We start from the raw sequence: 120679 nt of genomic DNA, 5'->3' as shown, positions 1-120679 counted from the left end.
TAGGGACCTCGCCGCGGTCGCTGCTCGGGCCCCAATAATAATTTCTACACAAAGTCCATTGTGGTGACCCGCCCCCTTTTAAGTAAATTCAAAATGGCCGACTTCCTGTAAAACCTAGCTCATTGCTCCAAGAGACTTTTTTGTAGGTCTTGGTCTTATACATACAGTGAACCCTCGCTACTTGGCGGTTCACCTTTCGCGGGTTCAGTGTTTCGCGGGTCTAAAAAATATTCGGGGGCATTGTAGTTTCGCCGAGCGGCACGACGGGGTGCTGGAGCGGTTAGACGGCCGGCGTGCGCCGAAGAAGAGCGTGGGCGAAGAGGCGAGTGGACGAAGAAGAGCACGTTCCCCCGGACACGATCGGTGGAGACGTTTCGCGCGGTTCGGACAGTACCAGAGCTCCGGCCGGCGTGCGTGGCAGTTAAGCCGTAGAGGAGCACCTTCCCCGGGCACGGGCGGTGCCAAGCGGCCCCTAAGTTTAACCGAATGGAAGCTCCGGAGGAGGAGGGCATGCTCGCGTCACAGTAAGCCGAAGAGGAGCACCTTCCCCGGGCACGGGCGGTTCCAAGCGGCCCCTAAGTTTAACCGAATGGAAGCTCCGGAGGAGGAGGGCATGCTCGCGTCACAGTAAGCCGAAGAGGAGCACCTTCCCCGGGCACGGGCGGTTCCAAGCGGCCCCTAAGTTTAACCGAATGGAAGCTCCGGAGGAGGAGGGCATGCTCGCGTCACAGTAAGCCGAAGAGGAGCACCTTCCCCGGGCACGGGCGGTGCCAAGCGGCCCCTAAGTTTAACCGAATGGAAGCTCCGGGGGAGGAGGGCGGGTGTGTGTCACAGTTAAGCCGAATTGGAGCACCTCTTCCGCCCGGGCACGAGCGGAGCGCGAAGCTGTCAGTTATGAATGTATAAAAGAATAAATAAATGAATAAATAAATAAAGAATGCCACCTTTCATTTCACAGGGCACACCGGACGGCGTACCAGCAGGTAAAAGTCGGAGTAATTAAATAAATACAAAAAGAATGGCTGGGGAATAAAAAAATAATACGTTTGAATAATAATTTGTTTTTTTTGTTATAACATGAATTTCACTCTCTCTCTCCCCGTATATATATATATATATATATATATATATTTATATATTTATTATATATATTGTATTTTTTTGTAAGCATTTTTGAAGGTGCGCCGCTACTTCGCGGATTTTCAGTTTTCGCGGGTGGTCTCGGTCCCCATTAACCGCGATAACCGAGGGTTCACTGTACTCCATAAAATTTAAAAAAAGCGAGGTGAAACACTCAACCAGGGCTGCTTTTTTGAACATTTCTCGAGGGCCATGGCGAGCCATTTCAAAAAAGCTGCACAACTAACGTATAAAATATTGATAAATTTGCTCTGCCTGATGTGTGTGTAAAGTTTCACGAGTTGTCGTTCATATTTAGAACCTCATAATCAGCGTTGTTTTATTGCCGAACAGTGCAATGCCACTCCCACAACTTTTCACGAAAAAGGATGAATTTCGTATTGTGACATCCTCATGGCCGAAACAGTCATCCGAGCATATATGAGGGCGACCTTGTTGAGTTGCACGGAGAAAAACATCCAAGAAAATAACTTGTATTAGCTTTTACCAGTTGGTGGCGCTACTACTACGATGAAAAATAAGTTGGTAGATGTCTTCAGGGCTGAAGTATCCTCAAATGTGTACAACTTCGAGAAGATAGGATCATCTGAGTCATGTTGCCGGAGCTTTTGTTGCCACAAAGTACAATCGGACTTTTCAGCACCGTAATAGCCACGCCTTTTGCCAAAACGTCACAAAATTCGGCAGAGAGTAAGATCATTGTCTTGAGTCTTTTCTGACTAATTTTCAGTCGGATTCGTCAAAAGGGCACCATGCAGTACGTGAAAATTAAAATAAAAACACATTTTTGATTCCACTTGGCGGCGCTGTGTGTATAACAAAATAATAACATTAAGATGTCTTCAGGTCGGGACGTTTTATTTACAGGTGAAGGTTTGGATTTTTAGGAGCATGTGCAGGGGCGTTATTAAGCATTCATTTATTTGTATTAGGTTCATTTTGTCTTCTTATTATTGATATTTGACTGATTCATTAAAAGCAGACAATTATGTTTTAGGTAAATTTTTTACCTGACATGTTTCGGCGAGTCTTTCGCCTTCTTCAGAGTGTCGCATGATGGTGTCTTGAGACCCGTCTTTATCAGCTGATGTTCCATGTGGGTGTGACTTACCTGTCAAAAAAATGAAAAATCAGAGCAGTAAAAGAACAAGCACAACATGAACATTACAAATCAGCAATCACTGACCACTGCAAAAGGGAAAACCACATCATGGACCGGGAGAAGGGCAGGGTCATCCGCACCGAAGAGAACAAACAACAGCGCTGGATCAGAGAGGCCATTGAGATCTGCAAGCGAGGCATAAAAACCATGAACAGAGACAAGGGAGCCTTCATCCTCTCTACCACCTGGAGCAGCATCTTGGCGGAGTGAACGGACAGCGGGGGGCGTGACTTGCCTTCATTCTTGTGAATGGTAAGTCACGCCCTCATGGAACATCAGCTGATAAAGACGGGCCACAAGACACCATCATGTGACACTCTGAAGAAGGCGAAAGACTTTGGTATTGTGACATCCTCAAGGCTTAAACACTCATCCGAGCAAATATAAGGTAGATTTTGTTAACCTGCCCGGAGAAAAACATCAACGAAAATAATTTGTATTTGTTTTAACCAGTTGGTGGCGCTACCACTGCGATCAAAAATAAGTTGGCAGCCGTCTTCAGGGCCTGAATATCCTCAAATGTGAAAAATTTCAAGAAGATGGATCATCTGAATCATTTTGCAGGAACTTTTGTTGCCACGGAGAATAATCAGACTCTGCGGCACCGTAATAGCCACGCCCTTCGAAGGAAAGTCACAAAAATAGGGATAGAGTAAGATCAATGTCTTGAGTCTTTTCTAGCCAATTTTCAATCGGATTCGTTAAAAGGGCACCGTGCAGTACGTCAAAATGTAAAAAATGATATTGATTGGCGCAAGGTGTATAACTGAATATAAACATATAGATGTTTTCAGGTACCGACTCTTTATGTACATGTGAAGTTTTGGATTTTTAGCAGCATGTGCAAGAGAGTTATTAAGCATTTTATCCATTGCGGCGAAGGAAATCTTAAGTGAAAACTTCGAAGCCCCGCCCCCGTCATATAGTATTTCGGAAACAAAAAATTTTAGCCCCAGTGTTTGTCCCAGGTCTTAAGATGTTACAGACAGAATTTTAAGGCAATCAGATGAAGCCTTTAGGATCAGGGTGCAAAAGAATGACCCCTGTAAACATGCAAAAAAGGGCAAAAGTCGGACTTTCAAAAATTCATAACTCACTTCCTATTCATATTAGACATTAAAATATAACATTTTTCGCCATGCCCGATGAGACTGCCAAGTTTGGTGAATTTTTGTGCATGTTTCGGGGGTCAAAAATGCAATCGAACAATCGGAAAAATAATAATAATAATAATTTCTACAAAAACAATAGGGACTTCGCAGCGGTCGCTGCTCAGGCCCTAATAATAATAATAATAATAAGAGAAGATAAGATAAGATGTCCTTTATTAGTCCCACAATGGGGAAATTTGAAAGTAATAATATTTTCTACAAAAACAATAGGGACCTCGCAGCCGTCGCAGCTCGGGCCCTAATAACAATAGGGACCTCGCAGCGGTCACTGCTCGGGCCCTAATAATATTAATAATAATAATTTCCACAAAAACAATGGGGACCTCGTAGCGGTCGCTGCTCGGGCCCTAATAATAATTTCTACATAAACAATAGGGACCTCGCCGCGGTCGCTGCTCGGGCCCCAATAATAATTTCTACACAAAGTCCATTGTGGTGACCCGCCCCCTTTTAAGTAAATTCAAAATGGCCGACTTCCTGTAAAACCTAGCTCATTGCTCCAAGAGACTTTTTTGTAGGTCTTGGTCTTATACATACAGTGAACCCTCGCTACTTCGCGGTTCACCTTTCGCGGGTTCAGTGCTTCGCGGGTATAAAAAATATTCGGGGGCATTGTAGTTTCGCCGAGCGGCACGACGGGGCGCTGGAGCGGTTAGACGGCCGGCGTGCGCCGAAGAAGAGCGTGGGCGAAGAGGAGAGTGGACGAAGAAGAGCACGTTCCCCCGGACACGATCGGTGGCGACGTTTCGCGCGGTTCGGACCGTACCAGAGCTCCGGCCGGCGTGCGTGGCAGTTAAGCCGAAGAGGAGCACCTTCCCCGGGCACGGGCGGTGCCAAGCGGCCCCTAAGTTTAACCGAATGGAAGCTCCGGGGGAGGAGGGTGGGCGTGTGTCACAGTTAAGCCGAATTGGAAAGAACAAGCACTGTCAGGACTCGCCGGTCGGCGAGGAGGAGGTGGACCCAAAAGGCGAGGAGGCAGAGAGGTCAGTAACGTGAAGGGAATTTATTAACTGAAACAACCAGGGCAAACAATGTGGCAGGGTGAAAAATAACAAAAGACAAACTTAACGTGACCAGACTGGGAGGCAGGGCGAGGAACAACACTGAAAGACGGGAACGAAGAGGGGAACCAGAGCATGAACATGAACAAGGAGCAGAACGTGAACAAAGGTGGTCGTGGCTGTCCGTGATTTTCGGCAATGACCCGACACTGGGTTGAGAGCATGGAAGGCTTAAGTAGTCCGGTCATCAGGGGAGCAGATGGGGAGCAGGTGTGTGATCGTTGATGAGGAGCAGGTGCGTGGCTGGTGAGGGCGAGGTGCTGAGGGGAAACGCCCCTGCTCAGCTGATCAAAACAGACAGGAAAAGGCACATGGCAGGAAGGAGGGGAGAAAATAACAACAAAAACAATAACAAAAACCGCATGCATATGAAAACAATAACAAAAGGCTGTCATGCCCGACGCGGATCATGACAGTACCCCCCCCTCAAGGGACGGATTCCAGACGTCCCAAAAAAAAGGAAAAGAAAAGAAAAGGAAAACCATGTCTAAGAACGAGGGTGGGCGGAAGGGGTCGGGAGGTGGGTCAACGACCCGTGATCGAGACCGGTCTGGCGGATTCCCGGGAGGCCAGACCAGCGAGTCTTTTCGTGACCCTTCAGGGGGCCGTGAGGGTGGCCAGGCCAGTGCGTCCCATTGGGGCCATTCAGGCGGACGTCCGGAACGACCCGAACGCCACATGAAGTCCGCTGATGGAGCTGGGGCGAGGAGCGGCGGCAGGCCATGGAACGTCGCCGAGTCAGGAACGTGGCGCGGCGGCTGGTCGTTGAACCCTGCCGAGACAGGAACGTGGAGCGGCGGCAGATTGTCGAGCCCTGCCGAGACAGTAACGTGGGGCGGCGGCCCATCGTTGAACCCCGCCGACACAGGAACGCGGAGCGACGGCTGGTCGTCGATCCCTGCCGAGACAAGAACATGGAGCGGCGGTGGGTCGTCGTCCACCGCCGAGGCAGGAACCAAGAGCGGCCGCGGGCCGTCGAGCGCCGCCGGGGCCAAGGCGAGCAGTGGCGACGGGTCGTCGGATGCTGCCGCGGCCAGAGCGGGGCGCGGTGGTGGGTCCTCGTGCGTCGCCGAGACTGAGGCGTGACGCGGCGGCGGACCGTCGTCCATCGCGGGCACCGGAACCGGGAGCGGCGGCTGGTCGTCGACCCCTGCCGAGACAAGAATGTGGAGCGGCGGTGGGTCGCCGTCCAGCGCCGAGGCAGAAACCAGGAGCGGCCGTGGGTCGTCGAGCGCTGCCGGAGCCAAGGCGAGCAGTGGCGACGGGTCGTCGGATGCTGCCGAGGCCAGAGCGGGGTGCGATGGTGGGTCGTCGTGCGTCGCCGAGGCTGAGGCGTGACTCGGCGGCGGACCGTCGTCCATCGCAGGCACCGGGACCGGGAGCGGCGGCGCTTCATCAGGCGCCGCTGGGACCGATACGGCAGGCGACTGCTCGTCGTCCACCACGGGTGCAGGGACCGGGAGTGACGGCTGCGGGCCGTGTTCTGCCAAAACGTGAGCTTGGAGCGGAGACAAGGCGTGCCCCACCGGAACATGGGCTTGGGACGGACGCACAACGTGCTCCGCCGGAACGTGAGCTTGGGACGGACGCGCAGCGTGCTCCTCCTGAACGTGAACCTGGGTCGGAAGCAGGGTGTGCTTCCCCTGAACGTGGACTTGGGACGGACGCACAACGTGCTCCGCCTGAACGTGAGCTTGGGACGGACGCACAGCGTGCTCTGCCTGAACGTGAGCTTGGGACGGACGCACAGCGTGCTCCGCCTGAACGTGAACTAGGGACGGACGCCGGACGGGCTCCGCGTGAACGTGAACTTGGGTCGGGGGCAGGATGTGCTCCGCCTGAACGTGAACTTGGTTCGGGCGCACAGCGTGCTCCGCTGGATCGGGAGGTGGGATCGCCATTGGGGCCCCGGGACGGGGCTCGGCCGCTGACGGGGAGCCGGGACACGGCTCAGCAGCTGGCGGGGAGCCGGGACTGGGCTCAGCAGCTGGCGGGGAGCCGGGACTGGGCTCAGCAGCTGGCGGGGAGCCGGGACTGGGCTCAGCAGCGGGCGGGGAGCCGGGACTGGGCTCAGCAGCTGGCGGGGAGCCGGGACTGGGCTCAGCAGCTGGCGGGGAGCCGGGACTGGCCTCAGCAGCTGGCGGGGAGCCGGGACTGGGCTCAGCAGCTGGCGGGGAGCCGGGACAGGGCTCAGCAGCTGGCGGGGAGCCGGGACAGGGCTCAGCAGCTGGCGGGGAGCCGGGACTGGGCTCAGCAGCTGGCGGGGAGCCGGGACAGGGCTCAGCAGCTGGCGGGGAGCCGGAACGGGGCTCGGCCGCCTTCGAGGAGTCGGCACGGGACTCTGGAGGCTGCGGCTCGCATGGAGGCGGCGGGGTCCGTGCAGCGGGAGCTGCATTGGTCACTGCTGCAGGCGTGGAGGCGACAGCGGGCCGGGCGCAGCAGTCGATCCGGGCACAGCCGAACCGGGGGCCCTGATCCCTGTCAGCCTGCCGCCATAGGGAATCAGGAAAACGGGAGACCTGAGGGACCGTGACTGCGGGGGCTGGTGAACGCGAGCTAGGAGACGCCAGGGGAGCGTGATCCGGTGCTGAAACTGATGGTGAACGATGTGCGCGACGTGACCGTGACTTCCGGGATTTGGGACGTGAAGCGCGCGAGGGGGAGTGGGAGGTGGTCGCGAAAAACTCAAATGGCTCGGGGGGAGGAAGGTGACGGCTCAAAAATAACTCCGCGTTGCGCTGAGCGACTAAGAGAGTGGCAATATATTCAAAATCATAGTCGTGATCTGGATCGGAAAAAATGTGAGGGGCAAGGTGCTCAAAATCAAACTCGTGACCGGACTTACTCGAACCGTGAGGGGGTGAAAGGGCTTGGTGCTCAAAATCGTCCTCGTAATCCGAATCTATGATCAGGTGAGGGGGTATGACAAGCTGGTAATCGGTGCTGTAATCGGGGGGCAAAAGGGGAGAAACAGACGTCGAGCGGAAAATGGAACCTACTTGAAGGACACGGGGTTGGTCGGCAGGCTGAGGGGGGTTGTCCGTCCGGCGGCGTCATGGACAACAACATGAACATTACAAATCAGCAATCACTGACCACTGCAAAAGGGAAAACCACATCATGGACCGGGAGAAGGGCAGGGTCATCCGCACCGAAGAGAACAAACAACAGCGCTGGATCAGAGAGGCCATTGAGATCTGCAAGCGAGGCATAAAAACCATGAACAGAGACAAGGGAGCCTTCATCCTCTCTACCACCTGGAGCAGCATCTTGGCGGAGTGAACGGACAGCGGGGGGCGTGACTTGCCTTCATTCTTGTGACAGGTAAGTCACGCCCTCATGGAACATCAGCTGATAAAGACGGGTCACAAGACACCATCATGTGACACTCTGAAGAAGGCGAAAGACTTTCGTATTGTGACATTCCTCAAGGCCTAAACACTCATCCGAGCAAATATAAGGTAGATTTTGTGAACCTGCCCGGAGAAAAACATCAACGAAAATAATTTGTATTTGTTTTAACCAGTTGGTGGCGCTACCACTGCGATCAAAAATAAGTTGGCAGCCGTCTTCAGGGCCTGAATATCCATGACGCCGCCGTGAGCCTCTCGCTGGGTCCTTCTTTGTTCGGGTCATTCTGTCAGGACTCGCCGGTCGGCGAGGAGGAGGTGGACCCAAAAGGCGAGGAGGCAGAGAGGTCAGTAACGTGAAGGGAATTTATTAACTGAAACAACCAGGGCAAACAATGTGGCAGCGGTCGCTGCTCAGGCCCTAATAATAATAATAATAATAATAATAATAAAAGTAATAATATTTTCTACAAAAACAATAGGGACCTCGCAGCCGTCGCAGCTCGGGCCCTAATAACAATTTCTAGAAAAACAATAGGGACCTCGCAGCGGTCACTGCTCGGGCCCTAATAATAATAATAATAATAATTTCCACAAAAACAATGGGGACCTCGTAGCGGTCGCTGCTCGGGCCCTAATAATAATTTCTACATAAACAATAGGGACCTCGCCGCGGTCGCTGCTCGGGCCCCAATAATAATTTCTACACAAAGTCCATTGTGGTGACCCGCCCCCTTTTAATAAATTCAAAATGGCCGACTTCCTGTAAAACCTAGCTCATTGCTCCAAGAGACTTTTTTGTAGGTCTTGGTCTTATACATACAGTGAACCCTCGCTACTTCGCGGTTCACCTTTCGCGGGTTCAGTGCTTCGCGGGTATAAAAAATATTCGGGGGCATTGTAGTTTCGCCGAGCGGCACGACGGGGCGCTGGAGCGGTTAGACGGCCGGCGTGCGCCGAAGAAGAGCGTGGGCGAAGAGAAGAGTGGACGAAGAAGAGCACGTTCCCCCGGACACGATCGGTGGCGACGTTTCGCGCGGTTCGGACCGTACCAGAGCTCCGGCCGGCGTGCGTGGCAGTTAAGCCGTAGAGGAGCACCTTCCCCAGGCACGGGCGGTGCCAAGCGGCCCCTAAGTTTAACCGAATGGAAGCTCCGGAGGAGGAGGGCATGCTCGCGTCACAGTAAGCCGAAGAGGAGCACCTTCCCCGGGCACGGGCGGTTCCAAGCGGCCCCTAAGTTTAACCGAATGGAAGCTCCGGGGGAGGAGGGTGGGCGTGTGTCACAGTTAAGCCGAATTGGAGCACCTCTTCCGCCCGGGCACGAGCGGAGCGCGAAGCTGTCAGTTATGAATGAATAAATGAATAAATAAATAAATAAATAAAGAATGGCACCTTTCATTTCACAGGGCACACCAGACGGCGTACCAGCAGGTAAAAGTCTGAGTAATTAAATAAATACAAAAAGAATGGCTGGGGAATAAAAAAATAATACGTTTTAATAATAATTTGTTTTTTTTGTTATAACATGAATTTCACTCTCTCTCTCCCCGTATATATATATATATATATATATATATATATATATATATATTTATATATTATATTTATATATATATATATTTATATATTTATAAATATATATTATATATATTGTATTTTTTTTTTAAGCATTTTTGAAGGTGCGCCGCTACTTCGCGGATTTTCAGTTTTCGCGGGTGGTCTCGGTCCCCATTAACCGCGATAACCGAGGGTTCACTGTACTCCATAAAATTTACAAAAAGCGAGGTGAACCACTCAACCAGGGCTGCTCTGCATGTTGTGCTGGGCCACCTGGAACAACAGCGGAGCTATGCAAGGATGCTCTTTGTGGACTACAGCTCGGCATTCAACACGATCATCCCAGACATCCTCGTCGCCAAACTGGACACTCTCGGCCTCCCTGCCCTCACACGCATCTGGATTAAGGACTTTCTGACCAACAGACCCCAGACTGTGTTGCTCGGCCCCTACACGTCCTCCACCCTCATGCTGAGCACCGGTTCCCCCCAAGGATGCGTGCTGAGCCCTCTCCTGTACGCCCTCTACACCTACGACTGCAGCCCGGCCCACGGCAACAACACCATCGTCAAGTTTGCTGACGACACGACAGTGGTCGGTCTGATCTCGGAAGGTGACGAGACAGCCTACAGAGAGGAGGTAGGGAGACTGACAACTTGGTGCAAGGACAACAGACTGCACCTTAACTCTGCTAAAACAAAGGAGATTGTCGTCGACTTCAGGAGGAACAAGACGCTGCCGCCCCCCCTCTGCATCGAAGGCGTGTGTGTGGAGAGGGTCCACACGTTCAAGTTCCTGGGAGTACAGATCTCCGATGACCTTTCTTGGAGTCACAACACCACAGCAGTGGTAAAGAAGGTCCGCCAACGTCTGCACTTCCTGAGAGTCCTCAGGAAATTCAACCTGGACAGGAAGCTGCTGCTGGCCTTCTACCACTCGTCCATCGAGAGCCTGCTGACGTACTGTGTCTCCACCTGGTACAGCGGCTGCACTGAGGCGGACAGAGTGAGGCTCCAGAGGACAGTCAAAACAGCGCAAAGGATTATTGGCTGCCCTCTCCCCTCGCTGTCGGACATCTACACCGCCCGGTGCCTCAGAAGGGCTCTCAACATCGTCAAAGACAATACCCACCCAAACTCACACCTGTTCGACCTGTTGCCCTCTGGCAGGCGCTACAGATGCATCAAATCAAGGACCAATAGACTGAGAAACAGTTTCTTTCCGAGAGCCATCTCCATACTGAACTCTCACACACACACGAGACCACCCTAACCTTGCAAAACAGCATTGTGATGTGTTTCTATATGCCCTATTCAGTACTGAATTCCATTGCACTGTCTTATTTATTTATCTAATTTATATATTGTCTGTATTATTGTTGTATTGCACTGGAGAGTGGAGTCCTCTAATCTCGTTGCACACTTGAGTACAATGACAATAAAGGGATTTCTATTTCTATTCTATTCTTTTTTTAACTTTTCTCGAGGGCCATGGCGAGCCATTTCAAAAAAGCTGCACAACTAACGTATAAAATATTGATAAATTTGCTCTGCCTGATGTGTGTGTAAAGTTTCACGAGTTGTCGTTCATATTTAGAACCTCATAATCAGCGTTGTTTTATTGCCGAACAGTGCAATGCCACTCCCACAACTTTTCACGAAAAAGGATGAATTTCGTATTGTGACATCCTCATGGCCGAAACAGTCATCCGAGCATATATGAGGGCGACCTTGTTGAGTTGCACGGAGAAAAACATCCAAGAAAATAACTTGTATTAGCTTTTACCAGTTGGTGGCGCTACTACTACGATGAAAAATAAGTTGGTAGATGTCTTCAGGGCTGAAGTATCCTCAAATGTGTACAACTTCGAGAAGATAGGATCATCTGAGTCATGTTGCCGGAGCTTTTGTTGCCACAAAGTACAATCGGATTTTTCAGCACCGTAATAGCCACGCCTTTTGCCAAAACGAGTCTTTTCTGACTAATTTTCAGTCGGATTCGTCAAAAGGGCACCGTGCAGTACGTGAAAATTAAAATAAAAACAAATTTTTGATTCCACTTGGCGGCGCTGTGTGTATAACAAAATAATAACATTAAGATGTCTTCAGGTCGGGACGTTTTATTTACAGGTGAAGGTTTGGATTTTTAGGAGCATGTGCAGGGGCGTTATTAAGCATTCATTTATTTGTATTAGGTTCATTTTGTCTTCTTATTATTGATATTTGACTGATTCATTAAAAGCAGACAATTATGTTTTAGGTTAATTTTTTACCTGACATGTTTCGGCGAGTCTTTCGCCTTCTTCAGAGTGTCGCATGATGGTGTCTTGAGACCCGTCTTTATCAGCTGATGTTCCGTGAGGGTGTGACTTACATGTCAAAAAAATGAAAAATCAGAGCAGTAAAAGAACAAGCACAACATGAACATTACAAATCAGCAATCACTGACCACTGCAAAAGGGAAAACCACATCATGGACCGGGAGAAGGGCAGGGTCATCCGCACCGAAGAGAACAAACAACAGCGCTGGATCAGAGAGGCCATTGAGATCTGCAAGCGAGGCATAAAAACCATGAACAGAGACAAGGGAGCCTTCATCCTCTCTACCACCTGGAGCAGCATCTTGGCGGAGTGAACGGACAGCGGGGGGCGTGACTTGCCTTCATTCTTGTGACAGGTAAGTCACGCCCTCATGGAACATCAGCTGATAAAGACGGGCCACAAGACACCATCATGTGACACTCTGAAGAAGGCGAAAGACTTTCGTATTGTGACATCCTCAAGGCCTAAACACTCATCCGATCAAAAATAAGTTGGCAGCCGTCTTCAGGGCCTGAATATCCTCAAATGTGAAAAATTTCGAGAAGATGGATCATCTGAATCATTTTGCAGGAACTTTTGTTGCCACGGAGAATAATCAGACTCTGCGGCACCGTAATAGCCACGCCCTTCGAAGGAAAGTCACAAAAATAGGGATAGAGTAAGATCAATGTCTTGAGTCTTTTCTAGCCAATTTTCAATCGGATTCGTTAAAAGGGCACCGTGCAGGACGTCAAAATGTAAAAAATGATATTGATTGGCGCAAGGTGTATAACAGAATATAAACATATAGATGTCTTCAGGTACCGACTCTTGATGTACATGTGAAGTTTTGGATTTTTAGCAGCATGTGCAAGAGAGTTATTAAGCATTTTGTCCATTGCGGCGAAGGAAATCTTAAGTGAAAACTTCGAAGCCCCGCCCCCGTCATATAGTATTTCGGAAACAAAAAATTTTAGCCCCAGTGTTTGTCCCAGGTCTTAAGATGCTACAGACAGAATTTTAAGGCAATCAGATGAAGCCTTTAGGATCAGGGTGCAAAAGAATGACCCCTGTAAACATGCAAAAAAGGTCAAAAGTCGGACTTTCAAAAATTCATAACTCACTTCCTGTTCATATTAGACGTTAAAATATCAAATTTTTCGCCATGCCCGATGAGACTGCCAAGTTTGGTGAATTTTTGTGCATGTTTCGGGGGTCAAAAATGCAATCGAACAATCGGAAAAATAATAATAATAATAATTTCTACAAAAACAACAGGGACTTCGCAGCGGTCGCTGTTCAGGCCCTAATAATAATAATAATAATAAAAGTATTAATATTTTCTACAAAAACAATAGGGACCTCGCAGCCGTCGCAGCTCGGGCCCTAATAACAATTTCTAGAAAAACAATAGGGACCTCGCAGCGGTCACTGCTCGGGCCCTAATAATAATAATAATAATAATTTCCACAAAAACAATGGGGACCTCGTAGCGGTCGCTGCTCGGGCCCTAATAATAATTTCTACATAAACAATAGGGACCTCGCCGCGGTCGCTGCTCGGGCCCCAATAATAATTTCTACACAAAGTCCATTGCGGTGACCCGCCCCTTTTAAGTAAATTCAAAATGGCCGACTTCCTGTAAAACCTAGCTCATTGCTCCAAGAGACTTTTTTGTAGGTCTTGGTCTTATACATACAGTGAACCCTCGCTACTTCGCGGTTCACCTTTCGCGGGTTCAGTGCTTCGCGGGTATAAAAAATATTCGGGGGCATTGTAGTTTCGCCGAGCGGCACGACGGGCGCTGGAGCGGTTAGACGGCCGGCGTGCGCCGAAGAAGAGCGTGGGCGAAGAGGAGAGTGGACGAAGAAGAGCACGTTCCCCCGGACACGATCGGTGGCGACGTTTCGCGCGGTTCGGACCGTACCAGAGCTCCGGCCGGCGTGCGTGGCAGTTAAGCCGTAGAGGAGCACCTTCCCCGGGCACGGGCGGTGCCAAGCGGCCCCTAAGTTTAACCGAATGGAAGCTCCGGAGGAGGAGGGCATGCTCGCGTCACAGTAAGCCGAAGAGGAGCACCTTCCCCGGGCACGGGCGGTTCCAAGCGGCCCCTAAGTTTAACCAAATGGAAGCTCCGGAGGAGGAGGGCATGCTCGCGTCACAGTAAGCCGAAGAGGAGCACCTTCGCCGGGCACGGGCGGTTCCAAGCGGCCCCTAAGTTTAACCGAATGGAAGCTCCGGAGGAGGCGGGCATGCTCGCGTCACAGTAAGCCGAAGAGGAGCACCTTCCCCGGGCACGGGCGGTGCCAAGCGGCCCCTAAGTTTAACCGAATGGAAGCTCCGGGGGAGGAGGGCGGGCGTGTGTCACAGTTAAGCCGAATTGGAACACCTCTTCCGCCCGGGCACGAACGGAGCGCGAAGCTGTCAGTTATGAATGAATAAATGAATAAATAAATAAATAAATAAAGAATGCCACCTTTCATTTCACAGGGCACACCGGACGGAGTACCAGCAGGTAATAGTCGGAGTAATTAAATAAATACAAAAAGAATGGCTGGGGAATAAAAAAATAATACGTTTTAATAATAATTTGTTTTTTTTGTTATAACATGAATTTCACTCTCTCTCTCTCTCTCTGTATATATATATATATAGATATATATATCTATATATATATATATATATATTTATTATATATATTGTATTTTTTTTTAAGCATTTTTGAAGGTGCGCCGCTACTTCGCGGATTTTCAGTTTCCGCGGGTGGTCTCGGTCCCCATTAACCGCGACAACCGAGGGTTCACTGTACTCCATAAAATTTACAAAAAGCGAGGTGAAACACTCAACCAGGGCTGCTTTTTTGAACATTTCTCGAGGGCCATGGCGAGCCATTTAAAAAAAGCTGCACAACTAACGTATAAAATATTGATAAATTTGCTCTGCCTGATGTGTGTGTCAAGTTTCACGAGTTGTCGTTCATATTTAGAACCTCATAATCAGCGTTGTTTTATTGCCGGACAGTGCAATGCCACTCCCACAACTTTTCACGAAAAAGGATGAATTTCGTATTGTGACATCCTCATGGACGAAACAGTCCTCCGAGCATATATGAGGGCGACCTTGTTGAGTTGCACGGAGAAAAACATCCAAGAAAATAACTTGTATTAGCTTTTACCAGTTGGTGGCGCTACTACTACGATGAAAAATAAGTTGGTAGATGTCTTCAGGGTTGAAGTATCCTCAAATGTGTACAACTTCGAGAAGATAGGATCATCTCAGTCATGTTGCCGGAGCTTTTGTTGCCACAAAGTACAATCGGACTTTTCAGCACCGTAATAGCCACGCCTTTTGCCAAAACGTCACAAAACTCGGCAGAGAGTAAGATCATTGTCTTGAGTCTTTTCTGACTAATTTTCAGTCGGATTCGTCAAAAGGGCACCGTGCAGTACGTGAAAATTAAAATAAAAACAAATTTTTTATTCCACTTGGCGGCGCTGTGTGTATAACAAAATAATAACATTAAGATGTCTTCAGGTCGGGACATTTTATTTACAGGTGAAGGTTTGGATTTTTAGGAGCATGTGCAGGGGAGTTATTAAGCATTCATTTATTTGTATTAGGTTCATTTTGTCTTCTTATTATTGATATTTGACAGATTCATTAAAAGCAGACAATTATGTTTTAGGTAAATTTTTTACCTGACATGTTTCGGCGAGTCTTTCGCCTTCTTCAGAGTGTCGCATGATGGTGTCTTGAGACCCGTCTTTATCAGCTGATGTTCCATGAGGGTGTGAATTACCTGTCAAAAAAATGAAAAATCATAGCAGTAAAAGAACAAGCACAACATGAACATTACAAATCAGCAATCACTGACCACTGCAAAAGGGAAAACCACATCATGGACCGGGAGAAGGGCAGGGTCATCCGCACCGAAGAGAACAAACAACAGCGCTGGATCAGAGAGGCCATTGAGATCTGCAAGCGAGGCATAAAAACCATGAACAGAGACAAGGGAGCCTTCATCCTCTCTACCACCTGGAGCAGCATCTTGGCGGAGTGAACGGACAGCGGGGGGCGTGACTTGCCTTCATTCTTGTGACAGGTAAGTCACGCCCTCATGGAACATCAGCTGATAAAGACGGTTCACAAGACACCATCATGTGACACTCTGAAGAAGGCGAAAGACTTTCGTATTGTGACATCCTCAAGGCCTAAACACTCATCCGAGCAAATATAAGGTAGATTTTGTTAACCTGCCCGGAGAAAAACATCAACGAAAATAATTTGTATTTGTTTTAACCAGTTGGTGGCGCTACCACTGCGATCAAAAATAAGTTGGCAGCCGTCTTCAGGGCCTGAATATCCTCAAATGTGAAAAATTTCGAGAAGATGGATCATCTGAATCATTTTGCAGGAACTTTTGTTGCCACGGAGAATAATCAGACTCTGCGGCACCGCAATAGCCACGCCCTTCGAAGGAAAGTCACAAAAATAGGGATAGAGTAAGATCAATGTCTTGAGTCTTTTCTAGCCAATTTTCAATCGGATTCGTTAAAAGGGCACCGTGCAGTACGTCAAAATGTAAAAAATGATATTGATTGGCGCAAGGTGTATAACAGAATATAAACATATAGATGTCTTCAGGTACAGACTCTTTATGTATATGTGAAGTTTTGGATTTTTAGCAGCATGTGCAGGAGAGTTATTAAGCATTTTGTCCATTGCGGCGAAGGAAATCTTAAGTGAAAACTTTGAAGCCCCGCCCCCGTCATATAGTATTTCGGAAACAAAAGATTTTAGCCCCATTGTTTGTCCCAGGTCTTAAGATGCTACAGACAGAATTTTAAGGCAATCAGATGAAGCCTTTAGGATCAGGGTGCAAAAGAATGACCCCTGTAAACATGCAAAAAAGGGCAAAAGTCGGACTTTCAAAAATTCATAACTCACTTCCTGTTCATATTAGACGTTAAAATATCAAATTTCTCGCCATGCCCGATGAGACTGCGAAGTTTGGTGAGTTTTTGTGCATGTTTCGGGGGTCAAAAATGGGATCGTACAATCGGAAAAATAATAATAATAATAATTTCTACAAAAACAACAGGGACTTCGCAGCGGTCGCTGCTCAGGCCCTAATAATAATAATAATAATAATAATAAAAGTAATAATATTTTCTACAAAAACAATAGGGACCTCGCAGCCGTCGCAGCTCGGGCCCTAATAACAATTTCTAGAAAAACAATAGGGACCTCGCAGCGGTCACTGCTCGGGCCCTAATAATAATAATAATAATAATTTCCACAAAAACAATGGGGACCTCGTAGCGGTCGCTGCTCGGGCCCTAATAATAATTTCTACATAAACAATAGGGACCTCGCCGCGGTCGCTGCTCGGGCCCCAATAATAATTTCTACACAAAGTCCATTGTGGTGACCCGCCCCTTTTAAGTAAATTCAAAATGGCCGACTTCCTGTAAAACCTAGCTCATTGCTCCAAGAGACTTTTTTGTAGGTCTTGGTCTTATACATACAGTGAACCCTCGCTACTTCGCGGTTCACCTTTCGCGGGTTCAGTGCTTCGCGGGTATAAAAAATATTCGGGGGCATTGTAGTTTCGCCGAGCGGCACGACGGGCGCTGGAGCGGTTAGACGGCCGGCGTGCGCCGAAGAAGAGCGTGGGCGAAGAGGAGAGTGGACGAAGAAGAGCACGTTCCCCCGGACACGATCGGTGGCGACGTTTCGCGCGGTTCGGACCGTACCAGGGCTCCGGCCGGCGTGCGTGGCAGTTAAGCCGTAGAGGAGCACCGTCCCCGGGCACGGGCGGTGCCAAGCGGCCCCTAAGTTTAACCGAATGGAAGCTCCGGAGGAGGAGGGCATGCTCGCGTCACAGTAAGCCGAAGAGGAGCACCTTCCCCAGGCACGGGCGGTTCCAAGCGGCCCCTAAGTTTAACCAAATGGAAGCTCCGGAGGAGGAGGGCATGCTCGCGTCACAGTAAGCCGAAGAGGAGCACCTTTGCCGGGCACGGGCGGTTCCAAGCGGCCCCTAAGTTTAACCGAATGGAAGCTCCGGAGGAGGCGGGCATGCTCGCGTCACAGTAAGCCGAAGAGGAGCACCTTCCCGGGGCACGGGCGGTGCCAAGCGGCCCCTAAGTTTAACCGAATGGAAGCTCCGGGGGAGGAGGGCGGGCGTGTGTCACAGTTAAGCCGAATTGGAACACCTCTTCCGCCCGGGCACGAACGGAGCGCGAAGCTGTCAGTTATGAATGAATAAATGAATAAATAAATAAATAATTAAAGAATGCCACCTTTCATTTCACAGGGAACACCGGACGGCGTACCAGCAGGTAAAAGTCGGAGTAATTAAATAAATACAAAAAGAATGGCTGGGGAATAAAAAAATAATAAGTTTTAATAATAATTTGGTTTTTTTGTTATAACATGAATTTCACTCTCTCTCTCTCTCTCTCTCTCCCCGTATATATATATATATATATATATATATATATTTATTATATATATTGTATTTTCTTTTAAGCATTTTTGAAGGTGCGCCGCTACTTCGCGGATTTTCAGTTTCCGCGGGTGGTCTCGGTCCCCATTAACCGCGATAACCGAGGGTTCACTGTACTCCATAAAATTTACAAAAAGTGAGGTGAAACACTCAACCAGGGCTGCTTTTTTGAACATTTCTCGAGGGCCATGGAGAGCCATTTCAAAAAAGCTGCACAACTAACGTATAAAATATTGATAAATTTGCTCTGCCTGATGTGTGTCAAGTTTCACGAGTTGTCGTTCATATTTAGAACCTCATAATCAGCGTTGTTTTATTGCCAAACAGTGCAATGCCACTCCCACAACTTTTCACGAAAAAGGATGAATTTCGTATTGTGACATCCTCATGGCCGAAACAGTCCTCCGAGCATATATGAGGGCGACCTTGTTGAGTTGCACGGAGAAAAACATCCAAGAAAATAACTTGTATTAGCTTTTACCAGTTGGTGGCGCTACTACTACGATGAAAAATAAGTTGGTAGATGTCTTCAGGGCTGAAGTATCCTCAAATGTGTACAACTTCGAGAAGATAGGATCATCTGAGTCATGTTGCCGGAGCTTTTGTTGCCACAGAGTACAATCTGACTTTTCAGCACCGTAATAGCCACGCCTTTTGCCAAAACGTCACAAAATTCGGCAGAGAGTAAGATCATTGTCTTGAGTCTTTTCTGACTAATTTTCAGTCGGATTTGTCAAAAGGGCACCGTGCAGGATGTGAAAATTAAAATAAAAACACATTTTTGATTCCACTTGGCGGCGCTGTGTGTATAACAAAATAATAACATTAAGATGTCTTCAGGTCGGGACGTTTTATTTACAGGTGAAGGTTTGGATTTTCAGGAGCATGTGCAGGGGAGTTATTAAGCATTCATTTATTTGTATTAGGTTCATCTTGTCTTCTTATTATTGATATTTGACAGATTCATTAAAAGCAGACAATTATGTTTTCGGTAAAATTTTTTACCTGACATGTTTCGGCGAGTCTTTCGCCTTCTTCAGAGTGTCGCATGATGGTGTCTTGAGACCCGTCTTTATCAGCTGATGTTCCATGAGGGTGTGACTTACCTGTCAAAAAAATGAAAAATCAGAGCAGTAAAAGAACAAGCACAACATGAACATTACAAATCAGCAATCACTGACAACTGCAAAAGGGAAAACCACATCATGGACCGGGAGAAGGGCAGGGTCATCCGCACCGAAGAGAACAAACAACAGCGCTGGATCAGAGAGGCCATTGAGATCTGAGAGCGAGGCATAAAAACCATGAACAGAGACAAGGGAGCCTTCATCCTCTCTACCACCTAGAGCAGCATCTTGGCGGAGTGAACGGACAGCGGGGGGTGTGACTTGCCTTCATTCTTGTGACAGGTAAGTCACGCCCTCATGGAACATCAGCTGATAAAGACGGGTCACAAGACACCATCATGTGACACTCTGAAGAAGGCGAAAGACTTTCGTATTGTGACATCCTCAAGGCCTAAACACTCATCCGAGCAAATATAAGGTAGATTTTGTGAACCTGCCCGGAGAAAAACATCAACGAAAATAATTTGTATTTGTTTTAACCAGTTGGTGGCGCTACCACTGCGATCAAAAATAAGTTGGCAGCCGTCTTCAGGGCCTGAATATCCTCAAATGTGAAAAATTTCGAGAAGATGGATCATCTGAATCATTTTGCAGGAACTTTTGTTGCCACGGAGAATAATCAGACTCTGCGGCACCGCAATAGCCACGCCCTTCGAAGGAAAGTCACAAAAATAGGGATAGAGTAAGATCAATGTCTTGAGTCTTTTCTAGCCAATTTTCAATCGGATTCGTTAAAAGGCACCGTGCAGTACGTCAAAATGTAAAAAATGATATTGATTGGCGCAAGGTGTATAACAGAATATAAACATATAGATGTCTTCAAGTACCGACTCTTTATGTACATGTGAAGTTTTGGATTTTTAGCAGCATGTGCAGGAGAGTTATTAAGCATTTTGTCCATTGCGGCGAAGGAAATCTTAAGTGAAAACTTTGAAGCCCCGCCCCGTCATATAGTATTTCGGAAACAAAAGATTTTAGCCCCAGTGTTTGTCCCAGGTCTTAAGATGCTACAGACAGAATTTTAAGGCAATCAGATGAAGCCTTTAGGATCAGGGTGCAAAAGAATGACCCCTGTAAACATGCAAAAAAGGGCAAAAGTCGGACTTTCAAAAATTCATAACTCACTTCCTGTTCATATTAGACGTTAAAATATCAAATTTCTCGCCATGCCCGATGAGACTGCCAAGTTTGGTGAGTTTTTGTGCATGTTTCGGGGTCAAAAATGCGATCGTACAATCGGAAAAATAATAATAATAATAATAATTTCTACAAAAACAACAGGGACTTCGCAGCGGTCGCTGCTCAGGCCCTAATAATAATAATAATAATAATAATAATAAAAGTAATAATATTTTCTACAAAAACAATAGGGACCTCGCAGCCGTCGCAGCTCGGGCCCTAATAACAATTTCTAGAAAAACAATAGGGACCTCGCAGCGGTCACTGCTCGGGCCCTAATAATAATAATAATAATAATTTCCACAAAAACAATGGGGACCTCGTAGCGGTCGCTGCTCTGGCCCTAATAATAATTTCTACATAAACAATAGGGACCTCGCCGCGGTCGCTGCTCGGGCCCCAATAATAATTTCTACACAAAGTCCATTGTGGTGACCCGCCCCTTTTAAGTAAATTCAAAATGGCCGACTTCCTGTAAAACCTAGCTCATTGCTCCAAGAGACTTTTTTGTAGGTCTTGGTCTTATACATACAGTGAACCCTCGCTACTTTGCGGTTCACCTTTCGCGGGTTCAGTGCTTCGCGGGTATAAAAAATATTCGGGGGCATTGTAGTTTTGCCGAGCGGCACGACGGGCGCTGGAGCGGTTAGACGGCCGGCGTGCGCCGAAGAAGAGCGTGGGCGAAGAGGAGAGTGGACGAAGAAGAGCACGTTCCCCCGGACACGATCGGTGGCGACGTTTCGCGCGGTTCGGACCGTACCAGGGCTCCGGCCGGCGTGCGTGGCAGTTAAGCCGTAGAGGAGCACCGTCCCCGGGCACGGGCGGTGCCAAGCGACCCCTAAGTTTAACCAAATGGAAGCTCCGGAGGAGGAGGGCATGCTCGCGTCACAGTAAGCCGAAGAGGAGCACCTTCCCCGGGCACGGGCGGTTCCAAGCGGCCCCTAAGTTTAACCAAATGGAAGCTCCGGAGGAGGAGGGCATGCTCGCGTCACAGTAAGCCGAAGAGGAGCACCTTTGCCGGGCACGGGCGGTTCCAAGCGGCCCCTAAGTTTAACCGAATGGAAGCTCCGGAGGAGGCGGGCATGCTCGCGTCACAGTAAGCCGAAGAGGAGCACCTTCCCCGGGCACGGGCGGTGCCAAGCGGCCCCTAAGTTTAACCGAATGGAAGCTCCGGGGGAGGAGGGCGGGCGTGTGTCACAGTTAAGCTGAATTGGAACACCTCTTCCGCCCGGACACGAACGGAGCGCGAAGCTGTCAGTTATGAATGAATAAATGAATAAATAAATAAATAATTAAAGAATGCCACCTTTCATTTCACAGGGAACACCGGACGGCGTACCAGCAGGTAAAAGTCGGAGTAATTAAATAAATACAAAAAGAATGGCTGGGGAATAAAAAAATAATACGTTTTAATAATAATTTGGTTTTTTGTTATAACATGAATTTCACTCTCTCTCTCTCTCTCTCCGTATATATATATATATATATATATATATATATATATATATATATTTATTATATATATTGTATTTTCTTTTAAGCATTTTTGAAGGTGCGCCGCTACTTCGCGGATTTTCAGTTTCCGCGGGTGGTCTCGGTCCCCATTAACCGCGATAACCGAGGGTTCACTGTACTCCATAAAATTTACAAAAAGTGAGGTGAAACACTCAACCAGGGCTGCTTTTTTGAACATTTCTCGAGGGCCATGGCGAGCCATTTCAAAAAAGCTGCACAACTAACGTATAAAATATTGATAAATTTGCTCTGCCTGATGTGTGTGTCAAGTTTCACGAGTTGTCGTTCATATTTAGAACCTCATAATCAGCGTTGTTTTATTGCCAAACAGTGCAATGCCACTCCCACAACTTTTCACGAAAAAGGATGAATTTCGTATTGTGACATCCTCATGGCCGAAACAGTCCTCCGAGCATATATGAGGGTGACCTTGTTGAGTTGCACGGAGAAAAACATCCAAGAAAATAACTTGTATTAGCTTTTACCAGTTGGTGGCGCTACTACTACGATGAAAAATAAGTTGGTAGATGTCTTCAGGGCTGAAGTATCCTCAAATGTGTACAACTTCGAGAAGATAGGATCATCTGAGTCATGTTGCCGGAGCTTTTGTTGCCACAAAGTACAATCGGACTTTTCAGCACCGTAATAGCCACGCCTTTTGCCAAAACGTCACAAAACTCTGAAAAAGCTGAGTGAGCCTCAAACCAGACATACACATTCACTGACAAATATCCTGTGACACCAGATATATTAGAAGTCTTGTCTAATCAGCACACGTCTATCTAACTGCAATTTTAACATCTCGAGACACGACAGGATGAGTACACGATACGCATACCTCCATTTCTGAGTCTGTAAAGCCTGGAGGAGGCTGCTTCGATGTTTTAGTAGCATCATAAATTTATTGAATTAATTATATTTGAGGTTGGATTAGATTTTTACACATTTTAAGCCTTAGCCACCCAAAACAAAACATAAGCTCATGAATGAAATAAAACTAATTAATTTCGCCCATGCCAATTAATCTTCTGTAGACACGTGTTGTGACCAGTGTTGTTTTTGGCAGGCATTTTAGATTTTGTCCAAGTCATTTGGACAAAGTGCTGATTTGTTTACATCACATTTAGTCATCCCAATTCGTTATAGTTTTAGTCCAGTTTTAGTCAACGAAAACTAAAAAAGGGTTTTAGTCCAGTTTTAATCGACGGAAACGCAAAAAAAGTTTTACCCTAGTTTTCGTCAATTTATTCACAAAGATTTTAGTCCAAGCGGCACGGTGGCCCAACTGGTTAGCATGATGGCCTCACAATATTGAGGTCGTAGGTACGATTCTGGCTCCGGCCTTCCTGCGTGGGTTTCCTCTGGGTAATCCGGTTTCCTCCCATATTCTTAAAACATGCATGGCAAGTTGCTTGGAGACTCTAATTGCCCCGAGGCATGAGTGTGAGCGTGGATGGTTGTTCGTCTATGCATGTCCTGCGATTGGCTGGACACCAATTCAGGGTGTACCTCGCCTACTGCCGAAGACAGCTGGAATAGGCTCCAACACCCCCCGCGACCCTAGTGAGGAGAAGCGGTACAGATAACGGATGGATGGATGGATGGATGGGTTTAAGTCCATTTGAGTTAAAACAAGGCATTCAAGGTTTCCACCCAATAACAAAGACTTTTGGATGGACTACTAAGGATTCTTCATTACAAACAGAAAAAAGTGGCAACAGTGGAATCAATACTCACTGCTCCAAAATAAGCAGAGAAGCAAAACATTTTGTTGGGCAACTGTTGTGGCTTTATTTCACTAAAAGCAACATAAAATAATTTATGAACCACATGCTAACAATTTTGTCTAGTCAACGAAAAAAATTCATGTACATCACGTCATGTTTTCGTCATAAAAGAACCTCGTATAGCTTGTCATCGTCATTAAAAAAGGGGCGTTAACGAAGTATTTTCGTCATAGTCATCAGTGACGAAAACAACACTGGTTGTGACTGATATTTCAGTCCCAGGTTGTCTCCTGAACACCACCAATTGGGCAAGGGGGCGCAGGAAAGCCTGGGGTCTTCTATTTTTACAGTATAGAAAGGCTAAATATCAAATTGAAACAGTGTTTTATATCATGAATATACAGGGTTGGTGCTGGTTCTGGTAGGGAAACCACAACATAAAGATGTCCTTAATTAGTCCCACAATGGGGATATTTGCAATATGGCATATGATGGCCTAACAGGGCCACCGCCCAGAAAAGAGTAACGCAGAACTTTGTAATACTGTCACTCCCTGACCAGTTCGTTGTTCCTGAAGAGCCAAACTTTGACTCAGACCCACAAATTTGAATTACAGATAGTGGACAATGGAGAACTCCCCCAGTCAGTCAGCATGTTCAACTTCCATAGAAACCTCAACATACATTTATTAGATTGCCAAACTAATTGGAAACTACATCACCAGAACACCACAAGTGGGCTCTGTTATTGTACTTAAAGATGCATCTTACAAACCTGTGTTCTCCAAGGCCAGCTGGTCCATAGTCTTAAGTTATTTCTTCGCCAACATCAATGTCTCGGAGCGCAAACAGACAGAGGTGTGGTCTGTCCTCTGTTGTCTTCTTCTTCATTTTACAGTTGGGGTGCATGTGGTCATCATTAACCAGTCTTCCCAGACTGCCATCTTCTTGAGCGGCATCAACACTTAAAATAGATTTAAAAAAAAAAAAACAATTATTCAATCAATGTCAGAAATTAATCTTTGAGACAATCTTGTGTACACAAAACATAAAAATAGGAAATCCACAATTTTTAAATCTAAATCAAATCATACAAGAAATTTCTATTGGAATCAGACCCTATTAACAGCTTGTCTTTGAGACTTCATGGTCTATATTTTCATTTGTACAGATTCAACGCATGAATAAAAGTAATTACCGTATTTTCGCAGTCATAAGCAAACAATGCGCCCTGTCAGTCGATGCGTCCATTAAATGGACAAAGTACCACTCACGTCCATCAGCCCTTGTCATCAACGAGCTGTTGGAAGTGCATGTTAGCACACCCTGCTGGGTAAAGAGTGAGTTGTCCATGCTTACAATCGACCGTGACAAATACACCATCTGACTATAATGTTTGGGTGATGGTGTTGGAAAAAGCTGGACAAAGGGCAGCTGTCCACAATGTTTTAGTCTGTCTTATCATTTATGTTATTGCAAGCAAGAAACGTCCCAGGTTTAGACAACAGACAAAAAGTCCAAAGCATAACAGCACATCTCTTTAAACAGCCATGCAAATCTCTCTAAACAGCTATGGGATTGTGGGTCTCTGCTCCCAGAATGCATTGCTTGAATTAGCTAAGGCTGAGTGGCTTTTGTATTATTTTCATTTTTTTTGGGTATATTGATGGCATGAGAGATACATGTTTGTGTTAATCTTATTTCTATGTTTCATTGTTTGCTTGTATGATGAGTTTTTTATTTTTTTTTGAAACCGTGACTCTAAGGAGTGTGGTGAGCAGCCAAGTCCCTCCCCTGACGTTGCTTTGTAGGCTATTGCCAATGCACCTAATATTGGCCTGAGCCATTGTCAGCTATTGTCAATAGAGACTTGGCGTCTGCTGCAACAATGGGGTGATTGCTCATGTTATTGGGGCATAGTAGGCTGCTATCAGCTGTGTCAGTGTGGGCAGCTCTGCCAAGTTCATGCTATGCTAACAGCAGCTGTGCTATCGTCTTGTCAGGCGGTGCGTCCAGTATATGTTACAAAGACAGAAATAGCGGCCTCAACAGGTGTTGCGCCCTTTGACACGGCGCATCTTTTGGGTGTGAAAATACGGTATACATTTTTGCTTAGAGAATGATTTTTCCCCTAACACTTATGGGATGAGTATGTGTTTATTTTTTTAAATAAAAACAAAAATAAGATAACATCTCAATCTTTGCCTCACCTCCAAGTTTTTTCTTGCCGGCGGAAGTCAAACAAAAAGACTCTTCCATCCATCTTCCTGCGTTGAGATTTATCAGAATCTATCAATTTTCCTCTGTACTCCATAATAAAGAATAAAGTCGTCTTTCCTGAAAGGGGCCTTGGTAAATACTCCTCGACCTAGTTAACAGGGAAATCAAGATAGCTTCGTCATATTTTTAAGCACACAAATAAGGAGTCATCATATTCATTTGGGCCACTATACTAATGTAGGGTGGTTTGAAACATTGCTTCTTGTGAGGGATAGAGCAGAGCCCTTCTTTATGATTTTAAAGGAACAGACCAGCCAAAATTCATTTTCCAGCATTGCATTAGCCAGTATGTATTAGGACTGAAAGTACAAATGTCAATGGCACCTGGTTACGTAAAAAAAAAACTTTAAGATTATTTAGTTTCATAACAATGACATACACTGTATACACAGTCATATTGGATCGCGTCACGTGATCTCTGTGACGTATAACGTGCTTTACACTAGACTATCAATATCGGACTTGTTCACCGGTCTATTGTGGTATAAAAATGCCGGAGGGCGTCATCAAGTACAGCCTTAATTTAGATAGAACTCCTACCATCAGGTTTCACGCTCACTGAAATAACTTGAAACTGACAAAAGAAAAGGTCAAGACACTCTTAATGTAAAATAACCACTTAAAAAACGATGTCAGCTTGGTTATCAGAAAACAATAATATATCTTAGCAAAAGCGTTAACATCATACCTTTAAATGAGTTTATATACTTCGCTTCTAACTCTGCAGTCTTGTCCAGACCCTTGACTGCATGTTCAATAGTATCCTGCTTTGGGGACTTCCTGCATCTCAGGGAAGGCATTGTTTATTCTATAAAGAAAAAAGACAGTTTTGTGTTGAGAATTATTAATACTATAGGCTAAATGGAGTTTTAACAATATCAGTGTAAGAAAAATAAATTATAAATTAAAAAAATATCAATCCCTCCATCCCAATTAACGATTTCAACCATAATAGTTTATATTGAAGTTTAAACAACAGACAGACAGATTTATGCAGTGTGACTACAAAAATCTTACCAAAATTGCATTCACAGTAACCTTTGCTTTAAGAATCATGTAATTAACCAGTGAACATCGTGTCTTACACAAAAATTAATGACAGAAATTATCATGGTACTTGCATTCTGTTGTTCTATAACAAAAGTGCAAGCTGTTAGCTCCGCAAAGCTAACGCAACAAGCTAGCGTCCCTCGTGCTCACATTCAATGCAAACCTGACCACCGGATGAAAATACGCGTCGGTTTAGTTCTTTAAATGAGTAAAAGCACCATGACGTTTTATAATTATTCAATGCTTAACTGGAGCTCGTCAATTATGTCGATGTAGGAGCACATGTTTGCTAGGCCAGTGTTGTAGGCCCACATCCATGGTGCTACTTTGTATAGTGTTTTCCACACAACTATCTCTAACCATGAACAAATGCACTCGAGGCATGTTTTGAATAAAAACAAACGAAAAACACTTACCTCTCCGTTTCAACAGCAGTTCGAACTTCGAAGTGGTGATATTCTCCAGCGTTAAGCACCTGCTCGAACTGCGAATAGGTCAAATTCAACAGCATCTTTTTTCTGTCTTAATAAGGACGCGATGAGAGGAGGAGCACTTGCCTTTTCGTCAGCACGCCCCGCGCGGGTGGTGCTGCTTTATCACTCTCTATCTGTGCCCGCCCGCCGGCATGTCGATAGAAAAATAATATTCCTTCAAACATTACTTTCATCTTGTTAACGTTTTGTAGTGAATTTAACAGGTTCACCACTTTTTTCAAATACACCAATGGAAAACAGGTCTTAATTGAGGAAACATACAAAGAGCGTCTCACAAACACCTTATGATGAGCAATGTAATTTGATCACGTTTTTTGTCACTGCCTGGACGTCGGTTCACTGGCCTGGTGGCAGTGGCTTGTAGACACTGTCACTGAGTGGGAACGGATCTCAAGGTGGGTCAAACTAACCCAAGCAGTGGATCGGTCCGTTTTTTAAATTTATTAATTTTTTTTATTTTATGTATTTATTTATTATTTAATACAAGGGCTTCGGCTCACTACCAGTGGGCGGGACCAAAGAATTTGGGTTTCCTTTGAGCTAGGAGGCAGTCAAAGGCAGTCCAATCCCCGGCAACATAAAGCGCCTAGCTCTGGGGACATGGAATGTCATTTCTCTGGTAGGGAATGAACCCGAGCTGGTGTGTGACTAGACCAGTGGTTCTCAATTATTTCCTGTCATGCCCCCCCTACCAAGAAGAAAACAATTCGCACCCCCCCCACCACAATTTTTTTTTACATTTCGTACTAATGTACATGTTCTTTGCATATTAATGTTAGATTGTCAATAAAATATCTTACCTTAACAAAGCTAAATTGATAAAAAAAAATATCATTTTGAGAACGACTATTGTGAGGATCTCGAAACTCAGTACTCTGTGGTGCTAATATTGATGAGATGATAAATATGTTGAAGCCACAGAACAAAAAGATTAGATATTGTTTGGAAATTAATGACGTACATAACAAAGGAATATCAGCCTTGATTGGAGTACATTACTGCATTTAAATTTTTAATAAAAATGAAACAATTATTGATGTTATGACCACTATGAAGAATTTAAAAAAACAATATATAGGGATAATTATAGTTTTCATTTTGTTATGTTTAGTCTGTTCATGTTGCATTATTTTTATGACAAAGATGATGGTTAATCGTAGGTTTGTTGCCCAAATGTACCGTTACAACCTGATTAATGTTGAGAATGACGAACTCAAACTGGACACTAAAACGTAAAAACACATGGACTTCTTGCCCCTGTCCACACACGTGCACACACACACACACCATACACGAAGATCCGGGAGGTAAGGACGGCTGTCCTCTCCTACAACGAGGCAAGGGCCTCCACCAAGTCACCCCAGGGACAAGTTTTATTCCCTGATGGTCATCAAATTATGAGGATCTCATTCTACGCCGGAAGGGAGGAGGGGAATTTTCCCTTATGTGAGGTTTTCGCTCCTCCACTGATGATCACACTGTTGTATGATTTCATTATGATGATCTGTCTTAAAGCCGTAAGGACATGATTTTTAAATCCACAACAGGGGGGAAATGTAAGATGGGCTGAGGATAGGTAATCAGTTTGTGTATTCATAATCATGTTTTTATACACTCATTAATGTTTAACACACACAGAGACACTTACTTGTTATTTTAACACACACACACACAGACACCGTATCCTGAAGATGTGTTTAGTTAAACTGACCTTGGGTTATGATTTTCTGCCTGCTGGAGTCCCTGGTGATTAGTTATTGATGCTTTAGTTAAACTGACCTTTATACCGTGAGTTATTGATGTTTTCTGTCTCTTGGTGATTAGTTGTTGATGCTTTTCTGTCTTCTGGTGATTAGTTATTGATGAGTTAGTTTCAATAAAAAGGCAGAACGGAGGGTGAGAGTCAGAGGGTGTGCGGGATTGAACTGGCAAGACAGCTGTTTCGCCTCCTGGCTCCCTCTCCCATTCTGAATGGCACAAAACGAAAACTTTAGTAAGTTATTTCAGTCTAAAAAAGGCGTCAGGGCATTTTTAAACCGGACAGTAAGTCGTCACTGTCTTGGTTCCTTTTTGTGCCTTGACCCATCCCGGAATTATTGAAAGGATGCAGTCCTATTTACAGGCCCCAGTGACACCCCAGGTTTCTGTTGTTTGTACGAGGGCGCTTAATAGGTACTGCTATTCACAATCGTCTTAGGCTGTTTCTTTGCAGAAGTTTATGGACAATGTGTAGTGCTGTAGGATGCAGTCTAGAGCATTCTTGACATTGAAGCTTTTGTTTCCAGCAACTGCTAATGCGACCGTGCATCAAACATGCAAAACACAGACCCTTGCTCCTCAAGAAGTCAATCTCATCCTTGTGATGCTTTCTCCTAAATTCCTTACAAATTGTGAGACTGTTACTCTCCATTACAATTAGCACATGGTTTGGCAATAGCATCCACTGAAACAGGTTCTGCCTTTGGCGTGGTGGTTTTGTTGTTTTCCATCTTGGCGGGCACAATGACTGTTGTGAAGACTTTCTTTGATTTTGGTGTTTCTGTGTGTTGTGATTTTGTTTTCTGTTTTATAGAATCTTTCGTGCTTGTCAACAAAGTCAACAAAATCCTTAAACTTCACTCTTCTATTTGTTCTTTCTTGGAGATTGCAGGCAAATTTTCTCCAAGATTCTATAAGTCTGTATGGAAGTTTGTTTGCCAATGCCTTTATATTAGCCATGTTGTCCAAGTCCTCCATGTAATTAACATCTGCCATTATGTTCAAACAGCCCATAAGGAATAATGTGAAAGACTGAAGTGCAACACCATCTTCAGACTTGATTGTTGGCCAATCCATGGCTTCCTTTAAATATGCTTCTGCTATCATGAAGTCATCACCATAAAACTCCTTCAAGATTTGTTTTGCTTTGGTATATCCTGTCAGAGGTTCCATATGGATGCAGCTCTTCACCAACTCATGTGGTTGTTCACTAGTATACTGCAGCTAAAATTGAAGATGATCACGGTTATCACTTGTACGGCCTTCAATCCCATGTTCAATGGCACCTATACAGGTTTTATAATGCAGAGGGTCGCCTTTCTACACCTACGACTGCAGCCCGGCCCACGGCAACAACACCATCGTCAAGTTTGCTGACGACACGACAGTGGTCGGTCTGATCTCGGAAGGTGACGAGACAGCCTACAGAGAGGAGGTAAAGAGACTGACAACTTGGTGCAAGGACAACAGACTGCACCTTAACTCTGCTAAAACAAAGGAGATTGTCGTCGACTTCAGGAGGAACAAGACGCTGCCGCCCCCCCTCTGCATCGAAGGCGTGTGTGTGGAGAGGGTCCACACGTTCAAGTTCCTGGGAGTACAGATCTCCGATGACCTTTCTTGGAGTCACAACACCACAGCAGTGGTAAAGAAGGTCCGCCAACGTCTGCACTTCCTGAGAGTCCTCAGGAAATTCAACCTGGACAGGAAGCTGCTGCTGGCCTTCTACCACTCGTCCATCGAGAGCCTGCTGACGTACTGTGTCTCCACCTGGTACAGCGGCTGCACTGAGGCGGACAGAGTGAGGCTCCAGAGGACAGTCAAAACAGCGCAAAGGATTATTGGCTGCCCTCTCCCCCCACTGTCGGACATCTACACCGCCCGGTGCCTCAGAAGGGCTCTCAACATCGTCAATGACAATACCCACCCAAACTCACACCTGTTCGACCTGTTGCCCTCTGGCAGGCGCTACAGATGCATCAAATCAAGGACCAATAGACTGAGAAACAGTTTCTTTCCGAGAGCCATCTCCATACTGAACTCTCACACACACACGAGACCACCCTAACCTCGCAAAACAGCATTGTGATGTGTTTCTATATGCCCTATTCAGTACTGAATTCCATTGCACTGTCTTCTTTATTTATCTAATTTATATATTTGTCTGTATTATTGTTGTATTGCACTGGAGAGGGGAGCCCTCTAATCTCGTTGCACACTTGAGTACAATGACAATAAAGGGATTTCTATTTCTATTTCTATTTCTATCTATTCTTTAAACGTAGGAATGGAAAGTTCGGGAAGTAGCGATGCTTTTTGACTCTTTGCTAAGTATTCTGCGACACTGGCTTGCTGTGAGATTGCTTGGCAAAGGCCATCAAGCACATGTCCCTGTTGTTCTCTACTTTCTGTCTGATGTGGAAATCTAGCCATTGGAATAGTCGAAGTGGGAGCATTTCAGGTCAACACTGCTTGTTGCTCTGATAGGCTGTGATGGTAATTGAATGTTTTTCCTTGTTTAAATTGTAACACACTCATCAGGAATGTGGATACCATCCTCCTGGGTATTTTCATATCTTCTCAAGACATCCAATTTAGCATCAGACTCAGGGAGTGCCGTTTGCATTGCATGCATTTCCTTCTTTGCCTTAATTGCAGCTTCTTCTTGCTCAAGTGCCAACCTTTGTTGTAAATCAGCAGCCTTTGCCTTTAAACATGCTCGTTCCATTTGAGCCTTTAATTTAATTGAAGACGTTGACAGAAGTGAGCTTCTGTCTGTTAGATTCTTTACTTCTACTTCTATGGGTGTAGTTAGTTGATGCAGATCTACTATCATCAGGTGATATTTGTTTATTGCATCCTTCCTCTGCACGTTTCAAAACGTCCTTCTTCCATTGCTCACATTTCCATTAATTACATTTTTTGGATCAAACCAGTTATTTTGGTCATCGGCAAAATCCTCCTCAGTCTTTAAATTTTGCACACCGGAATTGAGGTCCACAAATTCTTGCTCCATGCCGCTAAAGCAAACACAAAGCTCAGTTTTTTACAGCGTCAACATTTGCATCATCCTCCATCAATTGTTCAATTTGACGTTGCATGGAGGTCAATTGAGCAAATTTGCACCTGCGTGCCTGCATCCGTTTAGGCTTGTGATCTTCTACAGCTTTTCTCCGTCATTTTTAATGTCCGCTTTCCACTGTCTTGTTCCTCCATGTCAATCCACAATCAAGCAAACAAAAACGTCAAACTGACTGTAGCGTCTCAATTTGTAGGTCAGCTGAATGACGATCAAAGTTTTAAGCAGTTTACTCACGCACCTGTTACGTGCACGTCCTTGTTAACTCGCGATGCTTGTCAAGTATGGACGCATGCTAACAGCTAGCAGCTCATTGTCCCGACTGGAAAGTTGCTCCTTAGCTGTGATGTGCCTAGGGTTACACTATCTATCATTAACAAACACAGCCAGCCCTCCTCTTTCCTCTTACCGCTTTCCAGTGTCCTGTCCGCAAGTAGTATTTGGAAGCCGTCAAATTCCACGACGGTGTCCGGCGTTAGGTCTGTTAGCCATGAATCCGTGAACATCAGCAAGCTAGCTCATTGGAAGTTCCTCTTGTGCCGCGTTAGCGCTGTTAGCTCGTCCATTTTCTTGGGAAGGTATCTAACATTTCCCATAAAAACGGACAGGAGGACGGGGTGGTCACGCCTCCTCTTTGCCTGGCGTTTCGCCCCCGCGCGACATCCCCCGTCTCTTCCTCCTCAACTCGTGGGGGATATCGGGTCTCGCTCCGGGAGTCGGCACGGGGTTAGCACGAAGTGCTAACAGCTGATCTCTTGTGTAAACGATTGATCCGTAGCTCCCAGTGACATCTCCGGACACGATCACGCAAAAAACAGCCCCCAGCAGCAATAAAACCACCGCAATTTGGATGTCCATTGCTGCGATGAGGTAAAATAAATAAAACTGGGTAAAGGGAAAAACACGCGAAAAAGGCTCAAATAGTGAGCCGTGCTGCTTTAGCAGGTAGCCACTCGCGTGGTGACGGAACCGTAAAAACAAATGTGGTCCCATCAAAATCTGATGGGATATTTAAAAATAAAAGCGTGAAAATTTGCTTATTTGTCTGTCGTCACCAATGATTAAAAAAATTAAAATCATTACAAAATCCTCAAGCTATCGTGATACCAGACAAGTTCTGCGGGACACCAGACCACCCCAGTTGTCCACAAAAAGTGGTCACTTCAAAATTTGATGTGGCATTTAAAAATAAAAAAATCACCTGAAATATGCACTGTGATCAACACTGATTTAAAAGAAAAATCTTTAAAAAATATCCTCAAACTATCGTGATACCAAACCAGGATTGGGGATACTAGACCACACCAGCTGTCCACCAAAAGTGGTCACATCAAAATGTGATGTGGCACTTCAAAATAAAAGTAGCCTGAAATTCGCTTATTTCACGGTCATCACCACTGAGTTAAAAAAAAAATAGCTCGAGCTATCGTGATACCAGACCAGTTTTGTGGGACACGAGACTACCCCAGCTGTCCATAAAAAGTGGTCCCATCGAAATCTAATTTGTAATTTCAAACTAAAAGTTGCCTGAAATCTGCACATTTCACTGTCATCATGCCTGACTTTAAAATTTCATTAAAAAATATCCTCTAGCTATGGTAATACCAAACCAGGTTTGGAGGACACAAGACAACACAGCTTTCCACCAAAAGTAGTCCCATCAAAATGTAAGGAGGCATTTTAAAATAAAAGAGCTGGAGCTGTCGTAATACCAGACTAGTTTTGTTGGACACTAGACGACCCCAGCTGTTCATCAAAAATGGTCCCATCAAAATCTGATGTGTAATTTCACAATAAAAAAAAACCCACCTGAAATATGCACATTTCATTGTCATCAACACTGATTTTAAAATAATCATTTCAAAATACCCTCGAGCTATCGTGATATCAGACCCATTTTGGGGGACACTAGACAACCCCAGTTGTCCATCAAATGCGGTCCCACCAAAATGTGATACGGCATTTCAAAATAAAAGTAGCCTTAAATCAGCATACATCACTGTTATCAGGCCTGACTAAAATATCATGACAAAATATCCTCCAGCTATCATGATACCAGACAAGACATATTTCACTGTCATCACCATTGATTTAAAAAAATTAATTAAAAACTAGAGCTGCGAGCAGCTATAAAGGGCCCTCGCCACCCGGACAACGTTGGGGTACTGGCACGTTGGAAATGTGAAATATTTCCGAGAAATAACGTGAGGAATCTTCAAGAGGAATTTGCTTGTAGTTAAAGTTAGAGCAGCTTTTGTTTTCAAAGCCTCGTCAATGTTTGAAGTAAATTTGTTGGCAGGCACTACAGGTGCATCAAATCAAAGACTAATAGACTGAAAAACATTTTCTTTCCGAGAGCCATCACCATTCTGAACTCTCACACACATGCACACACACACGACCACCCTTACCTTGCTGAACAGCGACGTATTGTGTTGTATTTCTCCAATTTCATACTATTTTCCATCACAATATTTATTCTCTTATTTATCTAATTTATATATTTGATTAAATTATTGTTGTATTGCACTGGAGAGGGGAGCTCCCTAATCTTGTTGCACACTGTACAATGACAATAAAAGGATTTCGGATTCTGATAAATTTAGAATGGCCGACTTCCTGTTCAATTTAGCATACGGCTCCATGAGACTTTTTATTAGGTCTTGGCTTTGTACACACTTCATCAAATTTTCAGTTTGGTGAAACAGAGATATGGGGCTGTTTTTTTTTGTTGTTTTTTTTTTTCTAGGGGGCGATAGCGAGCCATTTTTAAACAACTGTACGACAAAATAATAAAATATTGTGAATATTGAATCAACTCCCGGTTGAGTGGACGCTGGCACGTTTGGCTGCCACTGCTCACCGGTAACTCTCAGAAATTTTTTGGATCCGCTTGTTGTACCTGCTTTAGCAGTTTACAATCCCTCCAGTTACAGTGATTTTATTTATTATTATCTGTATGTTGAGCGATCCCGATTCTCATGAATGCCACCCACCGATTGCATAGTCGCTGACGCGTCTACTGTGGCTAAAGTTTAGCTTACCTATCAAAGTTAGCACCTGTCTGCCATGTGGACCCGCAGGCCAGTCTGCTTCTCGCACTTCTGCCTGTTCCTGTCATGTCATCAACCTGTGTCAGGACAACTTCAATCCACTGCCGCTGAACTCCGCTGGATTTACCGACACATGCCCGAGGGAAACGCACCACCACCACTGCTCCTCCTCCCGAACATCGCTCGTCGACCCTTGAAGGATTGTATGGCAATTACCGGCATTTTAAACATTTATGGGACAGAATGTCAATTATTTAATTTAGCAGGTTTATATTTACTGAATATGCTATGATCGCAAAATTCCGGACGAACTCGCGAGGCTGCCCGGCTCACCGTGGCTTGTCATCGGGACCGGGAGGCGGCGCAGGCGACGCAGAGAGAGGAAGCAGAAGCGGGGCTGCAGGTCCGGTGTCTTGCAACGGCTGCGACGGCAGCCCCATAGGCAACCACTGCCGAGTCTGTACCTCACCAACGCCAGATCCGTGGTCCACAAAATCGACGACCTGGGATTACAAATCCTGGGAAACCGCTATGTGCGAGACAGCAGTGTGATCGTCATCACGGAATCCTGGCTGCACGCAGACGTCCCCGATGCTAGCATCCAGCTGGCCGGGCGCTCGCTACATCGCGCGGATCGGACAAGGGACACCGGTAAGAGAAGGGGCGGGGTGGCTCTGTGTTTACGTGCATGAGAACTGGTGCGGCGATAGCACGATCGTCGAGAAGCACTCTTCCCCCGACATCGAGTTCATGTCCGTTAAATGCCGGCCTTATTTTCTCCCGAGGGAGCTAACGGTCGTGATTGTCACAGCTGTTTACATCCCTCCCGACGCTAGCACTAGCACGGCGCTCTCGCTACTCGCGTGCGTCATCAATAAACATCAGCGGGCCCACCCTGATGGCGTTCACGTAGTAGCGGGAGACTTTAATAAGGCCAATTTAAAGACTGTACTCCCAGAGTTTCACCAGCATGTCAAGTGCCCAACGAGGGGAGACAACACTCTCGACCATGTGTACTCGAACATCAAGCACGCATACAGGGCCCTCCCACTCGCCCCCCTCGGCCAGTCAGACCACCTGTCCTTGCAGCTCGCACCTGCATACACCCCTCTCAGGCGCAGATTCAGGCCCACCACAAAGACTGTGAAAACCTGGCGTGACGGCGCCATGAGTGAATTACAGGACTGCTTTCAAGACACAAACTGGGGCCTCTTTGATCATCAGGACCTTGATGTCTACACACATTGTGTAGTGGACTACATCAAGTTCTGCATGGAAACTGTGTCCCTACACAGGACTATACGGACCTTCCCAAATGCGAAGCCCTGGATGTCCAGCAGGGTTCGCTCTCTCCTCAAGGCCCGTGACGCTGCCTTCAGGTCAGGCGACAAAGCCCAGTACAGGGTGGCTCGTGCTGACCTGAGCAAAGGCATCAAGCTAGCCAAGGCAACCTACAAGGGGAGGCTGGAGGCCCACCTTGCCAGTAACAGACCACGGGAGGTGTGGCAGGGTCTACGGAGCATCACCAACTTCCGTGGCAGCAGCACGACCTCTGCAGACCCGAGTGCATCGCTGGCAGAGGAGCTTAACTGCTTCTTTGCTCGCTTTGACTCGCCCCAACCGTCACACCCCCGCACTTCATGCTCCAACTCCCCCCCACTCACCGTAGAGGAACACGATGTGAGGCGCGCGCTCCTGGCTGTTAACCCCAGGAAAGCTACTGGACCCGACGGAATACCAGGCAAGGTCCTCAAAACATGTGCCCACCAACTGTCACATGTATTCTGCAGGATCTTCAACCGCTCCCTGGCTCAAGCAGTCATCCCCTCCTGCTTGAAAACTTCCACCATTATTCCTGTCCCCAAAAAGTCACCAGCCGTCCACCTGAATGACTACCGTCCTGTTGCTCTCACACCAGTCATCATGAAGTGCTTCGAGAGGCTGGTTCTCCAGCACATCAGGGACTGCCTTCCTCCCACTCTGGACCCCTACCAGTTTGCATACTGGGCTAACAGATCCACTGAGGACGCCATCAACACTGCTCTGCATGTTGTGCTGGGCCACCTGGAACAACAGCAGAGCTATGCAAGGATGCTCTTTGTGGACTACAGCTTGGCATTCAACACAATCATCCCAGACATCCTCGTCGCCAAACTTGACATTCTCGGCCTCCCTGCCCTCACACGCATCTGGATTAAGGACTTTCTGACCAACAGACCCCAGACTGTGTTGCTCGGCCCCTACACGTCCTCCACCTGCATGCTGAGCACCGGTTCCCCTCAAGGATGCGTGCTGAGCCCTCTCCTATACGCCCTCTACACCTACGACTGCAGCCCGGCCCACGGCAACAACACCATCGTCAAGTTTGCTGACGACGCGACAGTGGTCGGTCTGATCTCGGAAGGTGACGAGACAGCCTACAGAGAGGAGGTAAAGAGACTGACAGCTTGGTGCAAGGACAACAGACTGCACCTTAACACTGCAAAAACAAAGGAGATTGTCGTCGACTTCAGGAGGAACAAGACGGTGCCGCCCCCCCTCTGCATCGAAGGCGTGTGTGTGGAGAGGGTCCACACGTTCCAGTTCCTGGGAGTACAGATCTCCGACGACCTTTCTTGGACTCACAACACCACAGCAGTGGTAAAGAAGGTCCACCAGCGTCTGCACTTCCTGAGAGTCCTCAGGAAATTCAACCTGGACAGGAAGCTGCTGCTAGCCTTCTACCACTCGTCCATTGAGAGCCTGTTGACGTACTGTGTCTCCACCTGGTACAGCGGCTGCACTGAGGCGGACAGAGTGAGGCTCCAGACAGTCAAAACAGCGCAAAGGATTATTGGCTGCCCTCTCCCCTCACTGTCGGACATCTACACCGCCCGGTGCCTCAGAAGGGCTCTCAACATCGTCAAAGACAATACCCACCCAAACTCACACCTGTTCGACCTGTTGCCCTCTGGCAGGCGCTACAGATGCATCAAATCGAGGACCAATAGACTGAGAAACAGTTGCTTTCCGAGAGCCATCTCCATTCTGAACTCTCACACACACACGAGAACACCCTTACCTTGCAGAACAGCATCGTGATGTGTTTTTATATACCCTATTCTGTACTAAATTCCATTGCACTCTCTTATTTATTAATCTAATTTATATATTTGTCTGTCTTATTGTTGTATTGCACTGGAGAGGGGAGCCTTCTAATCTCGTTGCACACTTGAGTACAATGACAATAAAGGGATTTCTAATTCTAATTCTAATTCTACTACGCATAGGAATGACTGATTGTAGTCATGGTCTTTACTGATTTATGATATTATTTTCACATGCTAAAGTTATATTACTTAGTTTATAAATGTGTGAACATAGTATTTTCATGACCTACACTCACATTCACATCATACATATTCAGTCTGCACATTACAAACTGATGACAAGCCAGACAGCACTTCATGGACAAATATGACAAAGCACATTCTCCACATAGGACATAGAGATGCAAACATACCAAATTGGGCACTGGATTTAGTTTTAAAATCGCTGCATTGGCTCCCCGTGTGTTTCAGGATTGATTTTAAGGTTCTTCAATTAGTTTTTAAATGCTTTAACGGTCTTGGGCCATCCTCGCGGACCCTGAGGTCCTCTGGCACCGGCCTGTTAATTATTCCTCGGGTGAGGACTGGAACACATGGCGAGGCTGCATTCAGCCATTCTGGTCCTCGTCTATGGAATAGCCTGCCGGAGGACATCAGGTCCGCAGAGACTGTTGATATTTTTAAAAGGAGGCTCAAGACCAGACCTGGGCATTGCACGGCCCGCGGGCCACATCCGGCCCGCCGGGTGGCACTGACTGGCCCGTATGACAGACCTGGGCATTGTATGGCCCGGGCCACATACCTTTGGTTGACTCTGACCGCGAGTGTAAGGTTAATTGGAAATTTCAAAATAAACATACTTTTTAATTTCACCTCATTCATGGGCGAAAGCTGCACTGCTTTTATTCTGAAATTGTTTTTTTTTTTTATTCCCGCACAATGTGCGTCGCACATAATGACGTAATGCGTTTATCAAGACATGCGCGCGATTGAATCACAACAAGACAACGTTCGCCCTCAAAAATGTCCGCTCAGGCTACAAAAAGAAAGGTAGATGCCGAATGTAGAATTTTCAACAAAAATTGGACAGCGAAGTATTTATTTACTGAAGTTAGAGGTAAAGCTGTGTGTTTAGTTTGCGGGGAGCAGATCGCCGTGTTGAAGGACTACAATTTGAGTCGGCACTACCAGACGAAACATGCAGAGAAATATAAAAACGGCACCAGATAACAATGAACTGGGACACTTTTTCTCAAAATCACAGTTCAGTGACAGTCAATATGTTGTATCTTGCTTAATGTTTGGTGCAAAAAGACAATATTGTGATGTCTTTAAAATGCTCAGAACCTTTACACAACTATCCAACAGTATATGGAACTCAAAATGTGTTTTGAAGTGAATGTGACAGAATATGTTTACTAATATGAGTCACAAATAGTAAAAAATGTTAATATTTTGTCTACCATTGTGTTGAGAAATTTGAATGAATACATTTTTGTAAGGCAACCTCATTTTTTCAGTTTATTTGGTATTTAGTTTCATTGCTTAACTTTAATGCCAGCTTGTCAAAACAGTGCTATTTACTGCTTTTTAAAAAAGAAATACAATTAATATTATACAGAATTGAGTTCAGCCTTTTGGCCCGGCCCTCCACAATATTTTATGTTTCTTATGTGGCCCCATGGAAAAAATAATTGCCCACCCCTGCTCAAGACTCACCTTTTTTGTTTGGCTTTTAAATAATTTATCTTAGTCTTTTAATTCAGGATTGTCATTTTATATATTATCATTGTCTTTAATTTTTTTTAGCTTCTTTGTCTTTTAGTATCATCATTTTTCTTATATATTTTAGCTCCGTCGTTTTATATTATTGTCTTTTAATTTTTAGCTTCTTCTCTGTCTTTTAGTATCATAATTTTTCTTATATATTTTAGCTTCGTCTTTTTATATTATTGTCCTTTAATTTTTAGCTTCTTTTTTGTTTAGCATTATCATTTTCTTTTATATATTTTAGCTCCAGTGTTTCCTCAAGGGGGGCCTCCGCGCTGGGAGGTGTGGCTGGCCTTCTCACAGGGGGCTTCATCCCGGAGGCTCCTTAGGCCCGGCGGACCGGGGCCCTCTGCACTATGTGTAGGGTCTACCCCGGTCAGTCTGGGCTAGGGGTCTGTGTGTTGGCGCAGCTCCCTGTGGGCGTGAGCCGTCATCCCTCTCAGCGCGGATGACCTACCCTGGGTACATTTTCTCATATGGTTTCTCTGTGCCTTACCCTGTCTTTCTACTAAGATGGTTTATTAAGTTGTGTGAATGCGAGTGTTCTGTGTGTGTGCGAGTTCAGGCGTGTATGTGGATGTGTCTTGTGTTTATGTTGAGTGGGTGGAATGGGTTTTAGTTTTTCGTTGTAATTTGGATGTTTTTATTGTACAGCACTTTGAGCCGCATTTTATGTATGAAAAGTGCTCTTATAAATAAAATTTGATTGATTGATTGGAGGGTTCAAGGGGACGCCATTGCAAAAACACATTCTGAAAGACATAATTTGATTTTGGAGCACACATACATGCACACTGACAAGATTACAGGGGAATACCAGCAGGAGAGACGGAGAGACTGCCCGCCGGAGAAGGCCAGCCGTGGAATACCAGTCTTGGGGACCAGCTGGGAATCAACCATCCAGACAATGATTAATCTGGAGAGGACCTTCCCTTGGACGTAGACCCGTGCCGGGGGAAGAATGTGAGGCTGGGCTGAGATAACGCACGACTCTTTTCGACTGTGCTTGCCCGAGTACATTTTCTCATGAGATTAAGAAAAAGCCGCTCAGTACTATTTCCTGAACCTCCGCCCTATTTCCTACCTACCATTCATTTCAAAAGTCCTAGATAATGTAGTCGCCACTCAACTCCACTCTCATCTCACCTGCAATAACCCTTTCAGTCCGGTTTCCGTGCACTTCACAGCACTGAATCAACTCTACTCAAGGTCACCTCTGCTCTCCTCATTGCAGCTGACTCAGATTCATTCTCCATTGTCATCCTTCTTAACCTGACTGCGGCCTTTGACACCATCTCACACACCATCCTTCTCAAAAGACTTTCTTCCATCGGCATCACCCACACCGCCCTCAACTGGTTCCATTCATACTTCAAAGACCGCACTCAGTTCATCCAGCTTAAATATTTCTCATCAAAGTCCCTCCCAGTCACCTCAGGTTTGCCCCAAGGCTCGGTCCTGGCCCCCCTATTATTTATCATATACCTCCTTCCCCTTGGCAGAATTTTCCGAAAATTCAATATCGCTTTCCATTGCTTCGCGGATGACACCCAGCTCTAGTTCTCCTGCAAACCCAGCATATCACTCCCTCCCACCTCCGTCACCTCCTGTCTATCTGAAATCAATGACTGGTTTTCTAATAATTTCATGAGGCTTAACAGCGACAAAACAGAAGTTATTCTTTTCAGTACAAAATCAATACAATCCAAAGTTGGCAGTTTTCCCATTCCTGTTGGCCCCTCCATTGTTTTCCCATCCCCTCAGGTCAAGAGTCTGGGTGTCATCCTTGACAGCACTCTATCTTTCCATAAGCATAATAACACAACCCGGTCAGCCTACTTCCATCTGCACAATATCAGTCAACACCGCCCCTCCCTTTTTCCCTCATCCACTTCTATTCTGGTCCAAGTCGAGTCAAGTCAATTTTATGTGTATAGCCCTTAATCACAGACAGTCTCAAAGGGCTTTACATAACCACAATCAACATCCACTGATCTTAACCCCCAGGAGGGCAAGGAAAAACTCAAAACCCCATTGGGGGAAAAGTGAGAAAACTTGAGAAGGGACCACAGATGGGGGGGAAACCCCCTTCCAGGATGACCAGGCTGCTTTGGATGCCAAGTGGGCAACATTTGACACATACAATGATGCTATACAATGTTAGATGAGATAATGTGAGAGTCAATTAAATGAAGTGCTGCAGGAAGATGACTTTAGTGGAGTGGGTCCTCATCCAGGACCGTAATCGCCATGGCAGCATATCCGAGGTTGAGCCTTTGATCTTGAAATAGTCAGTTTGGGGTAAATTCAGAACAGCCACTTCCAAGTGAATCACCATCACCTAATTCCCAAGCTGTGGAATTGGGAACAGAAAAAAAAGAACAGAAATAGTAAACAGGCCAACAAGTAGTTCAACGAAGTGCTGAAATATAGGGAAATCAGAAGAGGTGCTGCATGAAGACGACTTCGGCAGAGAAGGTCCCTCCCCGGTTGGTCAGTGCCGTAATCTTCACAGCAGGTCACCATCACCTAATTCCCAAGCAGGGGAAGAGGGGGCAGAAAAGAGGAGAAGCGGCAGTAAACAGGCCAACAAATAATTAAATTAGATGCTAAAGTATATAAATAAATGTCGCGCTGCAGGAAGACGACATCACTGGAACAGGTGCATGCCCAGTTTGTCAATGCCTTAAACTTCCTAGTGGGTCACCGTCACCTAATCCCCCAGCCGGGGAAAAGGGGACAGAAAAGAGAAGATAAGAGAAAAAGCGGCAGTAAACAGGCCAACAAATAGTTCAACTAAATGCACAAGAGTATAAATGCGTCTTTAATAGTGTTTTGAACATTTCTACTGAGGTGGCGCCTCTAATACCTGAGGGTAGTACATTCCAAAGCATTGGTGCCCGAATAGAGAACGCTCTAGAACCTGTGGACTTCTTTTTGGCTCGCGGGATCACTAAAAGACCAGCATTTTGTGAGCGAAGGTTTCGGGACGGAACATATGGTACCACGAGGTCAACGAGATAGGAAGGTGCTAAGCCATGCAATATTTTATAGGCAAGTAGCAGAACTTTAAAATCACATCTCAAGTGGACCGGAAGCCAATTCAAATTGGCAAGTATCGGGGTAATATGATCAAACTTTCTCGTTCTAGTCAAGAGTCTAGCTGCTGCATTTTGAACTAACTTTTAATACTAGACATGGGGAGACCCGAGAGCAAAACGTTACAATAGTCGAGGCGAGACGTAACAAACGCATGGATTAAGATTTTTGCATCACAAGTTGATAGAATTGGGCGAATTTTAGCAATGTTACGCAGATGAACAAATGCAGTTCTAGTAATATTTTTAATGTGCATTTGAAACGACATAGTTGTGTCAAATATAAGACCGAGATTTTTTGTTGAATCCTTTTGGGCAATTTATCGATACTCATAGTGGTGTCTTTGAAAAAGGTACAGATGACGCGCTGGTCCAATGATCAGCATCTCGGTTTTATCTGAGTTAAGACGCAAAAAATTGAAAGACATTCATAGTTTAATTTCGGCAAGGCATGCCTCTAATTTATAGCAATCACACGGATTCGTTATATCCAACGGCATGTATAATTGCGTATCATCAGCATAACAATGAAAACTAATGTGATATTTCCGTATAATATCACCAAGCGGTAGCATCTAGTACCAATCCCTGCGGAACTCCGCGTGTGATCTTACAAAGATCAGAAGACGCATTGCCATGAATTACGCGGTGCGTCGTCTCCGACAGATACGAATTAATCCAAGAAAGCGCTGAACCTGAAATGCCAACACAAGTTTCAAGGCGTTTTAATAATATGTTATGATCAAGTGTCAAAAGCGGCGCCAAGATCGAGTAAGAGTAATACAGTGAACCCTCGGTTATCGCGGTTAATGGGGACCTCGTAGCGGTCGCTGCTCGGGCCCTAATAATAATTTCTACAAAAACAATAGGGACCTCGCCGCCGTCGCAGCTCGGGCCCTAATAACAATTTCTAGAAAAACAATAGGGACATCGCAGCGGCCACTGCTCGGGCCCTAATAATAATAATAAAAATAATAATGATTTCCACAAAAACAATGGGGACCTCGTAGCGGTCGCTGCTCGGGCCCTAATAATAATTTCTACAAAAACAATAGGGACCTTGCCGCGGTCGCTGCTCGGGCCCCAATAATAATTTCTACACAAAGTCCATTGTGGTGACCCGCCCCTTTTAAGTAAATTCAAAATGGCCGACTTCCTGTAAAACCTAGCTCATTGCTCCAAGAGACTTTTTTGTAGGTCTTGGTCTTATACATACAGTGAACCCTCGCTACTTCGCGGTTCACCTTTCGCGGGTTCAGTGCTTCGCGGGTATAAAAAATATTCGGGGGCATTGTAGTTTCGCCGAGCGGCACAACGGGCGCTGGAGCGGTTAGACGGCCGGCGTGCGCCGAAGAAGAGCGTGGGCGAAGAGGAGAGTGGACGAAGAAGAGCACGTTCCCCCGGACACGATCGGTGGCGACGTTTCACGCGGTTCGGACCGTACCAGGGCTCCGGCCGGCGTGCGTGGCAGTTAAGCCGTAGAGGAGCACCGTCCCCGGGCACGGGCGGTGCCAAGCGGCCCCTAAGTTTAACCGAATGGAAGCTCTGGAGGAGGAGGGCATGCTCGCGTCACAGTAAGCCGAAGAGGAGCACCTTCCCCGGGCACGGGCGGTTCCAAGCGGCCCCTAAGTTTAACCAAATGGAAGCTCCGGAGGAGGAGGGCATGCTCGCGTCACAGTAAGCCGAAGAGGAGCACCTTCGCCGGGCACGGGCGGTTCCAAGCGGCCCCTAAGTTTAACCGAATGGAAGCTCCGGAGGAGGCGGGCATGCTCGCGTCACAGTAAGCCGAAGAGGAGCACCTTCCCCGGGCACGGGCGGTGCCAAGCGGCCCCTAAGTTTAACCGAATGGAAGCTCCGGGGGAGGAGGGCGGGCGTGTGTCACAGTTAAGCCGAATTGGAACACCTCTTCCGCCCGGGCACGAACGGAGCGCGAAGCTGTCAGTTATGAATGAATAAATGAATAAATAAATAAATAAATAAAGAATGCCACCTTTCATTTCACAGGGAACACCGGACGGCGTACCAGCAGGTAAAAGTCGGAGTAATTTAATAAATACAAAAAGAATGGCTGGGGAATAAAAAAATAATACGTTTTAATAATAATTTGTTTTTTTTGTTATAACATGAATTTCACTCTCTCTCTCTCTCTCTCTCTCCCCGTATATATATATATATATATATATATATATATATATATATATATTTTCTTTTAAGCATTTTTGAAGGTGCGCCGCTAATTCGCGGATTTTCAGTTTCCGCGGGTGGTCTCGGTCCCCATTAACCGCGATAACCGAGGGTTCACTGTACTCCATAAAATTTACAAAAAGCGAGGTGAAACACTCAACCAGGGCTGCTTTTTTGAACATTTCTCGAGGGCCATGGCGAGCCATTTCAAAAAAGCTGCACAACTAACGTATAAAATATTGATAAATTTGCTCTGCCTGATGTGTGTGTCAAGTTTCACGAGTTGTCGTTCATATTTAGAACCTCATAATCAGCGTTGTTTTATTGCCAAAAAGTGCAATGCCACTCCCACAACTTTTCACGAAAAAGGATGAATTTCGTATTGTGACATCCTCATGGCCGAAACAGTCCTCCGAGCATATATGAGGGCGACCTTGTTGAGTTGCATGGAGAAAAACATCCAAGAAAATAACTTGTATTAGCTTTTACCAGTTGGTGGCGCTACTACTACGATGAAAAATAAGTTGGTAGATGTCTTCAGGGCTGAAGTATCCTCAAATGTGTACAACTTCGAGAAGATAGGATCATCTGAGTCATGTTGCCGGAGCTTTTGTTGCCACAAAGTACAATCGGACTTTTCAGCACCGTAATTGCCACGCCTTTTGCCAAAACGTCACAAAACTTGGCAGAGAGTAAGATCATTGTCTTGAGTCTTTTCTGACTAATTTTCAGTCGGATTCGTCAAAAGGGCACCGTGCAGTACGTGAAAATTAAAATAAAAACAAATTTTTGATTCCACTTGGCGGCGCTGTGTGTATAACAAAATAATAACATTAAGATGTCTTCAGGTCGGGACATTTTATTTACAGGTGAATGTTTGGATTTTTAGGAGCATGTGCAGGGGAGTTATTAAGCATTCATTTATTTGTATTAGGTTCATTTTGTCTTCTTATTATTGATATTTGACAGATTCATTAAAAGCAGACAATTATGTTTTCGGTAAAATTTTTTACCTGACATGTTTCGGCGAGTCTTTCGCCTTCTTCAGAGTGTCGCATGATGGTGTCTTGAGACCCGTCTTTATCAGCTGATGTTCCATGAGGGTGTGACTTACCTGTCAAAAAAATGAAAAATCAGAGCAGTAAAAGAACAAGCACAACATGAACATTACAAATCAGCAATCACTGACCACTGCAAAAGGGAAAACCACATCATGGACCGGGAGAAGGGCAGGGTCATCGGCACCGAAGAGAACAAACAACAGCGCTGGATCAGAGAGGCCATTGAGATCTGCAAGCGAGGCATAAAAACCATGAACAGAGACAAGGGAGCCTTCATCCTCTCTACCACCTGGACCAGCATCTTGGCGGAGTTAACGGACAGCGGGGGGCGTGACTTGCCTTCATTCTTGTGACAGGTAACTCACGCCCTCATGGAACATCAGCTGATAAAGACGGGCCACAAGACACCATCATGTGACACTCTGAAGAAGGCGAAAGACTTTCGTATTGTGACATCCTCAAGGCCTAAACACTCATCCGAGCAAATATAAGGTAGATTTTGTTAACCTGCCCGGAGAAAAACATCAACGAAAATAATTTGTATTTGTTTTAACCAGTTGGTGGCGCTACCACTGCGATCAAAAATAAGTTGGCAGCCGTCTTCAGGGCCTGAATATCCTCAAATGTGAAAAATTTCGAGAAGATGGATCATCTGAATCATTTTGCAGGAACTTTTGTTGCCACGGAGAATAATCAGACTCTGCGGCACCGTAATAGCCACGCCCTTCGAAGGAAAGTCACAAAAATAGGGATAGAGTAAGATCAATGTCTTGAGTCTTTTCTAGCCAATTTTCAATCGGATTCGTTAAAAGGGCACCGTGCAGTACGTCAAAATGTAAAAAATGATATTGATTGGCGCAAGGTGTATAACTGAATATAAACATATAGATGTCTTCAGGTACAGACTCTTTATGTACATGTGAAGTTTTGGATTTTTAGCAGCATGTGCAAGAGAGTTATTAAGCATTTTGTCCATTGCGGCGAAGGAAATCTTAAGTGAAAACTTCGAAGCCCCGCCCCCGTCATATAGTATTTCGGAAACAAAAAACTTTAGTCCCAGTGTTTGTCCCAGGTCTTAAGATGCTACAGACAGAATTTTAAGGCAATCAGATGAAGCCTTTAGGATCAGGGTGCAAAAGAATGACCCCTGTAAACATGCAAAAAAGGGCAAAAGTCGGACTTTCAAAAATTCATAACTCACTTCCTGTTCATATTAGACGTTAAAATATCAAATTTTTCGCCATGCCCGATGAGACTGCCAAGTTTGGTGAATTTTTGTGCATGTTTCGGGGGAAAAAAATGCAATCGAACAATCGGAAAAATAATAATAATAATAATTTCTACAAAAACAATAGGGACTTCGCAGCGGTCGCTGCTCAGGCCCTAATAATAATAATAATAATAATAATAATAATAAAAGTAATAATATTTTCTACAAAAACAGTAGGGACCTCGCAGCCGTCGCAGCTTGGGCCCTAATAACAATTTCTAGAAAAACAATAGGGACCTCGCAGCGGTCACTGCTCGGGCCCTAATAATAATAATAATAAAAATAATAATAATTTCCACAAAAACAATGGGGACCTCGTAGCGGTCGCTGCTCGGGCCCTAATAATAATTTCTACATAAACAATAGGGACCTCGCCGCGGTCGCTGCTCGGGCCCCAAGAATAAATTCTACACAAAGTCCATTGTGGTGACCCGCCCCTTTTAAGTAAATTCAAAATGGCCGACTTCCTGTAAAACCTAGCTCATTGCTCCAAGAGACTTTTTTGTAGGTCTTGGTCTTATACATACAGTGAACCCTCGCTACTTCGCGGTTCACCTTTCGCGGGTTCAGTGCTTCGCGGGTATAAAAAATATTCGGGGGCATTGTAGTTTCGCCGAGCGGCACGACGGGCGCTGGAGCGGTTAGACGGCCGGCGTGCGCCGAAGAAGAGCGTGGGCGAAGAGGAGAGTGGACGAAGAAGAGCACGTTCCCCCGGACACGATCGGTGGCGACGTTTCGCGCGGTTCGGACCGTACCAGAGCTCCGGCCGGCGTGCGTGGCAGTTAAGCCGTAGAGGAGCACCTTCCCCGGGCACGGGCGGTGCCAAGCGGCCCCTAAGTTTAACCGAATGGAAGCTCCGGAGGAGGAGGGCATGCTCGCGTCACAGTAAGCCAAAGAGGAGCACCTTCCCCGGGCACGGGCGGTTCCAAGCGGCCCCTAAGTTTAACCGAATGGAAGCTCCGGAGGAGGCGGGCATGCTCGCGTCACAGTAAGCCGAAGAGGAGCACCTTCCCCGGGCACGGGCGGTGCCAAGCGGCCCCTAAGTTTAACCGAATGGAAGCTCCGGGGCAGGAGGGCGGGCGTGTGTCACAGTAAAGCCGAATTGGAACACCTCTTCCGCCCGGGCACGAACGGAGCGCGAAGCTGTCAGTTATGAATGAATAAATGAATAAATAAATAAATAAATAAAGAATGCCACCTTTCATTTCACAGGGCACACCGGACGGCGTACCAGCAGGTAAAAGTCGGAGTAATTAAATAAATACAAAAAGAATGGCTGGGGAATAAAAAAATAATACGTTTTAATAATAATTTGTTTTTTTTGTTATAACATGAATTTCACTCTCTCTCTCTGTCTATATATACATATATATACATATATATATATATATATATATATATATATATATATATATATATTTATTATATATATTGTATTTTTTTTTAAGCATTTTTGAAGGTGCGCCGCTACTTCGCGGATTTTCAGTTTTCGCGGGTGGTTTCTGTCCCCATTAACCGCGATAACCGAGGGTTCACTGTACTCCATAAAATTTACAAAAAGCAAGGTGAAACACTCAACCAGGGCTGCTTTTTTTAACATTTCTCGAGGGCCATGGCGAGCCATTTCAAAAAAGCTGCACAACTAACGTATAAAATATTGATAAATTTGCTCTGCCTGATGTGTGTGTAAAGTATCACGAGTTGTCGTTCATATTTAGAACCTCATAATCAGCGTTGTTTTATTGCCGAACAGTGCAATGCCACTCCCACAACTTTTCACGAAAAAGGATGAATTTCGTATTGTGACATCCTCATGGCCGAAACAGTCCTCCGAGCATATATGAGGGCGACCTTGTTGAGTTGCACGGAGAAAAACATCCAAGAAAATAACTTGTATTAGCTTTTACCAGTTGGTGGCGCTACTACTACGATGAAAAATAAGTTGGTAGATGTCTTCAGGGCTGAAGTATCCTCAAATGTGTACAACTTCGAGAAGATAGGATCATCTGAGTCATGTTGCCGGAGCTTTTGTTGCCACAGAGTACAATCTGACTTTTCAGCACCGTAATAGCCACGCCTTTTGCCAAAACGTCACAAAATTCGGCAGAGAGTAAGATCATTGTCTTGAGTCTTTTCTGACTAATTTTCAGTCGGATTCGTCAAAAGGGCACCGTGCAGTATGTGAAAATTAAAATAAAAACACATTTTTGATTCCACTTGGCGGCGCTGTGTGTATAACAAAATAATAACATTAAGATGTCTTCAGGTCGGGACGTTTTATTTACAGGTGAAGGTTTGGATTTTTAGGAGCATGTGCAGGGGAGTTATTAAGCATTCATTTATTTGTATTAGGTTCATTTTGTCTTCTTATTATTGATATTTGACTGATTCATTAAAAGCAGACAATTATGTTTTAGGTTAATTTTTTACCTGACATGTTTCGGCGAGTCTTTCGCCTTCTTCAGAGTGTCGCATGATGGTGTCTTGAGACCCGTCTTTATCAGCTGATGTTCCATGAGGGTGTGACTTACCTGTCAAAAAAATAAAAAATCAGAGCAGTAAAAGAACAAGCACAACATGAACATTACAAATCAGCAATCACTGACCACTGCAAAAGGGAAAACCACATCATGGACCGGGAGAAGGGCAGGGTCATCCGCACCGAAGAGAACAAACAACAGCGCTGGATCAGAGAGGCCATTGAGATCTGCAAGCGAGGCATAAAAACCATGAACAGAGACAAGGGAGCCTTCATCCTCTCTACCACCTGGAGCAGCATCTTGGCAGAGTGAACGGACAGCGGGGGGCGTGACTTGCCTTCATTCTTGTGACAGGTAAGTCACGCCCTCATGGAACATCAGCTGATAAAGACGGGTCACAAGACACCATCATGTGACACTCTGAAGAAGGCGAAAGACTTTCGTATTGTGACATCCTCAAGGCCTAAACACTCATCCGAGCAAATATAAGGTAGATTTTGTTAACCTGCCCGGAGAAAAACATAAACGAAAATAATTTGTATTTGTTTTAACCAGTTGGTGGCGCTACCACTGCGATCAAAAATAAGTTGGCAGCCGTCTTCAGGGCCTGAATATCCTCAAATGTGAAAAATTTCGAGAAGATGGATCATCTGAATCATTTTGCAGGAACTTTTGTTGCCACGGAGATTAATCAGACTCTGCGGCACCGTAATAGCCACGCCCTTCGAAGGAAAGTCACAAAAATAGGGATAGAGTAAGATCAATGTCTTGAGTCTTTTCTAGCCAATTTTCAATCGGATTCGTTAAAAGGGCACCGTGCAGTACGTCAAAATGTAAAAAATGATATTGATTGGCGCAAGGTGTATAACTGAATATAAACATATAGATGTCTTCAGGTACCGACTCTTTATGTACATGTGAAGTTTTGGATTTTTAGCTGCATGTGCAGGAGAGTTATTAAGCATTTTGTCCATTGCGGCGAAGGAAATCTTAAGTGAAAACTTCGAAGCCCCGCCCCCGTTCATATAGTATTTCGGAAACAAAAAATTTTAGCCCCAGTGTTTGTCCCAGGTCTTAAGATGCTACAGACAGAATTTTAAGGCAATCAGATGAAGCCTTTAGGATCAGGGTGCAAAAGAATGACCCCTGTAAACATGCAAAAAAGGGCAAAAGTCGGACTTTCAAAAATTCATAACTCACTTCCTGTTCATATTAGACGTTAAAATATCAAATTTTTCGCCATGCCCGATGAGACTGCCAAGTTTGGTGAATTTTTGTGCATGTTTCGGGGGTCAAAAATGCGATCGAACAATCGGAAAAATAATAATAAGAATAATTTCTACAAAAACAATAGGGACTTCGCAGCGGTCGCTGCTCAGGCCCTAATAATAATAATAATAATAAAAGTAATAATATTTTCTACAAAAACTATAGGGACCTCGCAGCCGTCGCAGCTCGGGCCCTAATAACAATTTCTAGAAAAACAATAGGGACCTCGCAGCGGTCACTGCTCGGGCCCTAATAATAATAATAATAATAATTTCCACAAAAACAATGGGGACCTCGTAGCGGTCGCTGCTCGGGCCCTAATAATAATTTCTACAAAAACAATAGGGACCTCTCCGCGGTCGCTGCTCGGGCCCCAATAATAATTTCTACACAAAGTCCATTGTGGTGACCCGCCCCCTTTTAAGTAAATTCAAAATGGCCGACTTCCTGTAAAACCTAGCTCATTGCTCCAAGAGACTTTTTTGTAGGTCTTGGTCTTATACATACAGTGAACCCTCGCTACTTGGCGGTTCACCTTTCGCGGGTTCAGTGTTTCGCGGGTCTAAAAAATATTCGGGGGCATTGTAGTTTCGCCGAGCGGCACGACGGGGTGCTGGAGCGGTTAGACGGCCGGCGTGCGCCGAAGAAGAGCGTGGGCGAAGAGGAGAGTGGACGAAGAAGAGCACGTTCCCCCGGACACGATGGGTGGCGACGTTTCGCGCGGTTCGGACAGTACCAGAGCTCCGGCCGGCGTGCGTGGCAGTTAAGCCGTAGAGGAGCACCTTCCCCGGGCACGGGCGGTGCCAAGCGGCCCCTAAGTTTAACCGAATGGAAGCTCCGGAGGAGGAGGGCATGCTCGCGTCACAGTAAGCCGAAGAGGAGCACCTTCCCCGGGCACGGGCGGTTCCAAGCGGCCCCTAAGTTTAACCGAATGGAAGCTCCGGAGGAGGAGGGCATGCTCGCGTCACAGTAAGCCGAAGAGGAGCACCTTCCCCGGGCACGGGCGGTTCCAAGCGGCCCCTAAGTTTAACCGAATGGAAGCTCCGGAGGAGGAGGGCATGCTCGCGTCCCAGTAAGCCGAAGAGGAGCACCTTCCCCGGGCACGGGCGGTGCCAAGCGGCCCCTAAGTTTAACCGAATGGAAGCTCCGGGGGAGGAGGGCGGTTGTGTGTCACAGTTAAGCCGAATTGGAGCACCTCTTCCGCCCGGGCACGAGCGGAGCGCGAAGCTGTCAGTTATGAATGTATAAAAGAATAAATAAATAAATAAATAAAGAATGCCACCTTTCATTTCACAGGGCACACCGGACGGCGTACCAGCAGGTAAAAGTCGGAGTAATTAAATAAATACAAAAAGAATGGCTGGGGAATAAAAAAATAATACGTTTTAATAATAATTTGTTTTTTTTGTTATAACATGAATTTCACTCTCTCTCTCCCCGTATATATATATATATATATATATATATATATATATATTTATTATATATATTTTATATTTTTTTAAGCATTTTTGAAGGTGCGCCGCTACTTCGCGGATTTTCAGTTTTCGCGGGTGGTCTCTGTCCCCATTAACCGCGATAACCGAGGATTCACTGTACTCCATAAAATTTACAAAAAGCGAGGTGAAACACTCAACCAGGGCTGCTTTTTTTAACATTTCTCGAGGGCCATGGCGAGCCATTTCAAAAAAGCTGCACAACTAACGTATAAAATATTGATAAATTTGCTCGGCCTGATGTGTGTGTAAAGTTTCACGAGTTGTCGTTCATATTTAGAACCTCATAATCAGCGTTGTTTTATTGCCGAACAGTGCAATGCCACTCCCACAACTTTACAAGAAAAAGGACGAATTTCGTATTGTGACATCCTCATGGCCGAAACAGTCATCCGAGCATATATGAGGGCGACCTTGTTGAGTTGCACGGAGAAAAACATCCAAGAAAATAACTTGTATTAGCTTTTACCAGTTGGTGGCGCTACTACTACGATGAAAAATAAGTTGGTAGATGTCTTCAGGGCTGAAGTATCCTCAAATGTGTACAACTTCGAGAAGATAGGATCATCTGAGTCATGTTGCCGGAGCTTTTATTGCCACAGAGTACAATCTGACTTTTCAGCACCGTAATAGCCACGCCTTTTGCCAAAACGTCACAAAATTCGTCAGAGAGTAAGATCATTGTCTTGAGTCTTTTCTGACTAATTTACAGTCGGATTCGTTAAAAGGGCACCGTGCAGTACGTCAAAATGTAAAAAATGATATTGATTGGCGCAAGGTGTATAACTGAATATAAACATATAGATGTTTTCAGGTACCGACTCTTTATGTACATGTGAAGTTTTGGATTTTTAGCAGCATGTGCAAGAGAGTTATTAAGCATTTTGTCCATTGCGGCGAAGGAAATCTTAAGTGAAAACTTTGAAGCCCCGCCCCCGTCATATAGTATTTCGGAAACAAAAGATTTTAGCCCCAATTTTAGCCCCAGTGTTTGTCCCAGGTCTTAAGATGCTACAGACAGAATTTTAAGGCAATCAGATGAAGCCTTTAGGATCAGGGTGTGCAGCGGTCACTGCTCGGGCCCTAATAATAATAATAATAATTTCCACAAAAACAATGGGGACCTCGTAGCGGTCGCTGCTCGGGCCCTAATAATAATTTCTACAAAAACAATAGGGACATCGCCGCGGTCGCTGCTCGGGCCCCAATAATAATTTCTACACAAAGTCCATTGTGGTGACCCGCCCCCTTTTAAGTAAATTCAAAATGGTCGACTTCCTGTAAAACCTAGCTCATTGCTCCAAGAGACTTTTTTGTAGGTCTTGGTCTTATACATACAGTGAACCCTCGCTACTTGGCGGTTCACCTTTCGCGGGTTCAGTGCTTCGCGGGTCTAAAAAATATTCGGGGGCATTATAGTTTCGCCGAGCGACACGACGGGGCGCTGGAGCGGTTAGACGGCCGGTGTGCGCCGAAGAAGAGCGTGGGCGAAGAGGAGAGTGGACGAAGAAGAGCACGTTCCCCCGGACACGATCGGTGGCGACGTTTCGCGCGGTTCGGACAGTACCAGAGCTCCGGCCGGCGTGCGTGGCAGTTAAGCCGTAGAGGAGAACCTTCCCAGGGCACGGGCGGTGCCAAGCGGCCCCTAAGTTTAACCGAATGGAAGCTCCGGAGGAGGAGGGCATGCTCGCGTCACAGTAAGCCGAAGAGGAGCACCTTCCCCGGGCACGGGCGGTTCCAAGCGGCCCCTAAGTTTAACCGAATGGAAGCTCCGGAGGAGGAGGGCATGCTCGCGTCACAGTAAGCCGAAGAGGAGCACCTTCCCCGGGCACGGGCGGTGCCAAGCGGCCCCTAAGTTTAACCGAATGGAAGCTCCGGGGGAGGAGGGCGGGTGTGTGTCACAGTTAAGCCGAATTGGAGCACCTCTTCCGCCCGGGCACGAGCGTAGCGCGAAGCTGTCAGTTATGAATGTATAGAAGAATAAATAAATAAATAAATAAAGAATGCCACCTTTCATTTCACAGGGCACACCGGACGGCGTACCAGCAGGTAAAAGTCGGAGTAATTAAATAAATACAAAAAGAATGGCTGGGGAATAAAAAAATAATACGTTTTAATAATAATTTGGTTTTTTTGTTATAACATGAATTTCACTCTCTCTCTCCCCGTATATATGTATATATATATATATATATATATATTTCTATATTTATTATATATATTGTATATTTTTTTTAAGCATTTTTGAAGGTGCGCCGCTACTTCGCGGATTTTCAGTTTTCGCGGGTGGTCTCTGTCCCCATTAACCGAGGGTTCACTGTACTCCATAAAATTTACAAAAAGCGAGGTGAAACACTCAACCAGGGCTGCTTTTTTTAACATTTCTCGAGGGCCATGGCGAGCCATTTCAAAAAAGCTGCACAACTAACGTATAAAATATTGATAAATTTGCTCGACCTGATGTGTGTGTAAAGTTTCACGAGTTGTCGTTCATATTTAGAACCTCATAATCAGCGTTGTTTTATTGCCGAACAGTGCAATGCCACTCCCACAACTTTACACGAAAAAGGACGAATTTCGTATTGTGACATCCTCATGGCCGAAACAGTCATCCGAGCATATATGAGGGCGACCTTGTTGAGTTGCACGGAGAAAAACATCCAAGAAAATAACTTGTATTAGCTTTTACCAGTTGGTGGCGGTACTACTACGATGAAAAATAAGTTGGTAGATGTCTTCAGGGCTGAAGTATCCTCAAATGTGTACGACTTCGAGAAGATAGGATCATCTGAGTCATGTTGCCGGAGCTTTTGTTGCCACAGAGTACAATCTGACTTTTCAGCACCGTAATAGCCACGCCTTTTGCCAAAACGTCACAAAATTCGGCAGAGAGTAAGATCATTGTCTTGAGTCTTTTCTGACTAATTTTCAGTCGGATTTGTCAAAAGGGCACCGTGCAGGATGTGAAAATTAAAATAAAAACACATTTTTGATTCCACTTGGCGGCGCTGTGTGTATAACAAAATAATAACATTAAGATGTCTTCAGGTCGGGACGTTTTATTTACAGGTGAAGGTTTGGATTTTTAGGAGCATGTGCAGGGGAGTTATTAAGCATTCATTTATTTGTATTAGGTTCATTTTGTCTTCTTATTATTGATATTTGACTGATTCATTAAAAGCAGACAATTATGTTTTAGGTTAATTTTTTACCTGACATGTTTCGGCGAGTCTTTCGCCTTCTTCAGAGTGTCGCATGATGGTGTCTTGAGACCCGTCTTTATCAGCTGATGTTCCATGAGGGTGTGACTTACCTGTCAAAAAAATGAAAAATCAGAGCAGGAAAAGAACAAGCACAACATGAACATTACAAATCAGCAATCACTGACCACTGCAAAAGGGAAAACCACATCATGGACCGGGAGAAGGGCAGGGTCATCCGCACCGAAGAGAACAAACAACAGCGCTGGATCAGAGAGGCCATTGAGATCTGCAAGCGAGGCATAAAAACCATGAACAGAGACAAGGGAGCCTTCATCCTCTCTACCACCTAGAGCAGCATCTTGGCGGAGTGAACGGACAGCGGGGGGTGTGACTTGCCTTCATTCTTTTGACAGGTAAGTCACGCCCTCATGGAACATCAGCTGATAAAGACGGGTCACAAGACACCATCATGTGACACTCTGAAGAAGGCGAAAGACTTTCGTATTGTGACATCCTCAAGGCCTAAACACTCATCCGAGCAAATATAAGTTAGATTTTGTGAACCTGCCCGGAGAAAAACATCAACGAAAATAATTTGTATTTGTTTTAACCAGTTGGTGGCGCTACCACTGCGATCAAAAATAAGTTGGCAGCCGTCTTCAGGGCCTGAATATCCTCAAATGTGAAAAATTTCGAGAAGATGGATCATCTGAATCATTTTGCAGGAACTTTTGTTGCCACGGAGAATAATCAGACTCTGCGGCACCGCAATAGCCACGCCCTTCGAAGGAAAGTCACAAAAATAGGGATAGAGTAAGATCAATGTCTTGAGTCTTTTCTAGCCAATTTTCAATCGGATTCGTTAAAAGGGCACCGTGCAGTACGTCAAAATGTAAAAAATTATATTGATTGGCGCAAGATGTATAACAGAATATAAACATATAGATGTCTTCAGGTACCGACTCTTTATGTACATGTGAAGTTTTGGATTTTTAGCAGCATGTGCAGGAGAGTTATTAAGCATTTTGTCCACTGCGGCGAAGGAAATCTTAAGTGAAAACTTTGAAGCCCCGCCACCGTCATATAGTATTTCGGAAACAAAAGATTTTAGCCCCAGTGTTTGTCCCAGGTCTTAAGATGCTACAGACAGAATTTTAAGGCAATCAGATGAAGCCTTTAGGATCAGGGTGCAAAAGAATGACCCCTGTAAACATGCAAAAAAGGGCAAAAGTCGGACTTTCAAAAATTCATAACTCACTTCCTGTTCATATTAGACGTTTAAAATATCAAATTTCTCGCTATGCCCGATGAGACTGCCAAGTTTGGTGAGTTTTTGTGCATGTTTCGGGGGTCAAAAATGCGATCGTACAGTCGGAAAAATAATAATAATAATAATTTCTACAAAAACAACAGGGACTTCGCAGCGGTCGCTGCTCAGGCCCTAATAATAATAATAATAATAATAATAATAATAAAAGTAATAATATTTTCTACAAAAACAATAGGGACCTCGCAGCCGTCGCAGCTCGGGCCCTAATAACAATTTCTAGAAAAACAATAGGGACCTCGCAGCGGTCACTGCTCGGGCCCGAATAATAATAATAATAATAATTTCCACAAAAACAATGGGGACCTCGTAGCGGTCGCTGCTCGGGCCCTAATAATAATTTCTACATAAACAATAGGAACCTCGCCGCGGTCGCTGCTCGGGCCCCAATAATAATTTCTACACAAAGTCCATTGTGGTGACCCGCCCCTTTTAAGTAAATTCAAAATGGCCGACTTCCTGTAAAACCTAGCTCATTGCTCCAAGAGACTTTTTTGTAGGTCTTGGTCTTATACATACAGTGAACCCTCGCTACTTCGCGGTTCACCTTTCGCGGGTTCAGTGCTTCGCGGGTATAAAAAATATTCGGGGGCATTGTAGTTTCGCCGAGCGGCACGACGGGGCGCTGGAGCGGTTAGACGGCCGGCGTGCGCCGAAGAAGAGCGTGGGCGAAGAGGAGAGTGGACGAAGAAGAGCACGTTCCCCCGGACACGATCGGTGGCGACGTTTCGCGCGGTTCGGACCGTACCAGGGCTCCGGCCGGCGTGCGTGGCAGTTAAGCCGTAGAGGAGCACCGTCCCCGGGCACGGGCGGTGCCAAGCGGCCCCTAAGTTTAACCGAATGGAAGCTCCGGAGGAGGCGGGCATGCTCGCGTCACAGTAAGCCGAAGAGGAGCACCTTCCCCGGGCACGGGCGGTGCCAAGCGGCCCCTAAGTTTAACCGAATGGAAGCTCCGGGGGAGGAGGGCGGGCGTGTGTCACAGTTAAGCCGAATTGGAACACCTCTTCCGCCCGGGCACGAACGGAGCGCGAAGCTGTCAGTAATGAATGAATAAATGAATAAATAAATAAATAATTAAAGAATGCCACCTTTCATTTCACAGGGAACACCGGACGGCGTACCAGCAGGTAAAAGTCGGAGTAATTAAATAAATACAAAAAGAATGGCTGGGGAATAAAAAAATAATACGTTTTAATAATAATTTGTTTTTTTTGTTATAACATGAATTTCACTCTCTCTCTCTCTCTCCCCGTATATATATATATATATACATATATATATATATATATATATATTATTATATATATTGTATTTTCTTTTAAGCATTTTTGAAGGTGCGCCGCTACTTCGCGGATTTTCAGTTTCCGCGGGTGGTCTCGGTCCCCATTAACCGCGATAACCGAGGGTTCACTGTACTCCATAAAATTTACAAAAAGCGAGGTGAAACACTCAACCAGGGCTGCTTTTTTGAACATTTCTCGAGGGCCATGGCGAGCCATTTCAAAAAAGCTGCACAACTAACGTATAAAATATTGATAAATTTGCTCGGCCTGATGTGTGTGTAAAGTTTCACGAGTTGTCGTTCATATTTAGAACCTCATAATCAGCGTTGTTTTATTGCCAAACAGTGCAATGCCACTCCCACAACTTGACAAGAAAAAGGACGAATTTCGTATTGTGACATCCTCATGGCCGAAACAGTCATCCGAGCATATATGAGGGCGACCTTGTTGAGTTGCACGGAGAAAAACATCCAAGAAAATAACTTGTATTAGCTTTTACCAGTTGGTGGCGCTACTACTACGATGAAAAATAAGTTGGTAGATGTCTTCAGGGCTGAAGTATCCTCAAATGTGTACAACTTCGAGAAGATAGGATCATCTGAGTCATGTTGGCGGAGCTTTTGTTGCCACAAAGTACAATCGGACTTTTCAGCACCGTAATAGCCACGCCTTTTGCCAAAACGTCACAAAACTCGGCAGAGAGTAAGATCATTGTCTTGAGTCTTTTCTGACTAATTTTCAGTCGGATTCGTCAAAAGGGCACGGTGCAGTACGTGAAAATTAAAATAAAAACAAATTTTTGATTCCACTTGGCGGCGCTGTGTGTATAACAAAATAATAACATTAAGATGTCTTCAGGTCGGGACATTTTATTTACAGGTGAAGGTTTGGATTTTTAGGAGCATGTGCAGGGGAGTTATTAAGCATTCATTTATTTGTATTAGGTTCATTTTGTCTTCTTATGATTGATATTTGACAGATTCATTAAAAGCAGACAATTATGTTTTCGGTAAATTTTTTACCTGACATGTTTCGGCGAGTCTTTCGCCTTCTTCAGAGTGTCGCATGATGGTGTCTTGAGACCCCGTCTTTATCAGCTGATGTTCCATGAGGGTGTGACTTACCTGTCAAAAAAATGAAAAATCAGAGCAGTAAAAGAACAAGCACAACATGAACATTACAAATCAGCAATCACTGACCACTGCAAAAGGGAAAACCACATCATGGACCGGGAGAAGGGCAGGGTCATCCGCACAGAAGAGAACAAACAACAGCGCTGGATCAGAGAGGCCATTGAGATCTGCAAGCGAGGCATAAAAACCATGAACAGAGACAAGGGAGCCTTCATCCTCTCTACCACCTGGACCAGCATCTTGGCGGAGTTAACGGACAGCAGGGGGCGTGACTTGCCTTCATTCTTGTGACAGGTAAGTCACGCCCTCATGGAACATCAGCTGATAAAGACGGGCCACAAGACACCATCATGTGACACTCTGAAGAAGGCGAAAGACTTTCGTATTGTGACATCCTCAAGGCTGAAACACTCATCCGAGCAAATATAAGGTAGATTTTGTTAACCTGCCCGGAGAAAAACATCAACGAAAATAATTTGTATTTGTTTTAACCAGTTGGTGGCGCTACCACTGCGATCAAAAATAAGTTGGCAGCCGTCTTCAGGGCCTGAATATCCTCAAATGTGAAAAATTTCGAGAAGATGGATCATCTGAATCATTTTGCAGGAACTTTTGTTGCCACGGAGAATAATCAGACTCTGCGGCACCGTAATAGCCACGCCCTTCGAAGGAAAGTCACAAAAATAGGGATAGAGTAAGATCAATGTCTTGAGTCTTTTCTAGCCAATTTTCAATCGGATTCGTTAAAAGGGCACCGTGCAGTACGTCAAAATGTAAAAAATGATATTGATTGGCGCAAGGTGTATAACTGAATATAAACATATAGATGTCTTCAGGTACCGACTCTTTATGTACATGTGAAGTTTTGGATTTTTAGCAGCATGTGCAAGAGAGTTATTAAGCATTTTGTCCATTGCGGCGAAGGAAATCTTAAGTGAAAACTTCGAAGCCCCGCCCCCGTCATATAGTATTTCGGAAACAAAAAGTTTTAGCCCCAGTGTTTGTCCCAGGTCTTAAGATGCTACAGACAGAATTTTAAGGCAATCAGATGAAGCCTTTAGGATCAGGGTGCAAAAGAATGACCCCTGTAAACATGCAAAAAAGGGCAAAAGTCAGACTTTCAAAAATTCATAACTCACTTCCTGTTCATATTAGACGTTAAAATATAAAATTTTTCGCCATGCCCGATGAGACTGCCAAGTTTGGTGAATTTTTGTGCATGTTTCGGGGGTCAAAAATGCAATCGAACAATCGGAAAAATAATAATAATAATAATTTCTACAAAAACAATAGGGACTTCGCAGCGGTCGCTGCTCAGGCCCTAATAATAATAATAATAATAAGAGAAGATAAGATAAGATGTCCTTTATTAGTCCCACAATGGGGAAATTTGAAAGTAATAATATTTTCTACAAAAACAATAGGGACCTCGCAGCCGTCGCAGCTCGGGCCCTAATAACAATTTCTAGAAAAACAATAGGGACCTCGCAGCGGTCACTGCTCGGGCCCTAGTCAAGTCAAGTCAATTTTATTTGTATAGCCCTTAATCACAGACAGTCTCAAAGGGCTTTACATAGCCACAATCGACATCCCCGATCTTAACCCCCAGGAGGGCAAGGAAAAACTCACAAAACCTCATTAGGGGAAAAGTGAGAAACCTTGAGAAGGGACCACAGATGGGGGAATCCCCCTTCCAGGATGACCAGGCTGCAATGGATGCCAACTGGGCAACATTTGGCACATACAATGATGCTATGCAATAATAGATGAGATAATATAAGAGTCAATTGAATGAAGTGCTGCAGGAAGATGACTTCAGTGGAGTGGGTCCTCATCCAGGGCCGTAATATCCATGGCAGCATATCCGAAGATGAGCCTTCGATCTTGTACCGGTCAGTTGGTGTAAATTCAGTACAGCCACTTCCAAGTGAATCGCCATCACCTAATTCGGGGAATTGGGAACAGAAAAGAAAGAACAGAAATAGCAAACAGGCCAACAAGTAGTTCAATGAAGTGCTGAAATATAAGGAAATCAGAAAAGGCGCTGCATGAAGACGACTTCGGCAGAGCAGGTCCCTTCCCGGTTCGTCAGTGCCGTAATCTTCAAAGCATGTCCCCATCACCTAATTCCCAAGCAGGGGAAGGAGGGGGCAGAAAAGAGAAGAAGCGGCGGTAAACAGGCCAACAAATAATTAAATTAGATGCTAAAGTATATAAATAAATTGATCAAATGTCGCGCTGCAGGAAGACGACATCACTGGAACAGGTGCATGCCCAGTTGGTCAATGCCTTAAACTTCCTAGTGGGTCACCGTCACCTAATCCCCCAGCCGGGGGAAAAGGGGGCAGAAAAGAAAACAAAAGAAAAAAAAAAAAAAAGCGGCAGTAAACAGGCCAACAAATATTTCAGCTAAATGCACAAGAGTATAAATGCGTCTTTAATAGTGTTTTGAACATTTCTACTGAGGTGGCGCCTCTAATATCTGAGGGAAGTGCATTCCAAAGCATTGGTGCCCGAATAGAGAACGCTCTAGAACCTGCGGACTTCTTTTTGGCTCGCGGGATCACTAAAAGACCAGCATTTTGTGAGCGAAGGTTTCGGGACGGAACATATGGTACCACGAGGTCAACGAGATAAGAAGGTGCTAAGCCGTGCAATATTTTAAAAGTAAGTAGCAGAACTTTAAAATCACATCTCAAGTGGACCGGAAGCCAATGCAAATTGGCTAATATCGGGGTAATATGATCAAACTTTCTCGTCTTAGTTAAGAGTCTAGCTGCTGCATTTTGAACTAACTGCAGACTTTTAATACTCGACATGGGGAGACCCGAGAGCAAAGCGTTACAATAGTCGAGGCGAGATGTAACAAACGCATGGATTAAGATTTCCGCGTCACACGTTGATAGAATTGGGCGAATTTTAGCAATGTTACGCAGATGAAAAAACGCAGTTCGAGTAATATTTTTAATGTGCATTTGAAAAGACATAGTTGCGTCAAATATAACACCGAGATTTTTTGTTGAATCCTTTTGGATAATATTACATTTATCGATATTCAGAGTGGTGTCTTTGAAAAGGTACCGATGACGCGCTGGTCCAATGATGAGCATCTCGGTTTTATCTGAGTTAAGACGCAAAAAATTGAAAGACATCCATTGTTTAATTTCAGCAAGGCACGCCTCTAATTTATAGCAGTCGCGGGGATTCGTTATATCCAACGGCATGTATAATTGCGTATCATCAGCGTAACAGTGAAAACTAATGTTATATTTCCGTATAATATCACCAAGCGGTAGCATATAGATGCTAAACAATAGAGGTCCAAGTACCGATCCCTGCGGAACTCCACATATGATCTTACAAAGATCCGAAGTCGTATTGCCATGAATTACACGGTGCGTCCTCTCCGACAGATACGAATTAAACCAAGAAAGCGCTGAACCTGAAATGCCAACACACGTTTCAAGGCGTTTTAATAATATGTTATGATCAACGGTATCAAAAGCGGCACTAAGATCGAGTAAGAGTAATATTGATGAGGTGTCGGCGTCCATAGCTATGAGAAGATCATTAGTAACTTTAGCAAGGGCCGTCTCAGTAGAGTGGTCGGCTCTAAAACCCGATTGGAAAGGTTCAAATTGATTATTAACAGTCATATATTCATTAAGTTGTTGCGCTACGACTTTTTCAAGAATTTTTGCAATAAACGGAAGATTTGAAACCGGCCTATAGTTGATGAGACTCTCTGGGTCAAGGTTTGGTTGCTTAAGTAACGGTCGGATAACGGCGGTCCTAAAAGCTGCTGGTACTACACCCGTGGTAAGTGATAGATTAATTATATTTAAAACAGACGGTCCTAGGGTCGTAAACAGTTCTTTAATTAGTTTGCCAGGAAGCGGATCGAGCACACAAGTTGTCGGTTTTGCCGCACTAACCAATTTTGTTAGGCTCTCAAGAGATATTTTTTTAAATTGACATAAGGTTATCGGACAGTTATCAGCCCTAATGTCCCTATTAACACAATTTATCGCGGAATTCGACGGAATTTTAAGAACAGTGTCTTTAATCTCATCACGAATACATTCTATCTTCTGAGTAAAAAATTGCATAAAATCGTGAGCTGAATAGGAAGAGCTATCCGAGGTTGATCGCTGTTGCGTTAGCATTGCTACGGTATCAAATAAATATTTAGGATTGTTTTTATGTAAGACAATTAATCTAGAATAATAATTAGTTTTGGCTAAATTAAGCGCTTCTTTGTATATTAGTAAACTATCGCACCATGCCTGACAGAAGACCTCAAGTTTGGTCGCACGCCATTTGCGCTCAAGCTTCCTACAAGATCGTTTCAGTACGCGCGTTTCCTCTGTAAACCACGGAGTAAGCCTCTTTGGACGAGTTTTAGTTTTTAAAGGCGCGACGGAGTCAAGCGCATTTAACAAAGCGACATTAAAGTTGTTTGTGAGATCATCAATCGTACCAATATAATTAGGAAACGAAGCAGTTGCTAAAGGGAGTAGCTCAGAGAGCGCAACGATGGTTGAGGAGCTAATGTTACGGCTGCTATAATTTTGATTATGGTCAGAACGATGACAGTGAGCCAAGACTTCAAATTTGATAAAGTAATGGTCAGATATAGCACTGGTATATGGTAATACAATTATTTTTGAAGATGCTAAGCCTCGGGTTAATACCAAATCTAGCGTATTGCCATTTATATGCGTTGCTTCATTTATTATTTGCGTGAAACCAAACATATCAATGATTGTCCGAAACGCTACCGTAAGTGGTTCCGACGGGAGATTCATATGAATGTTGAAGTCGCCCATGATAAGTATATTATCCGCATGAGTTACTAAATCAGCTACGAATTCAGAAAATTCATCTAAAAAGCCGGAGTAAGAGCCAGGTGGACGATAAAGAACGGCAAGATAAAACGGCAGCTCGGCTGAGGATCGCATAATGAGAACTTCAAATGTTTTAAAGGAATTGCTAAAACGAGGACTAAGTTTTAGGTTAGATTCGGAAATGAGGGCTACACCCCCGCCTTTCTTTTGAGGGCGCGCAACATGCGAGCTCACGAAGTTTGGAGGCGAAGCCTCATTTAGCGGTAAAAACTGATTTGGTTTTAACCAGGTCTCGCAAAGACCAATCATGTTAAGATTATGGTCTCTAATAAGGTCATTAACTAACAAGGCTTTCGATGAAAGCGATCTAATATTTAAAAAACCGAGTTTCAGTAAAATAGGTCTATCTAAGTTATTCCGCGCAACAGGACTCCTGGTCATAATATTAAGGAGATTGCCTTGCCTAGGTCCCGGATTGTACCTCGAGCGACTATAAACGCGGCGAGAAATTCTGACGGTCGGAATCCGATAGTTATTTACCAGCTTTCGAGTGCTATTATTTTGAGAGAACGGCTCGTCGTCAATAAAACCGACCGAGGAGGAATGCTTAAACCCATCATGTATTGCCACCTCAGTAGAAATTATATCAGTATGAGATCTACCAGCGTATGGTGTGTAGCGCTCAAATCTAGAAGAAAAGCTATGTGTGTTGTCTAAGTCTAGCATAGCGCTAGTTAGCTCTAGCCTTACAGACTCCATACCCTTCCTTACAGGCTCACTATTCGCCTGCAGCCCGACCTGCTCTAATATGAATAGTCATGGAAGGCTCAAACAATAATCTATGTTTCTAGAAAGAGTGATGGCGCCTTCCCAGTTAGGGTGAAGGCCGTCCATCCTCAGCAGGTCGGGTCGGCCCCAGAAAGAAGGCCAGTTATCTATAAACTGCAGTCCGTGCTCACTACAAAAACTAGCCAGCCACTTATTTAGCGAGAATAATCTACTAAACCTCTCATCATTGCCTCTCGCAGGCAAGGGGCCAGAGACAATTACTCGATGCCGACTCATCTTTCTGGCGAGATCACAAGTCCTTGCTATGTTTTTCTTTGTGATCTCTGATTGCTTCATCCTAGTGTCATTGGAGCCAACGTGTATCACTATATCTGAATAGCTAGCGTTGTTTGCACAGCGCTGGTGTATAGGTGTCTTGCGCGCTAGCTCCATAAGATTAGCTTCTATGTCGGGTGCTCTGGCCCCAGGAATACACATTACTGTGGCTGGATTTTCAAGCTTAATGTTGCGGGTAATGGAGTCACCTATCACTAAGGTGCGGGAGCCATGAGACCGAGGTGGAATGGAACTGCTATGTGTCTTAACAGGCTCACCGCGATTAGCAAGCCGTTTACGGCCAATGCTAACCAGACTAGCAGGTTGGCTACAACCCGTGCTAACAGTCGTGTCCGCCACGTTTACGCTTACCACATTACTCTGCTCTAGCTGGCGGACACGTCCCTCTAGCAGGGAGAGTCTTTCCATGAGAAAGGTGCAAGTGTTGCATGTGGTGGTGCACGAAACCATAGTTGCGTTTACTCGCCCGGTGGATAAAAGCGGAGGAAAAGATGTCGCGCCGAAAGTGACGTCCTGTCGCGCCCTAATAATAATAATAATAATAATTTCCACAAAAACAATGGGGACCTCGTAGCGGTCGCTGCTCGGGCCCTAATAATAATTTCTACATAAACAATAGGGACCTCGCCGCGGTCGCTGCTCGGGCCCCAATAATAATTTCTACACAAAGTCCATTGTGGTGACCCGCCCCCTTTTAATAAATTCAAAATGGCCGACTTCCTGTAAAACCTAGCTCATTGCTCCAAGAGACTTTTTTGTAGGTCTTGGTCTTATACATACAGTGAACCCTCGCTACTTTGCGGTTCACCTTTCGCGGGTTCAGTGCTTCGCGGGTATAAAAAATATTCGGGGGCATTGTAGTTTCGCCGAGCGGCACGACGGGGCGCTGGAGTGGTTAGACGGCCGGCGTGCGCCGAAGAAGAGCGTGGGCGAAGAGGAGAGTGGACGAAGAAGAGCAAGTTCCCCCGGACACGATCGGTGGCGACGTTTCGCGCGGTTCGGACCGTACCAGAGCTCCGGCCGGCGTGCGTGGCAGTTAAGCCGTAGAGGAGCACCTTCCCCGGGCACGGGCGGTGCCAAGCGGCCCCTAAGTTTAACCGAATGGAAGCTCCGGAGGAGGAGGGCATGCTCGCGTCACAGTAAGCCGAAGAGGAGCACCTTCCCCGGGCACGGGCGCTTCCAAGCGGCCCCTAAGTTTAACCGAATGGAAGCTCCGGAGGAGGAGGGCATGCTCGCGACACAGTAAGCCGAAGAGGAGCACCTTCCCCGGGCACGGGCGGTGCCAAGCGGCCCCTAAGTTTAACCGAATGGAAGCTCCGGGGGAGGAGGGTGGGCGTGTGTCACAGTTAAGCCGAATTGGAGCACCTCTTCCGCCCGGGCACGAGCGGAGCGCGAAGCTGTCAGTTATGAATGAATAAATGAATAAATAAATAAATAAAGAATGGCACCTTTCATTTCACAGGGCACACCAGACGGCGTACCAGCAGGTAAAAGTCTGAGTAATTAAATAAATACAAAAAGAATGGCTGGGGAATAAAAAAATAATACGTTTAATAATAATAATTTGTTTTTTTGTTATAACATGAATTTCACTCTCTCCCCGTATATATATATATATATATATATATATATATATATATATATATATATATATATATATATATATATATATATATATATATATATATATATATATATATTGTATTTTTTTTTTAAGCATTTTTGAAGGTGCGCCGCTACTTCGCGGATTTTCAGTTTTCGCGGGTGGTCTCGGTCCCCATTAACCGCAATAACCGAGGGTTCACTGTACTCCATAAAATTTACAAAAAGCGAGGTGAAACACTCAACCAGGGCTGCTCTGCATGTTGTGCTGGGCCACCTGGAACAACAGCGGAGCTATGCAAGGATGCTCTTTATGGACTACAGCTCGGGATTCAACACGATCATCCCAGACATCCTCGTCGCCAAACTGGACACTCTCGGCCTCCCTGCCCTCACACGCATCTGGATTAAGGACTTTCTGACCAACAGACCCCAGACTGTGTTGCTCGGCCCCTACACGTCCTCCACCTTCATGCTGAGCACCGGTTCCCCCCAAGGATGCGTGCTGAGCCCTCTCCTGTACGCCCTCTACACCTACGACTGCAGCCCGGCCCACGGCAACAACACCATCGTCAAGTTTGCTGACGACACGACAGTGGTCGGTCTGATCTCGGAAGGCGACGAGACAGCCTACAGAGAGGAGGTAGGGAGACTGACAACTTGGTGCAAGGAGAACAGACTGCACCTTAACTCTGCTAAAACAAAGGAGATTGTCGTCGACTTCAGGAGGAACAAGACGCTGCCGCCCCCCCTCTGCATCGAAGGCGTGTGTGTGGAGAGGGTCCACACGTTCAAGTTCCTGGGAGTACAGATCTCCGATGACCTTTCTTGGAGTCACAACACCACAGCAGTGGTAAAGAAGGTCCGCCAACGTCTGCACTTCCTGAGAGTCCTCAGGAAATTCAACCTGGACAGGAAGCTGCTGCTGGCCTTCTACCACTCGTCCATCGAGAGCCTGCTGACGTACTGTGTCTCCACCTGGTACAGCGGCTGCACTGAGGCGGACAGAGTGAGGCTCCAGAGGACAGTCAAAACAGCGCAAAGGATTATTGGCTGCCCTCTCCCCTCGCTGTCGGACATCTACACCGCCCGGTGCCTCAGAAGGGCTCTCAACATCGTCAAAGACAATACCCACCCAAACTCACACCTGTTCGACCTGTTGCCCTCTGGCAGGCGCTACAGATGCATCAAATCAAGGACCAATAGACTGAGAAACAGTTTCTTTCCGAGAGCCATCTCCATACTGAACTCTCACACACACACGAGACCACCCTAACCTTGCAAAACAGCATTGTGATGTGTTTCTATATGCCCTATTTAGTACTGAATTCCATTGCACTGTCTTATTTATTAATCTAATTTATATATTGTCTGTATTATTGTTGTATTGCACTGGAGAGGGGAGCCCTCTAATCTCGTTGCACACTTGAGTACAATGACAATAAAGGGATTTCTATTTCTATTCTATTCTTTTTTTAACTTTTCTCGAGGGCCATGGCGAGCCATTTCAAAAAAGCTGCACAACTAACGTATAAAATATTGATAAATTTGCTCTGCCTGATGTGTGTGTCGTTTCACGAGTTGTCGTTCATATTTAGAACCTCATAATCAGCGTTGTTTTATTGCCAAACAGTGCAATGCCACTCCCACAACTTTTCACGAAAAAGGATGAATTTCGTATTGTGACATCCTCATGGCCGAAACAGTCCTCCGAGCATATATGAGGGCGACCTTGTTGAGTTGCACGGAGAAAAACATCCAAGAAAATAACTTGTATTAGCTTTTACCAGTTGGTGGCGCTACTACTACGATGAAAAATAAGTTGGTAGATGTCTTCAGGGCTGAAGTATCCTCAAATGTGTACAACTTCGAGAAGATAGGATCATCTGAGTCATGTTGCCGGAGCTTTTGTTGCCACAAAGTACAATCGGACTTTTCAGCACCGTAATAGCCACGCCTTTTGCCAAAACGTCACAAAACTCGGCAGAGAGTAAGATCATTGTGCAGGGGAGTTATTAAGCATTCATTTATTTGTATTAGGTTCATTTTGTCTTCTTATTATTGATATTTGACTGATTCATTAAAAGCAGACAATTATGTTTTAGGTTAATTTTTTACCTGACATGTTTCGGCGAGTCTTTCGCCTTCTTCAGAGTGTCGCATGATGGTGTCTTGAGACCCGTCTTTATCAGCTGATGTTCCATGAGGGTGTGACTTACCTGTCAAAAAAATGAAAAATCAGAGCAGTAAAAGAACAAGCACAACATGAACATTACAAATCAGCAATCACTGACCACTGCAAAAGGGAAAACCACATCATGGACCGGGAGAAGGGCAGGGTCATCCGCACAGAAGAGAACAAACAACAGCGCTGGATCAGAGAGGCCATTGAGATCTGCAAGCGAGGCATAAAAACCATGAACAGAGACAAGGTTGCCTTCATCCTCTCTACCACCTGGACCAGCATCTTGGCGGAGTTAACGGACAGCGGGGGGCGTGACTTGCCTTCATTCTTGTGACAGGTAAGTCACGCCCTCATGGAACATCAGCTGATAAAGACGGGCCACAAGACACCATCATGTGACACTCTGAAGAAGGCGAAAGACTTTCGTATTGTGACATCCTCAAGTCCTAAACACTCATCCGAGCAAATATAAGGTAGATTTTGTTAACCTGCCCGGAGAAAAACATCAACGAAAATAATTTGTATTTGTTTTAACCAGTTGGTGGCGCTACCACTGCGATCAAAAATAAGTTGGCAGCCGTCTTCAGGGCCTGAATATCCTCAAATGTGAAAAATTTCAACAAGATGGATCATCTGAATCATTTTGCAGGAACTTTTGTTGCCACGGAGAATAATCAGACTCTGCGGCACCGTAATAGCCACGCCCTTCGAAGGAAAGTCACAAAAATAGGGATAGAGTAAGATCAATGTCTTGAGTCTTTTCTAGCCAATTTTCAATCGGATTCGTTAAAAGGGCACCGTGCAGTACGTCAAAATGTAAAAAATGATATTGATTGGCGCAAGGTGTATAACTGAATATAAACATATAGATGTTTTCAGGTACCGACTCTTTATGTACATGTGAAGTTTTGGATTTTTAGCAGCATGTGCAGAGAGTTATTAAGCATTTTGTCCATTGCGGCGAAGGAAATCTTAAGTGAAAACTTCGAAGCCCCGCCCCCGTCATATAGTATTTCGGAAACAAAAAATTTTAGCCCCAGTGTTGGTCCCAGGTCTTAAGATGCTACAGACAGAATTTTAAGGCAATCAGATGAAGCCTTTAGGATCAGGGTGCAAAAGAATGACCCCTGTAAACATGCAAAAAAGGGCAAAAGTCGGACTTTCAAAAATTCATAACTCACTTCCTATTCATATTAGACATTAAAATATCAAATTTTTCGCCATGCCCGATGAGACTGCCAAGTTTGGTGAATTTTTGTGCATGTTTCGGGGGTCAAAAATGCAATCGAACAATCGGAAAAATAATAATAATAATAATTTCTACAAAAACAATAGGGACTTCGCAGCGGTCGCTGCTCAGGCCCTAATAATAATAATAATAATAATAATAAGAGAAGATAAGATAAGATGTCCTTTATTAGTCCCACAATGGGGAAATTTGAAAGTAATAATATTTTCTACAAAAACAATAGGGACCTCGCAGCCGTCGCAGCTCGGGCCCTAATAACAATAGGGACCTCGCAGCGGTCACTGCTCGGGCCCTAATAATAATAATAATAATAATTTCCACAAAAACAATGGGGACCTCGTAGCGGTCGCTGCTCGGGCCCTAATAATAATTTCTACATAAACAATAGGGACCTCGCCGCGGTCGCTGCTCGGGCCCCAATAATAATTTCTACACAAAGTCCATTGTGGTGACCCGCCCCTTTTAAGTAAATTCAAAATGGCCGACTTCCTGTAAAACCTAGCTCATTGCTCCAAGAGACTTTTTTGTAGGTCTTGGTCTTATACATACAGTGAACCCTCGATACTTCGCGGTTCACCTTTCGCGGGTTCAGTGCTTCGCGGGTATAAAAAATATTCGGGGGCATTGTAGTTTCGCCGAGCGGCACGACGGGCGCTGGAGCGGTTAGACGGCCGGCGTGCGCCGAAGAAGAGCGTGGGCGAAGAAGAGCGTGGGCGAAGAGGAGAGTGGACGAAGAAGAGCACGTTCCCCCGGACACGATCGGTGGCGACGTTTCGCGCGGTTCGGACCGTACCAGAGCTCCGGCCGGCGTGCGTGGCAGTTAAGCCGTAGAGGAGCACCTTCCCCGGGCACGGGCGGTGCCAAGCGGCCCCTAAGTTTAACCGAATGGAAGCTCCGGAGGAGGAGGGCATGCTCGCGTCACAGTAAGCCGAAGAGGAGCACCTTCCCCGGGCACGGGCGGTTCCAAGCGGCCCCTAAGTTTAACCAAATGGAAGCTCCGGAGGAGGAGGGCATGCTCGCGTCACAGTAAGCCGAAGAGGAGCACCTTCGCCGGGCACGGGCGGTGCCAAGCGGCCCCTAAGTTTAACCGAATGGAAGCTCCGGGGGAGGAGGGCGGGCGTGTGTCACAGTTAAGCCGAATTGGAACACCTCTTCCGCCCGGGCACGAACGGAGCGCGAAGCTGTCAGTTATGAATGAATAAATGAATAAATAAATAAATAAATAAAGAATGCCACCTTTCATTTCACAGGGCACACCGGACGGCGTACCAGCAGGTAAAAGTCGGAGTAATTAAATAAATACAAAAAGAATGGCTGGGGAATAAAAAAATAATACGTTTTAATAATAATTTGGTTTTTTTGTTATAACATGAATTTCACTCTCTCTCTCTCTCTCTCTGTATATATATATATATATATCTATATATATATATCTATATATATAGATATATATATATATATTTATTATATATATTGTATTTTTTTTTAAGCATTTTTGAAGGTGCGCCGCTACTTCGCGGATTTTCAGTTTCCGCGGGTGGTCTCGGTCCCCATTAACCGCGACAACCGAGGGTTCACTGTACTCCATAAAATTTACAAAAAGCGAGGTGAAACACTCAACCAGGGCTGCTTTTTTGAACATTTCTCGAGGGCCATGGCGAGCCATTTCAAAAAAGCTGCACAACTAACGTATAAAATATTGATAAATTTGCTCTGCCTGATGTGTGTGTAAAGTTTCACGAGTTGTCGTTCATATTTAGAACCTCATAATCAGCGTTGTTTTATTGCCGAACAGTGCAATGCCACTCCCACAACTTTTCACGAAAAAGGATGAATTTCGTATTGTGACATCCTCATGGCCGAAACAGTCATCCGAGCATATATGAGGGCGACCTTGTTGAGTTGCACGGAGAAAAACATCCAAGAAAATAACTTGTATTAGCTTTTACCAGTTGGTGGCGCTACTACTACGATGAAAAATAAGTTGGTAGATGTCTTCAGGGCTGAAGTATCCTCAAATGTGTACAACTTCGAGAAGATAGGATCATCTCAGTCATGTTGCCGGAGCTTTTGTTGCCACAAAGTACAATCGGACTTTTCAGCACCGTAATAGCCACGCCTTTTGCCAAAACGTCACAAAACTCGGCAGAGAGTAAGATCATTGTCTTGAGTCTTTTCTGACTAATTTTCAGTCGGATTCGTCAAAAGGGCACCGTGCAGTACGTGAAAATTAAAATAAAAACACATTTTTGATTCCACTTGGCGGCGCTGTGTGTATAACAAAATAATAACATTAAGATGTCTTCAGGTCGGGACGTTTTATTTACAGGTGAAGGTTTGGATTTTTAGGAGCATGTGCAGGGGCGTTATTAAGCATTCATTTATTTGTATTAGGTTCATTTTGTCTTCTTATTATTGATATTTGACTGATTCATTAAAAGCAGACAATTATGTTTTAGGTAAATTTTTTACCTGACATGTTTCGGCGAGTCTTTCGCCTTCTTCAGAGTGTCGCATGATGGTGTCTTGAGACCCGTCTTTATCAGCTGATGTTCCATGTGGGTGTGACTTACCTGTCAAAAAAATGAAAAATCAGAGCAGTAAAAGAACAAGCACTGTCAGGACTCGCCGGTCGGCGAGGAGGAGGTGGACCCAAAAGGCGAGGAGGCAGAGAGGTCAGTAACGTGAAGGGAATTTATTAACTGAAACAACCAGGGCAAACAATGTGGCAGGGTGAAAAATAACAAAAGACAAACTTAACGTGACCAGACTGGGAGGCAGGGCGAGGAACAACACTGAAAGACGGGAACGAAGAGGGGAACCAGAGCATGAACAAGGAGCAGAACGTGAACAAAGGTGGTCGTGGCTGTCCGTGATTTTCGGCAATGACCCGACACTGGGTTGAGAGCATGGAAGGCTTAAGTAGTCCGGTAATCAGGGGAGCAGATGGGGAGCAGGTGTGTGATCGTTGATGAGGAGCAGGTGCGTGGCGGGTGAGGGCGAGGTGCTGAGGGGAAACGCCCCTGCTCAGCTGATCAAAACAGACAGGAAAAGGCACATGGCAGGAAGGAGGGGAGAAAATAACAACAAAAACAATAACAAAAACCGCATGCATATGAAAACAATAACAAAAGGCTGTCATGCCCGACGCGGATCATGACAAGCACAACATGAACATTACAAATCAGCAATCACTGACCACTGCAAAAGGGAAAACCACATCATGGACCGGGAGAAGGGCAGGGTCATCCGCACCGAAGAGAACAAACAACAGCGCTGGATCAGAGAGGCCATTGAGATCTGCAAGCGAGGCATAAAAACCATGAACAGAGACAAGGGAGCCTTCATCCTCTCTACCACCTGGAGCAGCATCTTGGCGGAGTGAACGGACAGCGGGGGGCGTGACTTGCCTTCATTCTTGTGACAGGTAAGTCACGCCCTCATGGAACATCAGCTGATAAAGACGGGTCACAAGACACCATCATGTGACACTCTGAAGAAGGCGAAAGACTTTCGTATTGTGACATGCTCAAGGCCTAAACACTCATCCGAGCAAATATAAGGTAGATTTTGTTCACCTGCCCGGAGAAAAACATCAACGAAAATAATTTGTATTTGTTTTAACCAGTTGGTGGCACTACCACTGCGATCAAAAATAAGTTGGCAGCCGTCTTCAGGGCCTGAATATCCTCAAATGTGAAAAATTTCGAGAAGATGGATCATCTGAATCATTTTGCAGGAACTTTTGTTGCCACGGAGAATAATCAGACTCTGCGGCACCGTAATAGCCACGCCCTTCGAAGGAAAGTCACAAAAATAGGGATAGAGTAAGATCAATGTCTTGAGTCTTTTCTAGCCAATTTTCAATCGGATTCGTTAAAAGGGCACCGTGCAGGACGTCAAAATGTAAAAAATGATATTGATTGGCGCAAGGTGTATAACAGAATATAAACATATAGATGTCTTCAGGTACCGACTCTTGATGTACATGTGAAGTTTTGGATTTTTAGCAGCATGTGCAAGAGAGTTATTAAGCATTTTGTCCATTGCGGCGAAGGAAATCTTAAGTGAAAACTTCGAAGCCCCGCCCCCGTCATATAGTATTTCGGAAACAAAAAATTTTAGCCCCAGTGTTTGTCCCAGGTCTTAAGATGCTACAGACAGAATTTTAAGGCAATCAGATGAAGCCTTTAGGATCAGGGTGCAAAAGAATGACCCCTGTAAACATGCAAAAAAGGGCAAAAGTCGGACTTTCAAAAATTCATAACTCACTTCCTGTTCATATTAGACGTTAAAATATCAAATTTTTCGCCATGCCCGATGAGACTGCCAAGTTTGGTGAATTTTTGTGCATGTTTCGGGGGTCAAAAATGCAATCGAACAATCGGAAAAATAATAATAATAATAATTTCTACAAAAACAACAGGGACTTCGCAGCGGTCGCTGCTCAGGCCCTAATAATAATAATAATAATAATAATAAAAGTATTAATATTTTCTACAAAAACAATAGGGACCTCGCAGCCGTCGCAGCTCGGGCCCTAATAACAATTTCTAGAAAAACAATTGGGACCTCGCAGCGGTCACTGCTCGGGCCCTAATAATAATAATAATAATAATTACCACAAAAACAATGGGGACCTCGTAGCGGTCGCTGCTCGGGCCCTAATAATAATTTCTACATAAACAATAGGGACCTCGCCGCGGTCGCTGCTCGGGCCCCAATAATAATTTCTACACAAAGTCCATTGTGGTGACCCGCCCCTTTTAAGTAAATTCAAAATGGCCGACTTCCTGTAAAACCTAGCTCATTGCTCCAAGAGACTTTTTTGTAGGTCTTGGTCTTATACATACAGTGAACCCTCGCTACTTCGCGGTTCACCTTTCGCGGGTTCAGTGCTTCGCGGGTATAAAAAATATTCGGGGGCATTGTAGTTTCGCCGAGCGGCACGACAGGCGCTGGAGCGGTTAGACGGCCGGCGTGCGCCGAAGAAGAGCGTGGGCGAAGAGGAGAGTGGACGAAGAAGAGCACGTTCCCCCGGACACGATCGGTGGCGACGTTTCGCGCGGTTCGGACCGTACCAGAGCTCCGGCCGGCGTGCGTGGCAGTTAAGCCGTAGAGGAGCACCTTCCCCGGGCACGGGCGGTGCCAAGCGGCCCCGAAGTTTAACCGAATGGAAGCTCCGGAGGAGGAGGGCATGCTCGCGTCACAGTAAGCCGAAGAGGAGCACCTTCCCCGGGCACGGGCGGTTCCAAGCGGCCCCTAAGTTTAACCAAATGGAAGCTCCGGAGGAGGAGGGCATGCTCGCGTCACAGTAAGCCGAAGAGGAGCACCTTCGCCGGGCACGGGCGGTTCCAAGCGGCCCCTAAGTTTAACCGAATGGAAGCTCCGGAGGAGGCGGGCATGCTCGCGTCACAGTAAGCCGAAGAGGAGCACCTTCCCCGGGCACGGGCGGTGCCAAGCGGCCCCTAAGTTTAACCGAATGGAAGGAGGGCGGGCGTGTGTCACAGTTAAGCCGAATTGGAACACCTCTTCCGCCCGGGCACGAACGGAGCGCGAAGCTGTCAGTTATGAATGAATAAATGAATAAATAAATAAATAAATAAAGAATGCCACCTTTCATTTCACAGGGCACACCGGACGGCGTACCAGCAGGTAATAGTCGGAGTAATTAAATAAATACAAAAAGAATGGCTGGGGAATAAAAAAATAATACGTTTTAATAATAATTTGGTTTTTTTGTTATAACATGAATTTCACTCTCTCTCTCTCTCTGTATATATATATATATATATATATATATATATATATATATATATATATATATTTATTATATATATTGTATTTTTTTTTAAGCATTTTTGAAGGTGCGCCGCTACTTCGCGGATTTTCAGTTTCCGCGGGTGGTCTCGGTCCCCATTAACCGCGACAACCGAGGGTTCACTGTACTCCATAAAATTTACAAAAAGCGAGGTGAAACACTCAACCAGGGCTGCTTTTTTGAACATTTCTCGAGGGCCATGGCGAGCCATTTAAAAAAAGCTGCACAACTAACGTATAAAATATTGATAAATTTGCTCTGCCTGATGTGTGTGTCAAGTTTCACGAGTTGTCGTTCATATTTAGAACCTCATAATCAGCGTTGTTTTATTGCCGAACAGTGCAATGCCACTCCCACAACTTTTCACGAAAAAGGATGAATTTCGTATTGTGACATCCTCATGGACGAAACAGTCCTCCGAGCATATATGAGGGCGACCTTGTTGAGTTGCACGGAGAAAAACATCCAAGAAAATAACTTGTATTAGCTTTTACCAGTTGGTGGCGCTACTACTACGATGAAAAATAGGTTGGTAGATGTCTTCAGGGTTGAAGTATCCTCAAATGTGTACAACTTCGAGAAGATAGGATCATCTCAGTCATGTTGCCGGAGCTTTTGTTGCCACAAAGTACAATCGGACTTTTCAGCACCGTAATAGCCACGCCTTTTGCCAAAACGTCACAAAACTCGGCAGAGAGTAAGATCATTGTCTTGAGTCTTTTCTGACTAATTTTCAGTCGGATTCGTCAAAAGGGCACCGTGCAGTACGTGAAAATTAAAATAAAAACAAATTTTTTATTCCACTTGGCAGCGCTGTGTGTATAACAAAATAATAACATTAAGATGTCTTCAGGTCGGGACATTTTATTTACAGGTGAAGGTTTGGATTTTTAGGAGCATGTGCAGGGGAGTTATTAAGCATTCATTTATTTGTATTAGGTTCATTTTGTCTTCTTATTATTGATATTTGACAGATTCATTAAAAGCAGACAATTATGTTTTAGGTAAATTTTTTACCTGACATGTTTCGGCGAGTCTTTCGCCTTCTTCAGAGTGTCGCATGATGGTGTCTTGAGACCCGTCTTTATCAGCTGATGTTCCATGAGGGTGTGACTTACCTGTCAAAAAAATGAAAAATCATAGCAGTAAAAGAACAAGCACAACATGAACATTACAAATCAGCAATCACTGACCACTGCAAAAGGGAAAACCACATCATGGACCGGGAGAAGGGCAGGGTCATCCGCACCGAAGAGAACAAACAACAGCGCTGGATCAGAGAGGCCATTGAGATCTGCAAGCGAGGCATAAAAACCATGAACAGAGACAAGGGAGCCTTCATCCTCTCTACCACCTGGAGCAGCATCTTGGCGGAGTGAACGGACAGCGGGGGGCGTGACTTGCCTTCATTCTTGTGACAGGTAAGTCACGCCCTCATGGAACATCAGCTGATAAAGACGGGTCACAAGACACCATCATGTGACACTCTGAAGAAGGCGAAAGACTTTCGTATTGTGACATCCTCAAGGCCTAAACACTCATCCGAGCAAATATAAGGTAGATTTTGTTAACCTGCCCGGAGAAAAACATCAACGAAAATAATTTGTATTTGTTTTAACCAGTTGGTGGCGCTACCACTGCGATCAAAAATAAGTTGGCAGCCGTCTTCAGGGCCTGAATATCCTCAAATGTGAAAAATTTCGAGAAGATGGATCATCTGAATCATTTTGCAGGAACTTTTGTTGCCACGGAGATTAATCAGACTCTGCGGCACCGTAATAGCCACGCCCTTCGAAGGAAAGTCACAAAAATAGGGATAGAGTAAGATCAATGTCTTGAGTCTTTTCTAGCCAATTTTCAATCGGATTCGTTAAAAGGGCACCGTGCAGTACGTCAAAATGTAAAAAATGATATTGATTGGCGCAAGGTGTATAACTGAATATAAACATATAGATGTCTTCAGGTACCGACTCTTTATGTACATGTGAAGTTTTGGATTTTTAGCAGCATGTGCAGGAGAGTTATTAAGCATTTTGTCCATTGCGGCGAAGGAAATCTTAAGTGAAAACTTCGAAGCCCCGCCCCCCTTCATATAGTATTTCGGAAACAAAAAATTTTAGCCCCAGTGTTTGTCCCAGGTCTTAAGATGCTACAGACAGAATTTTAAGGCAATCAGATGAAGCCTTTAGGATCAGGGTGCAAAAGAATGACCCCTGTAAACATGCAAAAAAGGGCAAAAGTCGGACTTTCAAAAATTCATAACTCACTTCCTGTTCATATTAGACGTTAAAATATCAAATTTTTCGCCATGCCCGATGAGACTGCCAAGTTTGGTGAATTTTTGTGCATGTTTCGGGGGTCAAAAATGCGATCGAACAATCGGAAAAATAATAATAATAATATTTTCTACAAAAACAATAGGGACTTCGCAGCCGTCGCAGCTCGGGCCCTAATAACAATAGGGACCTCGCAGCGGTCACTGCTCGGGCCCTAATAATATTAATAATAATAATTTCCACAAAAACAATGGGGACCTCGTAGCGGTCGCTGCTCGGGCCCTAATAATAATTTCTACATAAACAATAGGGACCTCGCCGCGGTCGCTGCTCGGGCCCCAATAATAATTTCTACACAAAGTCCATTGTGGTGACCCGCCCCCTTTTAAGTAAATTCAAAATGGCCGACTTCCTGTAAAACCTAGCTCATTGCTCCAAGAGACTTTTTTGTAGGTCTTGGTCTTATACATACAGTGAACCCTCGCTACTTCGCGGTTCACCTTTCGCGGGTTCAGTGCTTCGCGGGCATAAAAAATATTCGGGGGCATTGTAGTTTCGCCGAGCGGCACGACGGGGCGCTGGAGCGGTTAGACGGCCGGCGTGCGCCGAAGAAGAGCGTGGGCGAAGAGGAGAGTGGACGAAGAAGAGCACGTTCCCCCGGACACGATCGGTGGCGACGTTTCGCGCGGTTCGGACCGTACCAGAGCTCCGGCCGGCGTGCGTGGCAGTTAAGCCGTAGAGGAGCACCTTCCCCGGGCACGGGCGGTGCCAAGCGGCCCCTAAGTTTAATGGAATGGAAGCTCCGGAGGAGGAGGGCATGCTCGCATCACAGTAAGCCGAAGAGGAGCACCTTCCCCGGGCACGGGCGGTTCCAAGCGGCCCCTAAGTTTAACCGAATGGAAGCTCCGGAGGAGGAGGGCATGCTCGCGACACAGTAAGCCGAAGAGGAGCACCTTCCCCGGGCACGGCGGTGCCAAGCGGCCCCTAAGTTTAACCGAATGGAAGCTCCGGAGGAGGAGGGCATGCTCGCGTCACAGTAAGCCGAAGAGGAGCACCTTCCCCAGGCACGGGCGGTTCCAAGCGGCCCCTAAGTTTAACCAAATGGAAGCTCCGGAGGAGGAGGGCATGCTCGCGTCACAGTAAGCCGAAGAGGAGCACCTTCGCCGGGCACGGGCGGTTCCAAGCGGCCCCTAAGTTTAATCGAATGGAAGCTCCGGAGGAGGCGGGCATGCTCGTGTCACAGTAAGCCGAAGAGGAGCACCTTCCCCGGGCACGGGCGGTGCCAAGCGGCCCCTAAGTTTAACCGAATGGAAGCTCCGGGGGAGGAGGGCGGGCGTGTGTCACAGTTAAGCCGAATTGGAACACCTCTTCCGCCCGGGCACGAACGGAGCGCGAAGCTGTCAGTTATGAATGAATAAATGAATAAATAAATAAATAAATAAAGAATGCCACCTTTCATTTCACAGGGCACACCGGACGGCGTACCAGCAGGTAAAAGTCGGAGTAATTAAATAAATACAAAAAGAATGGCTGGGGAATAAAAAAATAATACGTTTTAATATTAATTTGGTTTTTTTGTTATAACATGAATTTCACTCTCTCTCTCTCTCTCTCTCTCTCCCCGTATATATGGTATATATATATATATATATATATATATATATATTTATTATATATATTGTATTTTTTTTTAAGCATTTTTGAAGGTGCGCCGCTACTTTGCGGATTTTCAGTTTCCGCGGGTGGTCTCGGTCCCCATTAACCGCGATAACCGAGGGTTCACTGTACTCCATAAAATTTACAAAAAGCGAGGTGAAACACTCAACCAGGGCTGCTTTTTTGAACATTTCTCGAGGGCCATTGCGAGCCATTTTAAAAAAGCTGCACAACTAACGTATAAAATATTGATAAATTTGCTCTGCCTGATGTGTGTGTCAAGTTTCACGAGTTGTCGTTCATATTTAGAACCTCATAATCAGCGTTGTTTTATTGCCGAACAGTGCAATGCCACTCCCACAACTTTTCACGAAAAAGGATGAATTTCATATTGTGACATCCTCATGGCCGAAACAGTCCTCCGAGCATATATGAGGGCGACCTTTGTTGAGTTGCACGGAGAAAAACATCCAAGAAAATAACTTGTATTAGCTTTTACCAGTTGGTGGCGCTACTACTACGATGAAAAATAAGTTGGTAGATGTCTTCAGGGCTGAAGTATCCTCAAATGTGTACAACTTCGAGAAGATAGGATCATCTGAGTCATGTTGCCGGAGCTTTTTTTGCCACAGAGTACAATCGGACTTTTCAGCACCGTAATAGCCACGCCTTTTGCCAAAACGTCACAAAATTCGGCAGAGAGTAAGATCATTGTCTTGAGTCTTTTCTGACTAATTTTCAGTCGGATTCGTCAAAAGGGCACCGTGCAGTACGTGAAAATTAAAATAAAAACACATTTTTGATTCCACTTGGCGGCGCTGTGTGTATAACAAAATAATAACATTAAGATGTCTTCAGGTCGGGACGTTTTATTTACAGGTGAAGGTTTGGATTTTTAGGAGCATGTGCAGGGGCGTTATTAAGCATTCATTTATTTGTATTAGGTTCATTTTGTCTTCTTATTATTGATATTTGACTGATTCATTAAAAGCAGACAATTATGTTTTAGGTTAATTTTTTACCTGACATGTTTCGGCGAGTCTTTCGCCTTCTTCAGACTGTCGCATGATGGTGTCTTGAGACCCGTCTTTATCAGCTAATGTTCCATGTGGGTGTGACTTACCTGTCAAAAAAATGAAAAATCAGAGCAGTAAAAGAACAAGCACAACATGAACATTACAAATCAGCAATCACTGACCACTGCAAAAGGGAAAACCACATCATGGACCGGGAGAAGGGCAGGGTCATCCGCACCGAAGAGAACAAACAACAGCGCTGGATCAGAGAGGCCATTGAGATCTGCAAGCGAGGCATAAAAACCATGAACAGAGACAAGGGAGCCTTCATCCTCTCTACCACCTGGAGCAGCATCTTGGCGGAGTGAACGGACAGCGGGGGGCGTGACTTGCCTTCATTCTTGTGACAGGTAAGTCACGCCCTCATGGAACATCAGCTGATAAAGACGGGTCACAAGACACCATCATGTGACACTCTGAAGAAGGCGAAAGACTTTCGTATTGTGACATCCTCAAGGCCTAAACACTCATCCGAGCAAATATAAGGTAGATTTTGTTAACCTGCCCGGAGAAAAAAATCAACGAAAATAATTTGTATTTGTTTTAACCAGTTGGTGGCGCTACCACTGCGATCAAAAATAAGTTGGCAGCCGTCTTCAGGGCCTGAATATCCTCAAATGTGAAAAATTTCGAGAAGATGGATCATCTGAATCATTTTGCAGGAACTTTTGTTGCCACGGAGAATAATCAGACTCTGCGGCACCGTAATAGCCACGCCCTTCGAAGGAAAGTCACAAAAATAGGGATAGAGTAAGATCAATGTCTTGAGTCTTTTCTAGCCAATTTTCAATCGGATTCGTTAAAAGGGCACCGTGCAGTACGTCAAAATGTAAAAAATTATATTGATTGGCGCAAGGTGTATAACAGAGTATAAACATATAGATGTCTTCAGGTACCGACTCTTTATGTACATGTGAAGTTTTGGATTTTTAGCAGCATGTGCAGGAGAGTTATTGAGCATTTTGTCCATTGCGGCGAAGGAAATCTTAAGTGAAAACTTTGAAGCCCCGCCCCCGTCATATAGTATTTCGGAAACAAAAGATTTTAGCCCCAATTTTAGCCCCAGTGTTTGTCCCAGGTCTTAAGATGCTACAGACAGAATTTTAAGGCAATCAGATGAAGCCTTTAGGATCAGGGTGCAAAAGAATGACCCCTGTAAACATGCAAAAAAGGGCAAAAGTCGGACTTTCAAAAATTCATAACTCACTTCCTGTTCATATTAGACCTTTAAAATATCAAATTTCTCGCCATGCCCGATGAGACTGCCAAGTTTGGTGAGTTTTTGTGCATGTTTCGGGGTCAAAAATGCAATCGAACAATCGGAAAAATAATAATAATAATAATTTCTACAAAAACAACAGGGACTTCGCAGCGGTCGCTGCTCAGGCCCTAATAATAATAATAATAATAATAATAAAAGTAATAATATTTTCTACAAAAACAATAGGGACCTCGCAGCCGTCGCAGCTCGGGCCCTAATAACAATTTCTAGAAAAACAATAGGGACCTCGCAGCGGTCACTGCTCGGGCCCTAATAATAATAATAATAATAATTTCCACAAAAACAATGGGGACCTCGTAGCGGTCGCTGCTCGGGCCCTAATAATAATTTCTCCATAAACAATAGGGACCTCGCCGCGGTCGCTGCTCGGGCCCCAATGATAATTTCTACACAAAGTCCATTGTGGTGACCCGCCCCTTTTAAGTAAATTCAAAATGGCCGACTTCCTGTAAAACCTAGCTCATTGCTCCAAGAGACTTTTTTGTAGGTCTTGGTCTTATACATACAGTGAACCCTCGCTACTTCGCAGTTCACCTTTCGCGGGTTCAGTGCTTCGCGGGTATAAAAAATATTCGGGGGCATTGTAGTTTCGCCGAGCGGCACGACGGGCGCTGGAGCGGTTAGACGGCCGGCGTGCGCCGAAGAAGAGCGTGGGCGAAGAGGAGAGTGGACGAAGAAGAGCACGTTCCCCCGGACACGATCGGTGGCGACGTTTCGCGCGGTTCGGACCGTACCAGAGCTCCGGCCGGCGTGCGTGGCAGTTAAGCCGTAGAGGAGCACCTTCCCCGGGCACGGGCGGTGCCAAGCGGCCCCAAAGTTTAACCAAATGGAAGCTCCGGAGGAGGAGGGCATGCTCGCGTCACAGTAAGCCGAAGAGGAGCACCTTCCCCAGGCACGGGCGGTTCCAAGCGGCCCCTAAGTTTAACCAAATGGAAGCTCCGGAGGAGGAGGGCATGCTCGCGTCACAGTAAGCCGAAGAGGAGCACCTTCGCCGGGCACGGGCGGTTCCAAGCGGCCCCTAAGTTTAATCGAATGGAAGCTCCGGAGGAGGCGGGCATGCTCGTGTCACAGTAAGCCGAAGAGGAGCACCTTCCCCGGGCACGGGCGGTGCCAAGCGGCCCCTAAGTTTAACCGAATGGAAGCTCCGGGGGAGGAGGGCGGGCGTGTGTCACAGTTAAGCCGAATTGGAACACCTCTTCCGCCCGGGCACGAACGGAGCGCGAAGCTGTCAGTTATGAATGAATAAATGAATAAATAAATAAATAAATAAAGAATGCCACCTTTCATTTCACAGGGCACACCGGACGGCGTACCAGCAGGTAAAAGTCGGAGTAATTAAATAAATACAAAAAGAATGGCTGGGGAATAAAAAAATAATACGTTTTAATAATAATTTGGTTTTTTTGTTATAACATGAATTTCACTCTCTCTCTCTCTCTCTCTCTCTCCCCGTATATATATATATATATATATATATATATATATATATATATATATATATATATATTTATTATATATATTGTATTTTTTTTTAAGCATTTTTGAAGGTGCGCCGCTACTTTGCGGATTTTCAGTTTCCGCGGGTGGTCTCGGTCCCCATTAACCGCGATAACCGAGGGTTCACTGTACTCCATAAAATTTACAAAAAGCGAGGTGAAACACTCCACCAGGGCTGCTTTTTTGAACATTTCTCGAGGGCCATTGCGAGCCATTTTAAAAAAGCTGCACAACTAACGTATAAAATATTGATAAATTTGCTCTGCCTGATGTGTGTGTCAAGTTTCACGAGTTGTCGTTCATATTTAGAACCTCATAATCAGCGTTGTTTTATTGCCGAACAGTGCAATGCCACTCCCACAACTTTTCACGAAAAAGGATGAATTTCATATTGTGACATCCTCATGGCCGAAACAGTCCTCCGAGCATATATGAGGGCGACCTTTGTTGAGTTGCACGGAGAAAAACATCCAAGAAAATAACTTGTATTAGCTTTTACCAGTTGGTGGCGCTACTACTACGATGAAAAATAAGTTGGTAGATGTCTTCAGGGCTGAAGTATCCTCAAATGTGTACAACTTCGAGAAGATAGGATCATCTGAGTCATGTTGCCGGAGCTTTTGTTGCCACAGAGTACAATCGGACTTTTCAGCACCGTAATAGCCACGCCTTTTGCCAAAACGTCACAAAATTCGGCAGAGAGTAAGATCATTGTCTTGAGTCTTTTCTGACTAATTTTCAGTCGGATTCGTCAAAAGGGCACCGTGCAGTACGTGAAAATTAAAATAAAAACACATTTTTGATTCCACTTGGCGGCGCTGTGTGTATAACAAAATAATAACATTAAGATGTCTTCAGGTCGGGACGTTTTATTTACAGGTGAAGGTTTGGATTTTTAGGAGCATGTGCAGGGGAGTTATTAAGCATTCATTTATTTGTATTAGGTTCATTTTGTCTTCTTATTATTGATATTTGACTGATTCATTAAAAGCAGACAATTATGTTTTAGGTTAATTTTTTACCTGACATGTTTCGGCGAGTCTTTCGCCTTCTTCAGAGTGTCGCATGATGGTGTCTTGAGACCCGTCTTTATCAGCTGATGTTCCATGAGGGTGTGACTTACCTGTCAAAAAAATGAAAAATCAGAGCAGTAAAAGAACAAGCACAACATGAAAATTACAAATCAGCAATCACTGACCACTGCAAAAGGGAAAACCACATCATGGACCGGGAGAAGGGCAGGGTCATCCGCACCGAAGAGAACAAACAACAGCGCTGGATCAGAGAGGCCATTGAGATCTGCAAGCGAGGCATAAAAACCATGAACAGAGACAAGGGAGCCTTCATCCTCTCTACCACCTGGAGCAGCATTTTGGCGGAGTGAACGGACAGCGGGGGGCGTGACTTGCCTTCATTCTTGTGACAGGTAAGTCACGCCCTCATGGAAAATCAGCTGATAAAGACGGGCCACAAGACACCATCATGTGACACTCTGAAGAAGGCGAAAGACTTTCGTATTGTGACATCCTCAAGGCCTAAACACTCATCCGAGCAAATGTAAGGTAGATTTTGTTAACCTGCCCGGAGAAAAAAATCAACGAAAATAATTTGTATTTGTTTTAACCAGTTGGTGGCGCTAACACTGCGATCAAAAAGAAGTTGGCAGCCATCTTCAGGGCCTGAATATCCTCAAATGTGAAAAATTTCGAGAAGATGGATCATCTGAATCATTTTGCAGGAACTTTTGTTGCCACGGAGAATAATCAGACTCTGCGGCACCGTAATAGCCACGCCCTTCGAAGGAAAGTCACAAAAATAGGGATAGAGTAAGATCAATGTCTTGAGTCTTTTCTAGCCAATTTTCAATCGGATTCGTTAAAAGGGCACCGTGCAGTACGTCAAAATGTAAAAAATGATATTGATTGGCGCAAGGTGTATAACAGAATATAAACATATAGATGTCTTCAGGTACCGACTCTTTATGTACATGTGAAGTTTTGGATTTTTAGCAGCATGTGCAGGAGAGTTATTAAGCATTTTGTCCATTGCGGCGAAGGAAATCTTAAGTGAAAACTTTGAAGCCCCGCCCCCGTCATATAGTATTTCGGAAACAAAAGATTTTAGCCCCAATTTTAGCCCCAGTGTTTGTCCCAGGTCTTAAGATGCTACAGACAGAATTTTAAGGCAACCAGATGAAGCCTTTAGGATCAGGGTGCAAAAGAATGACCCCTGTAAACATGCAAAAAAGGGCAAAAGTCGGACTTTCAAAAATTCATAACTCACTTCCTGTTCATATTAGACGTTAAAATATCAAATTTTTCGCCATGCCCGATGAGACTGCCAAGTTTGGTGAATTTTTGTGCATGTTTCGGGGGTCAAAAATGCAATCGAACAATCGGAAAAATAATAATAATAATAATTTCTATAAAAACAATAGGGACTTCGCAGCGGTCGCTGCTCAGGCCCTAATAAAAATAATAATAATAATAAAAGTAATAATATTTTCTACAAAAACAATAGGGACCTCGCAGCGGTCACTTGCTCGGGCCCTAATAATAATAATAATAATAATAATTTCCACAAAAACAATGGGGACCTCGTAGCGGTCGCTGCTCGGGCCCTAATAATAATTTCTACATAAACAATAGGGACCTCGCCGCGGTCGCTGCTTGGGCCCCAATAATAATTTCTACACAAAGTCCATTGTGGTGACCCGCCCCCTTTTAAGTAAATTCAAAATGGCCGACTTCCTGTAAAACCTAGCTTATTGCTCGAAGAGACTTTTTTGTAGGTCTTGGTCTTATACATACAGTGAACCCTCGCTACTTCGCGGTTCACCTTTCGCGGGTTCAGTGCTTCGCGGGTATAAAAAATATTCGGGGGCATTGTAGTTTCGCTGAGCGGCACGACGGGGCGCTGGAGCGGTTAGACGGCCGGCGTGCGCCGAAGAAGAGCGTGGGCGAAGAGGAGAGTGGACGAAGAAGAGCACGTTCCCCCGGACACGATCGGTGGCGACGTTTCGCGCGGTTCGGACCGTACCAGAGCTCCGGCCGGCGTGCGTGGCAGTTAAGCCGTAGAGGAGCACCTTCCCCGGGCACGGGCGGTGCCAAGCGGCCCCTAAGTTTAACCGAATGGAAGCTCCGGTGGAGGAGGGCATGCTCGCGTCACAGTAAGCCGAAGAGGAGCACCTTCCCCGGGCACGGGCGGTTCCAAGCGGCCCCTAAGTTTAACCGAATGGAAGCTCCGGAGGAGGAGGGCATGCTCGCGACACAGTAAGCCGAAGAGGAGCACCTTCCCCGGGCACGGGCGGTGCCAAGCGGCCCCTAAGTTTAACCGAATGGAAGCTCCGGGGGAGGAGGGTGGGCGTGTGTCACAGTAAAGCCGAATTGGAGCACCTCTTCCGCCCGGGCACGAGCGGAGCGCGAAGCTGTCAGTTATGAATGAATAAATGAATAAATAAATAAATAAATAAAGAATGGCACCTTTCATTTCACAGGGCACACCGGACGGCGTACCAGCAGGTAATAGTCGGAATAATTAAATAAATACAAAAAGAATGGCTGGGGAATAAAAAAATAATACGTTTTAATAATAATTTGTTTTTTTTGTAATAACATGAATTTCACTCTCTCTCTCCCCGTATATATATATATATGTTTATAGATATATATATATATATAATAATATATATAATAATAATAATATTCCCTTTATTAGTCCCACAATGGGGAAATTCGAGATTCGAACCCAGGCCTCCTGGGGAGACTGGGTCCTGAACGCGGCGCCTTAGACCACTCAGCCATATATATATATATATATATATATATATATACATATATATATATATATATATATATATATATATATATATATATATATATATATATATATATATATATATATATATATATATATATATATATATATATATATATATATATATATATATATATATATATATATATATATATATATATATATATATATATATATATATATATATATATATATATATTTATTATATTTATTGTATTTTTTTTTTTTAAGCATTTTTGAAGGTGCGCCGCTACTTCGCGGATTTTCAGTTTTCGCGGGTGGTCTCGGTCCCCATTAACCGCGATAACCGAGGGTTCACTGTACTCCATAAAATTTACAAAAAGCGAGGTGAAACACTCAACCAGGGCTGCTTTTTTGAACATTTCTCGAGGGCCATGGCGAGCCATTTCAAAAAAGCTGCACAACTAACGTATAAAATATTGATAAATTTGCTCTGCCTGATGTGTGTGTAAAGTTTCACGAGTTGTCGTTCATATTTAGAACCTCATAATCAGCGTTGTTTTATTGCCGAACAGTGCAATGCCACTCCCACAACTTTTCACGAAAAAGGATGAATTTCGTATTGTGACATCCTCATGGCCGAAACAGTCATCCGAGCATATATGAGGGCGACCTTGTTGAGTTGCACGGAGAAAAACATCCAAGAAAATAATTTGTATTAGCTTTTACCAGTTGGTGGCGCTACTACTACGATGAAAAATAAGTTGGTAGATGTCTTCAGGGCTGAAGTATCCTCAAATGTGTACAACTTCGAGAAGATAGGATCATCTGAGTCATGTTGCCGGAGCTTTTTTTGCCACAAAGTACAATCGGACTTTTCAGCACCGTAATAGCCACGCCTTTTGCCAAAACGTCACAAAATTCGGCAGAGAGTAAGATCATTGTCTTGAGTCTTTTCTGACAAATTTTCAGTCGGATTCGTCAAAAGGGCACCGTGCAGTATGTGAAAATTAAAATAAAAACACATTTTTGATTCCACTTGGCGGCGCTGTGTGTATAACAAAATAATAACATTAAGATGTCTTCAGGTCGGGACGTTTTATTTACAGGTGAAGGTTTGGATTTTTAGGAGCATGTGCAGGGGAGTTATTAAGCATTCATTTATTTGTATTAGGTTCATTTTGTCTTCTTATTATTGATATTTGACAGATTCATTAAAAGCAGACAATTATGTTTTAGGTTAATTTTTTACCTGACATGTTTCGGCGAGTCTTTCGCCTTCTTCAGAGTGTCGCATGATGGTGTCTTGAGACCCGTCTTTATCAGCTGATGTTCCATGAGGGTGTGACTTACCTGTCAAAAAAATGAAAAATCAGAGCAGTAAAAGAACAAGCACAACATGAATATTACAAATCAGCAATCACTGACCACTGCAAAAGGGAAAACCACATCATGGACCGGGAGAAGGGCAGGGTCATCCGCAACGAAGAGAACAAACAACAGCGCTGGATCAGAGAGGCCATTGAGATCTGCAAGCGAGGCATAAAAACCATGAACAGAGACAAGGGAGCCTTCATCCTCTCTACCACCTGGAGCAGCATCTTGGCGGAGTGAACGGACAGCGGGGGGCGTGACTTGCCTTCATTCTTGTGACAGGTAAGTCACGCCCTCATGGACCATCAGCTGATAAAGACGGGTCACAAGACACCATCATGTGACACTCTGAAGAAGGCGAAAGACTTTCATATTGTGACATCCTCAAGGCCTAAACACTCATCCGAACAAATATAAGGTAGATTTTGTTAACCTGCCCGGAGAAAAACATCAACGAAAATAATTTGTATTTGTTTTAACCAGTTGGTGGCGCTACCACTGCGATCAAAAATAAGTTGGCAGCCGTCTTCAGGGCCTGAATATCCTCAAATGTGAAAAATTTCGAGAAGATGGATCATCTGAATCATTTTGCAGGAACTTTTGTTGCCACGGAGATTAATCAGACTCTGCGGCACCGTAATAGCCACGCCCTTCGAAGGAAAGTCACAAAAATAGGGATAGAGTAAGATCAATGTCTTGAGTCTTTTCTAGCCAATTTTCAATCGGATTCGTTAAAAGGGCACCGTGCAGTACGTCAAAATGTATAAAATTATATTGATTGGCGCAAGGTGTATAACTGAATATAAACATATCGATGTCTTCAGGTACCGACTCTTTATGTACATGTGAAGTTTTGGATTTTTAGCAGCATGTGCAGGAGAGTTATTAAGCATTTTGTCCATTGCGGCGAAGGAAATCTTAAGTGAAAACTTCGAAGCCCCGCCCCCGTTAATATAGTATTTCGGAAACAAAAAATTTTAGCCCCAGTGTTTGTCCCAGGTCTTAAGATGCTACAGACAGAATTTTAAGGCAATCAGATGAAGCCTTTAGGATCAGGGTGCAAAAGAATGACCCCTGTAAACATGCAAAAAAGGGCAAAAGTCGGACTTTCAAAAATTAATAACTCACTTCCTGTTCATATTAGACGTTAAAATATCAAATTTTTCGCCATGCCCGATGAGACTGCCAAGTTTGGTGAATTTTTGTGCATGTTTCGGGGTCAAAAATGCGATCGAACAATCGGAAAAATAATAATAATAATAATTTCTACAAAAACAATAGGGACTTCGCAGCGGTCGCTGCTCAGGCCCTAATAATAATAATAATAATATTATTAATAATAAAAGTAATAATATTTTCTACAAAAACAATAGGGACCTCGCAGCCGTCGCAGCTCGGGCCCTAATAACAATTTCTAGAAAAACAATAGGGACCTCGCAGCGGTCACTGCTCGGGCCCTAATAATAATAATAATAATAATTTCCACAAAAACAATGGGGACCTCGTAGCGGTCGCTGCTCGGGCCCTAATAATAATTTCTACAAAAAAAATAGGGACCTCGCCGCGGTCGCTGCTCGGGCCCCAATAATAATTTCTACACAAAGTCCATTGTGGTGACCCGCCCCCTTTTAAGTAAATTCAAAATGGCCGACTTCCTGTAAAACCTAGCTCATTGCTCCAAGAGACTTTTTTGTAGGTCTTGGTCTTATACATACAGTGAACCCTCGCTACTTGGCGGTTCACCTTTCGCGGGTTCAGTGCTTCGCGGGTCTAAAAAATATTCGGGGGCATTGTAGTTTCGCCGAGCGGCACGACGGGGCGCTGGAGCGGTTAGACGGCCGGCGTGCGCCAAAGAAGAGCGTGGGGGAAGAGGAGAGTGGACGAAGAAGAGCACGTTCCCCCGGACACGATCGGTGGCGACGTTTCGCGCGGTTCGGACAGTACCAGAGCTCCGGCCGGCGTGCGTGGCAGTTAAGCCGTAGAGGAGCACCTTCCCCGGGCACGGGCGGTGCCAAGCGGCCCCTAAGTTTAACCGAATGGAAGCTCCGGAGGAGGAGGGCATGCTCGCGTCACAGTAAGCCGAAGAGGAGCACCTTCCCCGGGCACGGGCGGTGCCAAGCGGCCCCTAAGTTTAACCGAATGGAAGCTCCGGGGGAGGAGGGTGGGCGTGTGTCACAGTTAAGCCGAATTGGAGCACCTCTTCCGCCCGGGCACGAGCGGAGCGCGAAGCTGTCAGTTATGAATGAATAAATGAATAAATAAATAAAGAATGGCACCTTTCATTTCACAGGGCACACCAGACGGCGTACCAGCAGGTAAAAGTCTGAGTAATTAAATAAATACAAAAAGAATGGCTGGGGAATAAAAAAATAATACGTTTTAATAATAATTTGGTTTTTTTGTTATAACATGAATTTCACTCTCTCTCTCTCTCCCTGTATATATATATATATATATATATATATATATATATATTTATATATTTATTATATATATTGTATTTTTTTTTAAGCATTTTTGAAGGTGCGCCGCTACTTCGCGGATTTTCAGTTTTCGCGGGTGGTCTCGGTCCCCATTAACCGCGATAACCGAGGGTTCACTGTACTCCATAAAATTTACAAAAAGCGAGGTGAAACACTCAACCAGGGCTGTTTTTTTTAACATTTCTCGAGGGCCATGGCGAGCCATTTCAAAAAAGCTGCACAACTAACGTATAAAATATTGATAAATTTGCGCTGCCTGATGTGTGTGTAAAGTTTCACGAGTTGTCGTTCATATTTAGAACCTCATAATCAGCGTTGTTTTATTGCCGAACAGTGCAATGCCACTCCCACAACTTTTCACGAAAAAGGATGAATTTCGTATTGTGACATCCTCATGGCCGAAACAGTCATCCGAGCATATATGAGGGCGACCTTGTTGAGTTGCACGGAGAAAAACATCCAAAAAAATAACTTGTATTAGCTTTTACCAGTTGGTGGCGCTACTACTACGATGAAAAATAAGTTGGTGGATGTCTTCAGGGCTGAAGTATCCTCAAATGTGTACAACTTCGAGAAGATAGTATCATCTGAGTAATGTTGCCGGAGCTTTTGTTGCCACAGAGTACAATCGGACTTTTCAGCACCGTAATAGCCACGCCTTTTGCCAAAACGTCACAAAATTCGGCAGAGAGTAAGTGAGTCTTTTCTGACTAATTTTCAGTCGGATTCGTCAAAAGGGCACCGTGCAGTACGTGAAAATTAAAATAAAAACAAATTTTTGATTCCACTTGGCGGCGCTGTGTGTATAACAAAATAATAACATTAAGATGTCTTCAGGTCGGGACGTTTTATTTACAGGTGAAGGTTTGGATTTTTAGGAGCATGTCCAGGGGAGTTATTAAGCATTCATTTATTTGTATTAGGTTCATTTTGTCTTCTTATTATTGATATTTGACTGATTCATTAAAAGCAGACAATTATGTTTTAGGTTAATTTTTTACCTGACATGTTTCGGCGAGTCTTTCGCCTTCTTCAGAGTGTCGCATGATGGTGTCTTGAGACCCGTCTTTATCAGCTGATGTTCCATGAGGGTGTGACTTACCTGTCAAAAAAATTAAAAAATCAGAGCAGTAAAAGAACAAGCACAACATGAACATTACAAATCAGCAATCACTGACCACTGCAAAAGGGAAAACCACATCATGGACTGGGAGAAGGGCAGGGTCATCCGCACCGGAGAGAACAAACTACAGCGCTGGATCAAAGAAGCAATTGAGATCTGCAAGCGAGGCATAAAAACCATGAACAGAGACAAGGGAGCCTTCATCCTCTCTACCACCTGGAGCAGCATCTTGGCGGAGTGAACGGACAGCGGGGGGCGTGACTTGCCTTCATTCTTGTGACAGGTAAGGCACGCCTTCATGGAACATCAGCTAATAAAGACTGGTCACAAGACACCATCACAGGGTTCGAAGTTAACTTTAAAAACTGCTTCCCCATAGGGCAAGTGCCACTAAAATTTGCCTTGCCCGAGTGGCCAAATTACTTGCCCAACTTGGGCAAGTGACAATTTTTTTTCTCTTGCCCTGAGTGACTTTTTGTATGACAAAGTGTCTAATTACAAATTGCATGAATTTTTTGTTCGGACAGTTCCCGCCTAGAAAGAATTAAAAATACGTTACAATCATAAGTGTTGCTGATATAAAAATGTATCATGTATTAACACATTAATTAGGTGTCTGCTGACCCAGGATTATGTTATTGTTATGTTATGTTATATATCAAAGAGAATGTGGAATGACACTGAACGATGGAAGGTGGAAGGATGTGGAAAGATCGTGAATGACATTGAATGATTTGGAATGACACTGAAAGATTTTGAATAATACTGAATGACACTGAATGAAGTAAAACTCTCTGGGAACGGGCCAATTCAAGATAGCTGCCGCACTGTGGGGGAGGCTTTGGTACCAAATTTGGAAAGAGACCCAAACGGTTGGGTCCATTTTATATCAGTGTGGGGGTGAAACGTTGGTCTTGGCGGAGCTGTCTGAATATTGGAGAAGTGAGAAGACAAAGTAAAACAGAACAATTAAAATCACTCTTCAAATACATATTGTTTGGTAAGCAGAGCATGATTTACAGCTCACCATTTTATTGCATGCACCAAGCATGTTATACATTTTTCTGTCCACGGGATGGCGTAGTCAAGAAAAATGAAGCATCTCGAAGCCCATTCGTGTGTGAAGTATTTCCCTGCAGGGCTTGGCTGCTTTATGGGGCTTCATTTTGCCATCACTAGTTTTAGATAGTTTTAATTTTTGAAAGAGCATTTTCATTTTACAGTGAACCCTCGCTACTTCGCGGTTCACCTTTCGCGGGTTCAGTGCTTCGCGGGTCTAAAAAATATTCGGGGGCATTGTAGTTTCGCCGAGCGGCACGACGGGGCGCTGGAGCTGTTAGACGGCCGGCATGCGCCGAAGAAGAGCGTGGGCGAAGAGGAGAGTGGACGAAGAAGAGCACGTTCCCCCGGGCACGATTTGGGGTGACGTTTCGCGCGGTTCGGACCGTACCAGAGCTCCGGCCAGCGTGCGTGGCAGTTAAGCCGAAGAGGAACAACTTCCGCCCGGGCACTAGCGGGGCGACATTTCGCTCTGTTCGGGAGCGTACGAGAGCTCCGGAGGAGGCCGGCCGGCGTGCGTGGCAGTTAAGCCGAAGAGGAGCACCTTCCCCGGGCACGGGCGGTGTCAAGCGGCCCCTAAGTTTAACCGAATGGAAGCTCCGGAGGAGGAGGGCATGCTCGCGTCACAGTTAAGCCGAAGAGAAGCACCTTCCCCGGGCACGGGCGGTGCCAAGCGGCCCTTAAGTTTAACCGAATGGAAGCTCCGGGGGAGGAGGGCGGGCGTGTGTCACAGTTAAGCCGAATAGGAGCACCTTCCCCGGGCACGGGCGGGGCGAAATGAAACCGAGTTCAATCGAACGGAGACACGCTTCGGGGGAGCAGGTCCGGCGTGCATGACAATTAAGCCGAAGAGGAGCACCTCTTCCGCCCGAGCACGAGCGGAGCGCGAGGCTGTCAGTTATGAATGAATAAATGAATAAAAAAAATAAATGAAGAATGCCACCTTTCATTTCACAGGGCACACCGGACGGCGTACCAGCAGGTAAAGGTCGAAGCAATTAAAAAATACAAAAAGAAGTAATTGAATAAATACAAAAATAATGGCTGGGGAATAAAAAAATAATAAGTTTTAATAATAATTTTTTTTTTTTTGTTATAGCATGAATTTCACTCTCTCTCTCTCTACCCGTGTATATATATATATATATATATATATTTTTTTATTTTTTTTTTTTTAAACATTTTTGAAGGTGCACCACTACTTCGCACTTTTTTTTTTAAGCATTTTTGAAGGTGCGCCGCTACTTCGCGGATTTTCAGTTTTCGCGGGTGGTCTCGGTCCCCATTAACCGCGATAACCGAGGGTTCACTGTATTTTTTTCATTATCGAATTTTATTTTTTTCTATTCAAGTTTTGAGTTCATTTTCGTTTACTAAAATAACCTTGGGCTGCAACTACTATCACAGCAACGGCTCATTATATTTTGGCTGCTAAATATGCCAATTTGTCAGAGAGAAGACCGTGACAAAGAATGGCCCAATCGCAATAAACACTCTACACCATACGTTCCTCGTTGACGTGTACATGGGGTGTTGCAGAGCACAGGTTCCAAGCGTACCGATATTGCAAAATTGGGACAATGCGTGTGACGACACCAACTTCCGCCTCCTATGTCATCGAGCTTGGCGGCACGTTATCATTATGTATTTATTTGTAACAATTTTGACGTTGAGAGTGATATTAAAACTTAAGTAATGTGGTAGTTAGGAAAAAACCCTGGCTTGGGACCCACCGGAACAAGCTATAGCTTCATTTGTACTATTTGAGGCGCTCTCACAATCTGCGGCGCATGCACACAAGGTCGCTAAGTACGCTAGCTGCACTCGGACAAAACACGTAGGTGACTTTAAAAGAGTGACCGAAATTGCACACATGCAACTGTTTATCATAATGTCCTAATTCGATATGTACATTTGAAGAGAATTTTTTTCAGCATGGGCACAAGAATTCCACCGAACATCGCCAGTTCAATGGGATTTTGGTTAAGTCCGCAAATAATTGTGGACAATATACTTTGGCTGCGCGCTCGAATAATTTTACTCGTATATACTTCAATGAGGGTGTAGTGTGGGTATCGGGATCTTTAACACGCCCTAACACGAAGCTGACTCTCCAACCGCCACAGCCTTTTAATGACGAAATTATAAAATAAACAAAAACACTGTTCAACAACATAAAATAAAATAAAAAATCACATCATACTTACATTTATAAACTTTAATCCTCAAGAACATTATTCTCAGGTTGACCGAAAGACGAGGACACGGGAGCGCCTCGGGCATGTTCTTCTTCCTTGTTTAGGCGAATGACATTTTAAGGTGCTTGTCCGCCACCTGCTGTGCTGAACTATGTATTAAATAAGAAAAGCAAATTGTTGAATGTTTTTTCCCCAATGAAGACTGAATTGTAAAATACCCGGAAATGGCTTTTCTGTTTTATTGTGCATTTAAAAAAAATTCAGATTGTCCTTTTTTGTTGAGATAATTGTTGAATATTGAAATTGCACATGTAACTGGTAATTTAGTTTTAGATATTATTTGAACCAGTGGAGGGCCATGCATTTCACACCTGGGCCTTCAATGAAGTCCTACTTCGTCCTACTTGAATAAATCCCCCTCATAATACCATAATTTATGACACCACGGGTGGACAAACAATATACAGAAAAGCACTTAGACAGCACTGACCGAGTGTTGGACGATATAGCTTCTCTTGAAAGGTCCGTGTTGAAAATGGCCTCGCAAGTGAATCTTCAATTTCTAAAGATAAAGATGTCTTTTAATTGTCCCATAACGGGGACATTTGCAGTGTTACAGCAGCAAAGATATACATCACACAGTGGCACCGACGTAATGTAGCCGTTAATGTATAACATTGGCAGCAGGCATTCATAAAAAGCATGCAAATATACACAGTATATACGTATATACACAGATCCCCATGTATATACACACTTACAGCCCACAACATATACAAGTGTAAGGAAACACTCCTAATGCCTGTCTATGGTTCAGAGGGGAAATAAATAAAAACGCTGCAATGATAAAAAAAAATACTGAATGATTGAAAATACTGCAATGATAAAAATACTGCAAGAATAAAAGTACTGTACCCAGCCAACATGTCCAACTGGGCCCCAAATGGGGTAAATGCGGGATTCCTGGGTACCAAGTGGGAATGGGCTAGAAGTGGGCAATGGTACAGGGTTCCATGTGGGCGCCATCTGGGATTGGTGGGCATGGGCTTAAACTGGGCAAATGTTGTGGGTGCAATACGGGTTGTGTATGGGCTAAGTGGGCATGGGTTAGAACTGGTAAAGATAAAGATAAAGATGTCCTTTATTAGTCCCACAATGGGGAAATTTGAGGTGTTACAGCAGCAAAGATATAGCTCACACAGAGTCGGCGGCGTAATGTAGCCGTTAATGTAGAACATTAGCAGCAGACATTCATAAAAAGCATGCAAATATACACAGTATAAACGTATCTAAGTGTAAGGAAACACTCCTAATGTCTGTCCATTATACAGAGGGGAAAATGCTGTAATGATAAAAACTACTGAATCTACTACTGAAACCATTTATAGGTCCTATTTGGGTTATGTGTGGGCTAAGTGGGCATGGGTTAGAACTGGTCAACCATGTGAGGGTCTCATATGGGCTGTATATGGGCCAAGTGGGCATGGGTTAGAGCTGGTCAACCATGTCTGGGTCCTATTTGGGTTATGTGTGGGCTAAGTGGGCATGGGTTAGAAGTGGTCACCATTTATCGGTCCTGTTTGGGTTATGTGTGGGATAAGTGGGCATAGGTTAGAGCTGGTCAACCATGTCTGGGTCCTGTATGGGTTATAGATGAGCTAAGCGGGCATGGGTTTGAAAATTTGTTCTGGAGCCTTTTTGATATTTAATGCATGCTATGCTAATAGTAACCACCCGAAGACTATTCTCAGTAGAACTATTCAATGGATGCCAAAACGATAGAGACATGGCCATGGAGCCTATGCTGCGAGATTGTGAAAGGACTAAAATAAGTGTAGGATTTTTGAGGACCAGAAGTCAGCTTTTATTAGGTTTGACATTGATTTAACTTATGGAACAATGCAAATTATGGTCGGGTTGTTGTTGGACTTTTTCCGCTTTTGACTAAGGGACGGGTGTTTTTATTTTCTGGGACTCTTTAGAACAAGCGGCACGGTGGCGGACTGGTTAGCAAGTCCGCATCACAGTACAGAAGTGCAAGGTTCTCCCTGTGCCTGCTAGGGTTTTCGCCGGTTTCCTCCCACTTTCCAAAAACATTCATGATAGGTTGATTGGTCACTGGTCCAAGGTCTGAGTGTGAGAGCGGATGGTTGCTTGTCTCTGTGTGCCCTGCGATTGACTGGCAACCAGTTCAGGGTGTACCCTGTCGACTGCCCGAAGACAGCTGGGATAGGCTCCAGCACTCCCGGGGACCCTTGTGAGGACAAGAAGCAGTACAGAGGATTGATTGATTTATTAAAATTAAAATTAAATTCATGTATTTATCTATGCTAAATTTAACAACGCTGGACGTTCTATTTTGTGAATTTACATGTACCCCCAACTGTGACTTAATAACCCTTAAGGGACAAGATAACATTTTATAATATTCCAGACAGCTAAGATTGTCATCTATGAACTATTTGACAAGGCAGGTCCAGCATTGTCAGCCACATCCAACAGTCAACACAGTTACTTTTTTTTTAATAAACAAAATCAACATTATTAATTAATGTTATTTTATTAATTCTGTATGCTGTGAAAGATCTTTATTCAAAGTATATTTGAAGTTATTTCTACCTTATTGCTTGATTTTTGTAGATTCAAGTTGGAGTTGTCAAAATTACAGATTCTTTTGAAGGCAGCATATTCAAACTGTGAGAAAAGGAGCGAATGCAAGCTACGCGGTCTTTGAGGTGCGGCAGAAGAGCTGAAAGCACGGTGAGTCCCGAACGATAATTGAATTAATTAATTAATCTTTGGTAAATGTCTGGCTCTCATTTTTTAGACTTACTTTACAATGTGTTTTGTAATTTTTCAAGGTTGCCTGTGTTGGAAAACTGCTTGGTGCGTTAGCTAAAACACAGTATGCTAAAATGATAAGTGACGAGAACACAGAGGGTATATCAACAACGTACGTACTCGAATTATTTTGGGGAAAACTTAAGTACATTATAATCACCCTTTTAATAATACTGATAAGCGTTGTGTGTTTTATTTATTTTTATGAGGACCTTTACAACGAGCTACATATTGTTAGCATTGGGCCTACGACGCTAAACACAGTGTCCCTCGATCTCTCTCCAAAATTCTCCAAAAGACTTAAGCTTTCACTCAAATTAATACAATCTACTCCACTAGCTCATTTAAGGCTTTTTTGTGATGTGTTTGATTTGGGTAAGTAAAGCAAAACATATTAACTGTTGAATGTTGCCTGTTATTTAAATAATAGAAATTCAAGATGAAAGTTGAACAGATATTGAAATGCTAGATTGGCTCATTCAGAATCATGCCACAATGTGCTTTGTATGTTTTGTGTGTGGGTTTATCAAGCTCTAATTCAATGCAGTGTCCAAAACGAGCGTGCATAATTGTTGGATGAATGTTGGTTAATAGAGTCAGATAATAGTTAAAATTCCAACAGTTGAACAGATGTTGAAATGCTAGATTGGCTCATTCAGAATCATGCCACAATGTGCTTTGTATGTTTTGTGTGTAGGCTTATCAAGCTCTAATTCAATGCAGTGTTGAGCTGCATTTGAGAGGAACTACGTAAGTAACTAATGTGGAAAAATTGTGACTTCTTTGTGTACTTTTATTTTGAATATTCAAATTTTGTGGGTAAAGGTTAGAGAAAATAAGTTAAAAATGAGAGCTGTACAGGTATTTTTTACAGTTTTTGGTTTGTAAAATACCCGAATGTGGGTTTCAGCAGGTGAGGTAATGATTGGACAGAGCAAAAGCTATGCTCCAAAATAGAAGTGATTACACCTTCACTAGACTAACCTGCAGCTAATTACATAATTATAAAATTAACACTTTAACCTGGCTTCCCCATCACAGATGTATTCTTTTAAATGCAAAGCTTTTTGTTCTAGCTTTTGTTGTTAAATGACATTCATGCCCAAGTGTCTATGCATCCATTGCAGGGATGTTTTCTCAAGTGACGAGTCTGAAGCCTGTGATGACGAAGTACCATCTACACCTCCCCATGGATTGTCACAGAGAAAAAGCTTCCTAACCAAGAGAGGCGCTGCAGAAGGTCCTTGAGTACGTCCAACGTGTTGAGTCTGTGAGTCTACTGCAGGATCTAATGCAGGTATGAAAATGATGAAATTTTAATGTATTATCTTCAAAATTATAAATAATTATTTAATTTCTTGAAATATAAAATTAGGTACCCTAAACCCAAGTAGGAACCCCAGTCCCAGTACATTCCTGATTCTGGAGCTACAGAGATCAAACCATCCTACTGTATCACTAAATAGCCCCACCTCTAAAACCCTGATTCGGAAGGCCGAGTTGAAAGACTTCAGAGTTCAAGATGGTCAACTGCAACTATGATAAGCCGAATGTGTTCACCCCAAGTCGGAAACTGAGAAAAAGACTCAATTTTCACATGATTTCAGTCCCTTCTATATTTAAAAGAATGTATTGGGGCTCTAAAAATGTGAAATATTTTTACAAGTATTTCTTTTACTACTCATAGGCAGTTTCATAATAATAGTACAATTTGGCATCGTGTATTGTTTTTTGGTTCCATTCAAAATGCACAAGACGTATAGACATATTTTGTTTGTGGATCGCTGCAGCATCACACGAGCGCACAGAGACAAACGTGGCAGCAACTTAAAACAATTAAAATATCGAATCGAAATTGAGAACTGAAAATCAAAAATCGAATCGGGGCTTGAGTGAATCGTTACCTCCCTAATCATAATCATTTTGGTAGAATGTTGGGCTCTTGCCTTTTGAGTGTATATGGCGTTACCGAAGCTGTTCACTTAATCGACAATTCCTTTCCTGTGACGTTTATCATACCCAGTTTAACTGCCAAAATATTTTTAAGTGTGTGATGATTATCTGGATCGAGTGACACCCATGTTATAATGGTTGCAGTAGGGCTGGGCGATATGACCAAAAATAAATATTGCGATGAATTAAGCAATTTTACCTCGATAACGATAAATGCACGATATATTTCCGCCCGTGGACCAAACTCAAAATAAATGCAGGAAATGCATATTAACTGTTATTTTTATTGACCAACTGGTACACATTACTTTCAATGAAAAATAAATGTACAAAAATCATTTGTATAAACATTTCAAATAGCTTGCTTTGCATGACTTGAACAATGTCACAAAGAACAGGAGAAAAGGAAAAATCAAAATCTTTTCTGCAAATAGATTGCGCCAAGGTGCTGTAATGCCATGTGCAAAGGTCTAGATTTGTGTGAAGGTTTCTTGTAAACATAAATAATGCCATGTGCAAATGAGCTAGTGTGGCTGGCAAATAAAATGCTAAATAAAATGGGAAAAAAAGTCTATGCAAACAAACAAGTGTGCATCATCGGGAAAATGTGCCTTCTCGAGTACTCTGGTGCGCAGTCGCCACTTGTCGTCTATGTCATGCACAGTCAGGCTCAAACCGGGATCCATGTTGCGACTCAACCACAAGTCGGATGTGGATCAAAATGCTTGACATGTCTAAACTCCCGTCCCGATGTTGTCCATATTGGGAAGTACAGTTTGCGACAAATATTACTTTCATGAGGCGTTTAAATCCTGCGCGCTCCACTGTAACTATTGGAGCTATATCTTTAGCTCTGTGCTAGGATATCGCGTCCACCTCTTAGACTTTCTCTCGTATGGTGTCGACTCCTTTATGGGCTGTAGTCACTGGTCGAACCTTGCTTCTCCCTTTGAACTTTCAGCACAGCATGGTAGTCTTGTGGGTGGTGAAAAAGAAAAGGTTGGACGCGCTGTTTTGGGTGCTTACGACGCACTTTGCAGTTCGTGGTCTTTTGCTCAAGCATCGTCTTTATGGAATCCAAAACATTTCCAAACGACATTTGCCCAATTTATTTTCGGGACAAGCGCAACAGGAACAACTTCAACTAACCTTACTTAGTCTTCAGTCGAGTCAGCTGCTTCTTGATTTGAATCGCCAGCTACGATCGCGTTGTCTTGCTTTTTTTTGTTCAGCTGAGTGGAGTCACGTGACTACAGCCGCTGTCGCAGTCTTAAAGGGGCATGAACATAGCCGCAGAGTGAAAATACTTTTTTTTTTAAACACCGAATTTACCGACATGGGCAAAATGATGTCGGGCATTGAATTAAATTTCGGTAACGGTAAATTTTCGGTTTATCGCCCAGCCCTAGGCTGCAGGTATTGGTGGATTGGACGATAGTGTCAGAACAATGATGGCGTTCATCATGACAAATCCTCTGTCTCTGAAGTACAATCTCTTTAGACATCGTAGCAAGAACAAGCGCCGAGACCTGCCTTTTTCTGATGTTCTATACGGTAATATATTTTTTTTTTTTTTTTTTTTTTTAAGGGATTGTGGTGTGAAGACATTTCAGCATGTCCCATAAGGTTTCACAATCATTAAATAGCTTTACTAAGTTGGCTTCTTGTCTTTTTTGTTTTAGGAGCACTGAAAAGGAATGGAGCCACAAAGGACATCAACGAGAAGGACACAGGCAACCCTGTCCAAGTGGTTCATGGGAGCTTGTGATCAAGGTGGGAATAGGGCAGTTCGAGCTCGGAGATCTCAAGGCAACTGTCAGGTTTAAAACGTCCTGACGCCATTTTTAGACTGAAGGTGGCATAAATCCAGACCAAACCAATTAGAGTTTTGTTTTTGACCATTCGCGAATGGGAGAGGAAGTCAGGAGGTGAAGCAGGCGTCTTGCCAGTTCAATCTCGCGCACTCTCTCTCACTCTCTACCACCCGTTCGGTCTTTTATCAGCAACCTAAGCAGACAATGGAGGTCTGTCTGAAATTCTAGCAGGCAGGCAGGAAGCAATCAACCACAGTAGTCAGTCAGGAATTCGAAACTAAAGTGTGTGCGTGTGTTCCAGTTGTGCGCGTGTGTGCTAAAGCAATAATGTGAGTGTCTGTGTGTGTGTGCGCAATTATAACTGATACAAATAGTGTATAAAAACATGATTAGAAATACACAAACTATTTACATATCCTCATCCCATCTCACATTCCCCCGTTTGTGGGTTTAAATCATGTCCTTACGGCTTTAAGACAGATCATCATAATGAAATCATACAACAGTGTGGTCATCCGTGGAGGGGCGAAAACCCTAAGTAGGGACAAAATTCCCCTCCTCCCTTCCGGCGTGGAACGAGATTCTCATGGTATGTTGGTCACTTGGGAATAAAACATACAAAAACTTCAATATACCTAGTGAAAAATAACAAAACTGTCTCCACGCAGAGCTTGTCTCCACGCAGAGCTTGTCTCTGCGGCGACTTGATGGAGGCCCTTGCCTCGTTGTAGGAGGGGACAGCCGTCTTTACCTCCCGGATCTTCGTGTGTGGTGTATGTGTGTGCATGTGTGGGGGCAGGGGCAAAAGGGTCCATGTGTTATTTAGGTTTCAGTGTCCAGTTCGAGTTTGTCATTGTCCAGTTCGAATTCGTCATTCTCAACATCAATCAGGTTGTAATGGTACATTTGGGCAACAAACATGCAGTTAATAATCATCTTTGTCATAAGAATAATGCAACATGAACAGACTACACATAACAAAAATGAAAACCATAATTATCCCGATATATTGTCTTTCAAATTCTTCGTAGTGGTCATAACATCAATAATTGTTTCATTTTATTAAAAATGTAAATGCAGTAATGTTCTCCAATCAAGGCTAAAATTCTTTATGTACGTCATTAATTTCCAAACAATATCTAATCTTTTTGTTCTGTGGCTTCAACATTCGTATCTGTGGCTGGTTGTGCGGTTCCGATGTGCATGTGGTCCGATATTGTGACTCAGGTGGGCTCCTGTTCGAGGGATTCGCGTTGCTCGGCCTTTAGCTGGAAACCGGAGAAGCTTGTACTGCAACTGGTGGATCCAGCTGCCACGCCCCGCGACCTTTGCTGCCGTCGGGGTCACTGCAATCATCTGGCGAGGGCCATCTCAGCATTCACTTGTCCCAACGAAGTCGTTTCAGCACCTTGAAGAAGAGTTGGTCTCCCACACGGACGTGATTTCTCTGTGGATCAGAACACACTGGCCAGTAATTGCGTCTTTTTTTTTTTTTTTTTCTTTTTGGTCAAAACATGTTTCCCATGTGGACTGGGACTGATGTGCCAGTCGCTGGTGGTTCTGATGAACCTGAGAGTCGATAGGGGATAGTGTCCTAACTTCGGCTGGCACTATCCTCATTGCTGTGATTGAAACACAGTCTGGTCATTGTCTCCTTTTTTTCCCTCATATTCTTGATAAGTCTGCCCTTAACAGTCCCATTAGTGCGTTCCACAAGTCCTGCAGACTGTATGCACAATGACGCTTTGAGTCAATTTTGTAACAACTGTCCCACTTGTTACAACATCATTCACAAAATGCATAATTTTCACTTCAAATCACTTCTTGAAATTCCAAATGTCAGGATAATTTGTGTTAGGTTGAAGATGTATTTTATCCCATATTTTACTCTATTAGTATTGCAAAAGAATTGTTCCACAGCGTGACCCATGTTTGACCATATGGATGAGAAGACTTCACAGAGAAGCGGATGCCTGAAGACTGGATCAACGTCTGCAACATCAAAGGAGGTGTGCTGAGACACACCTCTGAAACAAAAGGACTGAGACTTTAGTACCAGAGCACTAAAAGGGCATATCTGCCTTTTCAATCAGTGGATGACTGCCATTGATGTCTGTCTTTCCTCTTGTGTCTGAGATGTTTACATGTTCCTGCTGGTGCTCCCCCCTTCATCCCTTAGTGCAAATACATTGTATTGTTAGGGACTTCCCTAATAAAATAGAGGGCTCGGCGGAGTGTGCTCCAGAACGAATTTGGAGATGTAACTGAGCACACCTCCGTTCGTTCTCCTCGCGAGTAAAAGATCAACTCTTGTCTTCCTTCCATTCATTTAGCCTATGTTCAGTGAATGCTTAGGTGATTGAACCTGACAATTTGATTACACAACACTTTTTCCAACTGTTTTAGCATCAACATATGTTGTCGGAAACAACTTAATCCATTTTGAAAACATATGAATTACAACCAAACAATATTGCATCTCAAACAAATAACACTGTCTAAAAAAAAGTTTTTTGTTGAAAAGTCTGTATGTGGGAACAATTTCATATCATACTACCCCTCTCTTGACACATGGTTATGCTCGTGTGTCACTCTTATTACTTTTCCAATCAATGAATTAGGCAGCCAGGATTTGCCATCTGCCAATTTGCTGATCCTGTCCTCAGCAATGTTTGCACCTTTGTTCTCCCAATTTGTGCGTTCAATTACTGGTACCTTTTTCCCTGGCGTGGGATCAAATTGTCAAGTTGATTTTCTGCGTGTGTGTGCGTGTGGGGGTGTGTTCATTTTCCCTTTTAGCTGCGCTGTGTCGATATAAAGGCGAGGCAGTTTCCAATTGTAATTGTGTCATTTTCTGTTAAGTGAATTTTGCGTTCACAAATAACTATTTTAGACGTGCTTTATGCACAACTTTTCTTTTCCTGTTGTGGTTTTTAAAGCCCAATGTCAACAGAACGCATGAACATTTATCTTGACTGTCAGTCCACATTGTAACCATACAACTCATACAAGATGGGAAACCCCAAATTTTAATTAGCTCACACCCGCCTACGCTCTTCCTGCTTATCCTAACAATCTCTTATCCGTTGGTATCACAATGTTAGTACTCCCATCGCATAAAAGTCAGTTTGATTTCAGGCTGCGACCTTGGTTCTCAAACACTTTTACTTCTTATCAGTCTGGAATGCGCACCTGGTCTGTGTTACAAGTCTGAGTTCCTCCAGTCGGGAGGAAGGTCAAGTCGCGGTTTGGTGATAATTTGGACGGCTCCACAGTCGTGTGGCGCCTCCTAGATGATGCGGGGAAAAAATGACGCTGGGCTGAAATGCACCGCAACTTATCAGTATAATGTGTCCCTGTGACAATTAGGCCGGCGTGCAATGTGAATGTGGTGGGAAAAGAATGTAATTTTTTGATTCCTTAAAGCAGCAGTGAAAGCTCTTAATCACACTCTAAGTGGTTCTCTGCCACGAAATCCAAATTGTTGTGACTAAATATGCAAATGAATTCATTTTGCCCTGGTTCCTGCAGTAACCCAGGCTAATGAAGTCATTTTTTGCAGTCACTGTTTTGCTCAAATGGCTTATAATAATTTGGTAGTGCGTTAAGATGCTATGTCGATACAATCTTGTAGTGTATCTTCACAAGTTCCAACATACACAACCCATTCCATGGCCATGACGATACTGTTTTAAAGATTACCAAGGCTTGTTGGACCTTTCTCTGCCACATAAATTACAGCCCTGAGAGGCACTGGGCCTCAACTTTATCTATGAAGGGTCAGGGATTTAATGGGGGTCACCGAGGCGTCCCAAGGAAAGTTTTTACAGAAAAGTGGTCTGGCAATATCTTTTCTCTTTCTTATCACTGACAATGCGCCCCTTTAAAGTTTTGACGTTTGTTTGAATTCGCCCGTGCTTATTAATTCTATTGAAGTCCAATTTTGTCAGTGTATCACGGCCTAATGAGTAAAACGCATGTTGATGTAGAACTCCTTCTACACACACTTTTATGTTTGACTTTTTACGTCACGTGATCCTCCATTGCTACCACAACTCGTCCTGAAAAGTTAATGTTTTGTAACAAGACTTACTGCTTCCTCCTTTCTTTCTTTTCTTTTTCCTTCCTTCTGCCCAACACGTTCATGCTTTCTGTGCATAATTTAGAATTTTCTTTTCCATTTTACAAGTTGGCCAATTTAAATTAGGTTGTTTTATTTGAAAAGCCTGTAATTCTCTTTTTTTTCCCCTTTTCACCTAATCACAAATTTCTTATCACAAAAATGAACATGTTAATTCTATTTTATTTCCTATTTTTCCAATCTTGTGACTCATTTCACTTCAACCAGTTCTACCTTAAAGTGGACAAGTACACATCAATGTTTTTTGTAGTTTCTATTTTCTTCTCTGCTTTAATGAAAATTATAGCCCTTCTAGCCAAATTTTTCCTGTGTCATTTCTATCTCTGCATTTCATTCCATTTCTGGCCTACCTTAATACTAAAACAAAAATGCTCTTTCAAAAATTAAAACTATCTAAAACTAGTGATGGCAAAATGAAGCCCCATAAAGCAGCCAAGCCCTGCAGGGAAATACTTCACACACGAATGGGCTTCGAGATGCTTCATTTTTCTTGACTACGCCATCCCATGGACAGAAAAATGTATAACATGCTTGGTGCATGCAATAAAATGGTGAGCTGTAAATCATGCTCTGCCCACCAAACAATATGTATTTGAAGAGTGATTTTAATTGTTCTGTTTTACTTTGTCTTCTAACTTCTCCAATATTCAGACAGCTCCGCCGAGACCAACGTTTCACCCCCACACTGATATAAAATGGACCCAACCGTTTGGGTCTCTTTCCAAATTTGGTACCAAAGCCTCCCCCACAGTGCGGCAGCTATCTTGAATTGGCCCGTTCCCAGAAAGTTTTACTTCATTCAGTGTCATTCAGTATTATTCAAAATCTTTCAGTGTCATTCCAAATCATTCAATGTCATTCACAATCTTTCCACATCCTTCCACCTTCCATCGTTCAGTGTCATTCCACATTCTCTTTCATATATAACATAACATAACAATAACATAATCCTGGGTCAGCAGACACCTAATTAATGTGTTAATACATGATACATTTTTCTATAAGCAACCCTTATGATTGTAACGTATTTTTAATTCTTTCTAGGCGGGAACTGTCCGAACAAAAAATTCATGCAATTTGTAATTAGACACTTTGTCATACAAAAAGTCACTCAGGGCAAGAGAAAAAAAATTGTCACTTGCCCAAGTTGGGCAAGTAATTTGGCCACTCGGGCAAGGCAAATTTTAGTGGCACTTGCCCTATGGGCAAGCAGTTTTTAAAGTTAACTTCGAACCCTGTGATGGTGTCTTGTGACCTGTCTTTATCAGCTGATATTCCATGAAGGCGTGCCTTACCTGTCACAAGAATGAAGGCAAGTCACGCCCCCCGCTGTCCATTCACTCCGCCAAGACGCTGCTCCAGGTGGTAGAGAGGATGAAGGCTCCCTTGTCTCTGTTCATGGTTTTTATGCCTCGCTTGCAGATCTCAATGGCCTCTCTGATCCAGCGCTGTAGTTTGTTCTCTTCTGTGCGGATGACCCTGCCCTTCTCCCGGTCCATGATGTGGTTTTCCCTTTTGCAGTGGTCAGTGATTGCTGATTTGTAATGTTGATGTTGTGCTTGTTCTTTTACTGCTCTGATTTTTAAATTTTTTTGACAGGTAAGTCACACCCTCATGGAACATCAGCTGATAAAGACTGGTCTCAAGACACCATCATGCGACACTCTGAAGAAGGCGAAAGACTCGCCGAAACATGTCAGGTAAAAAATTAACCTAAAACATAAATGTCTGCTTTTAATGAATCAGTCAAATATCAATAATAAGAAGACAAAATGAACCTAATACAAATAAATGAATGCTTAATAACTCCCCTGCACATGCTCCTAAAAATCCAAACCTTCACCTGTAAATAAAACGTCCCGACCTGAAGACATCTTAATGTTATTATTTTGTTTTACACACAGCGCCGCCAAGTGGAATCAAAAATTTGTTTTTATTTTAATTTTCACGTACTGCACGGTGCCCTTCTGACGAATCCGACTGAAAATTAGTCAGAAAAGACTCAAGACAATGATCTTACTCTCTGCCGAATTTTGTGACGTTTTGGCAAAAGGCGTGGCTATTACGGTACTGAAAAGTCCGATTGTACTTTGTGACAACAAAAGCTCCGGCAACATGACTCAGATGATCCTATCTTCTCGAAGTTGTACACATTTGAGGATACTTCAGCCCTGAAGACTTCTACCAACTTATTTTTCATCGTAGTAGTAGCGCCACCAACTGGTAAAAGCTAATACAAGTTATTTTCTTGGATGTTTTTCTCCGTGCAACTCAACAAGGTCGCCCTCATATATGCTCGGATTACTGTTTCGGCCATGAGGATGTCACAATACGAAATTCGTCCTTTTTCGTGAAAGGTTGTGGGAGTGGCATTGCACTGTTCGGCAATAAAACAACGCTGATTATGAGGTTGTAAATATGAACGACAACTCGTGAAACTTTACACACACATCAGGCCGAGCAAATTTATCAATATTTTATACATTAGTTGTGCAGCTTTTTTGAAATGGCTCGCCATGGCCCTCAAGAAATGTTCAAAAAAGCAGCCCTGGTTGAGTGTTTCACCTCGCCTTTTGTAAATTTTATGGAGTACAGTGAACCCTCGGTTATCGCGGTTAATGGGGACCGAGACCACCCGCGAAAACTGAAAATCCTTCAAAAATGCTTAAAAAAAAATACAATATATATAATAAATATATAAATATATATATATATATATATATATATATATATATATATATATATATATATATATACGGGGAGAGAGAGAGTGAAATTCATGTTATAACAAAAAAACCAAATTATTATTAAAACATATTATTTTTTAATTCCCCAGCCATTCTTTTTGTATTTATTTAATTACTCCGACTTTTACCTGCTGGTACGCCGTCCGGTGTGCCCTGTGAAATGAAAGGTGGCATTCTTTATTTATTTATTCATTTATTCATTCATAACTGACAGCCTCGCGCTCCGCTCGTGCCCGGGCGGAAGAGGTGCTCCAATTCGGCTTAACTGTGACACACGCCCGCCCTCCTCCCCCGGAAATTCCATTCGGTTAAACTTAGGGGCCGCTTGGCACCGCCCGTGCCCGGGGAAGGTGCTCCTCTTCGGTTTACTGTGACGCGAGCATGCCCTCCTCCTCCGGAGCTTCCATTCAGTTAAACTTAGGGGCCGCTTGAAACCGCCCGTGCCCGGGGAAGGTGCTCCTCTTCGGCTTACTGTGACGCGAGCATCCCCTCCTCCTCCGGAGCTTCCATTCGGTTAAACTTAGGGGCCGCTTGGAACCGCCCGTGCCCGTGGAAGGTGCTCCTCTTCGGCTTACTGTGACGCGAGCATGCCCTCCTCCTCCGGAGCTTCCATTCGGTTAAACTTAGGGGCCGCTTGGCACCGCCCGTGCCCGGGGAAGGTGTTCCTCTACGGCTTAACTGCCACGCACGCCGGCCGGAGCTCTGGTACGGTCCAAACCGCGCGAAACGTCGCCACCGATCGTGTCCGGGGGAACGTGCTCTTCTTCGTCCACTCTCCTCTTCGCCCACGCTCTTCTTCGGCGCACGCCGGCCGTCTAACTGCTCCAGCGCCCCGTCGTGCCGCTCGGCGAAACTACAATGCACCCGAATATTTTTTAGACCCGCGAAGCACTGAACCCGCGAAAGGTGAACCGCGAAGTAGCGAGGGTTCACTGTATGTATAAGACCAAGACCTACAAAAAAGTCTCTTGGAGCAATGAGCTAGGTTTTACAGGAAGTCGGCCATTTTGAATTTACTTAAAAGGGGGCGGGTCACCACAATGGACTTTGTGTAGAAATTATTATTGGGGCCCGAGCAGCGACCGCTACGAGGTCCCCATTGTTTTTGTGGAAATTATTATTATTTTTATTATTATTATTAGGGCCCGAGCAGTGACCGCTGCGAGGTCCCTATTGTTTTTCTAGAAATTGTTATTCGGGCCCGAGCTGCGACGGCTGCGAGGTCCCTATTGTTTTTGTAGAAAATATTATTACTTTTATTATTAATAATATTATTATTATTATTATTAGGGCCTGAGCAGCGACCGCTGCGAAGTCCCTATTGTTTTTGTAGAAATTATTATTATTATTATTTTTCCGATTGTTCGATCGCATTTTTGATCCCCGAAACATGCACAAAAACTCACCAAACTTGGCAGTCTCATCGGGCATGGCGAAAAATTTGATATTTTAACGTCTAATATGAACAGGAAGTGAGTTATGAATTTTTGAAAGTCCGACTTTTGCCCTTTTTTGCATGTTTACAGGGGTCATTCTTTTGCACCCTGATCCTAAAGGCTTCATCTGATTGCCTTAAAATTCTGTCTGTAGCATCTGAAGACCTGGGACAAACACTGGGGCTAAAGTTTTTTGTTTCCGAAATACTATATGACAGGGGCGGGGCTTCAAAGTTTTCACTTAAGATTTCCTTCGCCGCAATGGACAAAATGCTTAATAACTCTCCTGCACATGCTGCTAAAAATCCAAAACTTCACATGTACATAAAGAGTCTGTACCTGAAGACATCTATATGTTTATATTCAGTTATACACCTTGCGCCAATCAATATCATTTTTTACATTTTGACGTACTGCACGGTGCCCTTTTAACGAATCTGATTGAAAATTGGCTAGAAAAGACTCAAGACATTGATCTTACTCTATCCCTATTTTTGTGACTTTCCTTCGAAGGGCGTGGCTATTACGGTGCCGCAGAGTCTGATTATTCTCCGTGGCAACAAAAGTTCCTGCAAAATGATTCAGATGATCCATCTTCTCGAAATTTTTCACATTTGAGGATATTCATGCCCTGAAGACGGCTGCCAACTTATTTTTGATCGCAGTGGTAGCGCCACCAACTGGTTAAAACAAATACAAATTATTTTCGTTGATGTTTTTCTCCGGGCAGGTTAACAAAATCTACCTTATATTTGCTCGGATGAGTGTTTAGGCCTTGAGCATGTCACAATACAAAAGTCTTTCGCCTTCTTCAGAGTGTCACATGATGGTGTCTTGTGACCCGTCTTTATCAGCTGATGTTCCATGAGGGCGTGACTTACCTGTCACAAGAATGAAGGCAAGTCACGCCCCCCGCTGTCCGTTCACTCTGCCAAGATGCTGGTCCAGGTGGTAGAGAGGATGAAGGCTCCCTTGTCTCTGTTCATGGTTTTTATGCCTCGCTTGCAGATCTCAATGGCCTCTCTGATCCAGCGCTGTTGTTTGTTCTCTTCTGTGCGGATGACCCTGCCCTTCTCCCGGTCCATGATGTGGTTTTCCCTTTTGCAGTGGTCAGTGATTGCTGATTTGTAATGTTCATGTTGTGCTTGTTCTTTTACTGCTCTGATTTTTTCATTTTTTTGACAGGTAAGTCACACCCTCATGGAACATCAGCTCAAGACACCATCATGCGACACTCTGAAGAAGGCGAAAGACTCGCCGAAACATGTCAGGTAAAAAATTATCCTAAAACATAATTGTCTGCTTTTAATGAATCAGTCAAATATCAATAATAAGAAGACAAAATGAACCTAATACAAATAAATGAATGCTTAATAACTCCCCTGCACATGCTCCTAAAAATCCAAACCTTCACCTGTAAATAAAACGTCCTGACCTGAAGACATCTTAATGTTATTATTTTGTTATACACACAGTGCCGCCAAGTGGAATCAAAAATTTGTTTTTATTTTAATTTTCACGTACTGCACGGTGCCCTTTTGACGAATCCGACTGAAAATTAGTCAGAAAAGACTCTAGACAATTATCTTACTCTCTGCCGAATTTTGTGACGTTTTGGCAAAAGGCGTGGCTATTACGGTGCTGAAAAGTCCGATTGTACTCTGTGGCAACAAAAGCTCCAGCAACATGACTCAGATGATCCTATCTTCTCGAAGTTGCACACATTTGAGGATACTTAAGCCCTGAAGACATCTACCAACTTATTTTTCATCGTAGTAGTAGCGCCACCAACTGCTAATAGCTAATACAAGTTATTTTCTTGGATGTTTTTCTCCGTGCAACTCAACAAGGTCGCCCTCATATATGCTCGGATGACTGTTTCGGGCCATGAGGATGTCATAATACGAAATTTGTCCTTTTTCATGAAAAGTTGTGGGAGTGGCATTGCACTGTTCGGCAATAAAACAACGCTGATTATGAGGTTCTAAATATGAACAACAACTCGTGAAACTTTACACACACATCAGGCCGAGCAAATTTATCAATATTTTATACGTTAGTTGTGCAGCTTTTTTGAAATGGCTCACCATGGCCCTCGAGAAATGTTCAAAAAAGCAGCCCTGGTTGTGTGTTTCACCTCGCTTTTTGTAAATTTTATGGAGTACAGTGAACCCTCGGTTATCGCGGTTAATGGGGACCGAGACCACCCGCGAAAACTGAAAATCCGCGAAGTAGCGGCGCACCTTCAAAAATGCTTAAAAAAAATTATACAATATATATAATAAATATATAAATATATATATATATATATATATATATATATACGGGGGGAGAGAGAGAGAGAGAGAGTGAAATTCATGTTATAACAAAAAAAACAAATTATTATTAAAACTTATTATTTTTTTATTCCCCAACCATTCTTTTTGTATTTATTTAATTACTCCGACTTTTACCTGCTGGTACGCCGTCCGGTGTGCCCTGTGAAATGAAAGGTGGCATTCTTTATTTATTTATTCATTTATTCATTCATAACTGACAGCCTCGCGCTCCGCTCGTGCCCGGCAGAAGAGGTGCTCCAATTCGGCTTAACTGTGACACACGCCCGCCCTCCTCCCCCGGAGCTTCCATTCGGTTAAACTTAGGGGCCGCTTGGCACCGCCCGTGCCCGGGGAAGGTGCTCCTCTTCGGCTTACTGTGACGCGAGCATGCCCTCCTCCTCCGGAGCTTCCATTCGGTTAAACTTAGGGGCCGCTTGGAACCGCCCGTGCCCGGGGAAGGTGCTCCTCTTCGGCTTACTGTGACGCGAGCATGCCCTCCTCCTCCGGAGCTTCCATTCGGTTAAACTCAGGGGCCGCTTGGAACCGCCCGTGCCCGGGGAAGGTGCTCCTCTACGGCTTAACTGCCACGCACGCCGGCCGGAGCTCTGGTACGGTCCGAACCGCGCGAAACGTCGCCACCGATCGTGTCCGGGGGAACGTGCTCTTCTTCGTCCACTCTCCTCTTCGCCCACGCTCTTCTTCGGCGCACGCCGGCCGTCTAACCGCTCCAGCGCCCCGTCGTGCCGCTCGGCGAAACTACAATGCCCCCGAATATTTTTTAGACCCGCGAAGCACTGAACCCGCGAAAGGTGAACCTCGAAGTAGCGAGGGTTCACTGTATGTATAAGACCAAGACCTACAAAAAAGTCTCTTGGAGCAATGAGCTAGGTTTTACAGGAAGTCGGCCATTTTGAATTTACTTAAAAGGGGGCGGGTCTCCACAATGGACTTTGTGTAGAAATTATTATTGGGGCCCGAGCAGCGACCGCGGCGAGGTCCCTATTGTTTTTGTAGAAAATATTATTACTTTTATTATTATTATTATTATTATTATTATTATTAGGGCCTGAGCAGCGACCGCTAAGAAGTCCCTATTGTTTTTGTAGAAATTATTATTATTATTATTTTTCCGATTGTTCGATCGCATTTTTGACCCCCGAAACATGCACAAAAACTCACCAAACTTGGCAGTCTCATCGGGCATGGCGAAAAATTTGATATTTTTTAACGTCTAATATGAACAGGAAGTGAGTTATGAATTTTTGAAAGTCCGACTTTTGCCCTTTTTTGCATGTTTACAGGGGTCATTCTTTTGCACCCTGATCCTAAAGGCTTCATCTGATTGCCTTAAAGTTCTGTCTGGAGCATCTTAAGACCTGGGACAAACACTGGGGCTAAAATTTTTTGTTTCCGAAATACTATATGACGGGGGCGGGGCTTCAAAGTTTTCACTTAAGATTTCCTTCGCCGCAATGGACAAAATGCTTAATAACTCTCCTGCACGTGCTGCTAAAAATCCAAAACTTCACATGTACATAAAGAGTCGGTACCTGAAGACATCTATATGTTTATATTCAGTTATACACCTTGCGCCAATCAATATAAATGTTTACATTTTGACGTACTGCACGGTGCCCTTTTAACGAATCCGACTGAAAATTGGCTAGAAAAGACTCAAGACATTGATCTTACTCTATCCCTATTTTTATGACTTTCCTTCAAAGGGCGTGGCTATTACGGTGCCGCAGAGTCTGATTATTCTCCGTGGCAACAAAAGTTCCTGCAAAATGATTCAGATGATCCATCTTCTGGAAATCTTTCACATTTGAGGATATTCAGGCCCTGAAGACGGCTGCCAACTTATTTTTGATCGCAGTGGTAGCGCCACCAACTGGTTAAAACAAATACAAATTATTTTCGTTGATGTTTTTCTCCGGGCAGGTTAACAAAATCTACCTTATATTTGCTCGGATGAGTGTTTAGGCCTTGAGCATGTCACAATACGAAAGTCTTTCGCCTTCTTCAGAGTGTCACATGATGGTGTCTTGTGACCCGTCTTTATCAGCTGATGTTCCATGAGGGCGTGACTTACCTGTCACAAGAATGAAGGCAAGTCACGCCCCCCGCTGTCCGTTCACTCCGCCAAGATGCTGGTCCAGGTGGTAGAGAGGATGAAGGCTCCCTTGTCTCTGTTCATGGTTTTCATGCCTCGCTTGCAGATCTCAATGGCCTCTCTGATCCAGCGCTGTTGTTTGTTCTCTTCTGTGCGGATGACCCTGCCCTTCTCCCGGTCCATGATGTGGTTTTCCCTTTTGCAGTGGTCAGTGATTGCTGATTTGTAATGTTCATGTTGTGCTTGTTCTTTTACTGCTCTGATTTTTTCATTTTTTTGACAGGTAAGTCACACCCTCATGGAACATCAGCTCAAGACACCATCATGCGACACTCTGAAGAAGGCGAAAGACTCGCCGAAACATGTCAGGTAAAAAATTAACCTAAAACATAATTGTCTGCTTTTAATGAATCAGTCAAATATCAATAATAAGAAGACAAAATGAACCTAATACAAATAAATGAATGCTTAATAACTCCCCTGCACATGCTCCTAAAAATCCAAACCTTCACCTGTAAATAAAACGTCCCGACCTGAAGACATCTTAATGTTATTATTTTGTTTTACACACAGCGCCGCCAAGTGGAATCAAAAATTTGTTTTTATTTTAATTTTCACGTACTGCACGGTGCCCTTCTGACGAATCCGACTGAAAATTAGTCAGAAAAGACTCAAGACAATGATCTTACTCTCTGCCGAATTTTGTGACGTTTTGGCAAAAGGCGTGGCTATTACGGTACTGAAAAGTCCGATTGTACTTTGTGACAACAAAAGCTCCGGCAACATGACTCAGATGATCCTATCTTCTCGAAGTTGTACACATTTGAGGATACTTCAGCCCTGAAGACTTCTACCAACTTATTTTTCATCGTAGTAGTAGCGCCACCAACTGCTAATAGCTAATACAAGTTATTTTCTTGGATGTTTTTCTCCGTGCAACTCAACAAGGTCGCCCTCATATATGCTCGGATGACTGTTTCGGGCCATGAGGATGTCATAATACGAAATTTGTCCTTTTTCATGAAAAGTTGTGGGAGTGGCATTGCACTGTTCGGCAATAAAACAACGCTGATTATGAGGTTCTAAATATGAACAACAACTCGTGAAACTTTACACACACATCAGGCCGAGCAAATTTATCAATATTTTATACGTTAGTTGTGCAGCTTTTTTGAAATGGCTCACCATGGCCCTCGAGAAATGTTCAAAAAAGCAGCCCTGGTTGTGTGTTTCACCTCGCTTTTTGTAAATTTTATGGAGTACAGTGAACCCTCGGTTATCGCGGTTAATGGGGACCGAGACCACCCGCGAAAACTGAAAATCCGCGAAGTAGCGGCGCACCTTCAAAAATGCTTAAAAAAAATTATACAATATATATAATAAATATATAAATATATATATATATATATATATATATATATACGGGGGGAGAGAGAGAGAGAGAGAGTGAAATTCATGTTATAACAAAAAAAACAAATTATTATTAAAACTTATTATTTTTTTATTCCCCAACCATTCTTTTTGTATTTATTTAATTACTCCGACTTTTACCTGCTGGTACGCCGTCCGGTGTGCCCTGTGAAATGAAAGGTGGCATTCTTTATTTATTTATTCATTTATTCATTCATAACTGACAGCCTCGCGCTCCGCTCGTGCCCGGCAGAAGAGGTGCTCCAATTCGGCTTAACTGTGACACACGCCCGCCCTCCTCCCCCGGAGCTTCCATTCGGTTAAACTTAGGGGCCGCTTGGCACCGCCCGTGCCCGGGGAAGGTGCTCCTCTTCGGCTTACTGTGACGCGAGCATGCCCTCCTCCTCCGGAGCTTCCATTCGGTTAAACTTAGGGGCCGCTTGGAACCGCCCGTGCCCGGGGAAGGTGCTCCTCTTCGGCTTACTGTGACGCGAGCATGCCCTCCTCCTCCGGAGCTTCCATTCGGTTAAACTCAGGGGCCGCTTGGAACCGCCCGTGCCCGGGGAAGGTGCTCCTCTACGGCTTAACTGCCACGCACGCCGGCCGGAGCTCTGGTACGGTCCGAACCGCGCGAAACGTCGCCACCGATCGTGTCCGGGGGAACGTGCTCTTCTTCGTCCACTCTCCTCTTCGCCCACGCTCTTCTTCGGCGCACGCCGGCCGTCTAACCGCTCCAGCGCCCCGTCGTGCCGCTCGGCGAAACTACAATGCCCCCGAATATTTTTTAGACCCGCGAAGCACTGAACCCGCGAAAGGTGAACCTCGAAGTAGCGAGGGTTCACTGTATGTATAAGACCAAGACCTACAAAAAAGTCTCTTGGAGCAATGAGCTAGGTTTTACAGGAAGTCGGCCATTTTGAATTTACTTAAAAGGGGGCGGGTCTCCACAATGGACTTTGTGTAGAAATTATTATTGGGGCCCGAGCAGCGACCGCGGCGAGGTCCCTATTGTTTTTGTAGAAAATATTATTACTTTTATTATTATTATTATTATTATTATTATTATTAGGGCCTGAGCAGCGACCGCTAAGAAGTCCCTATTGTTTTTGTAGAAATTATTATTATTATTATTTTTCCGATTGTTCGATCGCATTTTTGACCCCCGAAACATGCACAAAAACTCACCAAACTTGGCAGTCTCATCGGGCATGGCGAAAAATTTGATATTTTTTAACGTCTAATATGAACAGGAAGTGAGTTATGAATTTTTGAAAGTCCGACTTTTGCCCTTTTTTGCATGTTTACAGGGGTCATTCTTTTGCACCCTGATCCTAAAGGCTTCATCTGATTGCCTTAAAGTTCTGTCTGGAGCATCTTAAGACCTGGGACAAACACTGGGGCTAAAATTTTTTGTTTCCGAAATACTATATGACGGGGGCGGGGCTTCAAAGTTTTCACTTAAGATTTCCTTCGCCGCAATGGACAAAATGCTTAATAACTCTCCTGCACGTGCTGCTAAAAATCCAAAACTTCACATGTACATAAAGAGTCGGTACCTGAAGACATCTATATGTTTATATTCAGTTATACACCTTGCGCCAATCAATATAAATGTTTACATTTTGACGTACTGCACGGTGCCCTTTTAACGAATCCGACTGAAAATTGGCTAGAAAAGACTCAAGACATTGATCTTACTCTATCCCTATTTTTATGACTTTCCTTCAAAGGGCGTGGCTATTACGGTGCCGCAGAGTCTGATTATTCTCCGTGGCAACAAAAGTTCCTGCAAAATGATTCAGATGATCCATCTTCTGGAAATCTTTCACATTTGAGGATATTCAGGCCCTGAAGACGGCTGCCAACTTATTTTTGATCGCAGTGGTAGCGCCACCAACTGGTTAAAACAAATACAAATTATTTTCGTTGATGTTTTTCTCCGGGCAGGTTAACAAAATCTACCTTATATTTGCTCGGATGAGTGTTTAGGCCTTGAGCATGTCACAATACGAAAGTCTTTCGCCTTCTTCAGAGTGTCACATGATGGTGTCTTGTGACCCGTCTTTATCAGCTGATGTTCCATGAGGGCGTGACTTACCTGTCACAAGAATGAAGGCAAGTCACGCCCCCCGCTGTCCGTTCACTCCGCCAAGATGCTGGTCCAGGTGGTAGAGAGGATGAAGGCTCCCTTGTCTCTGTTCATGGTTTTCATGCCTCGCTTGCAGATCTCAATGGCCTCTCTGATCCAGCGCTGTTGTTTGTTCTCTTCTGTGCGGATGACCCTGCCCTTCTCCCGGTCCATGATGTGGTTTTCCCTTTTGCAGTGGTCAGTGATTGCTGATTTGTAATGTTCATGTTGTGCTTGTTCTTTTACTGCTCTGATTTTTTCATTTTTTTGACAGGTAAGTCACACCCTCATGGAACATCAGCTCAAGACACCATCATGCGACACTCTGAAGAAGGCGAAAGACTCGCCGAAACATGTCAGGTAAAAAATTAACCTAAAACATAATTGTCTGCTTTTAATGAATCAGTCAAATATCAATAATAAGAAGACAAAATGAACCTAATACAAATAAATGAATGCTTAATAACTCCCCTGCACATGCTCCTAAAAATCCAAACCTTCACCTGTAAATAAAACGTCCCGACCTGAAGACATCTTAATGTTATTATTTTGTTATACACACAGTGCCGCCAAGTGGAATCAAAAATTAGTTTTTATTTTAATTTTCACGTACTGCACGGTGCCCTTTTGACGAATCCGACTGAAAATTAGTCAGAAAAGACTCAAGACAATGATCTTACTCTCTGCCGAATTTTGTGACGTTTTGGCAAAAGGCGTGGCTATTAAGGTGCTGAAAAGTCCGATTGTACTCTGTGGCAACAAAAGCTCCGGCAACATGACTCAGATGATCCTATCTTCTCGAAGTTGTACACATTTGAGGATACTTCAGCCCTGAAGACATCTACCAACTTATTTTACATCGTAGTAGTAGCGCCGCCAACTGGTAAAAGCTAATACAAGTTATTTTCTTGGATGTTTTTCTCCGTGCAACTCAACAAGGTCGCCCTCATATATGCTCGGATGACTGTTTCGGCCAT

The 120679-nt window shown here is 44.4% G+C and overlaps 2 long non-coding RNA genes across 5 annotated transcripts; both read right to left on the bottom strand.

The window, feature by feature from the left end:
• Nucleotides 1–11921: 11921 nt before the first annotated feature.
• On the bottom strand, nt 11922–93621 carry LOC148344819 (uncharacterized). Of its 4 annotated transcripts, XR_015846307.1 has the most exons (9): nt 27541–27669; nt 26763–26882; nt 26005–26162; nt 24570–24758; nt 19429–19529; nt 19253–19353; nt 15614–15714; nt 15438–15538; nt 11922–11991 (listed from the first exon to the last, which is right to left on the bottom strand). It is a non-coding gene; the product is annotated as an uncharacterized LOC148344819 (long non-coding RNA). The 4 variants fall into 4 exon arrangements; XR_015846308.1 differs by lacking the exons at nt 24570–24758; nt 26005–26162; nt 26763–26882; nt 27541–27669 and adding exons at nt 46663–46763; nt 46839–46939; nt 50411–50508; XR_015846310.1 differs by lacking the exons at nt 24570–24758; nt 26005–26162; nt 26763–26882; nt 27541–27669 and adding an exon at nt 93423–93621.
• On the bottom strand, nt 85996–90090 carry LOC148344820 (uncharacterized). Its single transcript, XR_015844731.1, has 3 exons — nt 89993–90090; nt 89817–89917; nt 85996–86086 (listed from the first exon to the last, which is right to left on the bottom strand). It is a non-coding gene; the product is annotated as an uncharacterized LOC148344820 (long non-coding RNA).
• Nucleotides 93622–120679: the final 27058 nt, after the last annotated feature.

The sequence above is a fragment of the Idiotropiscis lumnitzeri genome, chromosome 1, assembly GCF_059441095.1.
Source record: "Idiotropiscis lumnitzeri isolate Australia: NSW breed Sydney's pygmy pipehorse chromosome 1, RoL_Ilum_1.0, whole genome shotgun sequence".
Taxonomy (NCBI): Eukaryota; Metazoa; Chordata; class Actinopteri; order Syngnathiformes; family Syngnathidae; genus Idiotropiscis; species Idiotropiscis lumnitzeri.
Note: the sequence above shows the minus strand (reverse complement) of the source record. Positions and strands in the feature narration are given on the sequence as shown.